Below are 143763 nucleotides of genomic sequence, written 5' to 3' on the forward strand. Positions count from 1 at the left end.
TAGTTTATTATTAAATAAAAGGGACATGATAAAGAGAGAGAGAGATAAAATATGTAAAATATATATATACAGTGGAAAGTTATATTAGCCTTTACTAGAATCATTATGCACTTGCATTTCATATTGTAGATGGTGGTGATTATCCTTTGTCTCAGGCGTCAGCTCCTCAGAGGCTGCGGATCTGGTTCAGGTCTTTCCATCCCCTTGCGTTTCGTAGCCTGCTGTTCCTGGGGTTTCACGGGAGTCTCCCAGGCAAGACGTGGACAGGCCGGGTGCTTCATCCCAGTCTGAACGTGCCCTCAGCGATAACAACCTTTAACACCAAAGTAGCAAGGAATGATGTGGAAACAGTTAAAGTGTATATAATGATACCAATGAGCTTCTCCTATGAATAAGATTAGAACCAGGCTGTTTTCCAGTCTGACGGCCACTTTTCTTTCTCTTCTTTGGACCTTTGCCAGCTCTGTAAATGCTTTTGAGAGAGTGAAAAACCAGTGCAGCTTCAGGAGCCGGAGAGAGGGCACGCCGCTCTCGCAGCTCCCTGCGGTGGTCCCACAGGCACAGCCGAGTGGGAATTTGCTCCCCGGGTTTGTACGCCGCAGCCCGTGCCCTGTGGCAAAGCACGCCGGTCCTGTCGCAAACGCCCAGCGCGCACACACACGTGCACACAGACGTCTGCTCTTCTCCAAGCTGTGTGCCCGTTTCGGAGCCGTTCCGGTCTCTTTGCAACCACAGATGCCTTGAAGAGAGGTTTGGCCCGGAGCGGGATAAGGCACAAGGCAAGGGTGGTGGTAGGAGGGCTACCACAGAGGTCTGCGGGGCAGAAACTCAGCTGGGCATTGGCCAGTGGGCGAAATAGTAAAATAGTAGAAAGCCCAACCAGCCAGTGACTAGGAGCCCATGATCCCAGGTCGTCTTAGGACCACTGATAAACTGCTAATTAATTGAAGCCAGTCATCTAGCTGATCTTTATCCATTTTGGAAGGATAACCTTGGCTCATAAGCATCTCTCTGGCTGCAGGTGCCCTGGCTTTGCTGCTGTGCGTGAGTTACCATGGCCCTTCAGACCCATCCTCAGCAACAGCAGCCTGGGGCTGCATTTACATGGCGTCCCCAGCGTGTAGCCAGGGTTTCTATTGCGATCCCGCACGGAGGATTTCAGGGAGCTGAGAGTTCATCACAGACAGCCACTCCACGGCACCGGCTGCGAGCCGGCGTGTGGTGAGCGCCGGGCAGCGCCGGGGCGGTTGGTCTCTGTTCCAGGCAGCGCCCCAAGAAACCTCCCTGGTGTGGCACAGCAGGGAACGCCGATGCTCTCATGGCAATGCCGGCTGCCGGCCCGCAGCGGCGGTGCCCAGGGGAGCCCCTTCTCCTCCTGCAGCCGGGCTCTCCGGGGACCCTGCGCCTCCGGCTGTAGGACATCTGACCCCTGTAGTGCTCCATCAGACCTTGGGCTCTTCTAACGAAGCAACACATGCTAAAGCTCTGTCCTGTGTGCCTCTAAAGCTCTGTCCTGCTCACCTCTGCTGCCAGTGCAAATAAACCCACTCCCTCCTAGCGGCATGTCAATTGCTTTTAGGAAATAATATTGCTAAAGTCACTCAAATTATTTGCTTGTTTGCAATCTACCCTCGAGTAGCTAACGGTTCATAATACATCATTCATCAGATACGTTCATCACTGACCACGAGCTGTCACAGGGGGCAGTTCAGAGGCTGGAGCTGCACTGGTTTTTAGCACCATGTGGATCTGGGTTTTTCCCTTGACTGAGTGATTGTCACTCTCGGAGATTCTATTTGGGAAATAAATTTAGCACATTCCCAATTTTAAAATCGTTAGCAGAGTGGCTGGCAACAGGTGAGGTGTGGGAAGGTAAGAACCAGCTCTTCAGGATTAATTACTTGCTCTCATTTTCCTGTTTTCTGATAACGTCTGACATGGGTGCCTAAGTGTAAAGCCAGTTATTGGTCTATTCACAGAAGGCAAAGAGCAAAAAACAGGGGACAATATCGTGTATTTGAGTACTGTATAGCTAGACACTAATGGATTATGTTCATTAACTGTAAATGAGACCCAAAAGTGACACCGATCGCTGTTTCTAACGCTGCCAGCCCCTGCGTTGGCTTCCTCACAGAGGGCCCCGAGCATGGCGGGAGCCCCACTCTGCTCAGCCGTTTGCCTCCTGTCGGCATCCCACGGGGCATGGATGCTTGTGCGGGAGGCTTTACCTACCAAAAACGGTCCTGTAGTGCTTGGGAGAATCGTGGTGTGGAAGCAAGGGTTGTGGAAGCCAAACTCTCTTAGGAGAAACTGGTTTTATACAGTTTTAGGTGTGAGATGACTGCTGGGGCACGGAGAGGGTTTCCCTGTGCCCTCCTGAAGTCTGGGTAAGTGCCAGGTTTGCCGAGTGCTGCTCACACTGACGTGTCCTTTGGGTTCGGTTTTGGCAGTGCTGGTACCTCCTCCCTGCTCCGCTCCCTCCTGCCGCCATCGTCAGCATTAAAAGTCATCGGCTGTCAAAAATCCTCCAGGCTTCCATTGACTCTCACTGATGGGCAAGATCGGCAGCTTGCAGGCTTTCCTTGCGGTTAATGCATTCCTCGAGTGACTCCTGTGCAATCAGCGTTTTCATCCGTATGGCCATCGCTTCTTGCTCGCACCGCTGTGGGCTGCCGGAGGCCACGGTGAGGGGCTCCCCGTGCACTGCCCAGGCACCCAGCAAACCTCGGGCTGCCCCTCCTTACGCAGGCGGCAAGAAAATAGAATTAAATCTGGTAAACTAAGGAGTAAGAGATGCAGAAGCAGCTAAAATATTCATAAGGAGGCATGTTACTGGAGGCTACCTTGGTACCTGGCAGGATTAGCTTCAGGAAAAAAGTGCTGAAGGTATGAGCGAGAGTGGCAGAGACCTGCACGTGGTGACGGGGAGAAAAACTGTGGCAGGAGCTGGGAAAGGGTTTTCTCCTCTGATCCTTTGTACATTAAATGCGAGAGAAGCTGTCTCCAAAGCCAGCTTTATTCACGTGCAAGCTCCTGGCATGCTAATGGACTCTTCATTCATTTACCTTCTCTGGACATGTTTTTCTTTACGTACGTGTGCGTATGTGCACAGCCTGTGTTTGCCTTCCTGGGGGCTAGTGCATGGGCATTTACAGTTCTGCTTCCTTTGCATGGACTTATAGCTTGGCGCAGCCCTCAGTGTCTGGTCTTTTGGTTTTGTAATGTTGACAGGGTTTGATTTTGGTTTTTTTCCTTGTCTTTTTTTTTCCCCCCAGACTTTCTAACCCTAAAAGTAATTTTTTTTTTTTTTTGTATGATTACTTTTTTTTAGATGATGCACTGGCTAGGCCCCTGATAATGCTTCCTGAGTCCAACATGATTGTGATAAGGCAAGGAAACAAGAGAGGCATGCCTTAGGTAAATTAAGACCTGATATGTCTGTTAATGATGCTGTTATTGTTGTCTCTCCTAAAAACAGAAGTTGATCCTACTCCCTTGGTGCTGCCTCAGGGGGAACTTTTTGAATAAAAATGAGGATAATAGGCACATCCAAGCAGAGGCGTGCGTGTTTTGCACAAATCTGGCTTTGTTGCAGAAGTAAAATGCTCTTTCTTCCTTTATCGCTGATTTGCCTTTCCGCGGAGTGAGCCTTCCCTGCCTGTTGCCCTCCCATCTCCGGGCAGCTGAGCTCCCTTCGAGGAGACTGGGGCATGTTTAATGCCGATCGGTTTGGTTTGCTGTCTGGCCCATCCGCGTCAGTCCTTACTTCTGTAATTATTTCACATCAATATCTCCTCAGTAAATAACCACGGATCTCTTTCAAATTGCTTGGAGGCTGTAATAAAAAAATAGCGACCGGCTAACTTCAGGAGGAAAATACCATGCATTTCCACAGATGCAGCCACACACGCTCCCGAATCCTCTGGGAGCCCCTCCCGGCGTGCTGCTGCAGGAGACGCACAGGGGCCGCTTTCAGCCCGCACCGCCGCAGCGGCGTCTCCGTCCCCTGCCCACGGCGAGGCTGCCAGAGCCTCTGCCGTCACTGCTGCTTGAGCTACGGCTTCCACGTGTGTGAAGGCAATGCTGATGAATCCAGGCATGCCGAAGGACATATGCCTCCCTGGGCTGAGCATTAGCGTGAGAGAAAATTGCTTAATAACTTCCTTCGTTGCATAACTCTTCGTTTGCAGAATGCAGAGCGGCATTCCCATCACCGCTCGTGTGCCCGGCAGGCTCAAGTACCACTTTTCCCTATGCAGTTCCCAAGCAAAAGATCAAATTATGTTTACTCTCTATTTACACATAATTCTGAATGTAAAGCTGTAGTTAGAGAAACGTGGGTGCTGGTTTTTGCCTTCTGTTTAATGAGGTCTGTTGGCCCAGTGCTGGTCTCGCTGAAGTCACTGGAAGATTTATCATTTTATCGTTGGATTTAATTAGATCTGCGTTTCAGCCCTGGGAAGCATCCGAGACAAAATTGCCCTTTTAATCTGTTCCTAAAGCTGGATATGCCATTTGCATAGGCTGAAAATATAGGACTAAATTCAAACGCTGCCGTCGCTCTGGGGTGACGGCCACATCCGATGGGGACGGAGCGGGCGGTGGCTTCGGCCAGCGCTGCCGGGTTGTGGCAGTCGCGTGGCGCAGCCAGCGCGAGAGGTGCTGGAAGCGCGGCAGGGTGAGGCTTACAGGGGTAAATCTGGAAGTAAAGGTGCAGGAGTGGGAGCACCGGGACAGTTCTCTGTGTTTGCGGTGCCATCCAACAGCCCTGTGCCTGCAGTGGATTGGGCTTCGTAGGTCCGGATGAGCATAAGGTGATTTTTGTGAAGACGTGATGATATCCCAAAAGCTTCTTTCTGTTATGAAATGAAGATTGTTTGCTGTCTGGAAAGTAAGCTGTCAACACTGGGAGGTGTATATTGTTCAAAGTTTAGCATGAGTATTTATTAATTTCTTTACAGCCTGTTTTCCTGAGAAAGTGAGGCTTCCTTGGCTCGCCATCGTCCCCACCCGTGCTGCCTGGTCTTGCCAGCCCTCCTCCTCCTGTTCCAGCCCCGGCTCGGCTCGGCTCCACTCGCCCGATGCGAAAGCAGTTCCCACTAACTGGGCTGAAAAACCACGGGGATCAGAATTTGCCCTTGTGCTTGTACGGCTTCACCTAAGATAAGACCCTGTTTACCCCCTTCCTGGCCCTAAGCTTGTTCGCTGCCTACAAGTGCCAGTAAATCTGTTGTCCCGTGTGATGAGCTGCTGCCTTGTGCAAAATTAGACTCTCCCCCTGGACTGAGGTGAAACCGCTCGCCATATAACATCGAGTGGACTTATAAAGAAAGGATACTTAAAATACTGGCTATCATTATAATTCTGCAGGAATTACAGGGTTGATTATGGCCCACTGTGTTCAGAACAACCCCGTGACACTGAATTTGATGTGAGGGAGCAGTGTTACCAGCATGCTCGGTACGGGGGAGATCACTGCAGCAATGGCTTGGAAAAGATCAATACAAAAGGACAGACATTTCCCTAAGGAACCTTTGACTGCAACAGTGCTGGCACCAGTCGGACTTAGAGGATTTAATTAGCAAAGATAAGTGATGTGGGATTTGTTGTGTTTGTAGTTTTAACATTTTATTTTATTTTATTTTATTTTATTTTATTTTATTTTATTTTATTTTATTTTATTTTATTTTATTTTATTTTATTTTATTTTACTTTATTTTACTTTATTTTACTTTATTTTACTTTATTTTACATTTTTTGCATCTCCTCTCCAGTCTCTCTTTCCCTCCCACACATCCTTCGCTGTTGTGTGTCACGAGCCGCCAGGAGCTCTGCTTGGTTTGGGAGGGCCATGGCACCGCGGTGCAGCGGAGCATCCTCTGTATGCACATGTCTAAAGTCGCCTGGCTTTTAAAAAATGCAAAGCTGTCCTGGCCACCGGTGAGCTCTCATCAGGCAGACCAAAAGCATTTGAACTGGTGAGTGTTTTGCTCTGCAGTCAGTAGTGTGGCATGGTAATGTGGGTTTTGAATAAATCTGACTATGAATAAAGCTGAGCAAGTCATGTTAAAAAACCAAAACCAAAACCAAAACCAAACGAAAACAAAAAAAAAAAACAAAATCCAACTTCTCAATAACTTCAAAATGAAAAGAGGGAAATTTTGTATGAGAAAACTGGTAGAGCCCAATTACTGGTTGCACACCCCAGCCTGAAGTTCCCAGGCTGGCGCCGCCGGTGAGTGGTGCAAATCTTCCAAAGGCACGTGCGTTGCTCTGTGGGCAGAAATGCCAGAGCCTCGGATGTAGTATTCAGTTTTCACATCAAAGTTATCCTCTCGCCTAATCTGTTCATGCATTCCTAATTCCTGCCTCACCATAATAGCTAGTGGCCATTTATTTTATCTAAAAAGTGTGATTTCTTTGCAAAGACAGCCTGAATATTAAATGGAGGAATTATACGTCTCTGGAGAGTAAATGAATTAAATTCCAGGTTCACCCATGAGGGCTGGAGTCCCGCCACTCCTCCTCAGACCCTGGGCGACCTGGAACAAACCCAGGCATTGATTCACCAAGGGCTTGCTTGATTTATGGGGTATTCCCATCCAACAAAATACCTGTTTTTCTTTCACTTTCCTCTCTCAGGGTCTCCTGGAGAAGCAGTGACGCTGGGACCGATATTGCTGAGGGCTGTCGGACAGTTGGCACGTTCACCCCCTCCCTGGTTTGAAGGCGTTTCTCCATCGGTTAAAGCCTCTGGTTTGGATGCTCAGAAGTGCCTGTGAACACAATCGTGCTCACTTTGTTGTATTTCCTCTGTTACTTCCATTGTTCTTTCTTTTGTCCCGAAAAAATAAAGGGGGTGTGCACGATAATTAAAGGAAATTAGGCTGGTGTAATGTAAACAAAAGAAAAAAGTTGAAAGAGTCAAGTGAGGTTGAACAGAATTTGTCTTTTGTATCACCTTACCCCGGTTACAACAGAAAAGTCCTTTATGGGTCTGGGGTCCTTTAATTCTTCCTAATAGGAGTCAGAGCATTAATTATGCTTTGTATTAATATTTTTTTAATACACACTGGCATTATTCACTGGAATTTATTTTGAAGGTCAGACTAAAGCTGCGGGGATCTGCTAATGTAACTGTTGCAGGTGACTTGCTTTGCCTTCAGCGAATTCAGAGAGAAGTGGTCTTATGAATATTGCATGAAAACACCTCTGGTAATGGCTTTTGAATGATTTAATTTTGAAAAACAGCAGAGTTTAGCAGAAGAACAGTGTTCTCTACATAGGAAGCCAGCTCAGCGGCGCAGGCACCTCGGTCACGGTGCTCCAGCGCAGCAGCCCCGACGCAGGGGGTACAACAGCGCATCCCTCCCTACCAGACCAGCTGCTCATCGCCAGGGCCTTTGCCATCCACATCCAGTAAATAATGATTTAATGCTCTAGAAAGCCTTTGCCTTCCAAGGAAAGAGCTGTTAATACGTGAAGATTCATGGTAAGTTTGCATAACTCAGGTTGCGAAGACCAGCGGTACCGCGCACAGCAGTGGTGCTGATCGTACGCTCTCATTTGTCAACGTTCGGCTTAGAGCTGTTTGCTTTCTATTTAGGCCTGTAGTGCAGTATTAACGAAGAGCAATAAATTACGTATTTGCTCTGGCACCAGCTCTCAAATTCCCGTTACATATTGCTCCTGGCATCTGAGTGATTTGCCCTAGCGCAGCAGGCACTGGGTGGAAGGCAGGCTTTGGGTGCCGACCCTCCGGCGCTGGGTCTGCCTTGGCAGCTGCCGGGCTGAGGCTGAGCAGCGCCCTGGGCATCTCTGGCCCTTTACCCCGCTGTTCAAAGCAGAGGGTAGTGCTGCCTTCCCGCAGGGACTTGCAGATTTTTAGGCAAGGAGGGATCATTATAGTGACGGTCAGGCTAGCTAATATAGCATAGGCTGGAGGGCATCAGCCCATTTTTCCTGTGTTTGAGTAAAATGCATGTTAAAAAGGAATCAGCTCTTAATTTGGAGAGCTCTGGCACTTCAGCTGGAAGGCTGTTTCCGTAACGAATCGCCCTCAGTCCTGCAGGTGAGCTTATTGACTGCAGGAGTGTTCTTCCAAATGCTTCTTATGAAAAGTGCTGTCTCAGCATATAATACTCCAAAACTATTCTTGCAACAGATCAGTACATTTTAAATTATATTCCCCTCATTTGGGTGGAGACTGTGCAAAGAGGCTTTTTTTTTTTTTTCCCTCCCATTGTGTTTGCAAGTGATTTTGAGAAAGTCTCTAACTCCTGAGTCCCCATGTCCTGCTCAGTTCTGTTGCTTCAGCGAGCTTACAGATCTTCACGTGGCTATGCCGCTATAACGCGCTAGGTGAGAGCTCCTCCTTTTGTCAAAGAAATACTGAGACTCACTTACATGGATTTAAAGCCGTCTTAGGCAGTCCCAGTCCCCCGGGTCAGGGCAGAGGTAGGTGCGCAGGCTGGGTTTATCTCCCTGTTGAGCCCAGCCCTCCTCGGTCCGTCCGCGGAGGCAGTGGGGATGCTCTGCAAGCACCGCTCGGCTTTATGGGGCTGCACTTTTGAGTTGACGGTGGCGGTCATAAAATATGCATGCAGCAGTACGATTCACGGCGTCTGGTGCTAAAACGGGAGCGGGGAGCGGCGAGGAGCAGCCTGCGGTACACGGCATTCCCCTTCACTGTCCCGAGCGGCTTGCCCAGCCCTTCCTTGCCAGGGTAAGCCATGTTTCTTCTAAAAAAAGTTCAAGCAAATGAAAATTCTGGGTCTCTTCCTTCTGCCAGAGATAGCAGCAACAGTAATTAGTCACTCTGTCTTGAAGGACCCGAGCGGACACCAACGGCTCTCTTCAGGGAGGGCTGGACGTCCCTCTCTGTTTTTACACCGCAGTGCCAGGGTTCCCCCAGGCACTTTGGGGTCTGTCCTTTGTTTCTTATTCCCCTCCAGCAGTTCCTCCGGCACCCCCAGGAGCACACCACCGCATCCCGGGCAGCCGGGCATCCCCTGGGCTGCCTGCACAGGCAATGGGTCAACCGGCTTCGGTGACCCGCGGGACTTCAGCCGCTCCGTTGCAGTGGCGGGGGGACTCGGGGCGCAGCCTCCCGGGAGCGGATCCTGCTGAACCACAAACAGGGGTTGCCCAGATCTCACCTGTTTTTCCCTGAGCAAAACGGAGCTGCGCAAGGCAGCGCATCAGGTAGCGCGACGCCGGCAAAGCGCCCGGTGATGGGTTTCTGAAGGAGAAACGGCATTGCGAATGCAGATCTCCACTGTGATAAATGGAAATAGGATTGAAATATCATTTTGATTTCAAATCTGTGATAAAGGCTTTGAACAGCCTGTTAATTATTTTAATGATAGAAAGTCCTTTCTGTTTTGTACGTGGGATGAACTTGATTCTGTGTAATACGACAGCTCATGGCAGACTGGGTCTTGTCTTTGATGCCAGAAACAAACCCATTGATTTGTTTTCCTTCTTCTTCGGAGTATCACGGGGTTTCGGAGCGCCAAGCCCAGCTGGGTGCTGCTGTGCCTCTTGGTGTGCCAAGGGAGCCGTCGGGGCCGCAGGCGCCCGCTGCTGCCGGCTGCCCGGGCGCGCTCTGCCCCGCTGCCTCCGGCGGGCTCTTGGACACCCCGAGGGTTTTTCAGAAGCATCGCCACGTTGACGCTGTCGAGGTCTGGTTTCTTTCTTGCAGGCTTTTAAATATTCTAGTCAAACTGCCTTTTTCTGCCTGTTTCTGTTGGCGCGCGTTGGTGCACTACGCTGTCATTTGCTGAAGTGCTGCGTCTGGAGTCGATAAAGCCCTTGTTTAAGCACATCAAATGTAATACAGTGCAAAGAACTACCAAAGATCACATCTCCAGATATTTTAAACGGGGCTCTCAGAATACTTTTGGCCTCAATTTCTCTGTCTTAAGCTCCATCCTGTAAAATTAGGGGAAGATAAAATCTGTTTGCCTCCCAGGGTTTTGGTAAAAAACAATTAGCTTTTATGAAGCACTCCGATAACATAACGTCAGGCGTGACAGAGGAACATGGCGGGAAATTTATAGTTTTCTGTCTGGAATAAAGTTTGAGCTATGTGCAATTAATAAAGCCCGGGGCAAGACATTGAGCAGGAAGGGACAAAAGCACTGAAGAAAATGCTGCACCAAAAAATAGGAGTGGAGAAAAAAATGTCACGGGGTCTTAAAATTAAAAATGATATTGTAGTCCTGTAGAGAGAGGAGGGGGAGCAAACCCAGACTGCGTAAGCAAGTTCAGTTCTGGTGTTTTCTAACTAAAAGTGCTTAATTTGATGACAGCGTTAGGGTTATGAGCCAGACCCCATCTCCCTGGGGACGTGGGCAGGTGTGGGAACCCGCATCCCCCCCCCCAGCACCCCACATCCCGCTGGGACTCTGGGCAAGCGACTTCCCACGCGTTTGACTGGCTTTTATCGCCACAGCCCTCGTCCCATCATGGGACAAGGAGCTGGAAGGGGATTTCCAGGAAATATTCGGGGCCACTGTCCTCAGCGGAGGAGGTGCTGTGCTGGGGGGCTGCTCGGCACGGCGGCTGCAGGGCCCTAAGCTGTAACACGCACGCACCTGCAAACTCTCCCTGCTTAACCCTCGGTCGGTATCTAAGGAACAGACACAAATTGTTCTTCATGGGTTTGGGTTTTTTTCTTTTCCCATGCTTGATGAAGTTTGAATACACAGTCACAGTGGGAACAGTCACAGTCCTCACATTCCTGTGCCAAACCTCGCATAGGAGCAGCATGAAGAATTTAAGTAAGTAAATAAATAAATAAGCTTCCCAGGAATGTATTGTACAAAATTGTATATTTTGCTAATTAATTTTTTTGAGAAAATACTCCACTTTGGCTTTTTTTTTCTTTTCTTTTTGAATGGGTCACTTCCAGTGGACACTTAGCATCACCAATCTTTAATTGTATCAGTTACAATTGTCTGAATGATGAAGCAGCTGAAAACTGTTGATGGGCCGTGCTGGTGGGTTGAATAACAGGGCTTTGGACTGAGCACGGGGACGGTAAATGCAGTGATCCGCACTGAGCCGTGCCGGGCAGCTGGAAGCCAGGAGCTCGGGTACCTGGATAACCCGCGGGATGCGCGCCCTGCCCTGGCGGGGTTTGGCAGGATAGAGACAGCCTTTTCTTGAAGGTGAAGCAGGAGCTGTTTTCTGGGGTATTTTTTCTTAAATTAGCAGGCAATTGCAAGGACACTTTCAGCTTTCTGTTAGTTACTTGTGGTTTTCTGAGAGTGATGCTTTTCGTGACAGCCGCGGTGCCGATGCTGGGCAGCGGCAGGGCCAGCAGGGACTTGCTGCAGCCACAGTACCATTACTGCTTCCACTTGGCTCTGTTTTACTGTAAACTTACCCTCAAATCTTCTGTAAAATGTGATATTAGCTATTAGTGTGACATTATTTCCTTGGGAATGCTAACAGAAGGCATTGAGTGAGGAAAAAGGGAGCTGGGAGATGCTGGAAGAGAAACGTCTGCAGGAATATTTTGAGCAGCCTAAATCTATGCTGGCGGAGAGAGACTTTTGCACGGTTATAAGGCAACACTCGCTAAAATTAATGAATCCCCTTAGCAATGGCTTAAGGAAGTGGCAGTTTCAATACGATTTCTTCCACAGCCAGTGGACTTGACTGCCGGTAGATAAACCCCACTGCTTTTCAGCTGGTAAACTGAGGCATGATGTGTAAGATTCACTGCTTTCTGTAGGCTTTAGAAATTGCATCCCAAAGGTGTTACACAGGAAGCCTGCCAGGCTGAAAAATGCCTATTAGATATAAATTAAACATGGGAGGTTTAAATTGGAGCATTGCTATTATGTTAAACTGAGCGTGATCCAGAGGGAAGCCATGCCTTGAATCAGATAAAATGTAAATGGGCAGCTTCTCTGTCTCAAATTAAGTCGCCCAGATTAGTACAGATAGCCACTAACCAGCGCCAGCCCGTGCTCCTTCTCAAGCTGCTCTAAGATCAGGTTATCAACCGCATTTAGCCCGATTGATTTTTCTGGATATTTGGATTCTGTTCCTGATCCTGACTTAAGACGAGAAGAGAGGAGATGGGGAACGGGGGGTGGCAGAGCAGGCAGGGTACAGCCTGGATGCGTTAGCGCTGGGAAAGATGCCGAGAGGCGGAATAAAGACTTTCCTGCGAAAAGGGATGAGCCCTCCTCTTCCCCCCACGCAGCAGTCTTGGCCCCAGGAAAGAGAAGAATATATAAAGAATATATATAAATATTTTTAATGTTTTGGTGGGTGTGGGGGGTGTGTGTGTGATTTTCACTCTGGCTGTGAGGAACAGGGTGCGGGTGCCCTGACACCGACCTAGCAAGGAGCCCCTGGGCAGGGGTCCACCCTGTCCTTCGGGCACCCGTCCTCGCAAACCGCGGGAGTGCTGCAGCCCAGAAATTGCTCCTTTGACCCATAAGTTCAAGAAATCCGACCTAGGACAGAGCCTAACTTCCTCCACAAAGCTCAGGCTTTTTTTTCTCCTCCTCCCTGAAAACTTTTCAAAGAAGCCTGACCCGTGCCCAGATTCACATCCACTTCTCTCCCAGATTTCAGGAGACCTAGGCTCATTTATTTAAGAAGGGAAGGGAATAATTTCCAGATCTATCTGTGCTGACATTTCAAGCAGAAATAATTGGGTATATTTTTAGCTGCCTACATTCCAGCAGAAACAGTACTAACTGCACATTTTTGCAAGGTGTGAGTTTATTCGGGGAAGAATTAATGATTCGAGACTTCAAATAGGAAGCTCATAAAAGCCTACAAATGACCTAGGGTCGACTGTCTGGCACTGTAACTTTGAAAAAACATTTATAAAGGAAGTCATAGAGCTGGAAACACGCACAGTTTTTTCTCTCTTTTAGCCTGTGTGAATCTTTTTGTGCTGCCAAATGTCTCAGCTGTGTCTCGCAAACTTGAGTACGAGTGGTGGAAGGGTTGAAAGGAAGGGCAGGAGTCGAACAGCCGCAGCAGGAGCAGGAGGCACAACAGACAGACGGAAAATAACAGTCGTCACAGCCTGATGCTGTTATATATTGGACAGGTTTTGTTGCTGCGGAGGACACAAATTTTAGCCTTTAATTTAAAGAGCTGGTGTATTGGGAAGTGAAGCGGCTCAGATCGGGAATACTAGCGGGGAGCAGACAGGCGCATCCATAGGGCCCTGGGCAGGGAGGGCTGGTGGCGGGTAAATGGAAACGAGAATGTGCGTCTTGGTCATAAGGACTCCCTCGCTCGCTGAGCCCTACCTCAAAACCACATTCCCATCCCTCTCTATGTACCTTAAACACTGCTGGAGAATGAAACAAACCCAGCTTTCCACATTTATTTACTTGCCATGAATAGGTGCATATGTGTCACCTCATGTCTGGGAAAAAGGACAGCTGACCCGAAGCGGTGGGACAGTGACTAACGACAAGGACGAGGTTGCTCGTGCCGGACAGCCCGACTCACTCGGGAAACGGGCCTGGGTGAACCAAATGCGTTTTTATTTGGCCAAATACAAAAGTCACGTTTGGAAACGCGGGGCGTGGGAAACGCCTGCAGGCTGAGAGCAGGGCTCAGCATGGCACCGCGAACTGGGCGACGGGAGCCTCTTGGCTCAGAGGGCTGGCGACGCCTGGGCATCGGTGGGCTGCTGGTCTGAAACCGCCGCAGGGTACAGCACGTGTTGTAACAGAAATCGGCAGTATTTCTGGAGGTCACTTGCGGTCCTCTTTTCTTTAATGGAATACAAGCTCCTGTAATACACTCTTCTTAGTATGGCTTTAAAACATGCCAATAGTATTTAATCTCATGCAAATGGAGGCTACGTACCCCTTCTTTCTCCTGCAAGCGGCTGTTCATTGTATGATCTAATTTAGCAGATGGGGTCTAATAGCGAATTACTATTCAGGCGGCCGCCTGCCTCCCTCGGCCGTCCCCGCGCCGGCGCAGCCCTCCCGCGCCTGGGCCGAGCCCCAGGGGTGATTCGAGGCCATTACCGACCTTGGTGCTCGGAGCCGTGCTGTTACACGGGAGAGGAGCAGATGCTGCTTTGGGGTTCTCTCATTCATCACCCGGCGGTGCCCTGGGCTGGGCCACTTGATTTACTGTCCTGGAGGAAGGCGCAGCCCGCTTTATTTGACTGTGATCGCTTCTTTAACTGCCAGGCTGGAGACAGCTCGACCTAGCATTAAAAACAAAAGCCTTGCAATAGGGCATATCCTTCCAGGTCTGCTGGATGCTTGGTGAAGAGCAGAATACAAATTAACCTCACAGAGTTTGAAAAGAAGGAAGCAGGGCACGGGAAGGCTGGTGGTGATGGTGCTGATAGAAATTGTTCAAAAGTGGATCACACTTTAAAAAAAATAAAAATAATCAAAAGCTGCAGTTGCCAGTCTATTAATGCTGACAGTTTGTCTTAGCTTTTCCCCTTTCATTTGATTCACTGCAAGAGCTTTTGCTCTCGTACTAGAACAAGTTATTTTTTTCCTTTCTTGTCTTCACTGCAGTATGTTGATTTAATTACGGTATTTTTTCAAGATTTGGTGGTGGAGGGAGACAAGACAAGCTGAAATGCTGGGACAGGGCAGACCTCTCTCGTTCACTCCAGGGATGAGTACAACACAAAGCAGACAGTAGGACATTTTAGTTTCTTTAATTAAGACTAATTTACTGGAAGAAAACTCCGCAGCGCAGTGACTGCTGCCACACTGCTCGGGCTCCCGTCCTCCCCCGGGAGCAGAGATCCCGTTACCGCCTTCTTACCCTATTTCTTGGATTTGCTTTTTGCATCCGTTTTGTCCCAGAGGTCCCATAACCACCTCTCAGGCTCTTCTCGATGTCTGTGTGCTTCCCTGCATCTCGGGGCTCCTCAGAGTTGCTTGTCTTCACACTGGAACTGAAACCATAAAAACCATAAGAATAGAATAGAATAGAATAGAATAGAATAGAATAGAATAGAATAGAATAGAATAGAATAGAATAATTCAGTTGAAAGGGACCTACAACAATCATCGAGTCCAACTGCCTGACTAATTCAGGTCAAAATACTAAAATACTGCTTTTTTTTTTCTTTTAACTCATCATCACGTCTTTGGAACAGGGAAAGAACAATCCCCAGAGGGTTTCTGTTGGCTTTTGGCAGTTCTTTTTTTGGTTGGTTGGTTGGTTGGTTGGTTGGGGTTTTTTTGCTTTCTTCTGGGGGTTTTTATTCCTAAGGAAAATCCAGGTATTTCTTTACTAAGTTACTTCCTCTATTTTTTCTGCCTCTGCCAGGACTTGTTTTCTCCACGGGGAGAAGAGCGAGCTGAAAGCATGGATGTTTCCAGCCATCACTGGGGAGTGCACCGGCTGCTCCCCCGGCAGCCGGGCAGGGGGCTGCTCCAGGTCCCCGTCCAGCGGGGTCCCATCTGTGGGCCCCTCTTTACGATGGACAGGGAAGAGAGCAACACGAGAAGAAATGGGATTCCCGGAGATCTGCTGGCGAGACTGTTCCTGCAGGCGCATTTCCAGGAGCCAGGCAGCCGCCCTTCCCCACGGGCAGCGCAGCAGGGCTTTATCTATGGCCTGGGCAGGTCGGTGCCTGCTGCTGAGCTGCAGCTTGCCCATCGGACCGCAGGAGGGAAAAGGTTTTCCAGCCCCAGTAACAACTTCTGATAGCAACAGCATTTTATTGTCACGATTTACACTTGTTTTATAGGAAAAATGGGGAAAAGCTAGTTTACTAATAGCACAGATGGGAAATTTAGGGACTACTTGAGTGCTTGTCTTCAGCTAATAGCCATTTATTCTCTGCAGAAAAAGATGTTTGCTGCATTTCTGCTTTAACTCTTTATCTGAAATGAAGATTGATTTCATGTTCTGATCAACACAGCCATATTTTTCTCTAAATTGCCAGCTTTACCTGTGCATTTTGGTGAATGATTGCTCTAAATTTGAGTTAGTTTTAAGTACATGCCATGCTGTCGTTCTTTTATGGGACTATCGTAGTCACTCTTTCCTTTCGCTGTGTCGGTTTGAAGGTGATTATTCCTCCCCAGGCCTAGTACTTTAAATTTCTTCTTAATGAATTGTACTTTTTTTAAAAAAATCCAAATTATTATTTCAGTCTGTCAAAACGTTTTAAATTCTAGTTTTGTCCTCACTCTTCTTGCACTGCCTCTATGTTTGGTATTGTCTGTAAATTTAATAACCCTGCTTATACCTTCTTCATCCATGGCTTGACTTGGAACCAAGAGAAGCGGCTGCAGACAGTCGGTTATTAATCTCTTCAGTCCGGCCCTGAGCCTCTAAATCTTGGCAGACGCCGGCTGCAGCTTTTCAAGAACTTGCACAAAAGCCACTGTACTTTTTACAGGAAAGAAAATATTTCGGAAACCCTGATGGCTGTCAAAAATTCAATCGGTGATATCGTAATTTTGGTTTATGAGGGAGGTTAAGCACAGTGCGCTGGAAGAAATACGGATCTTATGATGCTTTCTGGTAATTAGCGTACGTACATCCAGCGCAGCCTCTTCACAGAGCAATTCCATCTTATTCCTTGGTGAGCGTTGTTCTGGCACCACTTCTATTCCGAACTATTTTGAGTTAAAGATGTGCAAAAAAAAAAGCATCTATGCAAGTCTCGCATACGTCAGGGCAGGACACGATGGTTCCCACCGCCGGGCACCCTGCGTGCTTGTGGATAAATACTCGTACGCAGGGAGGAGCAGAAACGGGATTTGGTGACAATTCTCCCCAAAGCTGATAGAGCATCCAGCCCTTGTGCCTCGGGGCAACAGCTGGAGCTGGTGTCTGCGCCCACTCCTCCGGGATAGCTCGTCATTGAATTTCTTCTTCATTGCTTATTGAACCCAGGCATATTTTTAGCTTCCCTGATACCTCGCGAGGAGTCCCACAGGGAAGAAAGGGCTGGAATATGCAGCGTGTGAAGAAACGCTTCATTTTTCTTTTTTTTTCCTCTTGGGATGTGGCTCTATGTGTGACCTCACAAGAACGGAGCAGCAAATGCACATCGATCGTTAAAGCAGAGGTTCCTAAGTGCCAACGCAAATGCACGCACCGCAATCAAATCAATAGCTCTGACGATCTATTCAGGCCAACGTAATGCCTCCTCCAGCCGAATAACGCTGCCCTCGTAGTGGAGGCAATCCATCCTCGGTGAGGGCAGCCTCGGCACGGCCAGCAGCTCATCTAAAACCTGCAAAAAAATGGGTGAAAGTAGCATGGATGGGGAAAAAACCTCCGTGTTGGAAAAAGTACTCTTTTGGTCAAGACCATCTTTTGCCCAATATTTTTACCATATTGGTTGAGACAAGTTTTTAGGTTTTTTCATATTAAAAGTGATATAGGAGAGAATATTGGAGTACGACACATGTCCGTGGGCCGTGCTGGGGTTGTGCTGTGAGGGCTGGTGGGAGCTGTGGGACACCTCTGGGCTTCTCTTCTCGGAGAGAAGACAAGGCTCCCTGCCTTGTCCCTTTGCCAGCCGTTAGCTTCTGCTTTCCAAAAGGAAAATTCAAGGAGAAAACCAGACCTGAATGGGATGCAAAGGCAGCAGCAGCCATCGTGTCAGGCAACCTGTATTTTTCAGAAAAATGTTTCATTTTGCTTCTCAGCCCAGTAAAAACAGGATAAAAATGTTCTAAATTTGGAAAGTGAATACAAGGCATTCTGAATTTGCCAGGTTTTACCAGTAATCGTAAAACCAACGTTAGCTTCAGAATAGCAGGGGGGGGAAAATAATGTTTGTGTCCATTTGCATTTGACAGCTCGAAGTTTGGAAGCCTGATGTTGCTACCAATTAGTTGGACATCAATCAGAAGTAGTTCCTCCACAGTCTGCAGAATTACAAACGCCTGAAAGCCGCGTGGGTGGCCGGGGGCGGCACGGTCCTGCCGGGCCCCTGAGAATAACTCCCTGCCTCACCAAAAGTGAACCAGGTAGCAAATATGTGGATTCATGTTAGTTGTGACTTGTATTTTAGAAGATGATGTTGATTGAACTCGCCGTATCGCGACTGCAGTCCCTGGTTTGTGAGCACTGCTGCAAACACGTTCATTTGCCGTATTTCTGCTGTCACACGGCGGTGTAGGCAAAACGGTTTCAATTGCTGTCATGCTGCTGCTACAGTGGGTTTCTGCCTCATGGGGAAGAAGCGAGACGTAAAGTGCAGCGTCTGTCCTGAGGAGAAAGCTCGGAAACGTGGCCCTGGGCGGCAGCTGGAGATGTCGGCGGCAGGGGAATATTCTGCCCCTTCCCAGAGCTCTTTAGGAACCAGCAATACACATCTCCTTCTGCATTTTCCTGCTCCGGGTGAACCTTCCTGGCTGCATTCAGTGGCCTTGGACTTCAAAAGGGGCAGAGCTTCTCTTCCAGTTTTCCTTCCCAGCCTTCAGATATGCCAAACGTTCAAGAGATGGACGTGACCGGGATGGTATGATCATGGCTGTGTGGTTAAGTTGAACATCACAGCCCAGAAGGGTCTTCTCAGGTAGGCCACCATAATATTTCATAACACTCGTGCTTGTACTTGTCATCCTCTTTCACCACATGGGTTTTTCTTTGGATTTTCCCAGTACTTCCTGCAAAAATGGAAACAAATTCATCACTTCCGTGCAGGGATGCAAAACGCCGCCCCTGCAGCAGCGTGTCTGGGACCGTGTCCTGTGTACCTGTTGCAGGTGGCATCCCACTGTGGCTGCAGGCTTTTGTATTTGTGAAGGTGGTTTTCAGGTGAGAGGCAGAGCCAAAGGCTGTTTGTGCCGGCGGAGAGCGCGCCGGGAGGAGAGGCACTGGCTGCCGTTGTAGGCATCCGCAGGAACGTAAAGGCTCTAACACAACCAGCGCTGCCCTAACACTGTTAGAGGGTCGTTAGCGTTGCTGGGTTTCTGATTTCGGTGTGCATTTGCTTATGAACGAATTTGATGATTCATGGTGGAATTTTCTGTTCTGCAACCCAAGAACATTCAGAATCTCAATTTGAATTTGAATGGGAAATCCCCACATGGGTTTCCTGAGTGGCTTTGCATCCAAATAAGCGTTTCAGGGCACTGCCAGGCACCGTTGCCTCCTCTGTCCTGGTGGCAGGACTGTTTGTATCAATGGCACACCTAATTGCTGGGAAAAAAATCAACCAGCTTGTGTTTTGGATGGGGAAAGGAGGGTTCTGGGCTTTTCCTTCCTAACTCTGTAGCTGCTGAGATCTGGATTGAATCGAGAAGCAGGCATGAAGTGAATAGCATCATGGACATCAGAAGGAATTAGAGGTTAAGACACAGTTAGATCCTGGGGGTTTTCACTTCATCCCGCAGCTACAGCGTAATGAAATTAGCAGGGACTTCCATCAGTTTTGGGCTCCTGGCTGGTAGAAAATAACCCTTTCCAGGGCGCTCTTGAGAGCAGAGTGTTCTTGTCACCAATATCATTGGTATGATGGAGGACATTTTTTTTAATGTCTGTCATTTTCTTCTCCACTCGCATTATTTCCTTACCTCACCATGGATGACAGAACAAGTACATTGTCAATCTGCTTGTCTCCCCAAAAGCAATAATAATTTTGATTTTAATGTCAGTAATTAGAAGGAAATAGCTCCCCTTAGACTATTGAAGTTCTGTAACCATAACGTTGTGATTAATAACATGAAGTCTTTGCCTACAGACGGGAGAGAAGAGGCGAGAGAGGCCAGCCCGGGAAAGCGGGGAGGGCTGTAGGAAGGAAAAAGAAATACCTGGGTACAGGAGCGGGGAAGCTGGAGAGGCCAGCAGGACCCCCGGCGGGTTCTGGCAGCGTAACACTGTGGAGCCGTAGCTTGGGATGAACTTCACCCAGCGTTTGCATTAACTGTGGGCGAAAATTAACAGACATGATACACTGCGGGAAGAAATGTAAGGTAGGGGACCTGAGAGATGTCACATGTGAATAGAAAACAGCAAAGACTCATTTTGGTAAAAGTAAATTCATTTTGCAACAAAAATATAATCCGAAACATAAATGCAGTGGCAGTGCACAGAACCACAGAATGGTTTGGGGTGGAAGGGCCCTTTCCAGGCCATCCAGTGCATCCCCCTGCCATGGGCAGGGACATCTCCAACCAGATCAGGGTGCTCAGAGCCCCGTCCAACCTGGCCTTGAAGGTTTCCAGGGATGGGGCATCTCCCACCTCTCTGGGCAACCCCTGCCAGTGTTTCACCACCCTCATCGTGAAAAATTTCTTCCTTGTATCCAGTCTGAACCTCCCCTCTTTTAGTTTAAAACCATCAGCCCTTGCCCTATCGCGACAGGTCTCGCTAAAAAGCCTGTCCCCATCTTTCTTATAAGCCCCTTTTAAGTACCGAAGGGCCGCAATCACGTCTCCCTGCAGCCTCCTCCTCTCCAGGCTGAACACCCCAGCTCTCAGCCTGTCCTCATGGCAGAGGTGCTCCAGCCCTCTCATCATTTTTGTGGCCTCCTCTGGCCCTGCTCCAACAGGCCCGTGTTTTCCTGTGAAAAGGCTTAGAAATTAATGCTGAAGAAGGTGAAGCGATAACGGTTAGAAAATCAGGAATGTGCTTTACAACACGACTAACAGATGGCGTGGGCTGGCGGGCACCTGCCCTGGGGCACCGGGAGGAGGAGCGGAGCGCAGCAAGGGCCTCGGGGATGCGGAGAATCACCAGGACGCACCGAAAGGGGAAAACACGGACAGCTGCTCGGCAGGACACTGGAAGGGTTTTCAGGGAAACACAACGGCAGCATGGGTTGCTAAGGAAAAATACCAGGTGGAAAAACATTGTTAGGTTTGCATAAGCTATGATAAAACTTTATTAAAGTTATTGCAGAAAAGAAATGTGAGAAAGAGCCAGAATAATTAGTTTATTACAAACAGCCTGACAGTAATGAGGAGGATGGACGTGCCCCGTCTCCTCTCGCGGCACAGCCCATCTGTCCGGGCTGCTGAAGCGAGGTTTACGCTAAGAAATCTAGTTACTGCTTATACCATGTCAGTTCTCGGTCAGTATTTCTGCAAGATAATTTTACAAAACCCCCTTGAAATCAAACGTTTAAACTGCACTACTCTCAGCTTCCTTGGCGGGCAGCCTTTTCAAACACCCAGGGCAGACGTTGCCGAACGAAGGTGACCTCCCGCACGCCGCAGGCAAGGGCTCAGAGCCCGGCGGTGCCACGGCCAGCGGGATGGCCGCGACCCGCCTCTGGCCCTGCTGGGTAACAGCTCTGCGCTGACCTCGATCGCTTCGTCTCCCAACCAGATCCTCCCCTTCTTCCCCTTTTTTAAATAATTTAAAAATCCCCAGTGGGCAAGCATCCGCCATACCCTAGACGCAGTTTCCAGGGTTGGGTTGTTGTTTTGCTCTCAGTTTGAAAACGCGTACTTGTCTGAAGCTGTGGACGGACTTTTCCGCTCCCCTCGCCCCAGGCAGGGGCCGCGCTTTGCGGCTCCCCGCTGCACGAAAGGATCTTGCTGCTCTCCTCCCGTTCTCTCACCCTCCCGCGGCTGCTCTCCAGAGCCCCTCTCCTCCGCACCCGTTTTGAACGACGGACGCGAGGGCTGGACACGATATCCCATTTGCACTCCTGCAATTGCCGAGCGCAGGGATAACGACACGTTCCCGGTCCCGCTGCTGCTTTCCCTTTGTCCGCAGGTGTCCATCAGATGAGACTTTCCGATCACAACATGATTTTCACGTACCTCTGCCCCAGCCCTTCCCAGCCCCGTGCCCCGGAGGGCCGCATGCCTTCGTCAGCCGGCTGCGTTTCATCGGTCCGCTCCTACAACCGAAAAGCAGAGCGGGTTATTTTTACAGCCCGCGTTTTCCACAAACCTGACCCAGTGAGCCGCCTTCGGTGCCTCGCGCACAGTTACCGATCGGCTGTTTGGTTATTTTGCCTGCGACCATCACCCGCTGGAAAGCCTGTCACTCCCTTGTTTACTGTTTTCAAATACAGGAGCTTGGTTTTCTTCTGCTCTTTATCTAAAATCTCTTGTGAAACTTAGCCAACATTTTCAGAGTTATTAAAAATGGCTATTAGTGACCGAGAAATACTCAAATCCACCAATTTTAAAAATCCCCTATGCCTGTTATCTTGATGACGTGACCCAGAAAGACCTGTATCGGGAAAATGTGCCCTCGCCCGGTGCTGCGACGGCGTCGCCCAGCTTCCCCACAAACCCATCAAGAAACATTTTCTGCCTCCTGTGTTTTTGCTCTTGCCAACGTACATTTTGAACCCCGTTAATTATCTTTGCTGACGATGGGCCTTCCTCGTCCTCTCCGTTACTCGCAGCAATTTTCCTCCAGTCGCTGGGCGAAGGGAGGGGATCGAAGGGTGGAAGAAAATAAAGACCACAGGGGCCGGGCGGCCGCCGGGGTGCCCCCTCCCCGCAGCCCCCGGCTCCCCTCCGCCCCTCCCGCAGGCCCCCGCCTCGGGCGGGGAGGATGGCGAGGGTGAGGAAGGCGACGAGCGCACCGAGGGTGCGGAGGGGGTTGCGCGGGGGGCGTGGCAAGGGGCGTGGCAAGGGGCGGAACGGGGCGTTGCGCGGGGCGGGGCGGAGGGCGTTGCGCGGGGGGCGGAGCGGGGGCGGGCGTTGCCCGGCGGGGCCGCACCGCCCCTGCCGCCGGCTCGGCGTGGGTGGCGGCCGCGCAGAGCGGTGCCTCCGCGCCCGCAGAGCGGCGGCGGCGGCGGCGGGGCCGGGCGGTGCCGGGGCCGGGCGGTGCCGGGGCCGGGCCGGGCTCGGCGGGGCGGCGCGGAGCGGAGCGGAGCGGCGCGGAGCAGCGCGGAGCATGTCGGCGCTGCGGAGGAAGCTGGGGGACGAGTACCAGGTGGTGAGCACCTCGGCCAGCGGCGGGGGGCTGCCCCCGCCCCGGGCCGCCCCGCGGGGGAAGCGGCAGCGCTTCGTGGACAAGAACGGGCGGTGCAACGTGCAGCACGGGAACCTGGGCGGCGAGACCAGCCGGTACCTCTCGGACCTCTTCACCACCCTGGTGGACCTCAAGTGGCGCTGGAACCTCTTCATCTTCATCCTCACCTACACCGTGGCCTGGCTCTTCATGGCCTCCATGTGGTGGGTGATCGCCTACATGCGGGGCGACCTGAACAAGGCGCACGACGACAGCTACACCCCCTGCGTGGCCAACGTCTACAACTTCCCCTCCGCCTTCCTCTTCTTCATAGAGACTGAGGCCACCATCGGCTACGGGTACCGCTACATCACGGACAAATGCCCCGAGGGCATCATCCTCTTCCTCTTCCAGTCCATCCTGGGCTCCATCGTGGACGCCTTTCTCATCGGCTGCATGTTCATCAAGATGTCGCAGCCCAAGAAGAGGGCCGAGACCCTGATGTTCAGCGAGCATGCCGCCATCTCCATGCGGGACGGCAAGCTCACCCTCATGTTCAGGGTGGGCAACCTCCGCAACAGCCACATGGTCTCCGCGCAGATCCGCTGCAAGCTGCTCAAAGTAAGTGCCGCCCTGCCACGCTTGCCCCGCTGCCGGTCCCCCGGGGGGCACCTCCCGCCGTCCCCCTCCGCGTCCCCACCTCCGCGCTGCCCCGGAGCTGCCGGCCTCTCTGAGCGCCCGTCAGCCGGAGAGCTTCGCCCGCCCGGGGCTGCCTCCGTGTCCCCGCAACGCTCCTCAGGCTCAGCCATCAGACACCAGATTTGTTCTCAACCATCTGATTTACCAGCAGCCTTGTAGGATAATATTTATGTTCAGCACTTGGTTTACGTGCATATTTATATATTTCTATAAAAAGCTAGACTTCTCTGATGAGTAAATACTTTGTAGCTTGAATTTCTTGGCGTGCATTTTAAAAGAAGGCTGTTTATTTGCCTTTCTGGCGTATTTCTGTGCTTTCAGGCAACGGTGAGTCCAGTCAGGCAGAACTTTATTTATATGGTGCATGAACTTCATGGAAAGCAGAATGCCAGGGTTAGACATTTAAAAATGGTGCTAATGGCCCTGTATGTCTAGGGAAGATCGAGGGTTTATTTGAGACTTGCTACAGCGGCTGCAGATTCACAGAGGAGATGAAATAAGCATGGAGTGGGTGGACGGGGACGGTGCGGGTGTGTTGGGCACATACAGGCATCCCGCGTGTTTCCGTGGCTGGCGGGGGGTGCAGGCGCCCTGCCCTGGGGGTGGGTGCCCTGCCGGGGATGCGGGCGCCCTGCCCTGAGGGTGGGCGCCCTGCCCTGGGGGTGGGCGCCCTGCCGGGGATGCGGGTGCCCTGCCCTGGGGGTGGGTGCCCTGCAGGGGCAGGCAGGGTCCCCCTGCTTTCTTCCCCGCTCCTCTGGCTGCCCCTGCGGAGGGATGCTCATCCCCCATCTGCTGCGCCCGGATCTGGCAAAGCACAAGTGCGTTTTGCTTGGGGGCTTCTGAAGTCGTGTTTTGGCCCGAATCTGACGAGGGTTTGCAGGCAGGATCGTCGCTGCCTTCGCTGAGGGGTGCAGAACCCTGACTGCATCCCAAACCGTGGGGGAGTCTGTGGCCGAAAGGAGGGGTAGTGCTTGCACTCGGCAAGCTGGGGGGGAAGAGGAATTTAAAGAATCTCCATAATTCCATTTGTCCCCTTCCTGCCGTGCCCGGATGACGGCTGTAGCTGGGGACTGACATCGGTGAAGATGCTCTCGCCGCAGCTGACCTGGAGGCATCTATTCCTGGTCTTTTCTTTTTGAATAATCAGCTGGAACCTCAGTTATGTTTTTCCCTGATAGGAGCTATCCCTGATTGCTTCCCTGTGTCAGAAGTTTAGATGGGTAAATTGAGTGACATGCAATTAGCCTGGTAAGTAATGATCCGGTCTTTAGAGGGCACCACGGTGACCCCTCCGACTGCCTTGTGCGACGAGGCCATCCCGACTAGGGAGAGGTTGGGCTGCCACATTTAACATGCATCTTTGATAGCTTTAAAGAATCAAAATGAGTCATTTCCATTACAAATTTTGAAATTAGCCCTTTTCGTATCCAGAGGTGCCGCAGGGGGAATTTTAAAAGTTGGAGCTTAAAACTTAGCGTGGCTCCAAAAAATTTCCTGAACTTTAAGCATGTGAAAGAGCAGCTTCGTAGCCATCATTTCTTCTGGTTTTGTGACGGCAGTGCTGGAGTCAGAGGGCTGAGGGTTTTGTAGCCGTGTAAAATACAGCAAGAAACAGAGAGGAGCCCCGGGAGCCCTGCCGTAGCAGCAGCCTGAACAAAGCAAGCTGTCCTTGCATCGCGGGGCTCCATCCGTGTTAGGAAAAGGCTGTTGGGGAGGCATGCCGCTGGCGTGGGCGCCGGCCGTGCCGGCGGCTGCAGCGCGGCCGCGGTGGCACGCCGCGCTGTGGGCATGCCGCAGTGCCCGTTGCCCACCGGGCTGGGGGGCTTTCCCGCGGCCCCAAGCTGCCCAGCCTGCAGGAGCTCGATACACAGGCGGCTATAAACGTGGAGGAGAGGGAGATAAAGGGCGCACATGTGGCTTTTCTATGGATACGGTTATAGCTGGCTCTGTGCATCCCCTGCCAAATGTCTCTGCACGGTGCATCCCTTTGCTGCTGTGGGGGAGCAGTGCTTGCCCAGGCTTCCCGGCCAAAAAAAGGAGGGGAAAAAAGAGGACTGCAGCAGGGCGAGTGATCTGTCTTCCAGGGGGTGCTGCCACGCACGGGCAGGCTCTCCGGCTTGCAGGAGGACGAGCGTGTGGCAGAGGGGGATCGCTGCTTCAGTCTCTCTGCTGTGGTTTGCATATAGCCTTGATTGCAGGTTTATTGCAAACCCAGGAGGGCAGAGTTTATTCTAGGGCTGCTCACAGGTTTTCTGCTGAAACGCTTCTTTTTTGGTAAAAGGTTATTCTGCTTGCAAAATCTATGTAAAATTGGAAATGCCAATAGACTGGTTTTAATTTTTTCGTTTTTTTCCTGGTGAGCGTAGACCATACTGGAGATGAAAACCAATACAAAGCCTTAAAAGTGGCAAGTTAGTGCAAAGACTCGTTCACTGTAATATTCGCTTTTTAAAATGAATCTCCAGGATTATAGGGAACTTGAATGAAACTTAGAAGCCCTGTGCTTTCCTCTCTACATTACTTTGAGTCTAAAGAGTCACTCAAGGTCATTCCTTTTGACAAATGTATTAGCTCGAACGGCAAAATAGTCGAAAGTACAAGTTCCCACAGCCTGCCTTGGGTTGAATACTGCCTGTAACTCGGGTAGCTGTAAAATAATATTTGGTTTCTCTATAACATTTTAGCTCTCAATCTTTATCGCAATTCCCTTAGAGCAGAAGCAATCATACTTCATGTATATGACTTCGCAGCTGAATAATGTAACACCTGATTTTACTGCAGCTGTAAAATAGGAGGTTTTTGTGACAGACGTGATGGATTCCCTGGGAATCCCGCGAGCTCCGGTGCAAGCGGTGGCCGCGGGAGCGGGAGGAGGGTCCCCCCGGCGCCGCAGCAGCGGTTGCACCCATGGCACCCTGGCAGGAGCCCACCCGCTTTCAACCTTTCTTCCCCATCATTTTCTTCCCCCCATCTGTAGTTCATGCCGCTTCCTCTGGAGTTTGCCGTGTCCCTCAAGTGCCGTGTTGTCTTTAACTCTCCTTTTTCATCGCTATTCCATCTGTTAAGGTGTCCACTCTATAGGAATTTTTTTGCAAAATAATAGTTCACCCTGCTTTGTCATCCTCTCCTGTGCGTTGGTAGGGGGTTTTTGCTGTTTGGTTCAGACTAGGATTTCGGGGCAGGTGCAACTGGGTATTCCCTGGATCTTGCTTGGAAAGCTTCCACGGAGAAGTGCCACATAAAGCCAAAACATTTTGGAGAGTAGCGGTGGTAGCTGAAGTCCTAAATAGAGGAGCCAGAGCTTTTACAACCAGCCCTTCAGAGGACTCCCCCAAACCGTTAGCGTTCAGAACGAAGCCTGGGGCATGCAACTCCTACTGCACTTCACTGGGTCTGACCCGGGGCCACCATTTTCCTCTGTCCCAAAGCCAAAGCTGAGCCGGGGGGGAGGTCTCGGTGTCCCCAGAGTGGCAACGTCACCCAGAAGTGGGGCCAGCCTTCGCCTCCCCCGTGGCTATAACAACACTGTAGGGGTGTGGGATGTCTGATGGCAGCAGTTCCCTCCCTGGAGCTGCTCCTTGCCCTGCTTACGGGTGTTATTTGGTGCTTGGCTTGTGGTTTTGTCTTTTTATTGAAAAGCAGACTTCTCTTTAAAGAAAGAACAAACAAAACCCCGCAGGCAGGATATTTATGCAGATGTGCTCTAGATGTTTCTTGGCTCTGATGTCTTTATCTAAAACTGCATGGCGTATGCTAGGATGGGGTAGCAGAGGCAGGTGTGATAAATCTGAATTTTCACACACGGAAATTAAAGCACATTTCTTAGCCAAAACTTCAGGGCAGTGAAACACACGATTGTTTGTTTGGGATTAGATCTCCTTCAAATCCAGCCACCGTTCAGGGAAAATTTTAAAAATAGAAACCAAATCCTAAGCGAGGAGCATAATCCGGTTTTGCTCTGTCTGCTGCCGTTGGCTTTTAGGCTCCCAACCGCTTCCGACCCCGGGGGGCTTGGCCGTGGCTGCACCCCTGCACCCCTCGCACCGCTGCCAGTGCAGGGCTTTTTACAGGGGGCAGGGGACTGGGTGTCGCTGGGAGCCACTGGCGTCACTCGAAGGAGCGCTGGTGGTCCGGAGGTGACGGCTGCGCTGGTCCCTGCCCAACGGGGCATCTCACCTCCCCCAGTTACATACGTAGCACGGCAGGTCTGAATAATGGGGAGAATGGAGACAGAGTTAGAGGAGAAGTTCGACGAAAGATTCTGCTTTTTCACGCGAGTCTAATTGTGCTCCCATTAAAAAAAAAATGCCATTTCAAGTCAGTGGTATTGATCAGTAAGTTTCACATTAGCTCAAAATGTCGGGAAAGATGGAAATGCATCTGAAGCAGCGATTTAACGTTGGGTTTTCGCTGTGTATGATGAATACAACAGTTTGTAAGACTTCTTTTTAAAAATCTGAGTAGCAAATAATGGAAAATTCTATAATAAAAATAATGACCGTGGAGGGCTATAATGTTGTGTTCCTGCCTGTTCATAACACGGGAGAAGAAATAAAAGCCAGGGAGGGAGCGTTTGGGCAGGGCTGTGCTGATTACCGTGCTCCTTACGGACTAGGGACGGCAAAGCGGAGCTTGCAGCGAGGAGCGTGAGCCCGAGCGCTGAACTTGAGGTTTCAGCTCTAGGCATGATTTTATGGACTTGTTATGTAGCTGTTAAATTGTGGTTTATAGCATCTTAGGAGGCAGCTCTAACTAAAGCGGTAACAGCGTCCCCTTCCCCAGGCTTCTTTTGTCAAAAGGACAGCGATCTAAAAATTTCCCTGGAGAAGCGTGCTCAGCTGATTCGGGGCTGATTTAGGTTGTTGTCAGCCAGCGCTGGGAACTCTCTCTTAGGGGTAAGCTGGTAATTACTCTAACTGCTGGTGCTTTCTGCACGGAGCGTCTGTTTGTGGAGGGGCCCTGGAGGTGGTGGTGAGCCCTTGCCTGGGGTCACTGTGTCGCAGCACAGATTTTGGGAGGTTTTGAGCGGCTTCTGCTTGCCAGAGCCTCACGGTGTGCCGGCTTCATCTCCTCCTGGTGGGTGATGCTGTGGGTCGGTGGCAGAGCCATCATTCGCGTCGGTGGCCGGTGTCCTTCCAGGGCTCCTATGTTGGTGAGCTGCAATTGCAGCAAGACGTGTGTTAGAAACAGTTCATCCCTGCTCCGCACAGCCGGCGCTGGGTTTCCACCCGTTTCATGGCCGTGTGGCTGGGCCGGGGTTTGCCTGGTGTGGCGGGTGGTGCAGAGCGCTGGCAGAGATGCGGGATGCCGTCGGGGTGCCTTGCTGATGGCTGCTCCAGCAGTGATCTCTCTCTCTGTCTCTCCCCTCGCTGCCTGTCCAGTCCCGCCAGACCCCGGAGGGCGAATTCCTCCCGCTCGATCAGCTGGAGCTGGACGTGGGCTTCAGCACGGGGGCCGACCAGCTCTTCCTCGTGTCCCCGCTCACCATCTGCCACGTGATAGATGCCAAGAGCCCCTTCTACGACCTCTCCCAGCGCAGCATGCAAACGGAGCAGTTTGAGATTGTCGTCATCCTGGAGGGCATCGTGGAAACGACGGGTGAGTAGAGAAAGCAAATGCTCCACGAAGCAGATGTCACCCCGCAGGTCTTACCATCCGCGTTGGAAAAATCGGGTGCTTCAGATTGCCCTTTCATCCAACGACACGGTCAAATTTTGCAAATGCTTTGAGACAGCCGGAGTTGTATCTTCCTACAAAGTGAAAATGTTTGAGGGATTTTTGGCAATGTGTCTGTTACCAAGGTGATGCACTTCGGTGCTCCCAGCGAGGCTGAGAAACCTCCGTCGCAGTTGCCGGCGTGGCTCGGCGGTGCGGGGCAGGGGATGTGGCGGCGGGGTTGGTTGCGCCGTTCTCCCTGCGGCACTGCCCGGCGGCGATGCCGCGGCTCCAGCCCGTGCTGGGGCGGATGCTCCCGCAGCCAGCGCTCCCCTTGCTTCGCTTCCCAGGCTGCTCCCTGCCACAGGGGAGCGCTTCGGGGGGATATTCTGAATATCTTTCATCATTTTTCCATCCATATGCTGGTGTCCCGGCGTTTCTGTGCTGGGCTGCTTTTCCAGCGCAGGAGGCAAGCTTCGAGAGCCTCGGGCTGCAGCACCCTGGGCAGGCAGCCCGTGCCCGGAGAGGCGGCGGGCAGCGGAGGGGAATCGTCCGGGCCGTTCGGCAAACACCCCCGGTATCTCAGGAAAAACTCCCTGCTATTAGTGTAGCTGGCTTGGGTAAGGATTTCAGGGCTGACGTGCAGAGCAAAGCACTCCAGGTTGTTTTTTTTCCCCAGCAGAACTGTTTTAAAACAGCCATGATTGAAGAAAAGGAATTTTGTAAATAACTCGTTAGAATTTTAAAACAAAGTGGCGTGTTTGTATACTTCTGTGTTTATTGGTGTAAATATTTCAGACTTAGGCATTATATACAGAAGAAAAAAAAAAGGAAGCTGGTATTTTCTGGATCTGTAAAGCCCAACTCATATAAACTTGCAAATTTTGTGCCCTAGTTTTATAAGATGAGATGAATACTGGGTAAAATAGAGCAAAACGTGCTCTATCTTGATAAAACATGGAGGGATAAAAGAGTTGTAAAGTTAAAAAATCTTTAAAAATGTGAGTGAGTGAGAGAGGAGGAGAGTGCAGAGCTGGAGGGCAGCTGGACTGGAGGAGACCCAACACGGGCGATGGTGAGAGCACGTAGAGACGAAGGTGGGGGTGCCGTGGTGGGGGTGAGGAGGCCAAAAGCCTTGCTCCGTGGCACTGCCTTTGGCACAAGCTCTGGGGGTTTATTTGAAGCTGCGGCACGTCCCACCACTGGTTTCCAGTGGGTGGCTTTTGCCGAGCCGGGTTGAGGTAAGGAAAACACAAACAGACGTGAGGGAAGGGGCAATCTCATCTAAAGGATGCCCTTTTTTTTAAGAGAGGAGGGGTGAACACTTAGTAGATTTAAAACTGGCAGAAAACCAGGGCCCATGTCTCTCTCCTTGTGCTCTTCCAACAGATTCTTTATGACAGTTTCCACCCCCTCTATCATTCACCTTAAAGCCAAAACACATTTGGCAAGACAGAGGTCTTGCTCTGGGAACATACAGTAATCTCTGTACACAGACGTCTGCAATTTGTGTTTACACATGTACATTATGTATCAAGAAAAATGGGAAAGGTTTCATATGGGCTATGTACCTGCATACATGCTAGGGTAAAAGGGATTTAATTCAGAGGCAATTTTCTGAGAAGTTGGGTGCGATGCTGCGAAGTGTGGCCGCTGGAGCTGGGCTGATGAAGGGCAGGAGACATCAGCCTCATCACTGACAGTACCTGTCGTGCCAAACAGGTTTCTTCTCTTTGTGGAAATAATATGTTGCAGGAATCTTCCATCTAAGCTGTCCTAACTTATGGTTTGCATCTAACAGCCCACAGCCACCCCAGAGCAGAAGCAATAATTTGAAGGGGATTGTTAGAAATGTTGTAAAATAATATGCACCTTTCTCTGGATGTTGTGTAGATGAAGCCGGGAGGAGACTCGGTCTGTGCTTTCTTCCTCCTCGGTGTGAGACAGTTACCTGCCCTCGCTGTAGCGTGCAAATGATGTCAGAAGTGCAATACGAGTCTTAAATGTCTGCTGGCGTGGAAAGAACAGAAATAACTTGCAGTTGTTTGGAAACCAGGGTGCTATTTTTGGTTAGGTGTAAAAGCGATGCTCTTTTTTTTGTCTCAGAAAGTCAGTGGGTAGGTCATACACTTGAAAAGGCTTTTCCAATTAATTTCGACTGCACATGGCTGGAGAGAGAGCGGTGGTGGTGCCGGTGGGTCTCGCAAGGGCCGCGCGAGCCCGACTGAGCTGCGTGTTGCTCAGGAGAGCCCTGCGGATGATGAATATGCAGCCTGCGGGAAGTAGGTTGGAGGAAGATTAAACAAACTGTGGTTGATTTGCAAATGAGCCGAAGTTACAGCTGCGAGTGTTTGAAGCGTGGACTGATCTGAACCCAACGGGAGCAGGGTTTAGGGTTTCTTTGTGTGTCTGGTCCAGTTGAGCCCAGAAGAACCTGACAGAGGCCAGAGCCAAGGCTGAGCGGAGAGGAAGGTTGAGTTGGGTATGGGTTGACTTGTGCAATGCTCCTGCCTGCCTTCCAGCCCTTCCAGTGTATGGAAGTCCCTTCTGATGGCTGCTGTCTTTGACCTCAGCTGTGGGGCCTTATATTTTGAGTTCTGATGTACAATCACGATGTTCTGTTAATCCTACTGGGAGCGGTATTTAATTTAATTATGAGTGCGACCTGTGCAGGTAGGTCAGCAGCCTCCAGAGAGCATGTCTCTCCTACAGCCCTGTTCCTAGGACGGGTTTCTCTTGCATCCCAGGGGTAAAATAGATGTTTACTGCAGAGTGAAGAACTTTCTGCCTTTGTGGTGCTTATCCGTTACCCTCCTATCAATTACTGCGTGGACAAAATCATCATCATTTTGTATCATTAAATAAAATTGAAATTGAATTGGATTTTGAAACTTGGAAGACTACATTTCGATACTAGAACATAATGAAAATGGATGAATTTGTACAATGATGCAGTCTTGGCATTTGGTTTCTTTCCAAAGGCAAGAGGTCCAAAAGCTAAACCGAAGCCAGGTAGCGCCACGCGCCCCTTCCGGTGCTGGTGTCGTGACGGCTGTATCCCTGTGCCGCTGCAGACCGAGGCAGCCTTTTCCTGGGAAACCTCGCCTGGGAACTCGGTTTTGAGTTTCAAATTGGACACCAGCTCTAATGTTTCCCTGTGAAAACAGTTGATTTCAGTCAGATGTCTTCATTCCCAAGTGGGGAGATGTGTACCGAGCAGAGCAGCAGTTTTAGGAGAAGCTTTCCCCCAGCGCTACATGTGCTGCTTGGCTTCCGTGCCGCTTCTCCTGACTCGACAACCAGTTCAGAGGATCTGATAAAATAACATGGCTTCTGCACGTAGTCATTAAGCAACCTTATAATACAGCCAATTTTCTAAAGCTGCTGTCTTATTTTCTTTTTTTTTTTTTCTAAAATTGACTCGAAGAGCGTCAATACCATGGAGATAAATTGTTTTCTTACCCGCCCCAGAAACGCAGCACAGAGGAATTGCACTGTTCGCTCCTGCTGCCGAGTCCTTACAGCGTGCCGCAGCGGAGCAGGGGCTGTAGGAGGGTCCTGCCCCGAAGCTTTGCTAATGGTAATTTGTAGCATATTTAACGGAAAAGGCTTTGATATTCATCAAAGTTCTTCAATTTGCAGAGTTTAAAGGGGGGGATAGTGCTTTCGCCCTACACTCCTGTTTTGTTTTTCAAGTAAATTATTTTTTGTGGCTGCCTGAAAAGTGCTATGACATTGCGCTCGGATCTACAACATCCTTTGTAAAGAACAGAGTTACTCATGAGTGTCTCTGGTGTCCTATGGAGACCTACGTCAAGAATTAGATGGCAAGTAAATAATAAGAAATAATAAAAATATTTATTTCATGGTATACTCTTAGCACTTCTTCTGGTTGTAGTGACATGACAGAAGGAAGGATCAGTGGGGTGGATTCAGGGCTCTTGAGGTGTTTTGAAATGCTTCAACCTTTAACTATTCTATAAATCATGACTTCAAAATATATTTAGCAATGTTGTCGCATTTCTGCATTAACGTGTGATCGTATGGTGCCATAGGACATAGCGTGTGGGAGGCACAGCACGTCAGTTAGGTTACACTAGGACGGCCCAATTTAAGGGTCAGTCAGTCATCCGCCTTTGCCATTTCCCATGTTATTCCCGTTCCAGTCCTCCGGAATCGCCATCTGGTGCGGGCCAGGGTGCAGGTGTCTTACAAATTACAAAAAGTATTAGTAGGTATTGAATATTTCTCTCTCTAATATAACCTTGTATTTATAATAAATAGGGATTTAGGAGTCCTAATAGCATTTGATTTGAGTCAGCTCTGTCTTTTGATAGGGACTTAGAGCCTCTTGGTTTTCTTTAGCAGGTGCTTATGAAGACTTTTTTTTTTCTTTGACTTTGTTGTCTGCTTTAATCAGTTGACTTTTGATATGCAATGTTACCAAGGGATTTAGAGAATTAGTAAATATGTACAATAAATCTTGTTTTGACTGTCTGCAGGGACAGTAAAGATTTTTTTTGAGAAGTCTAATGAGTTGTTTAAGCAGGATCTTCTTGCTTATAAATCCCACTTGGCTGATTAAAATCACCATTTCCAATGCCTTCTCTCATTAAATCCTATAAAAATGATTTCTCATAGATGCCTCCCATCTTGATTAAGTTAATTTACTGCCTCATCACTGAAAGTTTAATTTCTGGAAGTATAAACATTTCTGTATGCTTTCCTTACCCTCCTTAATTACAGCTGCTAGGTTGTTTAGGCGACAACACGAGGAAAGCGGGAAGCGGACCCAGTGCATCGCCAGAGGGGAGGAAGCCGGGGCCTTCGGACCCCCGCGGGCAGGGAGCCGCAGGGCTGGGCTCAGCAGAGCCTCCCTTCCCCTTCCCCTTCCCCTTCCCCTTCCCCTTCCCCTTCCCCTTCCCCTTCCCCTTCCCCTTCCCCTTCCCCTTCCCCTTCCCCTTCCCCTTCCCCAGGGGAGCTGTCCCTTCCCAGCCAGCCCTTTCTTTTAGGCAACGGAGGCAAAATATCTCAGCAGGCAGATTTTTTTGGGTTTTTTAGGAGGTCACGGGAGGGGTCACGGCCACGGGTGCTGGAGGTGACCGTGGGTGGCTCCTGATTCTCCTCTCTACCTCCTGCATGACCCGCGGGCTAAAACTCCTGCGTGGGGAGTGCTCTCGGGTCATCCCAGCGCCAGACCCCAGGAGCTTTCCCTGGGAGCGCTGGAGGATGCTTCGCTTTATTCCCATTTTTTGGAGTGTCAGTCAGCAACAGGAGAGTTTCACAGCTGAGATGTTCAAATGGCTTTTCAGAATCCGAAGATGGTTATGATTCATAAGGGTAATTGCTAATCGTTTGGGATTATTTTTGATATATATGCAACCCCTCCATTATTATGATAACATATAATTTTGAAGAACACTCAAAGCATTTATTTTCAAAACCTATTGTCCTGATTTCACATTATTGTGATGGAGAATTTCAAGCTCCGTTGTCAGCAAAGCTTCCTGGTGGTGTTCATGGGGAGAACATGTTTTGACTCTTAGGCTGGGTTCCCCTTCTGGGCCTTTGCCTCTGCACGCGTTTAGGAGTACGTAGCCTTTTACGGTTGCAGTATTATCCTGCGACTTACCGATAAGCTGGTGAAATGGCTGAAAAAATGAGCAGTTAATAAGAACCTGAAATGTACAGAAACCTGGCAGGAATGGTATATGCATCCATTTTCGAAACTCATTAAATGTTATTTTGGAAACCTTTTAACATCATTTTCTGATTAAAAAAATCAAACAGCCTGCCAGGCTTTTTAATTAAATAAACAGAGATGGAATCAAAGGCATATTCCATTGGTTTTACTTTTAAAAACATGAATATCTTGAATTATGGAACTGTGGGTCTCCATAGGAAGGTTTCTCTCAGAAACAGATACATGGGAATGATTTCAAAACTGAGACAACTTGAGTGAAAAAAGAATTGTAATACAGATCTGAAAGCTAGTGTGAGCTAGATCATTTCTAGGGCTGTTTAAAAATGTTTTTCCTATGCATTATTCTCAAGGTTGCTTAGCTTCAAAGAAACCCCAATACAAATTAGCATCTTTAAAGGTAGAGTGTAAAATATATTTATTCTGTTTTTATCTTACCATTTGGATTTGGGGGTTTTGTGCAGATGTGGGCAAAGTGTTGTCGGCAGAGGACAGAAGAGAGGGAAAATACTCTGGAATTAATGGAGGAGCTAACCAATATCAAAACATCACTTGATAGTTGGTAGACTTCATAAATTATACCTTGTTTATCCTCTCGCTCTCCTTCTCCACTGTCTTACGGTAATTTTTGTGACCAGATCTTGGTGTTCGTAAGGTGTCACCAATCTCATTGTATTGACAGGACAGAAATTCAGGTAGAGAGGTTGAGCGAGGAGCTCAAGGTCCAGAGCAGACTTTTGCACAGCGCCATGCATGCCGGCATTGCTCCACCGTCGATGGCTCCTTGCTTACTCTGGGTTTGCCTGTCTGCGCGAGGATGGCATGAAGCTGTCGGTAGCTTGGGTTTGGTGGAGTATGGACATGCACGTGTGTCGTGGACCTATTCGTCAGGGTCTTTGGCAAGGGATGAGGGGAGTCCTCACCTTCTGCATCGGTGGGAGGGGACCGGGGTCTTGGGGATCCCAAGCCAGCTTTCACCAGGGATAACTCGATGGCTAAATTAGCTTAGAAATCATCTTTCTGCACCACTTCTCTGCAGAACGTCACAGAATCACAAATGACAGGTTGGAAGGGACCTCTGGAGGTCATCTGGTCCAACCCCACTGCTCAAGCAGGGCCACCCAGACCCGGTTGCCCAGGACCATGTCCAGGCGGCTTTTGAAGATCTCCAAGGAGGGAGACTCTACCACTATTTTAGTACTGAGACATCAGTGAGGTGTGTTAGATGGGAAGAGAACAGTTCAGCAGTTCTACATCGTGAAAGTGGCTTTTTTTCTTTTTTTCTTTTTTTTTTTTTTTCCCCTAAGCATAACCTAAACATGATAAAATAGCCATTTAAAATGTTGTGTTCTTAGCAGTTCAGCAAATCTTTTTCCAGTGCTACCGTTATATAAAATCTGCTAGTGGAAAAACCAATATTTGTTGGTCGTGCAGGCAAACACGTTGTCACTGTCAAAGCGAGGATGTGCTGAAATTGGGACTTTCGTCGCCCAGCTTCCTTCTGCCCCTCCTGCAGCTGCTGCTCAGGTGCAGCACAGCCAAAGGGCTCAGCTGGACCAAAAAAGGGAAAAAAGCATTTTTTTAATGCTAAGGAAAAGATTTAAGGTTCTGGGAAAACGTAGCACAAGTGTATGGGTTTGTGTGCTAGTTCTAAGGAGGCACAACTGGGAGAGAACAGTTTTGGTAACTGCATCCCTTACGTAACTGGCAGCCGTTGCATAAGGCAGCAATTCCCTAAAGCACCGAATTTCACTGCATAAAGCCTTCGTGGCGCTCTCTCCTTTTTTCCCTTAGATCTCTTTGGAGATACAGGAGAGAAAAACGATAGTGGTTTTAATTTGGAGCTCTGCAGGAGCTTTCCTTTCACCGTATATAATCTGAATAACTGGTGATTCATCAGAAGTCATGTCTTTGCAAAAAATACTTGTTCACGCTTAATCAAACAGAATACATTCTCCTTGAACAAGCCTTCTTGTGCTGATGTTGTGCTGTGTGTGCTGGCACAGGCGGACCGTGTACCGTCAGTCTACACATCTAGTTCAATTTTTTCCATGAATAAGTATTGGAGGGCTAAGCACGAGCTAGTAATCTCAGGGGGGGGGTGACATGTGCAATCATCCAGAAAACTCAGGAGCACTCAAACTTGATCTCTGATATAAATCTGCACCACGCCTCCAGGAAATCGAATGTATCTAAGAAGAAAAATATGAATACCCGGTTCCGTGCGAGCAGCGTCCCTTCTGCAGCTGGGGCCATTCGGGTTTGGTTATGGGGTTGCTGGGGCAGGATCTTCCCAGTGGGGCTGGAGGACGGCATTAGCACACGCCGAGCCCTGGCAGGTCGGAGCTGCTGGGCTGGTTGGCAATGTGTGGAAGGCAAAGCGTTTGACTTTCTCATGGAGCAAACGCGATGCGGTTGCGCGGGGCGTTGCTTTCTCCTGCCGCAGTGCTGGGCAGGGAATACCGCGCTCCTCTAGACCCGCCGGTGGGCACGGACGTGGAGATGCTGCTTGCTAAATATAGACCCAAAGTGCTCCTCTCTGAGAAATTCATAAACATAATACGAAAACTCTACAGTGCTCAAATTGTGCTGTTTCTTGCTTATTGTTTTTTCAGTTAACAAGCATAAATTGGAGGTCTTCATTTTATTCTTGTCCTCTTACCATCACTGCCTCTCCTACCGAGTTGTATAAATGATTTAGTGATTTTTCATATTTCTGGACAGAAAAAAGCTTTGGCTACAATAGCCCTGGTATTGGATGTTATCCACTGTTGTGGATCTGCGAGAAGATTGGCTTAAAGACCTGTTCAACTCACATGCACGTAGGGGTTGTGCCAGGATCTGAATTTGAGGCACCATGAATCTGAGGGACATTTTATATGCCCAGATCTGGAAGTGGGCCATGGCATATCCTAAATAAGAAGGTTCCTGCAAAATAGTTTAAACAAAGAATGAAAATACTCATCTGAGGATGGCTAATTTTATCTTAATTCAGGAAGTATTTTAATTGCTGATGCAATTCGAATGACTGGTTTTGCCATGTCCATATTTTCTATAATAGCTCTTTCCGTGGTAGCTCGGCTTGGGGTTGTCCCCAAATCTCCATTCAGTGCCAAGCAGATTGGTCCTGAGCAGAGCAGCTCCTCCGGGGCCGAGTGCGGTGGTGGTACCTGAGGAGCAGGCGGCTGGCCCAGGAGTGTCTGGCATTGGCGTCAAATGACTTGTTGTTTAACCCGGCCCTAAATGAAGCCCTCAGAAGTGACACTTGCTAATATCAATCTAATTTAAATACAGTTGGGCCAAGTTGCCTGTTCCCGTTGCTGCATTTGTGCAGAACAAGCACATCTGAGCCGCGTCAGGAGCAGCAGCGGGAAATCCCAGTGCCCGGGGGTCCGTGGTGTTAACCCCCGAAGGGGGCTGCCCGAGGGACTGGGGGGACACGGCCGCTCCGGTCCTGGACACCCCCGAAATCCCAGGCGTGGGCAGTATGAGGGATGGAGGCGTTCACTTCTGAGCGGCCGTGCTGCAGCAGGGACCGCCTGGAGACCAGGCTGGCGTTCCCAGCAAGGCTGTCGCCTTAAATGGAATTTAATGGGAAATAAATGGAAAACCTTCCATTTTCTATTGGTGCAGCAAATATATTCCTACTTCCAAGGGCTGCACTTCTTAGCCATTTCCTCATACATCTTTCTCATTTTTTCTCTAGTTTGTTAATATTATTGTAAAATAAATTTAAAAAAATTTATTCTTGCGGGCAGTCCCCCTCTCTCCTTTAAGCAGCCCCATTCCTTAGAATGAAATTAAGTCTATTTGACCTGATTTGCTCTGCCAAATCCATTTTTGCCCTTGCTTGCAACCTTGCTATCTTCCAGCTGATGAAAATTGTTTGATTACTTTGTGCAGTGTTTTTCCGTGATTTGAAGTTAGCGTGATGGGGCTGTAATTACTGTCCCCTGCCTTTCCCTCCTCCCGCAGCGCGGGCTCTGCCTTCGCCCCTCGCGGGTCTCCGGATCCACGTGCGTCGGGCACCGTCCGCTTCGGACGGCAGCGGAGGAGCAGTGGGGTGGCAAATCAGCAAAAAGATTTTGTGATATCGAGGGGTGAAAAGCAAAGCTGGAAAAACCAATAGTTCCTGGGAAAGGCTCGCATCTTGTAGCCAGCTCTGTGAAGCCCTTCTAGCTTGGCTTCAGCTTGTAAACCAGGATTAATTAGTATTGCAGTGATGCAAAACAAGGGGTTAGAGCAGTTGGTACTTTGTTGTGTTCCCTTCTTTCACATAATGAGAATTTTTTGTATTTTCAAAATTAAAAAATTCCTTGTACCTTTTCATTACTTGGAAATTCTAGAGAGTCACTGCCGAGCATCAGCATCCTTCAGTCTTCAGATGGTTTTTCTTGCTATTAAATCTTACTTGTTACGAAACCAAGGTTTTTATTCTTTCGCCTGAGAATTCAGCTATGAAGACACAAAGCGCTCATTACCGAGCACTTCCTAGCTAGACCTAGTAATCAAATCCTAACCTATTCACATAAATAAGCACAAACCTGTTATCCTACCATACAGTTAGCTGTTAGAAATATCCTCAGGAGCAAGGGGCTGCCTCAGGGGTGGTCTGTGAAGCGGCAGCAACCAGAGGAACCATTTCTTAGCTTTTCTGTTCGAATGCATTTGCTCCTTACAGATCAAGGCTCGTAATCTGCTGTAATCTTCGCAAGCATAGCTGCTCCAGCTTACAATTTACATCCTTCTCTTTGTCATAGTATATGCACACAAGTTGTGAGTAACCTGTCCTAATTCAGAAGGGCATGGACCAGGTGAGGCCATGCCATGTATCAGCCCCCCAGCATACAGCTGTCCTATTGTATTATTTGTGGGATTTTCCTAAATTCTGCACTTTGCAATGACGAGGAATGATCTGCCCAGGGATATCATGGCGGGGTTTATGTGTCTGCGTTGCATGGAGTTGCCTTGGGATTTTGTCAGCCAACGAGTGCTTTTACCAGCCAGGTAGCTGATATTTTTTTCTGAGCTTGTTAGAAGGACATGATGGTGGAAAGGGTGAAGGAGGGAGTCTGAACTTCCCATGCTTCATACATGGATGTGATTTCTTGCAGGGTTCACTACGAATTGTTACCGGGAAGAGTGACAGTGGCAATTTCATTTTAATATTAATGAAAAACTTCAAAAATACTCTTTAGGAGTTTCCAGGATGCATCTGAACTGTCAAAGATTTGCATGCATTCCCAAGAAGAAAATAAGCGGTCATTCTCTGTGTGCTTAAGTTATTAACAGAGACGTCCCATTCCCTTTAACTTTTGTGCAATCACTTATGTAGACTTTTTAAACCTGTTAAAAATTTACAGGTATTGTATTCTATATTAAAATTACTGAAGTGACAGTATTTCACAACCCCTCCCAAGGCTGCTGATGACATAAAGGCACTAGGATGAGTTTCAACTCTTAGAGAGTTTCTTGCTGCTTTTTTATGCTTATCAGGTCATTTTTGTTGGCTGATACTGGGCCAGATGATAGGGTGATAATGTAGTATAATAAATATAGTGTATAAGCATATACAAGTAATATATATGTGAGTATTTAAGTGTAGTAAATTCAGTCCTGTAGAGGGGCAAATGAGGTGGACACCTCTGGCTGAGGTACAAAGCTGTGGTCCGTAGCGTACAGTGTATTTAGTCTGTTTGGTGTTGGCAGGGGCAAAGGGATGCCATGTCCTACGGCAGGCTTTTAGCTGCTGGCGTGAGTGAGCGTGTGTGTGCGTGCGTGCATGCGTGTGCATGCGTGTGCCACGGGAGCAAAGAGCACGTGGAGGCGGAGGAGCAGACCGGTACGGCCTCTCACCATAAAGATGCTTTTACATTTATGTCAAGGATGTGAGTTGGAATCTGGACTGCAGAGGAAACCCGTACCGTTAAAGATCTCCTGGTTAACCACCATGGTAGAAGGCTCTTGTGAAGATCTGTTTCTTTCATTAGGTACAGAAATGCATTTTCTTTCTTAATTTCCATGGCTGCAGCCAAGTCCCTTAAGACTCGTTCTGTTTTAGATTTTTTCTCATAGCGAAACCTTGATATTGAAAATATACTAACTCACAAAAGTGTCAGGAAAGAGGAAAAAAGAGATTCCCCCCCCACACACACACACACTGTTCCACATGTTGCACACGTGCCAGTCCTGTCCACACACGCACGGCGGCATGGGTGGGTGATGTTTCTGTTGTCTGGGACAGGGACTGCCCGTTATCTGGGTGCTGTTTGCACCCAAGCAAACCTGACATTTCTCATAATGGCACCGACAGTCAAAATCAGGCCATGCCCTTGAGGCAGGGGAGGAGTGCCCTGAGACAACTGAATTTACCACCTTTTTCTGAAGGACCACCCAGCTACCAGTATTTTCACCATAGGTGGAATGTCTCGGTACAGTTGGGAAGGCATCAAATCAAGTCTCAAGACATCAGCAAATGCTTTAAAAGAACTCATTTGAGTACCAGTAAGAATTCAGCTTCCAGGACTAAGTAGGAAAAGGATTTGTGGTACCAATATAAGACGATTGTGTAGCAGATTGTTAACGAAGACACGTCTCCAAACATACCGATAATGTACCTTGCGTAAAGCCTTCAATGATATATTCTGTATATGTATCTTAATTTCTGCTTTAGGAAGAGAGAGGTTATTTGGTGGGAAAATACATGGCCAGTATCTAGAGTTTGTTTCATTCTGGGGAAAAAAATGAAATAAGTAGCTGCATCTCACCCTTTTAAAACTCAGCCTAAGCTCCTCCCAACTTGGGCTCCTAAATGAAGTGCAACAAAAAGGGGACGTGGGTCTCCCCTGTAGGGCTGTGGCCATCCCGGTAGGAAGGATGGAGGGAAGAGTCCCCTGGGAGGACGGGAGGAAGGACAGGCAGAACCATCTGACAAGGCAGAAACAATGAAATTAAACCCATTAAACTTAGTTAAGGTAAAGAATTGTCTGCTGACTTTGTTTCTTATTGGGCTGCATTTTATTAATCATGGACTTGCTTGTCCTCCTTACTCTTGAGAGCTCAGTTTGCATAGCCTGGCCTTTCCCTGGATTTGTAGCTGCTGGGGTGCTGTCCGGGAGGACGGCGGGGTTTGGGTCATCCTGAATCCTGCGATGCCTTTGCTGGGACAGTCCCGGCAAGGAGCCTGGGACATCCCCTGGGTGAGACCAGAGACCACATTGATGGCCCGTTGCCCATTTGTCTCTGTCATCATAGCTGAAATGAGTCCCTAGAGCTGCCCTGTTAGAAAAAGAGCGTGCTTCTCTTTGGGAAAGAAGACAGGACCTGCAAGCGAAAAATAAAATCTGCATCCTACACGTCCTGTATTGATGTTGGAATTTGATTTGGAAACTAAGTGTTGGAAATCATGGGCACAGGTCATGGGGCTCACAGAATTAAAAATCTGTCTTTGAGATACTTAGCTGGAAAAGAAAAATAATGAGGCAGCGAGTGTTTCATGATCACTGCTGGGAAATAAGGAGTGATTTATTGTGCCGTCTCAGAAAATGAGTACTTTGTCACAAAAATTCTGTCTTTTAGGCTGAGATTGCAATTATTTTTTATATTTAACAGTCTTACTGGGTCATTTGTAAAATTTCCAAAGGTTGGTTGGACAAGGAGGAAGGTTTTCCTCTAGTCCCCAGGAGCCACAAAAGCCAGACCTCTTGGGGAAGGGTCGGTGTAAGCAGCACGCCCCAACATCTGCCCGATGGGGAGTGCGCTTGTCCTGAACGCGGTGTGTGTTTTTTCTGGTTTAATGCACAATGTTGTTGTTCACCATTAAGTACCTTCTCCAAGAAGAGAGCTTTGTTGTGCTTCATAGAGTCACAGAATCGTTAAGGTTGGAAAAGACCCTTAAGATCATTGAGTCCAACCGTTAACCCAGCACTGCCAAGCCCACCACTAAACCATCTCCCCAGGCACCACATCTCCCCATCTTCTAAATACCTCCAGGGATGGGGACTCAGCCCCTGCCCTGGGCAGCCTGGGCCAGGGCCTGACAGCCCTTTCGGTAAAGAAATTTTTCCTAATATCCAACCTAAACCTCCCCTGGCACAGCTTGTGGCAAAGGGAAGGTTTGTGTATACATCTGCTGGTTTGGTACCCTCTAAGATGTATCCCAGAGCATCCACCTTCTGCTAAGCACAGTTATCAAACACCAGATATTGTCTTTTTAAGTTAATATTGAATGAGCGGTATTGTGCTAACTTCCCCCCAATTCTCTGTTGTCTGAGATACCAGCTCACACAGCGAGTCAAGCAAAGGAAACGTTTTACCTGGTCACACAAATGTCCTTGTTTTAGGACTCCGATGTTAATAAATTTGTTTGCTGCACCCTGTAAACATGAGCACATAAACTAATGCGTCCCATAGGAGAGGAAAACCAGCAAACCGTTCCTGTTCTGAAAATATGCTTATGGCATGGAAATACAGTTGCAGAGAGATGCTGGCGTGAATTTCCTCGTGCTGTGTGTGGGGCAGGACGTATGCACCCTACGCTTGCACGTGTGGGCGGCTTCCTGGGCTGGAGAGCAGCCTTCGAGTGCGTTGTCCCCAGATGTGCATCCACTGAGGCAGGGACATGTGGCAGGGTTGGTTCTTGGGCGCGTGTCCGTGGCTCCGTCTGCAGCTGCTGCCCCGTGCTCCTTGCAGTGCCGAGCCTCCCTCGAGCAGAAGGGCGGCCGGGCGCTGCTCAGTGCGGCGGGGGGAGGTTTTCCATGTGCGCTTTGCCTTTTTTGAACTCATGTTAAAAGTTCCTGGGGTGGAGGGCACGATCTGTATCACAGTTTGCTGAGGATTTTTGTCCTGCAAAATCTGCAGAAGGCTGGGGAAGAATGGCAAATTTAGGCTGGACTCAAAAAATGCACTTTATATAAACGCAGTAATTAAAAAGATGGCTAGATGTGGTGCTTAGGGACATGGTTTAGTGGTGGACTTGGCAGTGATAGGTTAACGGTTGGACTCAATGATCTTAAGGATCTTTTCCGACCTTAACAATTCTATGATTCTATAAAAGACAAATACATGACAGTCAAATTATAGAGTATTCATTTTCAGCCTTTACATGAAATAGAAATAACAAAAAAATTAAATCTGGGAATGAAGTTTTTTAGCAAAATGACGAAATCGTTGTTCATTGAAATAGCATGTGCAGTTCTCCGTTTTAATAATGCACCTTTAGGCGACTGGTTTGAAACCATTTGCAATCCGTCTGCCCAGTTGGCACATCGGACTTGTGTTGACATTTTGCATTGTTTCCCAGTGCTTATTCTGGGTTTTTTGACTGCAAGCCAATAAGAGCCTGTCAAAAAGCAGTCTATTCTGGTCTGCGTTGTTTAGCCCAGCTGCACAGTAGGTGTGTAGTTGTCTTGTCCTTCGCCCCATGGCAGAGCTGGGTCTGTCTGGGCTGGCACTCGGGGCAGTTTATGGCCGTGGATGCTTGGTGCCAGAGCAGTGACCCAGGGTGGCAGCGAACGCCCACCAGGGTGTAGGGTGCATGGTCAAGTGGAGGCATATTACCACTTATAGTGGGCTCATATTTACAAGAATGAGTATATTAAAAAGAAGAGGAAAATGTAATTCAGTGGGATTGGGAGAACATAATAAACAAAGTGGATCTTTGGGACTAGGAGCGAGGTCACTTTCTGCACGCTGCTGAATATTTTAATATAGCTGTGAACTGTTTCCTCATCGTTTTAGATACTTGTTAAAAGTACTGTGCGTAGTGAACTTCATTATTAAATCTATTTTAATGTTTTGTGTTCCGCATCATGTACACGTCATTTGATGCGTAACAGTTGCGCTTACCTGGAGTTTTGGTCTATTATTCCATTTATTTTTTGTTTGCTTGCTTGCTGTGAAAAAAGTCTCCAGAACTAAGATTTCCCGGTGTGGTTTCCGTTCGGAGAAGAGCTCTCCACAAGCCAAAGCCTGGTTTCGGAGCCGCTATCGCACCCCTCCTGGGAGGCAGGGCCAGTTAGGGCTTTAGCATGTATGAGCATCAGGCTCAGTCTCCCATGCCCGCGTGTCTCCGATGGTTCGGTGCGGCTGTAGAGGTGGCGATGGGGCTACTTGCCCCTGTGTAGCCCCTCGCAGCGGGCAGAGGGTGTTAGGTGCTGGTGCTCGTGTCCCGCCCATGGCTCTGCACCAGGACCCGCACAAAGATTTCTTACCTAAAGCAACATCTTGTGGGAACGAGCCTGAATATTCCCTGTCCTCTTGGCCCTGGCATCGCAGTCTGAGTATGCAAAAGATGCCGTATCTGCTTTCTTTTTTAAATCCACTGGCTCTGGCAGCAGGACAAGACCTGTCAATGTCCTCATCGCAGCAAGTGATGCACATTTTTCTCTGTTTCTCGCCAAGCTTTGGTGGGGAAGAAAAGGAAATATCTTTGGTTTTGGGGCATGCAGCTCACTGGAGATTTTGAGAGGGAAATCCCCAAGCCCAGGGCCTGTGAGATTGCTCGTGGCAGCCGTGGGTTGTCTCGGCCGCAGGGATGCTCAGGGTTTGGGTAAAAGCTCGAAGTATCATTAAATGTGTTTTCACCCTCAGGCCTGGAAGGAGTGATGAATCGGGGCGGGCGATGCAAGCTGCCACGTTCTGTGGCAAATGTATGTGCAGTCCTGCCCGCACGGAGAATTGTGCTTGACTGAAAGCAGAGCCCCTTGGTCATACTGAAGGCTTAGTAGGCATTACGTTCTTTACATTGATAAATACCCACGTGGCGTTTCCTTTCACAGTTTAATATGTGGCGTTCTTGATTTTTGCGTAGCTGGGGGGGGGCAGAAATGTGTTTTTCTGCTCTGCGTCACGCTCTGCCAGGAGGAGGGAGCAGGCTGTCCTCCGAGGGGTGCAGGCTCTGCTGAGCAGCCACCTGCGCGGCCCTGGCCGATGTCGCCCGGGCTGAGACGGGGTCTCTGGTCCCCAGGGTGCTGTGGAGCAGCGGGGGGACTGGGGCTGCTCTGCTTTAAAGAGAGTATTTTGTGTATTGTATTGAAGTCTTAGCCATTATTTTCATGTAGCAACTTATTTCCTCTCCTTAGTTAACATATCAGATCAGCCAGCAATGCAGACTTTCCCTGGATGGTTATCCTCAGTAAATTATTAATGATAGTGTCAGTATTTTTTGTCAGCAGCCAATTGATACCTCTGAAGTATTATTTATTTTTTTCAAAAATAATATTCAGCAGGGTACCTGCCTCCGGCAGATGTTCTGTCTTCTTAAAACCTGGAAGAAGTGCCCAGCTGTCTGCTCCATGGATACCCGTTCCTTGTCCTGGATACCTTTATGCTTGCTATTCTTTATTTAGAGCACTACACAATGGGAGGTTTTTACTAAATGTTTCAGCTGACAGCAGCTCCCTCCCAGGTGGTTCCTCATGCAATTGCTCACCTAAGGGATCATGAATTGCAATCTAAAAAAAAAGCATATTAAATATCCCTGAAACCTCTCCCATCAGCATTCTGCAAGCCCGAGAAGAGGCCCCTTCTAATATCATTTCTGTGTTCAGATTGCTGAAGGATGTTTATTTTTTTCTAAAGAGCTTATCTGAGGTTTGCTTGCTCTGAAATAACGTGATTTACCGGGCTGTTTAGGTGGGCTGGGATGCGGCTGGGACACGTGCTGCTGGGGGAAGGCAGGGGTGGCGAGCCTGCCCAGGGGTGATGCGCAAAGGGCTTTTCTGCTTACAACTGCAGATACTATTCATGGCAAAGCTCTCCCCGTCAGAAACCTGCATGCTGGATTTGTCGTCGGTGTAGAGATTGCTTGTCAAGCCAAAACTCATAATCATCAAGAAAAAGGCCTGTTTAGATGAAATCTTACAGTTGCACTAAAGAAGTAGCGGAGCCCTGGTTCTGCTGAGAACGCGAGCATCCGGACGCAGAGGGACGTGGTGCCCGCAGCATCTCTCGCTGGTGCAGTACGTGTGGTTACTTTGTGTGACCGTGGTTTGCAGCTTCTTCCCCAAAACCTCTCTGTGAAGGCTCGCTTGTGTGGGGAGCCGCCTGGGGAGCCCTCTGAAGGCTGCAGCCGCTCCTTGGGGTGGAAAACTGGTTTAACCCCAGTATTGCATTTCCAAACAGCTTAAATGCCTTTTGCTATGCAATTATTGTAATCGCTGAGCAGCAACGCTTGGTGTACATTTTTGAAAAAGGCTTCATTGCCACATAATCCTGACTTCTTCCTTTGACGAACTTCTTTGCCTTTTGGGAGTTTTTAGACCTGAGGGAGTGTTTGGGGAGCGTGTGGGGAGCAGGCTGCGCTGGCCCGAGCGAGGGGCTTTCTGCTGACCCTTAGAGCATCGGTTGCACCCCAAAGCAAATCAAGCAAAGCAGCCCTACCCAAGCAAATAACTCCAGCCTCCAACGCCTCCCAGCAATCCATAACTGGGTTGCAAAACCTGGGGGGTCATCTATGAAAGAAGAACCTCAGCAAAGGTGCGTTCTTTCATCCACAGGCGGAGGGATAGTTTGCAGCCCGCTGCTGCCGCTTTGTACTCGCTGCAGGGCTCGCACAGTTTTATGGGCGAAATACGCTCGTTGTAGTTGCTGTTGAAAGCCTTGTTATGTGTCTGCTTTTTTTTGTCAAGCCAAGGTGAGATTTAATGTTTTAGCTGTTTTAGCTGTGTGTGTTAACAAAATAAAGCCTTCACTAAGTGCTACTTTTAACTAACTAAATTATAATAAAATTATATAATAATTATAATTATATATTAAATATATTTATTATATATAAATTATATAATAAATATAATTATAATAAAAAGGGGAAAAAGCCTGTTGCGGGTAAAATGCGGTGATGTTTCAGGAGAGCGCTGGGGAGAGAGTCATCCAAAATGCAATTAGGAGCTCCCGAATTTTATGGAGAGGAAAAAATGTGCTTGGACTGAAACCAGCCCGGAGGCTCTTCCAGCGCAGGGCTGGGTTTGGGGGCAAGAGGGGCAGCCCGCCGGCGCTGTCCTTACGGGGGGCAGGCTGGAGGCAGCACACGGCCGCCAGTAACGCCCTCCCTTCGGGGGCTGTTCCACCTGCCTCCTTTCCCTGCTCATTTGGGTTGGCTTTGGGGGGTTTGGAGAGAGCAGCTAGAGAAGCAAGCGGTGAGGGGGACAGGCTGTGTGCCCCCCTGGGATGGGGCATGCCGCCTCCTGGACCGCGGGCTGAATCCCTGCATCCCTGCATCCCTGCGGGCATGGTGCTCCTGGGGCTGGCGGGATGCAGCCCCCTGCCCACCCCAGCTCCTGCCTGCTGGCTCTCCGCACGCAGGAGCCATCCTACCTTGCAGAGACACGGTTTGACTGAGTTATTTAACACTGATCGGGTATTGGAGGCATCCAATAAAGACTATGATCTTGGCTTGTTATGCTGAACTAATCTTGAAGTCAAAAACAAACCCATTAGCAAATGTGACGGGGTTCAAACGTTAATGCATTACTGATAAATGGCAAACTACAGCTGCAGAAAAAGTAAAAAAAAAAAAAAAAGTTGAAGAGAAAGGAAGGTGAATCATAGAATCCTAGGATCATAGAATGGTTAAGGTTGGAAAAGACCCTTAAAATCATCAAGTCCAACGCAGCACTGCCAAGCCCACCACTAAACCATGTCCCTAAGCACCACATCCACCCGGCTTTTAAATCCCTCCAGGGATGGGGCACCATTTGCCTGGGCAGCCTGGGCCAGGGCCTGACAGCCCTTTCCGTGGAAAACAGGCATCTGCTATTCCATCCACAATTCTCCAACCTTTTCTGTTCTGCTTGTACTTGAACCGTGCACTTTTGATCTGACCTGCTTCTGGCACATCACCTTACAGTGAGGAACAGAGTTGAGGGTTGGCTGGATTCATGGAGGTGCAAAGACTTTTTTTATCTGTGTATGTTACCACAGCATTAGTAGAAGACGCTGGGGATCGTGGGAACAGCTTCCTCGTCCAATTGCATTATTTCTTATAGGTTCATCGTCTTTTTTTTCTTACTTATTAACTCTCTGTAGGTCTTCAACTTATTGTGCATAAATCATAAAACTCACTGCATAGCAGACTCAGCCCTTCTGGTTTGAGTAACGGTGTATCAACCCTTGCTGTTTCAGATTGACTCTGGGTAAGGCGGTGTGAAGGGTGATAGGACGTGGTCGCTGAGAGCAAGGCGTTGGGTCGGGGAGGCCGGGTGCCTCCGGCGGCTGCGGGGGGGCTGCTGGGTGGGACTGAAGGCACCCAGGGAGGAGGGCTGGCGGGGTGCCGGTCCCCACCGGCGTCGGACCTTCCCTCCCACCCACCGCGGACCCGGCAGCACCGGGGTGCGGCACCGCTGCGGGGAGGGGAGCGCTGCACGCCAGGCTGCCAACCCTGGCTTTCAAAGGACAGTCAAGCCTAACACCAAAAAGTACATTTTTCCTCTGATTTCAGCGAATTCTTATTTTCTGAATCAAGGTTAGGAACTTTTATTCTTGTTGGGAGATCTGTGTACTCACTGACTGCCTTCCTCCCTGGCAGGGTCAAAAGTGTACTTGAGCTGTAATTCTCTGCTTCCAGTTACTTATAACTTTCCAGTCAATTAACTTCTAAGACTGGAATTTTTCATGCTTGGTCTTTGCTTGGAGGAAAATATATTTTGGCAAGTTGGTAGACAAAAACATACTTGCATTTTGTGGATTATGCATTCATGGTGCACAGCTGCACGTTCCTGGCCGGTACAGACAGCTCTCGTGGTAGTCAGGGAGCAGAAATGCAGCAAAAGAGGTAGAATTAACATTGCTAAAAGAATTTTTTTTCTTAATCTGACCTGATTTCAATCTCTTGTCACATATGACTTGCTAAAGAGTTTCTTAATTGCCTGAGGATCCCTAAATACTGAGAGGCGTTTCATATCATGAAGCGCAATTTCTGATGTATTTCCGTGCAAAGATGTTCAGTTGCTCACAGAATTCACCTCAGAAGTTCAGAAAGTTTCAATTTTCTTAAAAAAAATTGTCTGATATCTAACAATTAAATTCTTAGTGAAAGTTAGGAAAAGCCTTGCTTGTTGTTTGATCTTCAGTGTCCACAGTGTAGGTGCTTTTTGATAGGAATTATTGTTTTGCATTACTTATGTAAAGAAAATATAGCGTGTCACCTTTGTGTGCGCTGCGCAGGTGATGGCACACACTGCTGCTGGCCAGTTATTTATTAAGGGGCTTTATGCAATATATTGATTTTTGAGAGATAAATATGCAATGTGCCAAGCCATTGCCAAGGTGATGAGTGATTGTAGGGGCTTCAGGGTGGTCTTTGATCGTTGTACCGTAACTGCTGCTGCATTCAAAACCATCGATAAATACAGTGATCAGGTAACTGATGTGCTGTTAGGTGCCTGGTCTGATTTTTCCAGCTGAATACAGCCATTGGGCGAGTTATGACTAGCCTTTTAGTATTTCCTATCTGCCTACAGTGTGGAAAATAAGTATTTGAGAGGTCACCCGAGTATCGAGAGCTTTCTTCTGCGCACTCGAACACTCTCTCCTCTCGCCAGCCTCCTCCCCCAGCAGCCGGACTGGAGCCCCTCGGCATCCGCAGCATCCAGCAGAGCACCGGTGGCGATCTGACCGGTCACCAGCGGTGCGATGGGGATTTACTTCCTAATGAAGATACAGAGCTCAGCCCCGTTTTCTGTTCCCTGGGGGAGACAGACAGACGTTTCCTGAGAGGGGAGAGGTTTTAGGTCCGTGGTATCACAGGAGCGGTCGCTGGCAGTGCTCTCTGCACTGCAGGCAGCCCCTGCCCCGCTCAGGGACAGTTTCTCACAAAGATATTAAATTGCTCTTGTAGTTTATTAGCAAAAGTCAACATTTGTGCTTTAGCAGGGAATTTGGGAATTCAGTTTGGATCTGATCGTCATGGCTGAAATACTTACTTGCATCTACGGCTTATTTAATTGGCGGCTCCTGCACAGCTTTCCAGTGATGCTCCTTGTGCATCGTGCCGCACCCTTGGGACCCAGTGGCATGTTCTCCTGGAGGTCATGGTTTCCTTGAGCCCAAAAATATGAGCCATGGGGGTTATTTTCTGCCTCGTAGCAGTGGGGAGGCAGTCTGGTTAGGCACCCCGGCTGTCCGCTGGAACGGACACGTCTCCAGCACAGTGATTTGGCACTAAAATATTGTAAAACAGAGAAAAAGTCAGCATTTTGGGTTTTCCCCAACCAATCATAGAGAATCATAGAACCATAGAGTCATTTACGTTGGAAAAGACCCTTAAGATCATCGAGTCCAACCGTTAACCTAACACTCCCAAGTCCACCGCTAAACCATGTCCCTAAGGCCCACGTCTACCCGTCTTTTTAATACCTCCAGGGATGGAGGCTCAACCACTTCCCTGGGCAATCCTTTAGGGTATATTTATTTCTTCTTCCCAGCCCTCACAAATGGCGTTGTCCAGAACTCCTCAGCTCGGTCTGTACTGTGAAGCCTTGGGATTGATGCTACTCAGCTTTTCTTTGCAAGGGGTGCCTGGACTCAGTGCTTAAACTGTCGGTATCTGTGCTTGGACGCAGGATAAGCAGACTCGTTATTGGTATTTTGTGTATCAGGGAGCGCTACAGTCATGTAAACACACAAAATTCATTGCCAAGGTCTTAGCATCTTCGTCATACAATGGTTCCTTGAATCGTTATCATTTGTGACAAAACCTGAGCACAAAGAATACTTCTAGGAAAGAAACGAAATAAATCTCTAACAACAGAAAGAATTTTAACACGACGGGTAGGGCACGTGCATAAAGCAAATCCAGAAGCTGAATAAACAGCGGATGATTTCCAGCCCAGGACTGCATCGTGTCTGCCATGGCCTCACACAGATAACACGCTGTGAACCAGCTCTAATCCCACAATCAATAAATCTCCGGATAAATAGACTTAATAGACCGTTTTACTATCTGGTGGCAGAATTGCTTGGGTTTTTTGGGTTTTTTTGTTCTGCCGGCACCAAATGTGATTGCAAAATTTGTATATTGACAGCAAGTCAACTCCTTGGCATAGTTAAGACAAAAAAAAAAGAGAATTGAACATGATATGCATTAAATATCAGCAGCAATTACAAGAATGCACGTGTTGGTGACAGGACGTTGATCAGCAGGCGTGATGTGTCTGCTAAGAGTTTTGCAGCCCCGTGTCAGCACCGGGAGCATCCGCGGGGGTGCAGATCCGCAGCCCCCCCGCGGCAGCACCCTCGGGGTCCCTGCCTGCCCGCTGGCGGGGCACAGCGAGCTCGGGTCGTGCTCAGTACGGGAAGAGAAATGCACCTAAATGTACTGAGGGCTAACAGGGGATGCTGGTTAGCAACTATTTTTTTCTTTTTTTTTGTTTTTTGTTGGTTTTTTTTTTAATGTACATCGTCTGCAGGCGGCTCTGCCCCTGCAGAGCAAGCAGGGCTTCCACCAGCTTAAAAAAAATTAAAAAATTAATGACCTACGGTTAAGCTAAGCAAATGATGTAAAAAGCCTACTTACCTATTAAAAAGGCAAAAGTTTAAAAAAAGTAATCACCTCCTTAAATCCTTCACCTTAATGGGTTCCCGCAGCACAGGCACTGGCTGAAACAGCTAATTTTGTAGATTAAATCCTGTAAAGCTATGAGGAAGGGATGCTGTAGTGCGCTTGTGGGAAGTAGCGTCTGCATCCTTTCCACAGGCAAAGACGGGATTTTATGGAATATTTGTGGGAGTGATGGCTTTGAGATGCTGTGGGGTCCCGTGGCTGCTCCGGTGTGAGTCAGGCACCCCAGTCCCATCGGGAATCGCCACGTGTTTAATTTGAGCAGGTCTAAGGAAAGATAGCACAGAAATAAATGTAGTAAAAATGAGGTGGCCTCTTGGAGCAACAATTTTTCTAACGAGATTTCCTCTGCTCCTCGTTAAGATATTGATCTGTGTCTGCAGCAGGATGATTCAGGACAAAGCTGAGCGCTCCCATCTCCTGCATAAATAACCGAGGACACGGCGTGACTAATTGTTTGTGATTAGGGACATGTGTACGCCACCGTGTCCGACTAGGCTGTGTTGTGTTAAGGTCTTTCAATCTTTCTTCTGTCGATTGCTGTTAGCCATTTCACGGTTCTGCATTGCAAAGTGGCTTCTCCAGCAAACCCACAATGCTTTCCCTCCCTTCTGTGGTGTTTTTAACGCAGGGTGGATGTGCGTTTCTGGCTGATTTTGGCTTCTGGAGTGCTTTTGGGAGCGGAGTAACCAAGAGTCGGAACAATTTTAAAGTTAAAATTACGACCTCAGAGCATAGGAAGGTGCAAGGGTAATAAAGCTGACGCCTGGACGGAGCCATGCATCAATAATGCGCTGCTCTCAGCGCTGAATTTGGTTTCCTTTCCGTGTGGAGAGCTGCAGACCCGTGTTCCCAGCCCATCGACCGCCTGGGCTCCGTCCGCGGGCCGTCCCCCTTTCACCTCCCCTCCCGCAGCTGTAATTGTCATTCCCGCATTAAAAGCTCTGTTTCCACCAAGTTCGCAGCTGCGGTGATAAATGCTGGAAGAGCACTGGAAGTGCCAGATCTCTAATTTAGGAATCATTCCCCTAGATACGAGGCAGTAAAGAGGCCAGAAGTGGTCCAGAGGTAATCCAGCTGTGGAGTGCCTGTGCAGCCGTGGGGAGCCCGAGCGGCTCTGGCTCTGCACTCCCTGGTCGTGCTTGGCGTGCTTTGCAAACAGGCATTTGTGAGTTACCAAAGAAATACAGAACCACGCAAAACTCGATAGAAATGTCAGTAATTACTGAAAAATAACAAGACGTGTTAGAAAAGGTTTGTGAAAAGTAAACTATTTTTTGTTCTGTGTTTCGTTATTCCCATGGCTAGGATATGACAGAGAAGGCTTTAATTTCAATATACTCTGATTTTTTAGATGTGCCTGACTAGCGGCAGAGGGGTGGACGTCCCACTGAATTCTCCCCAGGTACTGCTGTGTCTTTAGGCAAAGAATATCCAAAGAAGGGGTTGGTTTGAGGGTGCCCTGGGGCCATGGAGTAGTTAATCCTTAGTTAGCTGGTAGCTGGTGTCATCCTCCGAATTCCTCTCTCGGAGTTTCGCTGCCAGATTGGAGCTTGAACGTGCCAGTAAGTATTTTGCTGCTGAAGGAAGGAAATGGCATAAGAAAAAGAGAGAAAAGAATTAGAAGAATATTTAAAACCAAAAGGAGTTGCGGGGAATAATACGTAACAAACTAAACTGCAAAAATATTTTTCTTAACATAAATGAGCCCAGTTTTGGTGCTTAAGAGCATGCAGGTTGCTGTGTTTCTAAAGTGGCTTGCTCTGGCATTAAGATTTATTGTTCAAATCATATTATTACCATTACTCCTAATGGGAAATTATGTTTCAAAGTGGTACTATCGATGTTGTCATTTCGATATGAATTTTCTGTTCTCTCCTGATAGCCTGCCTTTCCTCTAACTCACCTGAGAAAACACAACTTCTTTCTTCACCTCCTGCCTTTTCGGGAGAGGCTTTGCTCAAGAAAAGCTGAAACCCCTCTGTTGCTCCGTACGAACGCCTGATCAGGGCAATATAGAAACAGCCTTTTGTCACCGGAGACAGTAATGCTTTCTAAGAATGATTATCTATGTCTTAAAATTTCAAGGCGAAATATTCCAGGAGGATTTTCATGGGCGCCAATGTTTTCAGCTCACAGGTCAGAGGATGGGGTGGTTCTGCAGGGCGCGGGGCCCGTCCGGGACGGTGCGGGCAGTGGGCGACAGGTTGCTTTGCTGCCTCTGTGTGTACTGGGCCACTGGACACAGGTGAAGACCTTTTTTTTAAATATTTTGGAAGCTGACAAGAGTGGGGATGTGAGATTTATTAGGATGTCCCGAAAGACGTGGGGCAGGGGTAGGAAGGAGAGTCTCTGGTAGCTTTTACTTTGCAGTGGTGTGCAAGTTGCAGTCATTGCTCCCAGGATTTCCCATTTAAATAGCTGTTGCTCACAGGGGTAAATACTTAAAATGAGCTTTTAATATCTAACTACAGCTAGAAGCTTGCATCTCCATCCCGTGGTGTGCATTATTGCCATATCTTTTCCTTTTCCAACGAATTCTGTAATGCATTGCATGGGAATTACTCTTGAGCAATCCATGTTCACCAACAAGTTGCTCTTTGAAATGTTTATGCTCTTCTGCCCTTAAAGAACTATTTATATTTACATGAGTTCCAGTCATGAAAAAACCCTTGTGGAAAGCTGAGCAGAATTGGTCGCCTCCCTTATCTTATGTAACTGGCAAATATTCTTCTCAATAGTCTTCTTAATAGTCCGCTAAGAGTTTCTGGAGACGGCTTAAGCACACTGAGCTACGACAGCAGTAAAATGGAAAAGCCCATGTGGGCATACTTTGAGGTTTAGGTTTTCCTGCCCTCACTTGGATACTCGCGGTGGTGCTGCAGTGGCAGCTCAGCAGGGCGCGATGCAGCGATGCTACGCCGTGGCCGCGGGGCACCCGAGGGGTGGGAGCGGGTGTCGTGCTGCTGGGTGCCCCCTTGGCTGGGCTGGCAGTTTTGCGAAACAGATTTAATCTGCCTTTCCCTTTATCTCGAAGTAGCTGAACCTTCTGTCTTGTTTAAATTATTAAATGCTTTCCAATAGTTTCCATGTACACCTACTTTGCGTGCTGCCATGTCATGACGCAAGCCAAGTGTATCTCACGGTTTTTGCTTCTCAGCCAGCTTCTGCAGTGCAATAATTACGGTTTTTTTCTTCTTAGTTCCTTGTCTCCAGTTTGTCATCTTCCATGTAACACAGAATTTGCTCCCAAGTATTTTGCATCTCAGAATGGCAATTTCAGCTCTTGGGGATGCTGATGTCTACAGTATAGAAACTTCACTGGAAGTTATCGGGGTTATCTGTGTCCTCTGGGGTGACCTGGGTGTTCTCCTCTTGCACCGGGGTGCCCGCAAGCCGGCTCTTGTCTTACAGCCATCAGACCAGGTACTTGTGCCAGGGAGCAATGCTTCGGCATAGAGGAAAGGGGCATCACTTCTGGCTCGTACATGCCTCAGTGCCTGGAGAAAATCTTTGGCACTGTCATATTAGAAGATGGTTGTATGCAAAGTTGTACTTACATTTGTAAAACCTCGGGCGTTAACAGCAGCAGTGGGGCAATGCATCGCAGCACTGCGGTTTGCAGGGGGCCGGGGCGCTCGCGCCGTCTGCAGCACCCGAGGGTCCGGAGTCCAAGTACCGGACAGAAGGCAGACCCTAGAGCCTCTCCCTAAATATAGCCGTCTTCCAAACTACCCTTCAGAGCCCTATTAATGATTCACCCTTTTTTGCCTTTTTATTTTGTAGCGTGACACTTCACATCTATTAGCTGCAATCATCTAATGGGACGCAAACCGTAGTGCTAAGCATATTCACGGTGTTTCGCTGGGGCGCCTTTCCTCTTCCTCATTATGCTGCAGATGCTTTAAATTCACGCGGTACGCAGTAACGGGGATGAAATTTCCCACAGTGGAACATTGCTGACTTAATGTTGCGTGGTGAAATAGCACAGATTTATATTTAATATTTCTTTTCAAGCAGGCTTTGCAGTGCAAGATTTCTCTGCTTGTGGCTGTTTCTCGCAGTACTGCTCAGCCGCCAGACCTGGGCAGTTTTTTAAAGCTGTGGAAAATTCATATAATGCTTTATACTAAGTGCTTCATGCATAACAAGAAATGGATTTTTAATTTTTTTTTTTTTTTTTTTTTTTACCTGAAGAGCTTACGGGTTTAAAACCTGCCCGACAAACACCTTGCTTGATCCATGATAGCTGTGAAACCATCCCGTCTTTCCGCTCTAAGTGTGTTTCTGGGTACACATTACCCATGCAAATGTGTCACTAACAGTAGCGTTAAGGTAAATAACATTCTCTGGGTGCCGTGGCTCAGGGGACCTCGCTCCGAGGGGAGGAGAGGCTCCTGCAGAAGGCTGAGCTCACACTGTAATTAATTCATCAGCAAAACCCGCTGGAATTAGCGCTCTGTTCTGAGAGGCTTCTAATTGAGAGTAAATGGCTCATTAGCGTTGAACAGATCAACCTGAGAACATCAGTAAACACAAACAAAATAATTAATGACTTTCAGGCGGTGTAATACGCTATTCCGGCTGCCGCCATTGCTCCTTGTGAACGCGGAGGTGGGCCTGGCCCGGGCGCGGGTGGGAAGAGCTGGATTTCGGGCACTGGAGGTGTGCTCCTGTAACGGTCGCCTCCCTGGGGCTCGTGGAAGGGGCTGCGATGGCGCGGCCGGGGTGCGACGGCCGTCCCCGCTGGCCCGCGTGCCTGCGGCGCCGCGTGGGCGCCTTCTTCCCTCTTAGGCTCAAAGTAGGTAAATGGAAATAATAGGCGTGTGGGTTTTGGAAAAAACTGTGTAAAAGGAGCAGCAGTGGCTGCTATCCAGAAAGTGAGAAAAAAATACCAACGTGAGATAGTTTGCTGGTGATAATGAAGGAAGGGGTAGGAGACTGAGATGGTGAACCCAGCACAGTGGGATGAAGCAGACCTTTGGGCTTTTCCAGTCCTACGTGAGATGATGCTCGCGCTTGTGTTTGGTGCTGTGTGCTGTCCGTGAAGTGCACACGTACATCGCGTTTTATACGAGGGGCTGCAAGAGAAAAGCAGCAGCAGCCCAGCAGCAGAAGACCCCGTCTGTCTATTTGGTTTCAGGAACATTGCATCTTTCAGAGAGAGAAGGATAATAGCTTGAAAATGCACAAAACGGTTTTTCATACCTCAGTGCAGACAAGTGACTAACAGACAAAAAAAAAATGAAGAAAATAAAAGGACTATTAATATTTTTGCGAATGGAAAGGAGAAGAAATACTGTCTGGAGCATACGTGATCACGTCAGTGCACAGCTCCTGCCAGAAGCCAGGATTTTTGAGATGTAGCTAGACTTGCCTTAGAAAGTGATTAAAGTTAACAACTTTGCTTCGCATTTGTGCAAATTTAACTGGTTTTTTAAACTTACATAGGAAACCTGACATTGCAGATGAAAGTCCTTCAGGGGGAGAGAGAGAAAGAGCTGCAGATCCTAGCAACGGGCGCTGGCAGCCGGGAAAGGGCATCCTTGAGTCCCTTCCAAGAGAAGGAGTCACCTTTTCCAGCTTCGGGTGGAAAAAGGAAGTTTTCTCCCCGGGGGCTGCCCTGACGCCCCTGCCCGCTGCCCTGCCCGCCCGGTGTGGGTGCCTGCTTCCGCAGAGCACGCACATACCCTGGGGAGCGCTGGCGGCCACGCTCCAGCTTGGCTATCGAGGAACGCCTCCTTCCTCAGCCCGGCGGCAGCTAAACCTCTGCTTCAGCTTTTCCGCTAGCCCAGTCTGCACTTTGGGCTCGGCTCTTTTATTTTCCCTAACTTTGCCCTTGCAGAGCAGGGTTTTCCCTCTCCAAGCTGCAGACAGGAGCTGTGTTGGCAGTGCTTGTGCCTACAGCCTGTCGTCACATCGCCTGGCTTTCGAGCCATGAAATTGGCCTTGCTTTTATTATTATTTTTGCTTTGCAGGTAACCGAATAGTGACCAGTAAGCTGCTGTCCTGCCCTGATGTGCAGCCCCAGCTTTGCATGCCCAGAGGCATCGGCGGGAGACCAAGTGCCAGCTGTCCGCTAACAATTGCAAATCCCAAGTTTGAGTTTGCAATTAAAATATTAATTCAAGTTGTCCCCATGCAAGCATCCAGGTTATAGAATTGATTGGAAAAGACCTTTAAGATTGAGTCCAACCGTAAGATCATTGTTACGAAGTTGAGTCTGTTAAGTGTAACTTTACTACTTAAAACTATGGAAACTTTGAAAAATGGCATTTTTATTGAGTACTTTTCATATATGAGAAGCTGGGATGTGGAGTTTGTGGAGAAAAGCTGCAAATGACCATGTCTTTATAAGAAAATGTGTGCATACAGGAGCTTGTAAACGCTTTTATTTTATTTTTTCTCCATTTAATGTATTCCCCACCAAATGAAGTTGTCGCTTCTCTGTGCTCTCTGCCGCACCGTGCTGCTTCATCCCGATGAGGAGTGCTTGGGTCGGGGTGAGTGCCTGGGGCTCGGCTGCAAACCACGCTGCCTGGCCAGGGGCTGGCACCGAGCGCGGTGTCCCATGAGGTGGGACCTCGTCCTCTGCGGTGGAGCTGGGTCCTCTGATGCACAGGAGCGTGAAGAGCAGCGGCATCGGTGCTGTAACAGCCGGCATGCTGCGGGGGCTCGGAGGGGAGCGTTGCTGCGTGTCCGGCAGAGAGCCAGCGGCGAAGCCTCGGGGCTGCGCTGAGACAGCGGAGGGGAAACCCAGAGGGGAGCACAACCTTCTCAGTTTCCTTCTTTTTATTCCATTTTACTCATTCTACGCCTTAACACAAGTGGGGAACCAAATCATGCCTGCAGTAAACGTGGCCACTGCATTTCACTGTGGATCATTTTCCCAGGGTTATTTTTCAGTATATTTGCTGATTATTTTTAATACTACAACTATAGTTGGCTATATCCAGTCTGGATTAAATCATGTGTTTGACTCTCGGTGTGCCGAGGAGCATGCCAGCCCGTGCCGGTGGGCTGGGGTGGAGGATGCTCGGGGCTCCCCGGGCAGCCCGCGAGGCAGAAGGTGCTTTGGCTCTTGACAAACCTACTCTTGATTTTTTTTTTTTTTTTTTTAACAGTGCATTTGCAAGGAAAACCTGTGATGGAGTATCTCAGTCGTTAAGAGTCAGAATCCCCAGGGGAAAGATGCTATCTAATGCAAAACAATTAATTTGGGCCAAATTCATGGCTGTGGGAGCAGTTTGGGGCCTGGAGAGGGGATTTGGCTGCGCACCCCTTTCCCACGGCAGCGCAGGAGGGACGTGCTCAGTGCACCCAACAACGACCAGCAGCCCGGGCAACACTGCGGGTCTGGGACAAGCGCCCGGCCGTGCGCCGTCGGACTGCTGCCGCGGGCAGCATTGCGGCGAGGAGTGATGGCTAGAGGAGTACGGGTGCAGTTGTCATCTCCAAGCTCTTTAGATTCCCCTACTTCTTCCCCAAGCCCCTCTTGCTTCCTTGGGTTCATTAAAGACCCCCTGAGATCTGAGTATGAGAAGGTTTGTCCTCACCAATTCACCAGTGAGCGTGTCAGTCTGTGTGTTTGTCCTTGGAATTAATACACTTTTTTTTTCTTCTATTGGCTGTAATTTGTGTTTTAAAAGTGGCTGTACATAGGTCTTTTAATACAGGAAAAAATTACAGTAGGGAAGAAGTGGTGAAAAATGGGAATAGGATCTGCAAATACCACTTGCTTCATTATGTCTCAGGCTACTGATTATTCATTAAAATGTCTATTTTCTATTAAACCTGGAAACTTTTGTTTTCCTAGCAATAATATAGCTGCAAATTGGACTTTAAACATGTACGTTGATCTGCTAATGGCTATACCTCAGCCGCTATAGCAGTCCACCTGCGTGGCAACGGATTCTTTGTCTCTGGAGGGACGGGGGAGAATTGTGTCAAGGGCAAAATTATTTGCAGTGTTCATTTACAGAGTTAAGTGTTCTCCACTTCAGCCTCTACCAAGCATAAACTCTAAAATATAGGTAAATATGGATTTATCTTTTCCTGAAGTGAAATCTTGATTAGTCCTCAAGGTGTGGTCCGAGGTTGGAAGCAGCTGGCCTTGGGGACATGTGTGCATCGCGCTCTTCCCTCCCCTCCTTCCGACACCTTTTGAACTAAGGATATCACTAGAAGAGTGTTCTTACTGTCAGTCAGTCTGGGGTTATAAAATCAGCTTTTCTAGTCGGAGGTTCATGCCGTGTTTCCTAGCTGTGGCATTTAACTAAAAGGGCAGTTGCAGTTTTATACGTGCATGGATGGTACTACCAAAGCGGCAACCTTTTTCTTGGTTCGCTTAGCTTTAAATTGCTCTGATAAATGGTGTATTTATTGCATGGTTTTATTAATTTCTTTCTGGTCTTGTTTTTACAAGAATCACTGAATTTTGCCATAAAAGTGCCAAGTCCCTTTCCTTGCTAAGGAAAGGAGGTCCGTGCTGAGCCCTCTGCCCCGCGTCTGTGCACGCAGGGAGCACAGGCACCGCTCGTCAGGCTGCGTAAGAGGGATTTGCTGTAAAGATCTCTGCAGCAGGTCCCCGACCTTCAAAAATGAAGTGCCGTGCCCATCTTCACTGGCTCCAGCTTGTGTGGTTTAAAGTATGAGAAGAGAGGCTTCGGTCTTGTTGTAACTCACCCTTTTTTCCCTAGGAATTCAGGCCGTTTACATCGTCCTTTATTGTAATGCCTCTATTGGAAATTTAATTCATTTCAGCGTAGCATTTCTGCTGCTGCATTGAAAAGCGATGGCTGGGGGGCTAATCAATGCCCCGCCAAACTGCCTCTCCAACGGGCTGTGGTGAAAGACTGCAGGAGCTGGAAATACCCAGCGGTGCTGTGGAAAGGGGGAAAGACCAGATGCCAGAGAGCTGGCACGAGGTTGTGGGGCCCTGCCTGGACAGGGGCGTACCGTGTTTATAATTTGGCACAAAGAGTTGTGCCCATCAGTGGGTTAAAAAGCTGTATTTCTCAAAAGAAGAATCTACACCACCTTTAAATTGCTTTTCCATAGCAAAGAATGGTAGTTCACACAGTCTTGGCAGCCTTTGTGCCTGCTGTGTTGAATTTCTGAATACAACGGTATCACAAAAGAGAGAAATTGGCTTGGGGGGTGAAGGAGGAGCATTTTTGCATAGAGTGCTTCGTGGTGGTGGTGTTTTTTCAGAGTAGTTGTTGGCGAACTGAGTAGTTTCCAGCAGCCTCTCCTCCTCCTCCTCCTCCTCCTCCTTCTCCATCTCTCTTGCCCATCCCTCTCCATCTCTTGACCTTCTCCTCCATCTCTTGCCCTCCTCCTCCATCTCGCCATCTCACCCTTGCCCGTGCAGGTCTCTCCGGCAGCCATGGGCAAAGCCAACGCGCCGGCTTCCCTTGGCGGTGTGGCAGGTGCCCAGCCCCAAGGGTTTGACCAGTTCCACCAGCATATTTTGGTAATGAATTAGCAAATCTTTGAATTGGGAAAACTGTTTAGCTCTGAAATGCTTACTAGATTTTGTGTGTTCATCAAAGGCTTTCTCAATCCTTTCTTGGATTTTTATTTGTCACGTTTAGCCTAAAACTGAACAAATGATGGAAACTGAGGAACACTGCTCTTGAATATGAACAGGCCTTTTGTGGTGATTGCCATCTAAACATCTCAACAGTTCATGTTCACTCCTTCTGCCTCATCCACTAGGAAGGTACGGAGGCACCTCCGCAGCCCAACAGGTCTTTTCCCAGAACAAAAGCAGTACGCTGACATGTAGGACTGGAAGTGAAAAAGAATACCATACAAAATGCACAAGGAAATGTCAAAAAAACTGACTTGCTTTTGAAATTTTCAGAAAGAAAACGCATGATTTTCCCCAAAATGTCAGAAAGGGCCCAGACTTACAGGATTTTAAACTAGCCCGGTGAGAGTTAATGTCAGTGCAATTTGAATGTAAGGAAAAGGGTTTGTATATAAAATTAGAATCTCCTCATGGGCATATGGTTATTTGTACAGTACAGCTTTGAGTTGTGGCTTATTTATTCTCCTGGCATGCACATGGAAATAACAAGTACGCGGCATGACATCACATTGCAATATATATAGTCACTAATTAACCTTCGCTGACTGCTGTAATAGTCTCACTCCTGTGCACACTGCAGGAAATTATTCTCTGCTATATTATCTTCTTGATGCTTTGTATATAAACCATGATGGAAGATGGGGCCATATGAAGAAAACAGCATTCAATAACTCTGAGCCTTATCTGCCTTTCCTGCCTTTGCATCAGGAAATATTGGTCCTGTTTTATTTTTGGATTTTTATTTTTATTTTAATATGGGAGAGGTTTGATGATGCTGCAAATGAAGGAACAGCTCTGAAATGTTGTGCACCTGGTGATATGAATGCACCTGTATAATCTGTAGAGATCAGTCAAATATATTACCAAGGGGAAAAGAAACAACACAAAATTACTGAATGCCTGAAGATACTTTTTTAGAAGTTTGTCCGGAGGGAGTTCAGTAGGTTGGGGAGGTAATGGGAAGATGCTCTGCTCACTGCATAGGAAGGGGAGACCTTAGATTTGGGCAGGCTGATTTTCACATCTCAAATTTACGGAAAGACCCAATGTTTATTGGTTACAAGTGGCAAGGCTTCTTTACATCTTCTTTACATGTACCATTGAGACGTTGAGCCAGTACATTAATTCAAAGAGAAGAAAGCAGCTGCCAGGTGGTCCCTGTATCTCTTCGGGTCCTTCACCCCAACACCAGCCAACTTCCACGGCGGCTTCTCCAGAAGGATGGAGATGGCTCTCTGCCAAGGGAAGGCTCACCTTTCTGGAGGGCAGCACAAGGCCTGTGCAGCCCCACAGCCCCACGAGAAGGGGCTACGGGTGGGTCCTCCAGGGACCTCCACGCAGAGGGTGGGATGGCCGGTGCAGGAGGGGATGGAGAAGGACAGCCCAGGGCACCTCTGGGCAGGAATACTGATGGTGAGCTGTCCCTTTAGCTTCTTTTTTGTCTTAAAGCTGCTCGTGTGTCGAGAGCTCCAGTCTGAGGCTGCCTCTAAACCACCCGGATAAAATACCTCAAACAAGAAATATCGCTCATCCTCTAGGACCAGTTGCACATGGAAATGGGATGCTCTGCACTGGCTCCTGCAGGGACCCGGGCCAGGACCCTGCGATGGCCTCCTGCTCGCTCGTTGGATTAACACTCCCACCTCTGCGTCCTTAGGTAGACGGGGTAGCAGGGTCCCATGTTTGTAAGGAGGAGCCCAGGGCTGAAGTTGCAGAGGACCTCTGCGTGGGTGAAGGGCGAACGGTGACACCACTCACCAGCTGGAGGGCTCGGCCCACCGTTGCCCACCCGAACTCTTCTCCCAGGCGTTCACCTGAGGCTGCCGAAGCAGCGCCACAGGCATCAGAGACAAGAGAGTGTGAATTTTTCTGTGCTCAGTCTATTTTAAAATTGGTTTTGTTATTAAGAAAGCATGCTGCATGGCTTCATGTAGCCAGCATCTGTGTGATAGTAGCTACAAAGCTCCGCACACTTTCTTCTAAGGAGTAAGGCGGGAGTGAACTCATGGTTTTTCCAAGAAAAGCATCTTTTGTCTTCCATCTTCTCTGCCTTAAAGACAACAATCAGTCATCAGGCCAGGGCTTAGAGACCGTCCTTGGACAGGGACCAGCGTGGTGGTGTACTGCTGAGCGAGCCCCGTCTTCAAAGGCTGGAAACCCAAGGTAATGGGCAACTTATTTCACTGCTCTTTGTGGCCAGGGACTGCTCAGATGGGAAGAACAAAACCCAGTTATGTCCCACCAGGTGCCTGGGGCTCAGTCATGGCTCTTAGGAAAATCAAAGCAATTGTATTCCTGTTAATTAATGCTAAAAAGCATCCTTAAAAATATTTCCATTTCAACTTTGTATTTTAGCAGCATTCCCAACTGGTCAGGCTGAGCAGAGGCTGCACAGCCGATAGCAGCAGGTATATACCAGTGTGCTGGTATTTGGGACTTACACCAAGGTAGAGGTTTTTACACCGAAAGTACAAGTGAGAACATTGTTTTGCCTCCTCGCTAACGGCTGAGAGATGTAACATCTGACTTAAACCAAAAAGTGAAACGTCCTGATCAAAGGGAGCACAGCAGATTTGTTTAATCTTGTACCGAGCCTGTGGTGCAGCGTGTACAACACACCAGGGAGGGGGAGAAACCCGGAGTGAATGTTCAGTACCTCCCAAAATGTAAATAGATGTTGGGTTAGATGTATACGCTCATACATATTCCAGGAACTACCTGCAACACCATCAACAAATTACTGCATAAAGATGAGAAAATCCTGATTTTTAAAGTGTGCTGCTTTCTAAAGTTCACGATTATTTTGAAACCTCGGAAGCATTTCTGGACCTATATAGATATACAGTTGTCATGAAAACCTGAAATTGCTGCCAGGAAATGAAGCCTAATGAAGAACTGTATATTTGCAAGGATTTACTGCCTGGTTTTCCACTCGTCTTCATGCAGCTGTGTTTATTTTCTGTGGGAGCTGCCGGGACTAAGAGCACTATTTAAAACTGCATATTTTGGGTGGGCACCTGGCTGGGCCTTGGCTGCTCCGGGCGAAGCATCCCGTTTCTCCCAGCCTTTGCACGGGTGCTCTTCTCGCGGATTGCTTCTGAAAAGCTGTGCAAATACTATTGCTCTTGCTGCTTTGCTGTAACTTAACTGTAATTCTCGACATGACAGAACAGTACAGAGAACTGGTGCTGGTGCTTGGGTCCCTGTAGCAGCCTGTGAAGGCCACTCTTTTGTCGGGGGCCATTCAGCACTACGCCGAAGAGCATAAATATATATATGGCATACATGTATATATATACGGTGCAGCAAGGTGTGTTGGTTCCCTGAAGAGGCTTTTACAGCCCAAGTCCAGCCTGACAGTCATTTCCCCCAGTACTGACAAAGCTGATGCATCTCTTCCCTAGGAGATTCTGTGTGCCTGACGTGTTTGCAAGAAATGTTTGTCAGCGAAAACCAACGACTGTGCGGCAAATGCTATGTTTAGTTCAAGGGATCTTGTGTTAAGCACTGTGCATTAATTTTAAATACGTGACAGAAGCTGTACCAGGCTGGGAGATGCTGGTGATGGAGCTGGGAACTACGAGTGTTTCAAGCGCAAGACAGGTACTCTTGCAGAGGGTAGATGCGGGTGAAAGAGCTGTAGCTAGAAAAGCTGGTTTACACACAATGTCAGAAGTTATCTGTGTAGCAGAAAGGAACAGAATATTCCCTCAAAACAGAAGGTAGCGGTTTAGGGTTGTTAGGATTGCCAGCGTTAGGCAGTCCCCTTCTCCAGGCATTTGCTGTGGCTCTGCTGTAGGCAGCCCCTTTCCCAAAGCAGGAGTTCATTTGTCCCCCATCTCCCCTCTATTTGGGGGCCATCCCCTGGTTTCCAGCGGCCAGGTACCTCCGTCACCCCTGGGTCTAGCCCTGAGATGCCTTTGGGGTACATAGGAGTACTAGGGCAGTCGGTGACCACCATCGTTTTTAAACACTGGTACACCAAGAGGGGACGGTAAATGAGGTTTGCCCGCTGTCCCGGGAGGCTCATGGTCTGGGGGGTGTCTCACGCTGAATTTTCTGTTTGAAGCGGCCACGGGCCAGCTGGAGCTGCAGGTCAGGAGCAGAAGTCACGCCGGCACAGGAGCAGGTTTCTTTGAAGCAGTTCTAGGGACGCATCAATTGCCTCAAAATGTTTAGTGTTGCAAAGATATTCAACAAATTAATACATATGTTAGACCAACAGCACTAAATAAGGAAAATTTTATTTCCAGACACAGCTCCGTGTTGTATTTCATCCTTCTATTGATACAGTTCATACCAAATGGCACATTATTTTCAGCTTAGAAGTTGGCTGCCAGGTTTGTAGTATATTTAAATATGTCTCCCAGGCATCCCCTGGGAGCCTTTTCCCGTCCGGTGGATGCAGGCAAGGAGGCTGGGAAGGAGGAGCCGGTGCTGCAGCAGGTCGCTGCTGCCGGCTCCCTCCTCCCTGCAGGCAGCAATCACGAGACACTCACATAACCTGCAGCCCGAAAATGCACCGGCTACGTGGCCGTATGGTATAGCACCAGCAAATGGTACCTTTCAATACGAAGAGAAATAGTTTTTCCATCCCAGGAAGGCACTCTATAACGTGAAATACTTCTTCAGGTTTTTTTTTTAGGCCTGGCAAAGCCCTGAAGATTAAAGTGCTCTATTTTGGTGCTCAGCAGCATATGGCTGGGTGGGTGTTTGGAGAAGCATAGGGCTGCTGAAGAAATCGTGTATTCAAAGGGAAGGGTTGGGGTTTGGGTTTGTGTTTCTTGCCTCATAATTAAAATGTTCTCATTCAGAGAGGATAATTTATTTTAAATGTCTTTTTTTTTTTTTTTTTTCCCTTTCCTAACTGACTGATTGGCAGACTTCTCTCACGTTTCGCTGTAGCTGTATGTTCCAGAGGCATCCTCTGACCCCAAACAATTTTCTTCTGATTTGACAAAACACTCTTTTCCTCCGCTGTCTCTTCCCCAGCATCCCCAATGGACAGTTACATTGTGCTACAAATAAAAACACTGCATTTTGGGCTGCACTTTGGAGCCAAAACTCCATTAATTGCAGAACCCAGCTTTTCAGTTCTTACTGAAGAACTGTAGTTGCAATTTGAAGAGAAATCCAGCACAGAGGCAGCTACCCCGGGCTTTTCTTTAAGCAGTCAAGGAGAGGAGGTGATGCTGGCAGCTTGGAGGGAAAATCACTTCTGATACTAATCAAGGGAGGAAAGTTATTTTGATATTAATTAAGGCTAATTGAGAACTTTTTGCTTTTAAAATTAAAGCTTGCTATTGATGGAGCAGGCATGAAATAATAAGAGTGGTGATTGCATCCCCATCGTCTGGCGTGCCCATGGTCGCAGCCGCCGCCGCCACAGCCGGTGCTTGCTGCGAGGCTTCTCCAGCCGCTGCTGGGGTGGTGGATCTCGATGCAGGCCTGAAGGAGCAGGTCGAGGGTTCACAGCCGTTCGCCTCTGCAAAAACCCCCTTTTCCTTAGGCCCTGGGCAGGCTGGTGGTGCAGCACCCGCAGCAGCCAGCCCTGAGCCTGGTGACAGCCGGGCTTTGCCACGCAGGACCGGCACGACGCTACTGCTGCGGGAGCAGGGGCTGGGGGTCCCGGGCAGGACTGCCTTTCCCTACAGCCGGGGAAAATGCTCATGGCGGTGGGGAAGTTCCAGCATCGCGTTATGTTGTAATGTGCGCTTTATGGTAGGTGTTCATTTTTATTTTTAGAAATTATTTCTCCTACGATAGGAGTTACGCATAGACTAATGTTAAAAAAAAACCACTTTTACTTTACAATCATTCGGGGAGCCCAGAGCTGGAGTTACTGATTATTGAAGGTCTCCCCCTGCCAGTTGCAACGTGTCCCCAGCCAAGCAGAATTGCAGTCGGTTATGCGGCGTGGGGAGCCCGGGCCGGGGCCGAGGAGGTGGCCGAGGGCATCCCGACCTTCCCCGGACTGCCCCGCCGCTCCGCTCCCCGGACAGGGAGGGCTCTAGCGCACTTTGTCACCGGCAGTGAACCTTCTCTGTTTGCTCCGAGGTTTTGAAAATACCATCAGCTATTAGCATGAGGGAAGTTATCATAGGACTGTGTTATCAGTAAAAATTATGGAATACTTGAGGCTGGAGGGGAGCTCTGGAGAGCATCCGCTGCACTTTGTCAGGGCATGGATGGGCAACTCTATTTTATGTCCGAGTACCGCTTTGTAAGTATTGCCAGCTCTGCGTATGAGCATCCTGGAAACATCCCCGTCCAGTGAAAATGGGCGCGTTGCCTCTCCCCGTCACCGTCCCCCTTTCCTCCCTCTATCCCTTTCCTCCTGCCCGCGCCGACGCCGGCAGCGTTCTCCATGCATCCTAGCCGAGAGCTGCATGGAGCAGGGAATTAAATTCTTCCATTTTGGTGCTGCTGCTGCTGCTTATTCAATAACATCCCAGTAGGAGGGAAATGATGCAAAACCGAGGGAATGAGGCAGATGGCTCGGCAAAAAAATCTGCTCAAAGAAAGGAGCTGAAGGGGCTGAAATCAGCCCTGACGCACTCCTGCACGTAGTAGAACGGAACGGATCAGAGTCTTTCAGAATAATATGGAGGTTTTGGTTAAAAAAAAAGAGATAATAAAAATATCAGGCCAGATTCTCAGACAGTATAAATTTCTGTCACTGCATTAAACGTGCATTAGACAGTTTTGTTCAGATAACTGTGCTTCTGGCTCTGTTTTTACAAAAGAATGGAAAATACTGCTGCAGACGGCTGCGGGCTGAGCACAGAAGGGCAGCGCTGAAGGCTCCTGTGCTTTTATTTTTTCCCCCTTTTTTGGTAAGTGGCTAATACAAAAGAGGGGAGGTGAGCTCACCTGACAGTAGCCTGTTGCATTCCTTCACATTAATACGTTCCGTATTAATAGGCGCAGCGGTGCCTTGCTTTTACGCGCTGGTTTTATGGCATTTTTGAAACCTGCTATAATTTGTGCTAATGCTGGGTAGCTGTGGTCCTGGTAAGCATCAAGATGAGCTGTCGGCAAGATGTCAGAAAACTATGTGTGTATGAGTGATTAAAAATTGCCCTGAGAAGAGGACTGGCTGATAAGAAAAATACCTTGGCTGTCACCGCTATTTTTTAAGTGTCAAGATAGCTCCTGGGAGAACAGCACAGTCTGAATAAACCAGGAGGTATTTATAGTGCCGGAGCATAAACAACGTGTCTAAATTGAGTAGCAGAGCAGAAGCCTCGGTTTGCTATGCTGTGCGATGAGAAATTAAAAAGTTGAGCATAAGACTGATGTCTGACTCTTGCATAAATGCGTTCAGTGCGCTCCGTGGTTTGCTCTGCTCCCTCGGTTCCCCTTTGCATACATGCTTAATTTGTTCAATCTCTGACCTCCGTTTGTTGGGGCGGTTTCTAGATCTCAGTAATAAATGGTGATTAAGCATTAAGTGTTCTAGAAAGGCCTGCTGCAGATGGAAGTTTCAAGAGAAATGCTGCTCTCACGCGAGGAGTTGGCCACTTGTATTGAGCGGGTGCCCGAGGACATGCGTGGACCTCACTCCGGGGTCTTCTCCGCTGGTACCAGAGGCTCCTGAGCAATGGCAGGCCCTCCGTGTTTTTTCCCACTTTTTCTTTCTGCTGTGAAAAAGGGACGCAGCTCTTGTGGAGCCGATCCATAGGGCCACTGCTTTGCTTTGTATCTCATCCCAGGACCTATTTGAGTCATGATCTAAGAAACCAGAGATAAGCTTAAAGAACAAAATGGGTAGCATATCTGTTCACTCATTACAGAAAGAAAGAGCTTACATTATCCACGATTACCAAAATCTGAACTATTTTCTTCCTACCAATGCCCTCATCCCTGTCTCCTCCTCCCCTCTCGCTGCCTGCACACCCAGCCCTGCCTTCGGAGGGGGTCGTGGCTGCGAAGGCGGCGGGCGATGTCCTTGCCCGTCCTGGCAGGGCAGGCAGGGGCAGGCAGGGCAGGCAGGGCAGGCTCTGTTCCATGCCTTTCCCTAATCCCGCGCCTCTGCCGAACCGCTGCTCGGTCACCGCCTGCATCCCGCCGCCTGAAGCATCCCCCGGCAGCCTCAGGCAGGGCTTGGAATTCACATGCTTTTATTTTCCTGAATTCATGGAGCACCTTTTTACAGTGGTTACCTTTAAGACTCTTTTTGTCTCTTGCATTTCAGGAAATGCCATTTGTTTTTCTCTTTAACAAAAGGGGTTTTAAATCGAAACATTGCTTTAAAAGTAATCGGAAGCGTTAAATGCGTAGATGGCAAGGTGGCTGCCCACCTCCCTTCTACTAAAGAAAACCAGGCTGCAAAAGTACCGGTGAATTAAAGCAGACGTTGACAGCAGAGAGTGGCAGAGGCTGGCAACCACAAATCGACAGAAAGTTTTATTGCACTTCAAACTATCATCAGTTTAATGAAAAAATACCCCGTGAAATTATGATGGGAAAATGTTAATGCTAAAAATAGCTGTTCTTTCCAAATAGATGGGAAGTGTTAGAGTTTAGACACCACGCTTTCTGTCTGCTTAGAAACCCTTCCATCAGGCTGTACATTTCTCAGCCCTGCATAGTACAGCTTGTCATTTTAACTTACATTAAAAAATAATGTGGCAATGAACATTGAGAGAAGCTTAAGCGCACCCTTCGCTCCGAGTTTTGGTTCTGGCCTCCCATTTCGGGCGCCCGTTTTCTGGCTGATCGCAGAGCTCCGACATCGGTTGGCGTTTCAGGTACAGGGTGGCACAGGGGCCAGATGTTAACATCAGGATATCACGCTGTTGCTTAGCTAAATGTGATAAAACCAGCTTCTCGTCCCCTATTTCTCTGCAGCCCTGGAAGAGGAGAGATTGCTGTGGAAATCGTGCAACTCCTTTTTCCTACAGTGGTAAATCTTCCCTTAGTTCTGCAAGAGTGCAGGATGAGCACGGTATATTTTTATATCAAGTCTCACATGAAGTTTCACTCTTGCCTTCATGGGCCTTAGATTGCAGTTGTAAGTTAGGTTAATTCTTAGTAATTGATTTAACATTGCTGGCCGATTCATTTTTGACACATATTTTTGAGGCTTTACAGATAAACTTCAGATTTCAGGGAGGTAATCCCCCCCTCCCAAAATGCAAAGTGAAGCATGTGAAGGGAAGAGCCGCCCGGCTGCACAGGCAGCCTCTTGGAGCTGGCTTAGGTCCAGGCATTGTAACATGCAGGGCTCTAGCACTTAATAAGAAAAAAGAAAAAAATCTGTCAAAATATTAGCATACATCTCTTGTATTCGTGCATTTCTGCTGGTAGTTTTGCTGAAGGATTTCTCTTCGCTCCCGTCCCGGCGGGTGGGATGCCAAGATGCCCCTTTTTGGTGCCGGTGGGACGATGTGCTGTTGAGTCGTCATAATGGCAAAATAATTCTCTCTTTCCCTGGCTGGTTAAGATGAACTTTTCCACGTTTCCATGTTAAGAAGGATACCTCCTGGTGGCCCTGCGCCCGGCCCTTGGCCAGCAAATTGCAGCCCAGAAACACAACAAGATTTAAGGAGAAATTTCTGGCATTACCTTGGAGAGAGAAAAGAGCCATGTAACCTTCGTATGCCTAAATTGCTTCTGAAGGCTTTCGGGGGGGGGCTGTTAAAAGCTTATTGGTGAGCTGTGATTTGTCAACTATCAGCCAGCTTCTGTAATAAAATGTAAGAGGGCCATATAAATAACAGCACGCCTGTGATTTTTTTTCAAGGCAGTATATTAAGAGTTCTAGAAATTGCCTGAATGCAGCCAGCTCCATCTGGGTACTTTAGAAATTTGGAAATAATTTGAGGGTTATTATAGGATAGAATTAGTCAAAGTGCTTATTTACAGATTTTTTGTCCTCCATCTGCCCCCTTATTAATTCGGGGAGGCAGCTCTCAGCTGTGCTGACAGCAAGTCACAGCGGTGGGATGCTTTGTGGTTCTGCCTTTCTCTGGCCGCATCAGGAGGGACCACATTACCTGGGTACTTCAGGACATGTTTAATCTGTCTAAAGCCCGCACTAACCACAGTAATGATTGTAATTGAGCTCAGGCTTACCGAGCCAGCCTGGGTACTGAAGGCAAGCATGCTCGTGACAAAGGACGGGTTGTCCACGTCCAGCTGGGTCAGATCCCTGCAGCGATGGGGACATCACGGCCAACATACATGGGACAGGACTCTGGGTGATGCGAGATGATGCTGGATCTTTGGTGGCTTTGGTGGCAACAACCGTTGTCCTTTGGGGTGCCTTCTCCTTCCTGGGGAACTGGCCTTATCCTGTAGCAAAGCTAGAAGCAATCGGGATCATTAACTGAATTACTGGGATTTCAGATGCTGGGCAATTCTGACCCCAGCATCATCCCAACGGCACCAAACCTCCTCTGTATTATGTGTTTATTGGGGAGCACGGGGGGAGCTCCGGTCCCTGTCAGCTGTGTCTAAGCGTTTGCACAGCCCTGTTTCTCACGGGTGTTGCCTGGAAATGGAATATTCAGTCTGAACCTGCCAGAGCCAGAGAAAAATAAAAGCTTAAATAGTCTGCTGCTTGGCTGAGGGTGGGATAATTGCATCCACTTTTTCAGCTCAGTTGGGGCTCTAAAACCAAGAGTTCTACCTCATTAGAAATAACAACTTGTAATTAATAACTTATGATGTGACAGATAGATGCATTTTTCTCCAGTGATAGTGCTTGCTTCAAATAGAGCAAATGCTGAAAGGAGAAGGCATGGTTATTTAAAAAAAAAAATAAAAGATACTTTTATATCAAACTTGAGGAAAGAAATACATCGGTTTGACCCGTGCTCATCCTCCAGAGCTGCTCTGCTGTACGTTATTTAAGGAAGTTAATGGAAAATTTTCCTAAATATGGATGGCTGAGATTTTCCTGTGTTATGGACTGTGGCATTAGGTGCCAGCCTCCACAGAGGGATGCCAGATCACTACGGGTGGGTGTAAATGACTGAATTGCAGAATCTCTAATAATGTCTAATACTAAAGCTCTCTCTAACACCATTTCAGCCTCTGCCCATGAGGAGATGAGTCCCCAAACTTTGCCCTTGCCTTCCTTTAAGCTCTTTATTCATAATACTTTGAAAACAGAGTCAGCTCCTGGTTTCTGCAGAAGGAACATCATTCCTGGAAACCGCGAGAGATGATCTGGGTAGGGGTGGGCAGCAGTGAGGTTGTGGAGGTACGGGGTATTCAGACGAGCGAGTCCTGCCTGCCCTCTTCGGAGCAGAGCTGCTGGATGAAAATCTCTTCCCTTGGACACAGCAAACAATGTTTTTGCAGCGTCTGTTTTTGAAATAACAGAGAGGGGTTTTATTGGACATTTGGTTTGGGTTTTATGCTGGAATATGTGCACAAGTGTACCTCTTTTTCAGGTGCGTTGTTGCGATTCGTAGGCAGGCAGAGCTTTGCTAATGCGCGTTGCAATCACCGGGCATTAACAGCTCTGGAGAGCGCTTTGTGGTGGAAGCCTGCGTTAGGAGCGATGAACAAAATGCATCGAAACCTTTTACTTTGACAAACGGATGGCTTTTTAATTGTATACACTGCATACAGCATGTTTGCTTCCAAACGAGAGTTTAAAATTTATACTGCAAATGAATATTAATAATATAGACAACTTGGTAAAATTTTAACGGGCCCATTAACATGATGGAGGCATCGAAGGATCTGCTGGCTGCATACCCTGCTGATGAATAACTTCTTAGGGGAAAAAAAATGCACAAAAAAACGAAAAGCCTTTCATACCAACAGAAGGAGAGGAAGACTTGCCGGTGTGAGCCCATGGCCACCGCAGCGTGCCCTCCCCCGGGAGGTGCCGTCGGCAGCCCGGCCCCGCTCCTGCCTGCGCCTTGGCATGGCCCGGGACGGCTGCTGGCCTCCTCCTGCTTCATGCATCTTTGTTTTTACAGGTCAGAAAGAAACTACATCTGCATTAAAATAAAAGGCCTATATTTATATGAGCATAAATTAATGGAAAATAATCCTGAGGTAGTTATCAAGGAGGGCTGTCCGTGGCGGGTTGCACTCAGATACTCCTGCTTTTTCTATGGGAAAACGTGGAAATACCCGCTGGTTTTTGGTTTGGTGCTTTCGTGTCCAGGCAGCCTGTTCAAGACGTAGCTCATGGTGCAAGCAAGGGGAGAGCCGAGCTGTGGGCGATGTTTCCCCCGCCACGCTGGTGCCATGGGCGATACATGGACCTGCCTCGGCTGCGGTTAGCTTTGCCCGTGCTGTGGGAAGCAGTATGATGGCTTTCGGACGCCCTGAGCGAGATGAGGTGCTCCCGGCGCGGGCTGTAGACACTGTTACTGTTCTGTCTGGCAGCCCCAAGGACCGTGCCTCTCCCAAGTGCCGCTGCCAGCTTTAATTCTCCCAAAGGAGTGAGCACGGGCCGTGCATTAGGACACTTGCAAAGAGCTGCACAAGAATGTGGGTAATGGCTCCGGTCATCCAGAGTCTTCTGCAACGCCGTTGTTACTGCTGTAATCATACAAGAGATGGTTACAGCCGGGGCTGCTGTGAGCCGGCTGCTGAAAGCGTGTGATAGCAGACAGGCACTGCAGAGCTGATAGCTGGGAGTCTGAGGCTTTGCTGAGAAAACGGGAAGGGAAGGAAGAGCCGGGAAACGCAGCGGAGCTGGAAGAAAACCTGAGAATTGATTTCTTGTCCAAGGGCTTATCAGAGCACGGTAGCACCTCTTAGCATCATCTGCTTAGTGTGACAGGTATTCCCTGTAATGACAAGCATATTAGTCACTGCTGTTCATCCTGAGAGGCTGTTAAATAATTTGCACCCTCGGGTTTGTTAGTGAATAAGATAAATTGATTTTTAAAGAAAAATTACATACCTGCAAATGTTTCTCTCTCAGGTGAGCTTACAAAGAGTTACATCAATGCAACAAAACGTGAAGCTGATCTTCCTGAGATTCAGCTAATACATTTTTCGATAGTAACCAGGTATAAAATGCCTCCTGTGGAAGCCTACTGGCAGCAGCAGGTTTGGTAGATGGCAGGATGATAAATTGGGGGGTAGAAATAGCACGGCGGCTGGTGGGGATGGGAGAGCCTAACCCCTCCGGCAGCGGGTCCCGTGCTCCGGCATCGCCCTGGGCTGGCAGCGTCGGGCACGGGGTCTCTTGCGGGTGTGGATGGGGATGCGGATGCAGGCGCGGCTGGTCCTGAGCGCTGGTCCCCTTCCCCGAGCCCTGGCAGTGTTCCTGACCCGCGCGTCCCCCCCACGCCCCGTGCTACACCCCCCGTGGCATTTTGATAGCACACCTTTTACAATAAAAATTCTTTTTTTTTAGTGTTGCCAACGCAAAGAAAAAGCCGTGCGAGTCATTTCCCCACAGCAGTCAGCTCTCCGCAGAGCAGCGTTGCCGGGGCCGCCCCAGCAGCGTTCCCACGGGATCATGCCGGAGGTGCGGCTCCAACCCCCTCAGCAAAGCCTGCAGCGCAGCGAGGTTGACGATTATCAACTTTTCTGTACAGACAGCTTTGCATTTTAAGCAATTTGTTATCAAAAGCGTAGGTCACCAGCGTTAACCAGCCATCTGCTTCACAGGCACCGTAGACCCAACTCCAAGTGCGGCTCCCGCCATTTGCATGCATTATTAGGCACGTTCGTTCGCTAATGAGGTCTCCCTTGGAAGTCAGGTCTGAAGAAGCAGAGGGGGAAAGGTCTGGACTTTCACGGCGAAGGTATGGCTAATGAACAGCTGCAGAGTAAAGGACACAGATGGAAGAAGTGCTCACTCTTAATTACCATTTTTCTAAAAATTGCAGTTTTTTTCTACAGCATTAGGTATGTGATTGCTTCCACTTCACTTGGTAAACAGAACTGAAACACATGCTGACCGGGTGAAAATGCATCATAAAGTATAAGATCGTGTCCTCCCTGAGGCTGCGGGAAGGGTTAGGGCTGCTCGGTCTCAGGGTGAGCTCCCGCAGGGTGGCAGCTCAGGCGAGGCGCCTTCGTGGGCGGTGGGAGCGGCGCTCAGCGCAAAAAAAACCCGGGTTCATATTTTTCTCCTAAGAGATAAAACAGAAAACTGAGGTTTATGTCTTGTGATATACTCAGACATATTAGCAGTAGAAATTGCTATGCAAAACTAAAGCTTTGATTCCATTAGCAGTAACATAAAGTATAATAAAATTTTATTTCTCTGGCTGTGTGTCAGCAGGCGCATATCCATCTCCCGCTCCCCTCGCTACAGCCCTGCTATCGTTTTTCTGTGCCTTCCAAAGTTTCCTTTAATTTTCTCCTGACTCAAAGGCATTCTTGCCAGCTAAGCAGAGGATGTGTTTGCAGAGGTAGATTTAGCTTCCTGAAAACCAAATGTCGTATTTCCAGTTTGCTATACTAGGTTAAAATGGCAGGGTGATTCTATTTACAGATTGCTACAGATACCATTTACAAAAATAAAAAAAGCAGCAGCAGGATTTCTTCTAGAAGCCTCCATCGATCCACGGTCATCGTTTCCCTCTGGTTTCTGAGGTCGGATGGGTCACCGGGATGGCCAAGTCGGGGTGCTCGGGAGGAGGACCTTTCTCCACGGTGGGAGGCGGTGGAGGAAGAGGAAGGGTAGTGTTGTGCCTCTTAGTCATATTTCTTCTTCCCTGCTAATTTTTTTGAAGCTTGGATCTCAGCCTGGCAGCGATGGATCTGCGAGCAGATTGCTGGTGAAGCCCTTAAAGAGGAATAAATGTGTTTCATAGGACATAACTACTGCTCGCTGGTGGGCTGGAACGCACTAACACGGGCTTGGCTTGTGCATACGATGCAGAAAGTGTAGAGTCTGGTTTTGTATGCATTGGTCAATGTGATGAAAATATGGAATAACTTAGTAATACTTTAAGATCCTGACAAGTCCAATTCTACATTACAATTAGCAGCTCTTACTAATTTAATACGGGGGTTATCAGTTAGCCCTGTATTTCCCTTTGTCAGCAGCACCTTCAGAAGTGTCCATAATAGTAGATGTGAATTATTCAGTTGCACTCCTGCCTCTATTGTTGGCTCCTTTCACCTTGAGGATGGCAATTTAATAGCTACTGCATGTGAATGGTAGGCATGCCAATGCCTTTTCTTTTATGCTTTTAAAAACATAAAATACGTTTCATTGAAATGTTCAAAAAAATCCCCAAGATTTGTGTGCACCCACAGTTGTCCATAACTGGTGAAAATTTTACTCCCTTGGTTGTTGCAGGGATGACATGCCAAGCCAGGACATCCTATACCGAGGACGAGGTGCTCTGGGGTCATCGTTTCTTCCCCGTTATCTCCTTGGAAGAGGGGTTCTTTAAGGTCGATTACTCCCAGTTCCACGCGACGTTTGAGGTCCCCACCCCACCGTACAGCGTGAAGGAGCAGGAGGAGATGCTGCTCATGTCCTCTCCCTTGATAGCGCCCGCTGTGAGCAACAGCAAGGAAAGGAATAACTCGGTGGAGTGCCTGGATGGTCTCGACGAAGTTGGCACAAAACTACCTTCAAAACTGCAGAAAATAACTGGGAGGGAAGACTTCCCCAAAAAACTCCTCAGGATGAGTTCCACCACCTCTGAGAAGGCCTACAGCATGGGGGATTTACCCATGAAACTCCAGCGGATCAGCTCGGTCCCTGGGAATTCGGAGGAGAAACTGGTGTCTAAAACCACAAAGATGATGTCAGATCCCATCAGCCAGTCGGTGGCCGACCTGCCGCCCAAGCTGCAGAAGCTGTCAGGCGGCGGCAGGATGGAAGGCAACCTTCCACCCAAACTGCGAAAAATGAATTCGGACCGGTTTACATAACCCGACGGGACTTCTAGCTATCGTTTAGAGCTTGAACTGCTGCTGGCCAGGGCAGCGTGGGCAGGAGAGCAGGCCCTCCACCAGCCGTATGTGTGCTGAACTCTGTGGTCCCCGGCGCGCCGGGAGGCAGGAGCATCCCCTCGGCAGGGGTGGCTGCGCTGTAAGTGCGACCAGCGGGACGATCGGCGAGCTGATCTTCCTTGGCATGTAGTATCACAACAAGCATGCAATAATAGTGTGCAATTTTTGCATATAGTTTTATGGCATGACTCCTGCTATATTTATACTGTATATTCTGAAAAATATGGAAAGGGTCATTCCTTTCCCCTGTATTTCTTAAGAGTAAGTAGTAGGTAAAACATGCGAGTGGGTAACTTTCAGGGTAAGTTATAATTTGATCTGAAAATGTTGGGTTTTTTTTCTCTGATGTGGATCGTGATGTTTTGTTCAACAAAGTAGTTATGGTGCATGCCTTTTTTCTTAAAAGAAGGTGTATTCGTTAATTCCTGACACTAAATCTGCTAGCCTTAAATTAACTGCTGGTTTCTATTTTGCTTTAAAATTTTCTTGGGGTTTCTTTTCCTGAGTCTAGGCTACCAGAAAAAAATCAAAATGTATTTCATAAGGCATTGTTTAGAGAAGAAACTTGTATTAATAAGCCTAGGCAAAACAATAAATAAATGAGTAATATTCACACTTTAGATACAATTAGTAAAATCTTTTTTAAATCTTCGTGATTTATAATATATGTGCAAGAAAACCATTTTAAATAAGCAGGACGTGCTTGATTTCTCATGTTGATAGAATAGCTAAACATGAAAATAGCTGAATGTCTCCATGAAGCCAAGCAGGCATTTATTCTGGACAAACTGCACCCCAAAGGCAGAATCACAGTTCCCCCTAATTCCGCAGTGCCCGGATTTCGCTCCCTCTTGATTTGATGGCCCAGCTGGGCCAGTGGCGATGCAGGTGATGGCTGCGTGAGCCGTAGTCTCGCACCCGGAGCTGTGCGGAGTCGCGGCAAGTCCCAAGCCCAGGCAGGCACACGGCTCCCCGGCCGCTGGCTGCGCTGCCGGTGGCGTAGCTCCTTACTGCTTTCTCTATGGTGAAAATAATGTTTAAACATGTTCTTAACTGAAGTTGACCCTGTGGGTTTCAAAATGAGTAATACTTTGTATAAATGTTTGGTTTGATATCCTTCTGTGCTTGTGTTTGGGTTTCCTTTTCCATCTTGTTTTGCTCCGGCAGGGTCGAGCCAGGAGGGCTGGGTGTTGTGCAGGTGCCCCTCTCATCGTGGCTTGAGGTGCTGGAGCACCCCGTGCCACCCCGGACCCTCCCCAAAATGCTGGAGGTTGGCTGTTGCGGTGGGTGCCCAAGGACACCTGTGGTCTGTGTTTGGGGGCCAGGTTGCGATGGCTTCCCAGGGGCTCCTTCTTGGACGAGGAGGAGGTCTAGGCGAGACGGAGCCATGGGCGGCACCGTCAGAGCCGGGTACGAAAGCCACCGCCAACAGCAGCCGGGAAAGGGGCTCTGTGTGACATTGTATGTAAAACCCTTGAGACCCCAGCCAGGCGGTCCCAGGCACGGTCACACGTGGGTCAGGAGGTGGACGCGTAGCTGCAGTCATGGATGGGCACTTCTGACTGGCGGGCTCTGGACCATCCTGCACAAGTGCTGATGCTTGCTACATAACTGATAACAACAGATCTGATGATCTTTGAGGAAAAAAATGGTTTTTGTTATAAATGTTGGCATGGAGTAAGAACTCAGAAACTCAGCAGTGCTGGAGGGCTGGCTCAGACACGGCTGTGGCTCCGTGCTTTCCCTGGAAGTTGCGGTGTATGACCCGTCAGTTGTACACCCAAGGACTTTATACTAACTTCCAAAGTTTCTTTTCATCGGTTATCATGATTTTTGAGTGGCACTGCATGCTTTTTACACCTTTGGCTATACTTCAATTCCCTGCACGTTACTGTTGAAGGGAAGGGTGTGCGTTGGTCCCCGTGGGCTGATCCTGTGCTCTGTGCGCGCGGTGAGCAGGTTGCTGATGTGGCAAGGTAAAATCTGGACTTCTTTTCCCCCGTTTGCTAACACTTCCTCAGGTTGTCTTGTAAAATACTACTGATTTTTGTACCACACGTGACTCTTCTACCAGTCCTTGACTGACAGCGAAAATAGCCATGTACAATTGCCAGGTGTCAACAGTAAAAACACCACCAAGTCCAAAACAGAGAGCCAAGAGCATTCATCAGCATGGTAAACACTCGGCCAGTGGCCCAGCCGAGTGATGAGTCCTGCCAGCAGGCTTCAGCAGATCGCTCTGGTTTTGAAAGAAGGGTCTCCAGCAGCTTCACCTCTCCTCAAAAACTCCTTTGGTTAATTCAGGGTGGGTGGAGGATCGCTGCCTCCTTCCCGGGGTGCTGCCGGAGCGTGACCCAACCAACCCGCTGCCGCTGGGTGACAGTGCTGCGGTGCTGGTGCCCCCAGTTTTGTGTTTCTGGTACGAAAGCGCAGCCGCAAGGTGGGATCCCCCTCCCTGGGACATCGGGGTCCCACCTGGGGGCCGCCCGTCTTTGCCCAGGTCTCCCAACACCTGAAACGCTCAGGTTGGGGGATGGCTAATGGTCCGGTTGACTTTTCTTTATGGAAAAGTAAATGTGACGTGTCCCCAGGCTAAGAGCAATGGTGTCTCACCAGCCATGCCCCGGGGCCACTAGCATCCTCCCCCCCGAAAACCCTGGGGAAGGTGCCGGGCTTCCCGGGGCTGCAAAGTCCTGCCTGCGGGAGAGCCAAGTGGCGTTTTTCTTTGGGAAACTTTAGGTTGAATCTGTGTACAAGATCGAATTAAGTAGGAGCAGTGTGGATTGTGGATGTGTGCTACAAATTGAACTTAAAATAGGTGACAGGGAGAAGTGCCGTAGCTGTAAAATACACTGGCAATCTGAGTGGCTGCAGGTAGCCTGCATAAAACGATCTGAAGGTATGTGAAACACTGGGAAAGTATGCTCGCTTTTATTAAATCAATGCCATAGAAAATATTGTTATAATTAACTGAAAAGTTTGATTTTTTAAATCAAAATATGCACCTGTCCTTGCTGGACGCAAGATTTCCGAGGCTTGTGGCTTGTGTTGCAATGCGTTAACGTATGTTAAGGTGACAATATATGCGTCTTTCTTTAATTAGAGTGGAAGTACAAACATGGATGATAACTTTCTTTAGTTATTCATTTTAGGAAGTTATTTCTGGTTAATATTTCATTTTTATTGGTGTGGCCACTTTTTTTTCCCCTAATTAACATTTTAGCCCAGCCCTTGTGCTTATACTAAGAAAAAGTAACTGTGTGATTGCACAGCCGGTCTGTGTTCTCTACTGCTGAATTTATGCTTGAATTATATTGTAAATTGTACATATTCAAATTAGAATAAACTAAATGCATTTTCTGGCATGTGGTCTATAACTGTATAAATGTACAAGTTTATTTGAATTATACAAAATAACGAACTTGTATTCATTAATACTGCAAGCTCAGTTTTATCTAAAGCTATATTAAACTTTCAAAAATTGTTCGGTTTAAATGTGTTTGTCTTTTATCCAGTCCACTTTTTATTACTTTAATAAATGACTATGTATTCAAGCTGTTTAAGGGCTTCTCATTTCACATTTAGTGCGTGCAAAAGGCCAATCTCTCGATTGCTCTTGAAAGCAGCGAAAACAAAAACTCAGTTTCGTTGAGCTGCACTTCCAGGGTCTTTGGAGGCGGTCTGGCTGAGCCCAGCCCCAGGAGCGCCGTGTCCCGGGAGCACCGCGTCCCAGGAACGTCGCCTCGGGAGTCCGCGGGCTCCGTCCTGACGGCCAGCGAAGAGCAGAGCCCGAGGTACGTGCTGGAAACTGATGGGCTCTGTGATGCAGGCAGCCCCAATGTGCCAATGTCCTGCTGAATTTTTGAACTTTACGTTAATTTATGAAATACCGTTAATTTACGAAATGCCATTTCCTCCGCAGCACAGAGACGGGGGAGCTCTCTTTCTCTCTTCACAGAGAAGCAGGAATTTTTATTGTAATCTCCCCCATCCAGCCCCAGGAATTAAAGCTCCAGAAATCAACAGAGGCTAACCGATCTCTCTCTCGAGTAGAGCCTCCTCTTTGGTTTTTACTATAAATTGCCCCGTTAGTAGCTGGGTATCACCACTCAGGGTGGGCAAAATATGTTCTGTGCTAAGAAAATGAAAATCATAAAAGAATGAAAAAGGTGTGTGATGATAGCTGACTTTTTAACTCCTTCCCCTCAAGAGGCTGCTGAATGAAGGTTACTAGAGCATAACCATATTTTGTTTTCAACTGCTTGCCCTGCTCTGAGTCCCGACCTTATATTCCTGGTCCACCGTTGCTTGCCCCTATATGCCAATATAGGTATATTTATTCCATACTGTTAGAAGTTGGAGATTTCTTTGCGTGCTCACGCACCTGGTTTCCATTCAGTTTTATTCTCATTGTTTTTTCCACATCCCCCAATACAGCGTAACCGGAGTCACTCAGGAACACCTGTATCAGCTAGCGGACATCCCGGCTTGCTCAGGGCATCGTCGGGAATCGAGGAGCTGTCCCGCTGCTGCCTGCGTCGGGAGCGCTGCTAACGGCGGCGGCGGCGCCACGCTGGGTGTAATTGAGTTACCGCCCGTGGCAGAACAGAGACGCGACAGCGCGGGGCTGGATCAATCATCCCGTGTCACCAGGCGCAGCATACATTTGAATTTATTTCCTCGGCCGTGGTTGAAACAAAGTGAATTTGCTGTGCTTACTTGGAGATATGAAAATGAAATTGCAGGTGGGTTTTAAATGCCTACATCGGAAAAATATCTGCCAGGGAGGAAGGGCGAGAAAGAAAGAGAAGCATCCCTGGTATAACAGCTGGAAAAGAAATATATTCTCATCCTGTGTTGGGGCAAACGAGGAGAAGAATTTAAACACCTTTAAATGAGGTGCGAGGGCTTTATTCTGTCCGCGGCGAGGAGGGAGGCGGGGGGCATTGCCAGGGAAGAGGGGGAGCTCCTGGCAGCGGCCCTGGCCCCGCCGGCGGTTTGAGCTGTGAACCCCAGCACAGGCACGATTTATGGATCAGATCGCCACCGAAGGCAGCTGCATCCATATATTTTAAAGAAATATTAGATGGGGGTGACAGGCGGCTCCTGAATGTGCTGCCACTCGCACCAGCCACCCTGCGACCGAGCGGCAGCGCGGGGGGGCGAAGGGCAGTTCAGCATTCATGTGTGGTAACAGAATTACCAATTCCATGGATTCAAGGTGATTTACTGTTATGCTTCGCACATTTCCACTTCATGAAAAGGGAAAATAAAGAGAAAGAGTGAGAAAGAGGGGGGCAGAGAGAGAGCAAACTCATCCTTTTATGGCAGCCTAATTTTTGTATGGTTATAAGTACTGTTTACCCTGAGTGCAATACTGGTTTTGTTAATCTGTTTACTCCACTTCCAAGCACTCTCTGATTGCTGCAAAAAAGCACTTGAATTATTATTCCCAAGACAAACATCTGTGCATCATCCAGCCGAGGCTGGAAGGGCCTTGCTGCTGTGTCGGGCTGTGTGTGACCCCCCACCTCACCGCACCCCACCGCACCGCACCACACCGCTCGTAGCCTCTGGAGCCCAGGTGAGCCGCTGCGGCGGGGTCGAGCAGGTTTGCAGGCAGAGCTGGCCCCGAAGCTGCAGGGAGAGAAGGGGTGGGCTGTCCCGGCCGCTCCTGCTGTCCCTGCGCCCGCGAGTTCTGCTGCTGGCGACGCGGTCCGAGACCCGACAGGTGATGCGCTCGGTGGGCATCGCACCCGCTACAGCCCACCTAACTGACCGTGGGTGAGGGAGAGCGATGGGCTTTAACACCATCCCTTGGATACAGGCCGGGGACGGTCAGGCATCTTGTCACCCCCACTCCGGCTGCCCTTCCTCACGAGCAAGGCAGGATTCTCCCATTTCACAGCTATATATGTTTTGACTCGAGACATTAACGAGCCACTGCCTGAGACTCCTCTGACTGTGTAATCCCTCAGAGACCCACATCAGAGACCCACACGTGCATGTCCCTGTGAGGAGAGGCCCCTTGACCCCAGTATTGTCACCATGTGGAGTCCTCCCCCATGCCAATAGGTCTATTCATAACGCTCACGGACAGTGGCCATCACCAAGTGATGAATGGAGATAGATAAGCCCAATGCCATAAGCGTTTTCTTGCTATTGAGCCCAGCTTATGGTGACAGCAATTGGGCAACTCAGTGAAACCACGGAGGCTACCATCACTTTCCTCCTGTTGGATGGGGGATGCTAACGAGAAGCAAGCAGAATATCTCACGTGACAACCACTTAGGCAATTTGTCTTTGAAACTGCTTGCCAGCCCATGCTGAGAGGTCCACCAGCTCTCACCATAGCCAGCACAGCAGCGCTGTGCAGCAGCTTGCGTTTCGGTGCCTGGCTCTGTTGGCCCCAGCAATGGCCTTTCCCATCTGGTGGAGGTTTGAGGAACAGCGTGAGCATGATGTGAGGCTGAGATGTGCCGGTGACCGCAAACGCCATGGGTCAGCAGAGCTTCCTCGCCTGCGTGCCCAGGCACGGGATGTAAGGCCATATATACAGGTAAGAAAATACAACATATAAAATATATATCCATATATAATCTGCGGTGTCTGTGTATCCACAGTACATAGGTAGCAGCAGTCAAGATAGCTGTTTGCTAATTCTGATTTACTCCCCCTTTCCACTCTCCAAACTTTTACATTTATTTCTGTCTAAAATGTTTGTAGGTTTAGATAAGCTTTTTGGGCGCTGCCTTGGGAATCAGGTCTTTGGACTCATTCCACATAAACTGCGTGCGACGGAAAGCTCGTGACAGATGGACGAGCGTGCGAAAGAGGGAGAGCGCAGGCACGGCAGCGTCGCTCGCTGCCAGAATAACCTGGGGAGCCTTTTCTCTTGGCATCTTCCAGACTTTCCCTGGGAAGGCTTCAGGCACCATTTCCTTAAGCGTTCTTGGAAAGCCAAATTAATGCATGTCCCAACACAGCGACAAAATTAAGTCCTATGCTGGGATGATGCTCAGGATGAATATAAACATGACCTTACACCCCGCTTTAAGAAGGAACTATACAAAGTATTTGATACTAATTGACAATATTGATAAATCCACACTTCATAGCAAAATTAATTTAATTTTAAAAATAAATTAGCAAAGCTCCCCTTTGAGACGATAAAACAAAAAGTATTTTGTTCTTCTTTTAGTTAGTACATTACAAATTTATAGTTCTGCGTTTCATGCAAATTGGGAAAAACTCTCAACATATCTCTTCAAATATATTATTTGATAATACCTTGTTCCTTTAGTCACAAAATTCTCCTTGCTAATAAGAAAAAATAGCAATGCTTGTACGTTGAGACAATTTGAAAGTAAACGTGGAATGCTAGAGAGTCAACGTAGGAATTTTTTTTCTGACTATCATTACAGTTTAACCACGCTTTTGGATGCCCGAACCAGATCGCTTTAAGAGAGCTCTGTGCAAGTGCGATGTTTGCTGCATGCGTGCTGTAAAGCGGCCGCGGACCTCCCCTACCCTGCTGATGGAGTCTCCAGTCGGGGCGCCTGCCAGCGAAGGCGGTGCAATGCAATGCTTCTGCCATCTCCGCGGGACACGGCGGGTAAAAATGGCAGCAACGTGACATGAAGCATCACGGCAGCGGTACCGGGTGCCAAAAGCATCGCAAGAGATGAGTTCAGAAACAAAAAAAAAATCTCATAAACACGTCTGTCTCTTCCATCTTTCTACCAAAGTTGTTCAGTCTTACAGTCTCAGTAATGAGTTTATCAAATCCTAAAATACAAATGTGCATCCAAAGAGTGCATAAATGTAATTTCCCAATTATGTTGATACGAATATAGTCATTTATTCTGCTTCAGCCATTCCCTGTGGCATAAGTGAATGAAAAGCTCTAAGTGAAGATAATTGATTCCTCCATAACGGACAGTTGATGGTGTGCAACGGGGGAGAGCCAGGCAGGCTGTGCCCGCGGAGCAGCGGTTAAACGCTGCAGGGCAAGGTAGTGATGTTGTGCTGGGTCCCTGGAACTTCAGATTTGTGTGGTTTTCCCCCTTCTGAAAATCAAAAAGCAGCAGACTTCAGCTCACTCTCACTAAGCTTAAGATAGTAACTTTTCTTTGTAATACTGGGCTGCAGCTGGACAGCACATGAACAGCCTTATGTGAGGAGCTAAAAATAGGACGGTACTTTCGACTTGGAAGATTTGAAAATGGAAGTGAAAAAACAATGCACGATAGCTGCAGGGTTAGCACTGGGTTAAGCTTCAGGAATCCACCTGTTGGCCAAAATCTGAACGCCCCAAGCTTGCCAGGCTGTGGGTGGCTGGATCCCGGGGACCCGGTGCCCGAGTGCGCAACGCCCAGCCCCGCAAGCGCATCTTCCCTGCGGATGCTCCCCAGGCAGAGCTTTCCCCCAGGGCACGCTTGGGCCTGGCACGACAGCGCTCAGGGCTTTCCTGCGGGCTCAGGGGAATTCGGGGCTCTTATGAGGGCTGCTGAAACTCTTTGGGAATCACCCGCGGAGTGTATGTATACTCAGATCATATGTACGCTAACTGTCCGTGCAAAACCGCAGTGCACAAAAATAGCTGTTTCCTGCAGTGACTAGTACGAATGCAGTTTTGCTCATTTCTGTTTAGTATATCCAGCATTGCGATATCATGGATATAACCACCGCAAATACTTACCCCCTAGGAAGCACTGCCGCCTTTATCTCCGTATACTGAACGTCCTCCTATTTTCGATTACCCTGCTCAACACCCAGCTCAAGCACCTTTTGCTTCTGGTTCAGCAGAAGTGTCCTAATGCCAACACTTGTATGCCCTTAATTGCCACTATTTAGCGATGCCACAGGGCTACAAATGCCAGCTGCATCCTGCGGTAATAGAGGCAGGAGTGCAACTGAATAATTCACATCCTGCAAGGAAAGGTCGCTTCTCCTCCTTCTCGGGGAGGGGACCCGGCCTCCTTCCCGCAGAGGAACGGGGATCCCACCCGACAGAGCTGGCAGCACTCCGCTTTGCTCTGCCGCATTCATGGAAGGAATATCACTTCACAAAATACAATTTAAAATGTGTGCTAGCCATTATTGATAAACAGTCAAAAAAACTCAACGGCCCCCTAATGCATAATTTAGAATTTAATATGAAAAAAGCAAGAAACAACAGTTTCTTTGACAAGACCTATTCTTAATTTTTATATAATATTCCTAAGGTATGTGTTATAAAATCATAGTGTCATGTATCAGCTCCACTGCAGGTCCTGCACGGTGCAAATATTTTATAAGCCGTCATTTATAACTCTGCACACACACACTGTTCAACTAGCCCACGAGGCCTCCATACAGATACCTTAATACTATTGCATAATTTATGTATTTTATATTATATTTTTCCTTGTGCATACATACTTAGTTTGCTTAGCCCTCAGGAAATCTATGCTAAGGAAATGGCACACTCTATAAGAAATGTCAGACGTTGCTCCGATACTTCAGTACCAAAGTTAATGGAGCAGGCAGACGATACTGGAAGAACGTTTTTAAATCCTCATAGGTGTAGGTGTTGTGAAGACAATTTATTGTCTTGTTAAATCTAGACGTCAAAATCCTAACCTATAGACAACTGGATGTGCAAAAAAAATGCTGATTTGGCTGTCAGTCCCTGTCCTCTTCACTCTCGCTGCCTTTTTATTTCCAGCAGTAAGCGAGCTGGGAGCGCTTGGGCCCTTGCTGGCGCTCTCCAAGCACTGCACATCATTCTGCCTTGGGCTTAAAAGCCCCGCATGGTAATGAGGTTACGAGCCGTGCGCTTCCTTCTGCAGAGCGCTTCGGGAGTGTCAGTGACTCCAGGCTCTATATTTGGATATTGAGTGATTAGGAAGAAAGCTATTGAAATGAGTCTGTAAATGAACTTGTAGTCAAATAGATACGTTTGATTTTTTTCTTAAAAAAATAAAAGAAGAGAGTCCTGGGTAAATGGCAGGGAAGCACCGGCCAGGGGAGCCGGCACCGGCTGCAGCTTTCTCCTACACTTAAACTGAAATAGTTCCCTGGTTCAGAAATGCCTGTTTGAAATACCGTGCCGGCTGCTCGTTGAGATCCCTTTGGTTTTGGGGCTTTTTTTTGCATAAAACTCCTTGCTCTGGGAATTAACAGTTCTCATCTTTCTTAAGAAGTGAAAAAAAAGATATTTTTACTTTTTCCTCGTTACTTCACTTGACAGGTGGGGAGCTGGGCACATGGACACACCGGTGCACAGGGTCAGTGTGTCCTAATGGTGGGGTTCCGTTTTCTGTCCTATCTGTCATTGTATTGCAGGTGAGCAATCCCGGACAGGGCGCAGAGCACAAAATAGTTCCTATTTCATTAAGCCCTTTGTTACAATAAAAGAAAAAAATATTTGTATGGGGTCCACAGGAGGGAAGGAGGCAAACAGTGAGCAGTGGTACACTCCGGCATCTCCGGTGATGCTCCTTACCTTTGTACTAATAAACAATTATCAACGTAGTTATTGCTATGGTAAAAAGTTCAGTTAATCTGGTTAGGCCAACTGCCGTAGGAGTCATGTTGCTGCTTCCATAAATACCTAATCTTCGTATTAAAATGGAAGGGATTTAAGAGATGAAAACTTGAATTACATTTCTAGCTCTTGCTTCTGTGCCTTTTAAGTGGTTTGGAGCATATAGACTGCTTCTAAAGAGTCAAAAAAAATGGAAGTAATGTAGATAAGATATTTTAAATGAGAGCTGAACTTCCTTTCCAAATTTGTAGGAGCTAGCACATTAAATATAATTGGAAGAATCACTGTTGCTCAGGCTGGAGAGGAAGACAGCCGGCGTTTCCCCAGGCTCTGCCTCGGGACAGGCTGCCCACCCCGTCCAGTCTCACACCCCGTGACTGACACCCTGGGAGCTCTCCATGCGAGCCGTGGGGTTCCCACAGCCCGTTTGGTGCGGAGCAAGCGCTTTACAAGCTCTCACTGCCAAATCCCGTTTGCCCACCCCACCCCGCCGGGGGCTGCGGAGGCGGGGGGAGTCCCGCAGCCGTGCAAACCCCTGATGCTCCTGCAGAGCATCCTTTCTTTCATCTTATTTATCTCTGCAAAATATCCCTCTAAAGCAGAGGAAAAGGTTTTGTAACTTAATTTATGACCCTTCTTCCTGCTCTAGACTTGCCTTTTTCTTTTTTTGTCTTTTTAATGAGCTTGCAAGTGGCTGTATTACAGCTTAAACAAGACAGCGCAGGCTGCAAAGGTCCCTTCTTCCCTATCCAAGGAACTTTCCTCCTGAAGGATGCCTTCTATCAGGCTCTACAGTTTTGCAACATCTGGGTAAAATGTGAGTAAAGCTTTCAGTGACAGCCCCAAGCTCGGAGGAGGAGAAGAGCAGAATGCATTGAACCGGCCCTGGGCTGCAACGGCCGCTCTCCTCCGTGAGTTTCATCCATAGAAATTCATATACGGGACCATCACGGGGAGTTGCTTTGTCCCTGTTGTCACCAGTGGATGATTACTGCAGGTAAAATCCACCTGATCTGCCACACGGCTGGCCTGGCTGGGTGTACGCCCTGCGTCACCCATGCATAGGGGTCAGGGTGAGTTATATATGTAAACACATTTTTTCGGATTTTTTTCCCTCAGGGGCATTGAACACCGAGTGCGAAGCGCTGTTTAATAAGGCAGCCTGCTTACTGCTCCATCTTGTAAACTGGTTTTGTAGAAATGGACCATTTGTGGATTATCTGTTTCTATGGTGATAGATCGGAATAAATGTGTTGTGGTCCTGGCTGCCTTCAGCTGCCTGTTTCCTGCAAGGTCTCCGCTATCAACAGTAAAAATACAGCATCTAATTCCCCGTAGATCACCAGCTGAGACTTACGGACAAGAGAACAGGCTTTAGCCCATGAGAAATCACTGTGGCAGAACTGCATATGAAAGTTATAGGCTGTAGCAGCGCAGTTGATAATAACCACCATCCTGATGCCAGGGACATGGGAATTACTGTAAGGGAGAGGGAAAAAAAAAAAGAAAAAAAGCGGTTTTCAATTTTGGTCTTGTAGAGCCAGAAATATCCTATTGTCATGGGCAGATCAGAAACTGGAAAATCCACAGATGGCCTACATAGTAATAAAAAAGGAGGCGGATGCAGACATGAGTTTTAAAAGCTATAACATTATTTTGGGGGAGGGGTTAATAAAAAAAGGCATGTGTTTTCTAAAATATTCCCCTTTCGTCCTCAGGTCTGAAATCTGCTGTTGCCAAATTTGGCTCCCACATCACTGTGCAAAGGCCAGCACTACCAGTGGGAGCTGCGCCTCCTCCAGGAGAGCCTTCTACGTTGTGCGTGGAGTCAGTAGATTTTAAAATGGAAATACTATCAAATCCTTATACACCTGTAAACACCGCTGGGAACTGAAGTTGTTCTTAATGTTATCTGAAATCCTGGAATGCGAGTTTTGCTGGAGTAAAAACCAAATTATTATCCTCCTCTCCTCTTATGATTCACATCACAACCAGCAGCCACAGTGGGTATCATCACGCCTCTGCTAAATCTTTAATATTTCAAATGCATGTTTAGATACCTCTTTCCTGATAGGAGAAACCTCAGCGTAGCATTCGGGAGGATTGCCCTTTGGAGTGAGGGAGAACTGAAATATTTAAATGTGCTACACTTCCAAATGCTAGCTTACCGCTCGCATCACTTGTAGAAATAAGAAATAAATAATAGAAAAGTGAATTGCATGATTACTCAGGCCCCGAAGCGCTAAAGTCACAGAGTGATTGGAAAACTCTGCTTTTATGGAGCAGAAGAGTTCAATATTTCGGTGAGAAGTGTCTGTGCTTACCTGGAGTTAGGTACAAAGATGAACCCTAGCAATTAAAGCCAAAACCAAAACAAAGCAGCAAACACAGCCAGCGTGCTGGAGGAATATCTCTACTTCAGACAGGGTCTTTCTCGTCAAAGTTACACTTGCTGAAGTTCCCGCGTACAGCAGATGCAAGGTAGGGGTTCCTTGGGATAAGTAACATCTCGCCAGTCTTTAAAGGGTAGAATTTAATGTTTAACTGTTTCAATGCAGCACTTTGCCTTGGAAAGTTTTGATGTTAATAACAATTGTAAATAAACAACGAGCTGCTGTAATGAGAAATGTCCTACATCTATTCATGTATATATGACAACGTCATCATTTATGGAAGTAGAATACAGACACACATGCATATATATGTGCGCACGCCTAGATCAGCTAGACTTGGGGATGGAAAAATTGGTTTTTCCGACCAAGTAACAACCTTATTTGTTTTGATCAGGTCTTTCTCTGCCTTACCTTTTTTCATGGCCTATTTGTGTCTTGCTTGTGTCTTTGTGTGTGGGTGGAACAGCACAGGTGACCCTTACCTGCCGAGTGCTGGGGTGAAGGTATGGGATGCTGCTGGGAAGAGCACTACGGCCGGAGCAGAGGAGGTGCGTTCACACTGCTGCTTCCCTCTGGGCAACCCTCTTTGCAGCAGCACACGCCGTCCAGAGCTCGCTCCCGTGCCTTACTGACGATGCTGGTACAGTAAAGAAGAAAGTCCTTCAAATCCGTATTTGCCTGAGCAGAAGGTGAGGCGGAGCTGGCAGGCAGGGCTCTGCGGGCCAGGCACCCCGCGGCACCGGGACCGCCTTCCCGGGTAAAGCAAAGCCGAGGAACCCGTGTGGGGCATTGGTCCCAGGTCCTGCCCCAGCGCTGGGAACTGCGGCTCTGCGGGGAGAGACCGGGGCAGCTTCGGGCCAAGGGAGGGCAGCTGGGCTTTGCCAGCGCCCAGCGGGGAGGCGTCAGGGGGCAGCAGGCAAAAAGCGTTGCTAGCTGTAACATCAGCTGTCTAGAAAAATGCAAACCATTCCCAGTGGTGTTCAAAGGAAACGATTAGCCATTGGAACGACCTTCCTGAGAATTCGACCAAAGATACTTCTTACGAGCAGCAGGTCCAGGCTCAGCACAGAGACGCTGGCAGCATTTTCGGCACGTGCTGATCGCCGAGATCCTTTCTGGGCTTCAAATCTGTAGGTGCACAGTTTTCAGTCCTACGTACATATTTCTCATCAATATTTTGCTAAGATCTTCTAAGTTAACATTATCATGTATAAATTAAGTGTTCAGGGCAGGAACGTAGGACATGTCTAGTAAAAGTGATCAATATGTAATAAACGCTAATGAACCCTTATTAGACTTCCTAAACCTCTTTTCCATTTTTCTTATTTTCATCCTCGCCTGTACGCCGGGGAAAGCGGCAGCAAGTAGCTCACATCTGATGAAGCATTACGTGTACTTTCCAGTTTTTTCTGCTCTCAATAAAAACTTCTGTCGGGTGCATTGTTATGCGCAGCCAAGCCAATATGAAATGTTGTCGCTATTTGTAAAAGAGCTTTTCCCAGTATTTTGTGTAGAACTGTGTTTTTATGTAGGTGGTTGTGATTAGAGTTGACGTTAATTAGAAGAAATGCTAATATATCAGGTGGATTTTTTAAAAGGCATAGTGGAGGAGCAGTAAGCACAGTACATGTGCTGATGGGAAAGTAGGAGTACAATTTGTTAGCTATGTATGTACGACCTACGCACTACAGCATTTAAGAGACTGGTATAATGTACTTTATTAATAGTACGGCATTTTAGCACACATCCCTTATTTATGGATGTGAATTTATCCTCGCGCAGCACTGGCACCCTGCCCTTGACATATCGCACGCTGCAGCATGGAGCGCAGCAATTAAGCACGAGCCTTTGCCTGGTGCAAAGCTGAAGGGAGAGAAGCGAAATTCAAATGTCAGACCTCGCAGCGGCTTTTAAGGCTTGATTTGAGTCTTTTTTTGAGCTGTGTAACCGGGAGGGCACTGCTGATGGCATTGCAGCCGTGCTTTCTGTAAGACACTGGCCAGAGCTGCATCCCCCCAGGACCAACCCAGCCACCCCGGGTACCCAGCAGGTTTGGGGACGTCACCCAGCCGCGGGGTGCGTGGTCCCCAGCCCAGCTCAGCTCAGGAGCCCCCCGCAGTGGGCAGGCAGGGCCAGTCCTTCGCCACTGGAACCCCAAGCTGCCTCCTGGCCTCGAATCGCTGCCGAGACGAGCCGCCCCGGCGCGGGCGGCGTGCGGCGTGCGCAGGGAAGGATGGAGCCAGCCCCTCCTGCGGTGCCATGGTAACAGCTCCCCTTTTTATCCCCGGTGTTTTCCATTTTGCATTTTGAAATTAATTATTCATCGTAGAGCAGGAACAAAAAGGAGATTACCCGCCCCGGTCCTGCAGGTATCCGGGAAGAAAGAGCTTCCCGGGGTTTCCAGAGAAGACCAGGATTAGGGAATGTTTTTTCTGTAATCATTCTTCCAAAACAGCAGCTGGGGGTGCACTCTGAGCATGCTAATCTTCCCCATTTCCCTGTGAATTGATAGATTTTTATAACGACACACATTTTACTAAGGATTTGCTACAGCTGTAAAAAATCATCAAACTGATTTATTTTCTCGGCACACCCCAGCGTCTCTGAAGCATGGCTGGGTTCATGTGGGGCTCGGCTTCCCAGGTCCCCGGGGTGCCCGTACCAATCCTGCTGCAGCAAGAGCAGCATCGCTGCAGCGCGACCGCTCTGACTCGCACCAAATCTGGAGATTTTGTTCTTCTACATCGTCATCGTTAGAAATCCTCCCTATCGCTGCCGAGCTTTCCAGGCTGGCAGAGCACCAGCTTGACTTTTTGGATGTGCAAACAGCATTAAGCATGGGTTTGGCAGGGGGCTTGGGGTGAGGACGTTTGCTGGTTTTTCTTTAGTCTTTCATTTTTTCATTCCTCAACCCATCCTTGAAAACGGCAGGTCAGCCTTTTAAAAGATGTTTTACGGGATGGCAACATGAAAGCCACTTCATATTTATTCACTGAAATTATTTGGGCCGTACAAGATACACTATTTATGGTGTATATAGTGTATATACTATATCTAGACTATATCTTTTAAGAAGTATCAAAAGATGAAATTGTATAAAATGTGGGCTTTATAAAAATTCCTTAATAGACTTACTGTGGAGGACTGAAAGAAACAGAACTCATAATAACCCCCACTGTGGCTCATCAAATTTGGCGCCCAACCGAGGCGTCAATCAGCAGCTCCACCAGCAGCGAGGGGTCAGGGCTCACGCCCCGGGGGGGCCTGAAGAGACGCAGCAGCCGCAGAGTGGTCCTGGCCCCCGGCGTTTGCCAGGGGCAACCTCAGGGGATGCGCAGTCCCCGGGGAGGGCGAGCATGGCCTCTGGGCCAGCGGCTCAGCAGCCGACAGAGCCCTCCTTTGATTTTTTAGTTTTTTTTTTTAAATGACTGGAAAACTTCAGCCATGTTGCTGTTTTGTGTGTTTGGAACTTGACTGATTTTTCAGTATTCATTTTGTGTTTCTACTGACGTGTCTGTCAAAACTATTACCGGAACCACAAACCATCTTTTAACCAATATTCTTCTTTTACCAAAATCCTAACATCTTTTCAGTCCACCAATATGTTCAGAACCAATGTGATAAGCATTGGAAAATATTTCTGGTAGATGTTTTACTTAAAAGCATTCTTTTTGGCTAAAGAGATGATTTTTAATTAATTTTGTAATTAAGTAAGTTTGCGTTAGCAAACATTTTGGATGTAAAATTATTCTAAGAGCAAACAGCTTGCTCAGCCAGGGCGCAAGCCCTGGGCAGACCCGTCCCTCCTTACCCCCAGCCCCCAGAGTGATGCTGTTGAGCGAGCCTTTGGAGTATTTCATGAAAAAAAGGTCACACCACAGGTCTTTTACCACTCGACAACGAGTTACCACTGGGGTTTTCTCTTTTTAGACTTCAGTCCCGTGAGCAGCTCTCAGAAGGGACCTGGCAATCGATGCGCTGCTGGACTGCACGGGAAAACACCGCAGGGAAGCGAAGCAAAGGCGAAATATCCTGACGGCACGACAAACACTTAAGCCAAGCAGACTTTGGCTTTCCATGGGGGAACAATGTGCTAGCTATTTTGTAGTTTAGTTGTATAATTAATTGCATAAACCAGAACTGGCTAAATTGAAATCTTTGCTCTTAGCTAGCATAAGGGAGCGGGTTGCGAGGCTATCTTTGTGGCCTAGAACTTCTTCCCTACTCTTAAACGCAACAGATAAGGCTGCCACGCTGCCCCAAGATCTTGGCTTTTCCCCTGAAGTGGTGAGACGACCCGTGCAGGGACGCATCAGCACAGCTTTCTGCAGCTCTCCGATCCCCAGCCCTCTGGGAGGGCTTCCAGCAGGACCAAGCCTGCTCCTGGCAGACCACAAAGGCCAAGGACCCCATCCCGCCGCACCCTGAATGGCCCAGGGCCGGGGCAGCGCCCCATGGAAACCCACCGGTGGCTCTGTCTGTCCCACCACGCATGGGGTCCTATAACACCCAGCTCACAGTCAGCCTTGGCGTGCAGACAAGTAATGCCCGTCCCAGTGCGTATTAGTGCGCCTTATATCATAGCGGAGCAGAAACGATGAGAACAAAACTTTGCTGAACCAAAAGAAAAAAAAAATCCAAAGATTGGTTGGACGGAGATTAATCTAATTTACCATCATGCAAACTCGCCCTAGGAGCGAGGATGTTCTTGTATATTCATAAATGATGCACTGGACATTTTAGGGAACCATACTCTTACAAACCCTGGCTGTGAATCCTATCAAGAAATGGGCATTATACAATTAGGGAGAGCTTGCATAATTGTAATGCATACATGAAAACGATGTTATTTGTTTTGTAAGATGCATTTTTTAAGGATTTAAAAATAGCACACTTTTAAAATACCCTGTGTTCATCTAAGACTATTTTACTTAGGCATTATTAATTGCCTTACTTTTGAATCTATTAATTAAAATAACAAAAAGCAACCATTTAAATTTAAAGACCACAAAGCCCTACATCTTAAAGGTGGGTTACATTTCCTGAGGAAGGACCACAGAAGTTTTGAAATATATTTACATGCGTTTATATTTTATCTGCACATACTAAGCGGGCAACTGTGCGCATATCAATATATATTCATATGTATATGCATACAAAGAGAGCAAAACCCCATGAATACTGCTACTTCAAAAAAAAATATTCCATACATCTACAATTGTATTTAAGAAAACCCCCTTTCTAGTAGATTTTGCATTACAACTGACCTTAGGGAAACAATAAAAGGAAGCCCCTAGAAAAGAGTAAGCCCACAGCCGTGCCGAGCAGGCAGATGCCATGCCGTGAGTCGGCTGGCGGACCGTCACCCTGCCGCAGCAGCCGCCGCACCGTGTCCAGCCTCCCCGGACACCGCGGCCGGCGAAGCCCCGCTCACCCCACGGGACTGAGGAGGGCTGCCAGGAGCCGGGTTAAAGCCCCACGAGGCAGCAGCCCCTGTTATTGCTCCCTTTTAAATGCCATTGCCGTTCTGTAGAGGAAGAAGCTAGCATAGGAATGAATTATATATAGCCTCTCTGAGACTACATTCACACTGACTCAGCCAAAAAGCAGTCCTACGCGCGGTACAGGAATTTTCCTTTCTTATGGCATAAAGGGAAAAAAATCATTAATTATCTTCCCAGGTTCAGAATAATCATTCTGACTGTTACACTTTGCTATGTAAAATAAGGATGGAGATAGGAGCACTGAAAAAACAGTTTCCAAAGCTGTATTCATTCTTCTGAATTTTAAATGTTAACTGGAAGAGCGTCATCCCTGGTTTCATTGGGGCTGGACTGTATTCAAGCGTCGTGTCACTGCCCTCACGGGTTTCTGCTCCATCCTACAGATGTGCCCGCAGCGACATGAAAGCGCAGACAGGACCCCCCAGCCCCGTACAGCCCAGGACACAATCTGCTGAGGTTGCGGACGCAGGGTTAATAACGGAGTAGCTGAGAACTCTAAAAAAATTGATCAGTGGACTTCAGTTGACTGCAGAAGCCAAGGTTTTGGTGCTAGATTGATCCAGCTTTCTGCTGAATCAAGTTTCCGCAGCGGGGGACATGGTGTATGCATTCCTTTGCTTTGGGTGGTATTCAGTTCACTTCAGCCATAGGAAAATTCAGCCACTGAGCAATAAAAAAAAAAGAAGAAAAAAGAATTCTGTCTGAAGCTCAGCGGGGTCAATCACCGATCAAGACCATCATCTCTGAAGTTCTCTTTTTGCCACCAGTTTAGAAGTGAGTCTATTCATAACAGGCAAGTGCTATTATATAATCAAGAACTTTGGCCTAGATGGAATAATCTTTCCAGACTTAATTAATGAGTCATTAACACCTTTCTACCTGCAGATTGCAAGCGCACCCAGAGTGTTATTGCTCTGCTGTCACTCCCCAGCGGCACCGTTACGGGGGCTCTACCTAAAGTCCTCCCGCACAACCCCAGCCGTCTCGTTTCATTCCCCGGGGTCACTTCGGAGGCCTGTGCCATGTCACACACACGAGGTCAGGACCAAAAAGGACGTCCCAGCAAGAGGGGGATCGCAGGGCTCCTTTTCTTGGTGTAATCCGTACATTGAGCGCTCGCTTCTCGCCGCGGTCTGAGTCACGTAGCTGACCCCACATCAGAAACCAAAACCTAAGAGGGTTTTAAGTCATCTGGCAGGTCCCGGAGGTGTTGGGTAACGCCGTGGAGATGGTGCTGAGCTGCACCGAGGGCTCAAAGGACCCCGGCGGGGCAGAGCCCAAGACTGTGCCGATCCCTTTGCCGAGGAGCGGAGTCCAGCCCTTCGGCCGGCAGACAGGCTCAGCGAGCACACAGCTTCAGGTCAAGAAAGAGCCACCTGAAGAAACGAATCCTTCATTAAACCACCTCGCTACACCCTCCCGACATAGTAATCACATTTTTATTTATTGGAAACAAACTTGTCTGCAAAATAATATTAATTGGAGTAATAATAAGCCTACATAAAGAGATTTGTTCATGACTTGAATTATCACCACAGCACTGAGAGTGGCTGGATTCCTGTAACTTGTAACAGCAATAACCTTACATTTAACGATCTTTTCATTAGTCCCTGCTAAAATAGTGTCACTGAATTCAGTATATCACAGGGCAAGATATATAAATGAAAATACAAACATCATTGGTCATTTTGGATGCAATTTTCTCTTAAAACCCACACACTTCTAAGCCAAATTCAGCCTGTTCTAAACTGTCTCCAGCTTACAACTTTTCCTCTTAAAATTGTGGTCTGGGAGCAGGATTAAAACAATGTCTTTCTGACTCTCAATATCGCAATACTAAATAACACTAATACTAAATTACTCTTTTTTTTTTTTTTTTTTTTTGCAAGCACTAACCCATTTCCATGTCCTTCCCAGTCACCCTCAGATTTCTGCACATCTGGACTGACACGGGGACACTATTTTGGGGCCAAATGTAGTGGAAACGGCTCCCAAGCTACAGAAAACACAAAGTGCTCGTCCTGCTGTGGACCCCTTCCCTGAGCCCGGCTGCGTCCCGTGGGGCTGGGGGGTTCACACACAGCTGAGCAGCCAAGCAGCAGGACAACTGGGGAAAAATCAAGATAATTTAAAGAAAGGAGAAATAGGAGGCAGGAGAGGAGGGGATGTGAGATATTCAAACAGGGCCCTGGGCCAGGGGTTCAGCCCCTGGGCTGGTCCTGGAGAAGAGAAAGTCCCATCGAGGCACTGCCAGGAGATGTAGATCATCCAAGGGAAGATACTGATTACTTTAAATAACTTTCTAGACAAATGAAAATGAAATCTCTCTGGTCATTGACTTTTAGAGGAAAACCTTTGCTTTTTTGAAAGATCATACTGCAGTTGCTCGGCAAAAAAAAGAAGAAATAGATGAGTTCTGAAGGTCTATGTGCCACCGTCACCCATATGCCACTGCGAAAATGAACACACCTTTTTTTAATTAGCTGGGAGAGCAGAGTGTCGCAGGCAGGAGGTGGACAGGCCTGATTTCGCAGCCGTTCCCTGGCAATGCTCCGTCCCTCCAGACCCCGTAATTAACTCCATCGCGGGGAGGGACACAAACTGCGGGAGGGGACGGGTGGAGGGAGAGGGAAGAGGCAGGAACAAAAATCCCCACTGCCTGGCATTAATTTTGGTTCCAAACAGCAGAAAACCTTCGTGCCCCTTTTAGGACGGAGAGACGTACCTGCCCACGCAGGCTTTTGCCCACTGGTGATTTTTTCCTTCCCCCCAGCTCCAGCTGTAGGAGGCCTGAAGATGCTCCCAGCACGGCAGCACTCTGAGCTCCCAGCCACTTCTGTAAGCGTTGGCCAGGACGTACTGCGCTCTGGCGTCTTCCCCTAGCTGATGCCTGCCTTTCTTAATTTTTCAGTTACTTACCAGTATTTATTTTAAAAAAGAATTTTCTGAAAATTAAAGTCAAAGTCAAACTAAACACAAAACAAGCAAGAAGTATGTGGTATTCCAGAATATATTTCACCCCTAAAAATTCTCATCTGAGTTAGTGCAATATGACCAATTTGTCACATTCGGCAGAGAGAACAAACTAAAAGGACAGAATATCTGGACAAATTCAGAGGGAGATTAAAATATAAAGAAAACAAAGAATAGGAGAAGAGTTTAATGTCCCCAGGCTCCCTCTGCAGCCACGGGAGAGGGGAGGGAAGAGCGCGACAGACGCAGACCCAGGGCTCATAAGTTAGCCTTCTACCTATCTCCGTTGCCAGCTGGAGTGGTTTCTCCCTCTCTGTCGAGTACTGAACCAAGGCAGATTTGTCTCTCAGCACTGCATTCAGCTGGCGCAAACACCCATTAACATAATTATTTATCTAATATTCCATTATGTTCAAAGACTAAGTTACCTGCCTGTCCTTGTAGTGAAATAACAGCAGGCAGCCCTGTCCACTAACGGGCTGGCTAACGTGTTGCATCCAGGACCTGGTGGCTTTCTCCCTGCCAACTAACCCGCGCCGGTGTTTGGAGAAGCGCGGTGCTGGCCAGGGCACCGAGCCATTTCCATGCTGCTCTGGGTAGGACGGAAGGTGGAAAACTGTCCGTGCCTCGAAGCCAAGCTGTTCCAAACCACGTCGATCCCATCTGTGGGTGGGAAACCATGTGCCGGAGCCGCCGGGGCATGAGGCATCTCCCGGGGCTCTGCCCACACCGCCCAGACACCGGTGGGACCAGCCGCCGGCCAGCACGGTGGGGGCTGACAGCGGTACTGGATTGCCGGCTGCAAGTAGCTACTTGCTGATTTCAATTAGCATTCCTGTTCTCAGAAGAAGAAAAAAAACCAGCCATAGTATACCTGCAGGGAACCGTTAGATAAACTGCCCATGTAATGTGCAACAGAGCTACGTTATACATATATACACACACATATATATATATATATAACCCTTGAGCTGACATAGATGATAATTTTTCTGGGTAAATCTGATATGCAAATACCATAAATATCATGAGAGAATAAAAAAAAAAAAAAAAAAAATAGAATGGTTGTGGGAAAACGTCTGAACTGCAGGGAGGCAGGCAACCACAAGCCGCAGCATCCCCCGGCGTTGGGGGTGGCTCTGGGGACACGCTGCACCTCGGTCAGACGTGCTGCAGCGCTTGGCTCGAGCTTGCAATAGCTGCAGAGCGATTTTATACCCTGTCAACATAATGGAAAAGCTGTATAACTGTCTGAAACGGGTATGTACACAAGGAATATGGAGGACATGCATCACTTCAGGTGTTGTGCTTTTTGGAGCAGTTTTCAGGTCTTTTTTTCTGAAGGATTTAATTGTGAACTTTGTCTCTCCCCTGGGAAGACAGTTCTGCTGGATGCCTGGAGAGGAGCTCGGAGGGCAGCTCACGAGCTTCAGGCAGGCGGTGTGAAAGGCAGCTATCAAACATTTCTCTGCACAAAAGGCTTTTCCTCAGAACCATATTTCACCATTTCTCTATACGTTTTACCTGATTAAAACTCCTGGGAGAACAAATCATTTTTAGTGTTGGGATCTGCAAAAGTCTCAGGCTTAGTACTTGCATTGTAAAGGCTCTTTCTAAGAAAAATAATAATAATAAAATCTTAATTCAACCTATTTCTTTTCCTTTTAGTTAAAAACATTCACTGAAATACATTTTCAATAAAGCAGCATCTAGTGGCTGAATTAACTTTCCTTGCACATACAAAATTCCCACTGAAACAGGCAAAGGAGAACCAGGCAGAATCTCTGATACCGGAGCAGTGTGCAGAACAGCGGGCTTTGCAAACCGTAATAAAAAAACAGCTTCTGTTTTCCAATTTAGAGAAATCTGGTGGTATTCCTTGATTAGTTCTTAAACAATACTGCTGAGCATGGCTTCTGCGGCGGCTGCGTAGGGCGGGTTGGGCATACGCACACAGACCCCCGCATCGCAGGTGCACGCGCAGCCACGTAGCCGCGGGCGTGCAGGCACGGGTACCTCCCCGGGACGTGCCGCTGCCCCAGTGCGTGCAGGCACGGGTGCCTCCCCGGGACGCGTGCAGGAGGGCCTTCAGAGCACCCCGGGGCTCAGCACCCCAGAATAACGAGAGGCACTTGTGCGAAACTGGGGGGTAGCAGGGGAGGGACGCAGGGTGCTCTGCACCCCCTCAACGGGGTTTTAAGCTTCGCCTTTCCCCAGGTTTGCCCGCTTTTCCCGTAGGGTGGCTACCCAGAGAAATAAAACTAACTTTACCCAGTTGCCGCTAGAACATACCAGCAAAGGTCAGGCAGCAAGGGCATTTCAAGTCCTGCAAGGCTGATTTCTTACTCCTCATCTGAAAGGTATATTTTAGCTGTTAATGCATGACTGAACAAAAATAGAGGATTGTTCATTTTTTTTTCAAATGCACAGTAATTTTAGAGCACTGTCTGATAAAAAAATGTTTCAGGAAAATTGCAGGAGTATCACAAACCCATTACAATTCCTGCAATCCTTTGCTATCACTGTGCATGAACAATTTTATTTCTCAGTCAGAGGAGGCTGTTAACACCATCAGCAGCTGCCTAATGTCCCGCGGTAAATTATCTCCAATAAGCACGGGGCTAACACGTATTCCCTGTGCCTTTTATTAGCAGGAAAGTGAGTCAATGAGAAAATGTTTGGCACAACTGTAGAAATCAAAATAGCCGGTAAATACGCTGTTAGATTTGGTACCCAAGCCCGACCACAGATGGTCTGTGATGGGATGCTGAAGGAGGAGTGGTACATAAGAGTTATGTTGAGGCAAAGCCCAATGGTCATATATTCCTTTAATATGACTCCAAATGCAAGGCCAAGCTAGAAACCAGCCTGTGGCCAGTGGGGCCCATCTGTGTTTGGTGTCTGTCCTGCTGGGATCATCACACCAGCCGCTGCCTCCACGACTTGCCAGATTATGCCTGCTCACCCATCAGATTTGCAATAAAATGTAAAGGCAACTCATTATAAAACTCTTACCTCCATGCGTTAATAGCGGGAAAGCTGCGGCCACCTTTTCTCATGTACAGTCGCACTGAAAAGGACTGCAGGACACAAACCAGGAGGCGGTATTTGATGGCTCCTAACAGCATTTGCACCCATGGGTGCCACCTCGGCAGCTCCGGGGCCGTGCCTGGCCAGCAGCGCTCGGGCAGGACAGCCACTGATGGGAGGGAGCTCTGCAGCACAGACCTACACAAAGCTGCGTAACAGCATTTTTGCAGGAAAATAGAAACATTCGGTCTTGTGAAAACCCACTTTTGCAGTAGCTGCGGGCCAGGCTGGCAGGGGATGGGCACTTGCGTTGCTTCCTGGACTCTGCCAGCACCACTCCTCCCGAAATGCACATCTCTCCTTGTTTTAATGCTAAGTAATATGTTCCTCTTTGAGCAGTAGATTACCCAAACAATAACTTTTTATTATCTAAAGTTACCTATAAAATCTCATACTTTCTCTGATTTCTCTATAAAGGAGGAAGATTAACGTAAAAATTTATTAAAAGCCATAGATTGGCTTTTAATAACCGTGTGCACGTGCCTATGTATACATACATATATGATGGTATTTATATCTACATATACCATAGCTACATAATTCCAGAGATTCAGTGTGGTCTTACGTGTAGATATTTTATGATCATTTTACAATGTTCAGTGCCTGAGTAGGGTTTCTTGAGCCTAAGCCCGCGTTTCCCCTGCTGGAGCCCCTGCAGGAGGAGCAGTGCCCCCGATGATAACGCCTTACAGCGCATCCCCTCCCCTCCAAAGGATGCTCTCGCTCCAGCCCCCGGCACGCACGCCCCAGCCCCCTCCGCTTGGACACCCTGATCTACAGCCTGGGAGGCCGGTGTCGTGCAACAGCGATTCGAGGACTAATCACTGCTGCTTTTTTTTTTTTTTTTATTTTTATCTGTACATGAATGACTCCGAACCTTTCTTTGCATGAGAACATCCAAAAGGTTTCCTCTAGAAACATCTCTAGCTCTTCCAAAAACAATATCAAGTATGAAAAGTCATTTTTAAATGTAATTGTAACTTCTCGCTATCATTAAATAGGTGCACACGTTCCCATCATCTTTGGTTTTCCTCAGCATCCTGGTAGCTTTGTTTTTATTTATTGTCTGCAGATACTAGTTTCAAATTCCCATATGAATTTCTAAAAGCGTTTAATTACGTGCATTTTCCACAGGTAATTCACTTGTATGAGCCAAATTCTTTAAGAATCCTTTTTGGCATTTACATAATGATTTCATGCATGACACAAAAGCGGCCTGTTGTTGTTGTTGTTGTTTCATCTTTTTTCAAAGGGACATGAGCTGCAAGAAAAGAGGAACAATCTGGAGCAAGGTGTTCGCTAACAATTTACTCAGCAAGACTGCAGGTGGGAAAGCACATCAGCACAGGAGGGAGAGACAAGGTCTGCAGAGCTCCAGACCCCGAGCATCCCTACCCTGAGACTCTGTGTCGGCACCTGAGACCTATAAATCACGGCTGTTGCTAAGATAACAACGTTCAGTCTACGCTCCAGAGAGGTTGGTTTGAGAAGTGACTCCAAATGAATATATTTGCGCAATAAGATTTTATACTACAGGAAGCAGAGAAGGAAAAAAAATCATCCTTTAAAAGGTGAAGGACAGAGCGTGGGCTCCCGGGCTGGGGGGGGGAGCCGTGGGTCACGGCCGCGGGTGAGACCGGGGCACGGCAGCTCCTCGGGTACCTCCTTGGGTACCAGACCCGGTGCTGAGTGCTGCTGTGGCAACGGGCGACCAGCACTGAATCCATCCAGGCAAGATGCAATGGAGAGGATCGCTTTTAAATTATTCATTGGTTGCAAATGACTTTAAAAAAAAAGGTGCAATAGTTTTCCCACTCCTTGCAGAAAGGGCTCCTCTCCATTAGCACGGGGCCATCGCATCCCTCCCGGCACCCACGCTCCTCACCGCATCAGTGCCCCTGCGCACCCTGCCTGCTCTCAGGGCTGCCCGGCACCCACGAAGAGGTGCCCGTGTGCTGCGCGGCACGGCCCTGGCACAGGCCCGAGCATCTCACCTTAGAGCAACGCATCAGATGCCTTCAGGGAAAAAAAAAAAAAAACAACGCAGAAAGAGAGAATTTAAAATACCTGATTCTGTGTCATTAATTTCAGCTCTGGCTGTGAAACTAATTAGCAAGGTCCTGAATATCAACAGTTACTTGGGAAAGGAGCAATGCTAGGAAACAGCATCAGCATTTATATATATATATTTATATATTAACAACATTATAGGTATATATAGCATATATAAAATATATTCTGCCCAACTAGCATAACAATGTCAAGCCTATTTTTTGTGTACATAAAAACATATATATGTGTGTGTGTGTGTGTGTATGCACACAGCAGACGGGGGGAAGGGGTTGTACTGAGCCAACCCCAGTGATTCAGGATCCCGAAGGTACCGGGGGAAGCCGTCCCCACCGTGCGGGGATTGCCCCTCGTGCTGGGGTGGCGGAGCCCTCGCAGCCCTCCCCTCGGAAGCACGCTCAGCCTTTGCATTCCTGCAGTGTGGTTTCCTATGTTTATTAGAGCAGAAATAATGAAAACCTAAAACCCGATTAAGTTTAATAAGTTTTTTTTCTTTCATGAGAGCTTGCGGACACATTAACTGCCAAATTATAGATTAATTCTGTTCATTGAGCTGCAAATGTTTTGGCAGAAATAAAATCTGTCCTTCACAAAGAAGGGAGAATTCTTCCAACAGGTAACTTAGTCATGATAACACAAAATTAATTTAGTTTAATGGGTTGGAACTGCCACCTTTTAGGGCTCTGCTGGCCCTGGAGACCAAGTGCTTCTGGCGCAGGCTGGGACCGTCTGTCTGCAGGCTAGGGGTGCTCAGAAGGAAAGAAATTGTGCTTTTTATTCTTGCAGCTGTCTTTTCCTTACCGCCTTGGGCTCCCAGCAGATCCAGGGCAGAGGCAGGAGCGAGGAGGAGTTTGTGCTCTCAGACGGGAGCAAAGCTGATCAGCATGATTGCCTGGACTGCTGAGGAAAAGGCTGGCATTTCTTGGCCCTCAGCACCACCTCGCCAGAGAGCCCGGAGGCGATGCAGCAGGCGGTTTGCTCCTGGCTGCATCCTGCAGCAGTGTGGAGCATTAGGGGTGGTTTAAGCATTTTACGGAGAGAACTTCGAGCGCAGAAACCGAGGACCCAACGCAGGAGATGGCACAGTCCCCCCGGCACCACCCTGCTGCCTGGCTCCGCGCTCGCAGAGCGTTCCTTGCAAAGGAGAAGAGCAGGGCTGCAGGTGGGTCCTACGTGAAAAAGCACCCGTCGGCCCGGGAGGCGTCGGCAGAGCCGGGGCGGCTGCCAAGCGCCGGGCAGAGGAGCTGGGGCAGCCCAGGGACGTGTGGCTCCGCCGCCGCCGGCTGCCAGCGTCCACCAGCCACAGGCACATGCTCCTCAGATAGCCCTCCCTTGGTTAACTCGGTAATTCGCTTTGCTTACCTAAAGTATCCGTAAGTTATTAATGCATTTATAGCAAGTAAACTGTAAATACTGAAAAAAAAAAATCAAGTATTTAAGAACATCTTTCTATCTTTTATTCAACTATTTGATCATTCCATTTTATGCAGGCTTCCTTTATCCCCTATATACCTCTAGGTTGCTTCCTACATCCCCTACATATATTTAGGCTGATCAGTTCCTCCAGGACATATTGTCTCTGCAACACAGCCATTATTTACCATTTTCTTACCAGGTCTGTGCATCTTCAGCCCTCCGAACACGCCAAGCGCAGCATAGCTGCTGTGCTGCGGGGAGGCGGCGGGAGCCACCCAGCTTCCTCCAGCACCGACAGCGGCCCTGCCCTATTGAAAACCAGTATGGCAGTTGGAAAAAAATGATACACCAGGGCCTGCTGCCGCCGCCGCTATATTTAGATTCTCCTGCTGCTGTTTCCGTTGTGCCAGATTGAATTTATTTCTACTAAATAACCATTAAATTGATCTGTTTGGACAGAAGCGGCGTTGCGGTATTTTAAATTAAACCTTTATTGTATTTGTCAACATGTAAACGTTGTGTTGAAGGCAGCCATACCATCCAGCATCTGCAAGCACCTAGTCGTGTAAAACGCAGGAACACAGATGATCTTTCCTTTAAAAATTATATTCCCACGTTGTCGTGGGAGCCCTCCCCTGTGCTGCTCAGGGTTGATCAGCTCTGGGGTTGGGTTTTCTTTCTTTTCTTTCCTTTTTCTCCCTGGCAGTATTGTTGCCCTAACCCTCAGCATCCTAAACTGCATTTACAGATAAAAAATATATAATCTACTTCCTTGGAGTGTGTCATGAGCAAGCCAGGCTTATCTGGCACTGAGAGCGAGCAGGACTGAAAGGGAGTTACAGCTGGTTTCCTCGTCCCAGGCAGCACAGGCGATGCCACCAGCTAACAGGAAAGGTTAATAATATTTTTAAAACCACACATTGCTTTGTTAGCTTATCTCACTGCAATCCGCACACCATGCAGATGATTCTTGCTGAAGAATGTCATCGCTTGGAAAACGGACAAAGTTGGAGCCTGATGTTTTATAGATGAAATCTGAAGTCCTCATTTGGACAAAAATTCACATTAGCTTAAAGAAACTTGTGTGAGTGAGGGCCACTGCCTGGGTCTTACGTCTGCTGGTAACAATTCTGGCTATATACACTTTGAAATTCATTATTTACTGAAACAAAAAGGGACAAGGCATATACTGACACTCATTAAATTGTAGCACTGTATCTAACCCAGATCAAAGAGTTTAAGGTTAAAGTGAGAGACTGGCCTCCGTGTTATTTCTCATTAAATCCCAGGAAAGCGGACTATTGCTATTGTAGTGCCATGTTCAGGATAATGAGCTGCGTGAGCGAGACGGCGGCAGAATGAACGGGGAAAGGGTTCAGCTGGTGAGCTGAAGGAGAGAAGGGAAAAAGGGGACGGTTGCGTGATCACGTCACGGATGGATCGTGCCAAACACCTCTTGCACTTCAAGACTAAAGTTAGGACGATGACTGCACAGGGTGCCAGCTGCACCCCAAACGCCACTTGGGACCCATTACTGGAGCAGGAGATCAGGTCCCGGGGGTGCTTACTCCAAGGCACCGTCCCAAAAAATGACTTTGGGACTTCTGAGGGGCGAGGAAACCCCATGGCACGGCGCTGCGGCACGGCGCTGAGGCACGGCGCAGCTAACACGAGCCACGGCCCAGGGAAAGGAGCAGCGAGCAGGTGAGGGAAGGCTATCACCTACAGGGACCCGCAGGAAAGCGGAAGCGGAAAAGTATTTGCAAATCAAGTAGTTGCACGCATGCACAAGATGTTATTTTTTCCTCTAAGCAAGCCATAAAACCCGCCACGCTGCTGATCTGAGCACGCTCCTGGCACCAGAGGGGTGACCTGCGCGGGCCGGCGGCTCCACGGCGAGGAGGGACCCCAGGCGGTCCCGTGCGTTCGAGCTGCAACCTGTTTGTGCCTGTTTGCTGGGGTTTGTGCACAGGCATCTCCACGGCCTCTCCCTTTCCTTCATCCCAGAATATATATTGTCATTTCCAAACAGGGCTCTGAAGATTGCGTTATTCATATTCTCCAAATAAGCAACAGCAAAGAGCTATAATTTTCAATGAATCTTCCGATTTCCATTCAACACATGCCTTCAAATTTCCCCCGGGCGCACCGCAGCCCTTATATCCTGCCTCTTACTGTAAGTTACAGCAACGACAGCTTTCTCTTGCATACTTTATTTTCCTTTTTTGATTGTGCCGTTTCCAACAGTCTGCTCCTATAGAGTCCTTCCTCCTGAATAGCATAATCAAGAATTCAAAACACATAGAATTTTGTTTTTTGTTTTCGTCCTCCCAAATTTACTGATATAAAGGTCAAAAATAATGAAGCCACTCCTGAAATATAAAATTTCCACGGGAGTTTTCTCCGTTTTGGTTCAACCTCTCTCTCTTGCACAAAAAAGCTTCCTGTGAAAGCGGCCTTAGAAGGCTGCATTAGGACAGGGTGGGATAGGGGGAGATGGGCTGATCAGCCTGCGGTGGCTGTCCTCTCAGGAAAATTCATTAGCAAACCAGAACGCTAAGAGCCACCGCTTTCAGGTTACTGCAGGGAGAAGCAAGCAAACTAGAGACCACATAAAATGGCAGTCCATTTACTGCATCGGTCACATTTGATTTTTTGAGAAGCCTGAAGCGCGTTTTACAGAACTCTTCTATCATTGTTATTTCATAGGAAATAATAAAATAACATAGCATAACAAAATAAATAACGTGGAAAAAAGAGACTGAAACTGTTTTACAAGCATAGCTCAGGGCTAACACTGCATTGGCCTAATTTACAATAAAATCTCGAGCCATGGGTACGGGCCGGGAGGCGCTGGCCGGGCTTGCCAGGAGGGTTGGAGCGGGGGCTGAGCAGGGACCCGCGTCCCCGAGCCAGGGCCAAACGCAGCCCCTGCGAGCGCTCACCACCCCAGGCTCGAGCTGCCGCCCCGACCTCAGCCGCTCCCCGGAGTTACCACCATCCCACTGCTCCTTTTTGATCCAAATAGCAGATATGCCAGCAATCCCTAAGCCCTGCCGCGCTCACTGTGCTCAGGCCAGCTGCCAAGTTATCCCCCTCGTCCTGCAGGGCAAGCCCCAGCTCCTGCCGCAGACGCTCGCTGTGCCCAGAGCTAACCCTCACCCGAGTTCAGGGAGAGGCAGAAGACCCCGCCAGCCCCACGGCCAGGCTCTGCTCAGTCTGCACCAACTCCAGGTTCCATTTCTCCATGTAAAGAAGTATTCTTCATGCTGACAGTTAAGGACTACATGAACACAGCTGATTAATTGTTTTTTAAAAATTTAAATTAATTAATTCCACCATGAAATATAGCACCAGGAAACATGAGGGGGTCGAACACGAGAGCTCTCACAGCGGCAGAGCAGCAGCGCTGCGCGGCTCGGAGAAACCACCCCAACCTCAGCCGGTTCCCAACCAGTGCGAGAGCAGTGCATCCATTTCCCCTGTCGCCAGGGGCATTAAAGGCAGCCACCGTTCAGATTATTTTAAGGAAAGGTAAAAATCATATTGGTCTGTATAGAAAACCTTTCATTTGTGTTTGTTGTGACACTTTTTTTTTTTTAAAACTTTACGATAAAAATCAAAGACAATCCCCAAATGCCCCAAAACTGCTGAGTTACTGTTACTCATTTATATGAATTCTTACCATATTAAACAAAATTTTGATGACTGCTTTCTCTCTAAGTATATAAGCTCTGTTTTAATGAGGACTTGAATTCTGGAAGCATCCAAGCAAAATGCTGAAGTTAGAAAGTTTCCTTCCCTGTCCCAGGGCTCAGCGCAGGAGAGGGAGATGGCAGTGGGCAGGAGCAGGGGAAGGGGAACCATGGTGGGGCTTTCCCTTGGGCAGCGGTGGGGGGGGGCAAAACCTGTGCACCCCTTTCCTCTGTTACCGTCATCCCTCCCCAAATTCATTAAGAAGTTCATTACCATAAACTCCTCGGAAATTTTGCCATGACTTGAAAGGACCCGAATGGGGCCGAGGAGCCGAGTGGGACCGTCCGTGCCAGCGCAGATGCTGCTCAGGCAGCAGGAGACAGAAAAAATGCTCTTTAACAATTCATGCCAGTCAATTAGGAATTGAAAGCGGTGGAAGAAGTGGAGAGGTTAGCTCAGGCTTCTCCTGAGGAGGTCGTATGGTGAGGATGGATGGTTCAGAGGAGCACGAACAGCCGGTCTGACATGGATACTATGGCTGGATATGCCTGGTGTGCAGAAACCATGCAGGCACACATCCTCGAGGGGCACGGATGCAGCTGAGAGCACAGAGGGCAGTAACCAGGATTGTTCTTAGCTTTGAATCACTTTTTCATTGTTCTCCATCCCATTGCCAGCCCTTTGGTCCTGCTGGGAAGATGGCACAGCCATGGAGACCGTCCGGTGTGGTGGCACAGCCGGACACCGCGGCACTCAGGGCAGCCAGCTCAGCCTGAGCTGACGGGTGCTGCTGCTGCAAGGAGAAGCAGATACCAGACCAGACAATAGATGAGGTCTGCTTAATTCATCCCCAGATTTTAATTGGATTCTTTGCAGATTCACGTCTTAATTGAGCTGAGTGATAAATGCCTGGTATTGCTTAATTGGATTATATCTTGTGCTAAACACATGCAGACGCGTCCGAAGCCGTGGAATGCGATGGCCGGGAAGCAGCAGAGCCGGCCGCGGTGCAGGGCAGCTTCCCCAGCAGCCCATCGTGCACCAGCACACACTCTGCTCCTCAAAATCAACTGCAAGGAATACTGCTAGGGAAGAGGTTAAGGCTTGTTGCCAGGGAACGTGCTGGCCACCGGCTGTAACGGGATTGTGACTTCATTTTGTGCATCAGTTAAATAGTGAAAACTTGGGTTTGCTGTTTATTTACTCTGTGGCGCTCAGAGGGACATAAAGTCCGTCCTATATGTATGTAGCCGCATGAACACACCGGGACAAAGTGTTTCCTGGTGAAGGTTCCACGGTGTAACCGAATGAAACTGAATACGTGGTCCAGCTGTAACAGACGCAATTTAACCGACATTTCTGAAGATACCAAGGCATATCCAGTATTGATCAGAATAGGCAGTAATTGCACCCAACGCTGAGCACAGGAAGGAAGAAGCCCTATTTCTGCTGAAAAGACTTTTTCTTTCCATTGTCATTAGATATGCAGTTCAGACATCTGCCCTTGTAAATCCATTCAGCATAAGAAATGACCTTACTGCCTTTCACTCTCTGAAAGCCCCTGACGAGCTCCCTTTGCAGTTTGACCCCTCTGCATTTTCCCCCAGAGTGGCTGTGGATATCCGGACAGAGCCGAGCCATAAACCCAAATCCAGACACGGTTGCCAACCCAGGGAAGAGGAAATTCACATGTAGAGGCAAATTTTAACTTTCCACAGGACATCGGTTTTACTCCAACAGCAAATGCAAAGGGATTAGGTGCCCTTGGGCAGGAGGAGCCCCCTCTGGGACATTCCTCTTTTGCCCTTTTGTTACCTGTTTTAATACATTTTCAATAAAACGTGTGCAAAATTAATGTAAAGTTCCCACGTGCAAACCTGTACAGGTACAATAGAATAGAATAGAACAGAATGGAAGAGAACAGAACAGAATCACAGAATGGTTTGGGGTGGAAGGGCCCTTTCCAGGCCATCCCGTCCATCCCCCTGCCATGGGCAGGGACATCTCCAACCAGATCAGGGTGCTCAGAGCCCCATCCAGGCTGGCCTTGGATGTTTCCAAGGATGGGAAGGGTCCTTGACAGACCTCCAACACCACCCCCCTGCAAACCCATCCAAACTGTTTTGGCAAATAAAAGTAGGACAGAAACACACCTCAAATAAGCCTAAACTGGTATTTTACGTTTTGTCACTCCAGCTTGCCACAACAGCACTGGGCTTTGCAGACGAGCGATACATCCAGCTGACGAAAGAGCAGCTCCCCGTCGATGTACTCATTAGTTTTCAATCAAGCTGCAAACACAGTGCTGGAATTTCTCAGGGAAAGCAAAATATTTTTGGTATTGCCAGCAAGCCGTCAGAGCAAGCTTAGCCACAGTCGATGATTTGGGTGGTGGGACAGGAGTAGCCCCGTGTGGACTTGCCCAGTGATGGTCGTGCAGTTTTCCCAGAGGTACCTCAATAACCACTGGTTTAACAGTTTCATCACGATGGGAGATGTTGTTGAAGGCTCCTCGGTGGTGACCTCGCGCCGGCGCTCGCCGGTGCTCAGCATCCCCGGTTTCTGCACTATCTCCTGAGCCCCCTCCCTCCACCCCCCGTCTGAGCAGCCAGACCTGGCTCACAGCAGGCAGCAGAACAGAACTACAGCAGACTGAGAGCCAAAGAGCTTATTCTCTAAAATCTTAGTTTAATGAAGCTTCTCAAGGATTTGTTTCTTACCCACCAGAAACATAGGCTTGACCTCGAGGGAGCCATTATAAAGTTGGCAGGCACTTGCTCGCCTTTGCCGCGTTTCTGTGCGCTTCTGTCAGGCATTTCCATTAGAGATTTCCTTCTCTGTTTAACAGCTTTTGACCCGGGGGCAGGAATGCAAGGGTTGAGCAGAGTAAGGAGTTAATTGTGGTTTTTCTGTGAGTCATATTTGGAGTGTGGAGGTATAACTGGGAATTGATCCTGTTGGCCGGAATAGAACATATTTCTTAAAAATACATATACTTTTCCTAGTTAAAAGGTTTCTCTCTACCCTTTCCCCAGGACATATCTGAATTATTTCAGTTCTTAGGGCAGAACAGGCATTGGGCTCGTCACTGACCCCGGCACAGCCAAGTGTCACAAGGGAACTCGAGCACAATTTCTCAGTAAAAACAAATTCAACGGAGTTTTATCGCTGAAAGTAAGTCTGTTACCTAGGAAGTCCAAAACTCAAGATTTTGTCATACATACTTTATGATATGGAGTTTCCTGCATGTGGCCTGTTACAGCCTCCTTTGGGAACCCAAGTGAGCTTGGTGGGATTTCTGTCATTGCCGGTGCCCCGGCTCACCTCTGCGATAAGTATTTAAACCGTGATGTACATTTTGGACTTCCCACTGCCAGCTACACAGATCTCTGTTGTGAATTTTATTGCCCCTCATTTACAAGGCACATTAATATATATTACCCCATATTTTTATTTATGGGATACAGCAGAATCCAAATTTTCAGGCAGGGTCTATACATTTTGGTAGAAATAATAATTACTAAACCAGCCTATTAGAAGACTTGTTTAACTTTATTTTTTTCCTTTACCTATTTCCTTTTCTCTAAGGAGCCATGAGGAGTAAAGCTGACATTAAACACTCATCTTTTTCCTTCTACAAGTAATGGATTGTTGAAGAACTTGACTCCACAAGATCCATCACTTAGAAGGATGATTCTAAATCTTCTTGTTTATTGGTCATTTGCATCTACTCTGCCTGCTCCAGTTGCACAGATTATGTCTAACTGAAAGAATTTTATGAAGATATTATATGGTAATGACTGGGATATTAAAAGGTGCTAAGGTATATGAGGCCAAAGCCTATTTACTTGTCATTTCAAGCTCTATTAGAAGCATACAAACAACATTTGTTTCCTTCAGGGAAGGCAACGTTAGTTTGCAAATTCGAACGGAGCCTGCAAATGCAAAACAAAAATTGAGTGCTTCCTTTCAAAACGCATATTTGAAAATTTAATTTAGAAAGGAAAGCTCCGACTTCCATGAGAGATGTAGGGAGAACATCATTCATGTCTTAAGTTACCATTAAATTCTAGATGTGAGAAACAGGTGAAATTACGTGGACAGAAGAGAGACTTTCTCCACCATTGGGACGGATGCAAAAGAAATCCCACAAACATCCTTGTTTTCTGTATGGACAGCACGCTTAGAAACAGCTTTACTTTTAAAAGGAAAAATTCTTGCTTTTACTATAACGAGCTGACCACATTTTGATTGTTAGGCCAGAAGGGAGAGACTAGTGTAAGTCTGGCTACGGCAGTCTCGGAAGCTTCTATCGAAGTTCTGCTTGAAACAGAGAATACAGAAACATCTGTGGGATGCACAGTCAACAGAAACAACAACCATCGTAAGGATTATGGGGAAAACCAGAGAGGACAGTAATTAGAGTACAAAACTAGCCGCCTGCAACTCTCCTAGCATTTTCCTTGATTACCTTTGCAGCCAGACAGCACCGTCTGACAGCGGGCGCACGAGCTCGGAGCCACCAGGATTACACGCTCACAAGATCCCAGCTTGAAGTTAAAGCTATTTAGGAATCTGCTCTAAGATAGAGTTCATGTCACTTTGCATATACTAACCTGCGTTTAAATGCATTACAAATGCAAGGAAGGGACCTCCCATTTGTATAGTCTCTATGGGGGTAGCTCTAAGTGTTTTTTAAAAAAATCTGAGCATAAGGGAGGTGGCAACTGAAGAGCAGCATCTGCCCCAAAATACACTGGGATGTCAGAAGCAGCAAGTCTTTAACTCCCTGAAGATGGCAATGCACTGAAGTATTTAAGAGGAAGCAAAATACCCAAGTCCTGCTGTCTCAGCATACAGAGCCAGAAGCACCTGCCCAGAGTCATTTCAGGCTGGAATTGCCAAAATTTGAAGGAGATGCCACATTGTGAAAGTCCAGAGCAGGACTTTAGTCCAAAGACTGGTCTTTTGGAAGTTACTGTGAAAAACTCAGTCTCTTCATTTCATAGCAAGCTGAAGACAGTTTAACAAACTACATTATGTTATCCTTGAATGATATTGTCATCACCATCATCCCTGGATAAATTTTATAGGGCCTGTGAAGAAAATCCCAGCACATGTAATAAAGTGCATAAAGCCCATTACAAAAGTGTCCTCCAGAGAACAAAAAAATGTAAAGAGGTCTTAATGTTTTCTGTGACAGCCAAAAAAACAACTGGCCAATAAGAAATCAGTTTATTATAGAAATACACTTTTTTTTAATGGAAAGAAAAACATTCAGAACCATGTAGTAAAATAGAGCTCCCTAATAACCAACACGGTTAATACTGTGTTCACTTGGACACTGATTTCTGGCTAGCCGTTAGCTAATCAGCATAGGAGTCGATTCTGGAGATTTCCACGGCTACCAGGCAGGGTAGGAGAGGACATCTGGGCAACTTTCAACATCCATTTCAGAGGCGGAGGCTTCCCAGCTGGGGGTGTCCAGATGGGACATGAGAGCCCCTGGGCACCAAGAGTGCTCTTGGGAAGGGGTGTTATTTGGCCGACGCAATCCTACCACGTGCAGTGACAAGCTAGTACACTGATGGCACCATTATCTATGAATAAACCCTCCTCCTGTTACACGAATGTTCAGCTGTTCAAGGAGGGAGAGGCTTTTATAGCAAGGACTTGTTGCTGAGCTCAAGCTGTCGTGGAGAGTAGGCCATGCCACTGCAGAAATTTCGGTGTGGAGCTGCTGTGAGTCTAATCCACTGGAGCTTGCCAGCGAATCAGAGAGAAAAACTGGGAGTATTAACCATTAGCAACTACTTTTATGTTAAAATATAAACCCAAAGTATATAAAGTTAAAAAACCCTGGAATGTTCAAAACCAGACAGAAGCAATTACGGGCTATGCCTCAGCAGGTTTGCACCACAAAGTCTAAGCAAGTCTCAAAGAGGTTACAAAGAAAACCAGGATTATAGCACTGATTAATAGAGAACAAGATCAGATTTTTGAAGTGAAATAGTTTGCAGGTTTTTTGGCTTATAGCAAAAGACGATGCATCTAAAAGGGTGCCAGAAGGAAGCTACCAGAATGATTTCTAAGCTTAGAAAAACCAACTTTGTTGTGAAAGCCTCCCAGATCTCATCCAAAGGAAGGCAAAGGGCTCACGGGAGGAGAAAGGCTCTTCAGTTCTGCAGACAAGAACAAGGCGATGCAATGGCTACGAGCTAGGTAATTTCAGGACTAAAATACAGATGCAAGCTTGATAGCAAAGGTAATTTTCTCTTGATAAATTATTCTGATAGATGCATACATTTTCTAAGAGAAGGAATTTCATATCAAGACTTAAAGCATGTTCTCTATGAGCTCACTTACTCAGAGAGAGATTGCGGCTTTCAGGAATGGGTGAAGCGGGGCAGAGATGCTGGCGGGACCGTGGCCGGCGGCGGCTCCCGCGGGCTGGCGCTTGCCAAGCCGGCAGAGCAGAGAGGCGGGTCGGGGCGAGCGGGGCCCTTCAGCCTCCCCGACACTGGCTTTGACGGCCACGTCGTCAACTCCCATCCCCAGAATAATAACAGTCATTTGAGAAACAGCTCGGACCAAGTACTTTCAGACTGCTGCGTACGTGCCGTTCAGAGCCCTGCAAGGTCAGGAAGGCTTTGGAGTTCCTTGGTTTGCTATTTCCTGAGTTGTCTTTAGACTTTTCTAGAAATTTCTAAAAAAAGCACTCAGAAGCAATAGGTTGTTTTTTTGTTTTTTTTTTTCCATTTCTAATTGAAATATTTATTTTCCCAGATTACTCCCATCAATAAATACAGGGATTTTTTTTTTTTTTTTCCCCATTTTACCTCCCCAGCAGCATTTTGAGACAGAGGGACATCAGGACAAGGCAGTCGGCAGGCACACAGGCTGCCGTGGTCACTCGAGGGTGAAAGGCAGCACCGGCTCCTCGCAGAGTCTGGCAGAGCCAAACCCAAAGACAACAGACAGTTTCTGTTTCTCACCCCAGGAAAGATGAAGTGTTGCTGCTCCCGTGAGGTGTTTTGGATGGGATCTGTTTCTAACTGAAGAACCCAGTGAGAACAAGGCACTTGCATTACTCCAAATAAAACAGACCACACGGCATAACTTTAAGGTGAAATTACTTTCTAGAGTGAACTTTGTATGAATGCTTCAAGTATTTACCACCTGGGTTATTTTAGACATTATTGGCAATAACGTAAAGTCTTCTGACGAGAAAACCTTGCTTTCTGCAGAATACAATGTAGCATATAAAGACTTTTAAAAATTAGTCATTTGCAGCAGTAAAAGCATCATATTTTTTATTGCACTTTTCATCATGCTATTAAAGAGATCGCTACTGTTTCTGTAAAACAACTGCCCACACAGCGCCCGCTAATGTCATAGCTAGAATAGTGCATTAATTCATTTTTCCAGGGTATTTTGAAAGTATAGACTGTACAAGCATTTATTAGAATTTCTATTACTTGCTAAAAGTATGCCCTAAAAAAAAAAAAAGTTAAATCTAAACCAAGATGTAGTTAACTCACCCTTTTGAATAATTTCCTAGGAACTCAAACCAAAGAAATGTATATTTATATGGTACCTGCTCACAGAGGAAGAATAAATGAGGTACTAGTCAAGTATTTTCCAAGGAGATACAATTGCCGCGTGGGATCACGGCTGCCGCCGTGGCGGGGACGGTGAGGCCGGCAGGGAGGCTGGAGCTCCGCTGGTCCCCAGCCCTCCTGGATCTTCCCCTCCAGGCTCCCTTTGCAGAGAGGGAGGATGCTCCAAGGCTGACCCAACAGCCAGGTTGCTTAACTCAGGTTCCCAAGGCAAGTAAGTGTTTGGTATGTGCTCCCCCCGTGGTGGAAGTGAAGCCTATATGGAAATGAACTACAGCCTTGCTGGGAATTGGGTAGGAAATCTGTAACGGACAGTACTCCAGGCAGCACAAGGTACCATAAACAGAGTAGGGGGTTTAACCACAGAAACACTGAACTATTGTCTTCGGAGAGGGGAAAACACTGACAGCAGGGAAATAAATCTGTCAGTGACTGATACTCTTTTAAATTTGTATTTATTTTCCATTAAACTTTGCTTATTTGAGATGGCCACTGTTGGTTGAAAAGTCATTTAAATGACTTAAAACTTCCATTCATTCACATATATTAAAATATTGATTAAATATATATAACCTACTGTAATTTTTCTTCTCCTTTCCCCCCTCCATTAGGGTAAAACATTCCCTTAATTCATAGATTTGAGATCTTCGTAACCGATCGTTCCCTATTCCTCATTATATCTTCCCCCTGCCTTTACATTTCAGAACATTTATGAAATGGAACACTCAAGAAATGACTGCAGAAAACCCCGGAATCTGTTTCTATAGAGACAGGTCTCTCTTGATTCAGTGAAAGGTTTGTAAAAAGGGAAAAAAAAAACGACAAAGCATCAGGACAACGTGCAGCATTAAATAAGCTGGATAATTGTAATCCACTGAGATTTTGGGTTTACAGATGAGTCTAATTAGTGAATAACTGTAAAGAGATTGCATAACCGAATGGCTTTGCCATGGGACCCCACTTCTCTGGCAGAGCAGGGCGCCGTGTCCATGTACTCCCTCCTGCTGCGCCTCTTGTCCCGCCAGGCGGTCGAGGACCAGGTTCCCCATTACTACAGCCAAGGGATGGAGCAAGTTTAACTGAACTGGAGAGCAGCACTGACTGCGACCACTAATGGAAACACATTTACCCAAAAAATCAAAATACCTAAACCACCCAAAAAAACTTTACATCTGGCATTAAAGAGAGAAAAAACAATCAAAGAAAAGCTCCACCTTTGGCACCCACGCTACGCTGCGGTTAGCACGAATAATTTGAGCTAAAAACTGGCACAGAAGCTGAGGTATATATGAACACACTTGGAACTTCGCCAGCTGCCTGAAAGATCCCTGCTCCGGGAGGCACTTAAATTGTGCTATTTGGGAAAGATTTATTTGCCCTGTTTTTTTCAGATCACGGGCTGAGGCTCATTAGATATTTGCAGGTAATTCACATTCCATTTCAAGACCATAAAGTAGCCACCGTAGGGAAAATGGGTTATCGTTACACGCCATGCATATTCTTCAGCCCTTCGAGAAAGGGCAGCAGTGATTTATCAAAGCATCGCTCCACATCTATAATTTCTTGTTACGGATGTGCTGTATTTCACACGCAGTACTTCAGTAATCCTGATTAAAGTATATTTCAAAAGCTACAGAAAGTAGGGAAGGATTTTTTTCTGTTGCCAAGTTTTTAGAAGGAAGAATTGTTGTATATGTATTTTGTATCATCATTGTGAAAAAGGTGACGAAGAGGCACAACGCCCTTGGAACAGCAGTTGGTGCCATTGGGCAGTGTTACACCCCCAAAACCTCATGAAATACACTTTCTGTAGTAAGCAATAAAACGATACAGTTTTGTACTGTACAGTACAGTTTTGCCCATCATGGATACTGCACTCACTAATTAGTTCAGTCTAATCATCATGACATTTTATGCCATTTAATAAGCATTTCTACTTTTCCCTTTTGAATGAGGACCGCCAGCTCCAAGCCCTGCACTGTCACCTGCGGTCTACAGACATTTTCAAGCTATTTTCAGTCTCTCAGACTTGAAAACAAGAGCAAAACTGCACGGCAACCAGAGGGGAACACACAGGGCTATTGCAAGCATTTTGGCCTTGCTTTGTTTAAATGAGCTTAGGGCATTTTGAAGGCTAACAGGGGCAGTGATGGCCAGAGGGGTCGAGGTCTCCAGCTGGAGGGACTGGGGCTTTCTGGCACCGGAGGAGCAGGTGGATCATGGCAAGGTGCAACAGAGACCTCACACACACGACTAACCATTGGCCCACGATGGGACTGCAAGTTTTCACGTCCAAAAAATCACGCAATTCTCTCATGAGCAAACGGGCAGAGCATGTAAGAGAAAAGGTTTGGAGCTCCAAGATTATCACCGTGCCTGACACTGACTGCAACACGCTGCCTATTTAAATGGGAAAACGAGCAGAGCAGAATTCCCACCATCGGTGCGCGGAGCAGAGACACGCCTGGGCCCCGCAACCCTGTCCGGTTGCCATAGAAACAACCTTGCTTAAAAAGGACAGTGTTTAATGTTCCATTAACGTGAAGTACCGCAGTGACTTGTCCTCATTTATAAAGGGGCATATTTTGCATGTGATGTAATTCCTGTATTTGTGCACTTCACTAGATTCCAGATTATTGTTTGGAAAGCTATTCTTCGTAGCACCTAGCCCAGCTGCCAGCTAGGGAGCCTGCCTGCGATGACATTTATACGGCAGGGATTTCTGCTCCCTCTGGCCCATCCCTGCAGCAGACCTGAGCACTATGGGGTAAAACAAGGCAGGGCTGGGGCACTGGTATAGAAATAAATGGTCAAGTTTGCATAGTCAAAATATGTAGCAAAGGCAAAGTGCTCCTCAGCCATGCAGCAGCTCCCAGGTCGTTGCAGTGGGCCAGCCTTGGGGCAGCCAGCAGATGTGGGGACCACCACCACCACCTTTGGGGCGACAGGCGGGAAGAGACCACGCGCATGAAAACACACAGCGCTGGGGCAGGAGAAAGAAAGAACAACTCTAAAAACACTGGAGTTATCAGCAGTAATACCTCTTATTCAAGATACAGGCCATGTATTGAAGTACTCAAGCTTGCTAGTACAGCAAACCATAAGAAATCCGTGTATAATTCTATATCCCGGAGATCTTGCACAGATAGCTCAGTATATCTCCTTGGACTCCTTCAATGGTCACATTTTGTGTTTTCTGCTGGGCCATGTATATATTAATGCAACATTTTGATCTTTTTTGTCAACAGTTAAAGTTTGCTTAATGAATAATCACAAGCCCAGGAAATAAAGAAGAAAAAAATTTTAGTCTATTAGCACCAGTGAAAATAAGAGTTATAGTAGTAGTCAATACTGCTCTCAATGACAGCTTCAACTGACATACATGTTTTTCCCAAAAATGTCGTTAGCTTTTTCCCTTTTAATCATGACTACAGTGTAACATCAGCAGGGCCTTCCCAAGAGGAAGGTCCCAAGCCTGAAAGGAATACCTGGGACATGTATAAACCATGAAGTGAGCTCCTTGCATTGGTCCTGCAAAGACATCTCAATCCTTGCCCGTTTCTTCCCTCCTGTGCCGTTCCCACCATTGCGGAGGGCTCCCCCGGGGCTCCTCTAGGTCTCCAGGACCTGTTCAAGTGGCACCAAGCACACCGTGTCGTCCCAGGGAGTTTATCCACACTCTATTTACAGGTTAGCTATTTGCCTTTGCTGAAAGCTGTTCCAACACTGTGGAATATATTTCCAACCCAGGTTTGGCCTTTGAGAAAGTAAATGAAAAGCTAGAATCAAGTCCAATGCCACAGTTTTAGTTCCCATCTGTACATAAAGCCAACTAAAGGTTTACTTTCCATCAGCCCTCCCCAAACATTCACCCTCTTACTTTCCTACCGCTCTCCCGAGAGCTTCACCAGGAGCTCAAATACTGAGGCCAAGCAACCTCAGTTTGTCTGCTTTTTATTTATTTATTTTGAATCATTTATAAAATTTGGCTTTCAAACAAATTTGCTGGGGCAATGAGTTTTGCAACTCCATTATAGAGGATGAAAGAACCCCCACATCTTCCCTTGGGCTTCATACGAATTTTATGTCTCCTATTTCTCATACTTTTACCTTCTTCGTGCCGCTGACCATTATATATATCTTGCCTACTCCTTTCAGGTGTCTTTTCTGTCATTTTCTCAACTGAAGAGGCATAGCCTACTTATGTTTCCCTGTAGAAATCACTCCATACTCTAACAAATGACAACAATTATGGCTCCTGTAGTCTTTTAGACCCTGGATAAGGGGAAGGGGTGTCAGAATAACGCTTCTGAAAATACAGATACACCATCAATTTACCTATTAGGAAGAGAAAGAACAAAGAAATACTCTATTGCTCTTTTGACTTGTGACAGTGGGCACACTGGATCAAGCTATCCGCAACAGCCTGAAGAGTTTTTTTCTTACAGCCAACAGTCAATGTAGAGCGCCTTTCTGTATTTGGGATGGTTCCTCCATGCACCCCACCTGCACTTAGCACACCTGAGTTTCCTCTACCTTTTTTTTTTTGGCCAGTCATGAGAATTGTTTATGCAACTAAGAGTACTCAGTTTTCAGTTTTCTTGCTTGAGCAATGCCTGACAGAGCTCCACAGCCCCGTTGGCAGGGCGCTGCGCAGTGCCCGACATGCCCTGCTCCTGCCCTCCTGCAGCACAGAGCTGCTGGGGGCTGCACGGGACCCCCGGGCTCGCTGCCTGCCTGCTGGGGGGCCAGGGAACCGGCAGCCGGAGACGGAGGTTTTAACCCAGCCCATCGCCTCAAAACTCAGCCTTAATGCATCCCAGCATCTTTACGCCAGAGTTTAGGCTAGACAGAAATACTCCCATAAATAACTATTTCACAGCTTTTACCCGTTCCAGACACTTTGGTCTCTTCATAATGCTTAGAGGAAAAAAAGGCAAAGTCTTCATTACTGCGATCAATACTTTTGTTAACCTCATCTCTTGGCTAACCCCATCAGCAGTGAAATAGATAAGGGCGTTAAGTAAATGCCAAGTGGTTTCAGTGAGACTTTCCTCTTTGCAGCCCACTGACGGAGGAACACGAGGTGAGGACGGAGAGACTGAAGGGTAAGTGTCACGCAGGTGCGTTCCCCAAACACCTCTAAGCCCCTTCCCCAAACATGACCCCTCTTTTCTGGGCGGGTATAAGGAGAGGGGACACCACACTGGAGTGTGCATCAAGTGGCAAAACCCGATAGTTAAGCCTGTGCCAAACCAGTACAGCTTCCAAGGGTACTGGGAATATCACCCTCTTTCCTACTGGTCTGGACCCTGGGAGCAGCCACAGCAAGTGCAGAATCCTCCAAGGTCTAAATGCAGCCACCAAACCCTCACATCTCCCTACTGAGATTTTTGTTAAAATACAGTTATTTTTGTTAAAATGCAGTTCCTACAGCCCAAACATGGTTGGCTTTGCCCACCAGTTTGACTCACCGTGCTGGGACATCACCTTGGTGGGGACCAGGCACAGCCCCATGGCTCGGCTCAGGGTGGGCAGGAGGCCACCAACCCCCTCAAGCCCTCATGTCCCAGTGCAGACAGCCCCAGCATGCCATTTCCAACAGGACAGGCAGAGCCATGGTTGGGGTTTGGTTTTTTTTTAAACTTATTTACCTTAAGAAATAAAAGGGCTGCAGTGACACCCTGTCACTTCCCCACTGCCCATTCCCTTCCATTCGGTGAAGGGAGACACGATGACTTCGTTACACAGATGCGTTTCCAGATGCTTCTCCCTCTGTCCGCGATGCTCGGGGAGTTGCATTGCAAGACCCCGGGGAGGCATGGGCACAGGGGAGATGGATGCACGCTTCGCCTCGAAAAATAAATCAACGTAGGTGGAAAGCAAGCTTTGCTAGGCTTAGCTGGAGTTACCTGCTAACATCAAACTGCACCTGCTGCAGTACCGCGTTTTATAGCTGAATTTCTGAGGACCTCAGGATTAGGAGCAATTTCTTAATTCAATTTATTATTTACATAATTATTGTAATTATTATATTTTCAAAACTATGTAATCCTTAGTCTTCAATTATGATATTTGTTTCCCTTTAGAAGTGCTGCTCCTGATCTGCATGCTAAATTACACCAATTTGAAGAAGTCCAAGAATTGCTACTTCATTTTCCTGGGGGCTTTGTTTTGCATAGGGGTATTTCTGCATCAAAAAAATCAAAATCTCTCCTGTGAGAACATAAACACTTCATGATCTTAAAGAAGCAGAAGCTCAGAAGGTGAAAACAGGTGAGATATGAACGCAGCAGTCACTAAATAATAATTTACGGCGTGGCTGCATAGTCCCTGGAAGCTTGCGTGGCTTGTGGAAGAGGGCTCAGGTGCGTTGAGGAGTACTTGAAAATAACCTTCAAACTCTGAAAAATGGCTCTGTGTCTCGTTGCAAGCAGCTATTTTGTATGCCAAGATTCACTATCTGTACCAAGTTTCAGGATTCCCAATCTCATTTAACACGATCATTTGGTTAAAGTTTGGCAATAAGAAAATAAGTTGCTGCTGATATGTTTTCTAAAAAAAAAAAAAAAAAAACACCTTATTCTTACACTCAAAAGCAAATAGCTCACTGAAATCTATGGGATAATTCTCAAACACTAAGTACAACCCCACGGCAAAGAAAGGAAGAGGAACTCCAACCTGGGCCCGATTTTCCCCAGGGCCAGCCTCAGCTTCCCAGCCGTCCCGTGAGTGCGTGTGGCCGGGCCACGACAGGCTCCCGGGTGCAGTTTTGGCGACTGTTTTGTCCCATGGGGCTTTCTGCACCTGGAGTCGGATGCAAATCCTGAAGAGCAGGGACCAAATAAAGCCAATGCACCCAAGCCAGTGCAGGAACACAACATTAAATAAGCTCAAGAATCTCAAAACACAATTGTCCTTCAAAATTATGCTGGAATAGCTTCCAGCAGCATCTCTCTGAACACAGCAGTGCTATCAGACAGGAATACTGCACACTCGCTGTATAGTCCATGTTACTCCCCCATTTGCAAACGTGTCTTTAAAGCGCACAGGTGGCTCTGCTCTTGTCCCCTGGTGCCAGTCCCCACCTGCCTGGCCACCAGCAGGTCTGGCAGCACTGCTGCTGGGTCGGTGGCTGCGCGGGGGGTCCCGAGCCCCACCGGCCCCTGGCCTGCCCCTGAGCCCCCAGAGCCGCTTGGCTCCGTCTGACGCACGCATGCAGCAACGCAGGCTTTTGTTAGCAAAGCGCACACCGTGAAGCAGGTGGATTAAAAAAAAAAAAAAAAAGGAAAGAAAAGGGACATTGACCCATGGGGGTCTGGCTGCCAGGAGTCAGCCTGCTTGCGCAGAGATTTCCTGGCTCAGAGGCAGGGAGCGTCGGCTCCTTGTGCATCGCAAGGGTAAATGCCTGCCAAGAGCAAAGTGGGAGTGCTGTGGCGTTGCATATTGCACTGGGATGGGCTCCACTCACACCCGTCTTCATTATCTGAGTATTCTTTCGACACAGAAAATAGTAGTATAATGCAAATAATCCAGTAAACTTTTAAGAGTCAGAAAATAAATTTAAGAGGGGAACACACACAAGCTTAAGTGCTCCCTCCAGTCAGCTCAAAGACAAAGGGAACGTTTTTAGTAGATGATCTTCCTCCCTACAGGAAGGATTCAGGTATTTGTATTTTCTGGGGAAAAAAATCCTTACATTTAGTAATTCTTAATAACACATTTCTATAAAAGTTACATCAGTGTTGGCAACTGAAAATAGAAAAACATCAAAAAGCTATTCTTGCAGTGCAGAGATGAGTCACTTCTTCTTCGGAGAGCGACCGCCCAGCAGTATTCTCAGACTGGGGAAGAGATATTTTGGTCATTACAATTGCTTCCCTGGTGCAATTAGAGACATCCGAAAGGGGCCAGCTCTCCCAAACAAGTCCCCTAATCACTAGCCTTTGTCAGGCAAAACGTCAAGTTTGGCATTAGGACTATTGTTGGGAGATGGGAATAGCTCTTTCCATCCCGGGAGAAACATCCCAGGCGAAACCTTGGCGTTAACCGGCAGCTCAGCGGGCACAGAGGCTGCAGCCCCCCGCCACGGCAGCTGCGGACCTGCTGGGCATCCCATCCCTGAATTATCTCTTGTCTTCAAATTCACCTGGCTTAGAAACGGTTGTTTCCCAACATGAAGTAACATCACATCAGGTTGCACTTTATTCCAGCTGAAACCCATGGGGGAGGAATGACGAATGCGCAGACACCCCACCTAGGCTGGCTTTGGGCAGATGGCACTGGGTAACAGATAAGAAAAAATAATTCACATTTATGAAAAAAACTTAGAAACACTGTCAGTATTAGGGATGTGCAGAGATGAAGGGAGGCAGAATTCATGAGCTGCCCATGGGTTAAAGCCTTCTGAGCATTGCTGTAGGTGGAATTTTGGTTAAACCTACATTTTTGCATTTGAAAGGCAGAAAAGCAAGGCACTGAATATGTTTCTATTTCCTTCAAACCATCTGAAGCCTTGAACTCTTATAGAAAATAGTAGAATTGCCTTTTTCTGTGGGAAACATTTTTTTTCCCAACCTACAACGCTAGGTGTAATTCCACATTATACACTATATTACTCTAATACAAGCAAGCATTACCTGATTCAAAATGCAACAGAATGGCAAGGACTGCCGAAGCTCTGCCGCTTCAAAGTGCGGGAGTTACTCTGCTAAGGGAAAACTGCTGTGGAATTTGCAAGCTGGTAACCTCCTGTGGCTATTTCTCAGTTAAAAACATTGCTCCAGAATGTTATTTATTTATTGCTGGGTTTTTTTAATTATTATTTTTACAGAAAAGACTTTCCTTTTAATCCTGTAGGCAAAGAAAAAAGGCCATCTCTGCTACCCTTTAATGAAGAGCTCCAGAGGTTGTCACTTGGGGACTTGGCTGCCCTGAGGAAACACTGTAGGTAGTAAAAAACTATAAAAATCACCCTCAAATCTTAGCTCAAGAATTTGCCAAATAAGTACCACGGTGGTACAGAGGGAATACAAGGTGCAATAGATTTTATGAAAAGCATCCTGAGAGCAGCAATAATGCCTTTATCAACTCCTACTTTAAAACTGAAGATTAACTGAGCTTTCTGAAGTAGCTTTTCTTGGGGTTTATTTTGCTACAAAAAGCGTTTCCTGAAGAAGGAGGAGAGCGGGAAAAAGTGGAGTTACAGAAACCTCCATTCCTTGTGAAGACTGAGATGCCGCTTTGCAGAGGCCTGTACCCAAACTAGGACTGTGCGTGTATGTGTGCATGTGAGTTTGCTCACGTACGCACATATGCAGATAGCAGGCTGCAAAAAGGCTCTCGTGGAAGATTAAACTTTTATAAAAGTGTACTGAAAACTGCCTAGAAATAGACTTAACGTTTATTCCAAAAATGCCAACCTGATGAAGTTTATTGTAACTTCAACTTTTTCTCTGTGTTGATACATTTCCAGATGACAACATTTCCCAATAAAGGGGAGAACAAGGCTGTGTTACCATAGGCACACGGGAGAGGTCGAACACCTTCCCTACGAGCCTTTTCCAGCTCCGCCGTGCCGAGGCCTGGCAGCGGCCCCGGGCCGGGGCAGCGGAGGGTGGCCGAGCCCCCGCGCCGCACAGAGCCCGGCTCTGCCTCCCCGTGCTCACCGCTCGCTCTGCGGGCGTTAAATTAACCCCAAAACGAGAGGTTTGGGACAGCAGAGACTCCATCCACAGCGCACGGGCTGCGACCTGGCTTGCGCCAGAGCGCTTAAACAATCAACTGATGATTTTATTAATTTGAGGAGAGAGAAGTAAGCAAATAATCTTTCTCATTATACATTTTATAACAGTTTTCCCAGTACACACCTAACAGACACTAACCAGAGATTATCTGAGGTCAAGTTAAAAGCGTAATACAATTTTTGGAAATATGAAGACTAGACAGTATTATTCAAAGTCTTTACAATGTTTCTCCAGTGGGAACACAGATTATTTGTGGAAATAATAATATCATTAACAAAGATGATAAAGTATGCTACTAGGAGCTTGAACCTGTCTTTAAATAGTTTAGAATAGTCTCTTTTAGAGATCTACTGTTCAGGTTTTTTAGAAAATGCCAAAAGTGTCTTCTTTCCAGTTGGAAGAACACTTACCAGCTCAGGACCCTACTGTCCATAGCATCACCTCTTAAGATTTTGAATTCTTGCACAAAGCAAAGCTGAGCACGGACCAGGGGCCGGGGACCTTCCATTCACGCGTACGCTCCTGGCTCCCCTCATGCTGTGAGGGCGCTTGCCAGCATTAGTGCTACCGAAGGCCGAGATGCCATCACTGCTGCCGTCAGGACTACTCAAGTTTTTGCTTTCCAGGCTTTCAGCACTGATGCTGAGCCACGCGCGCAGCTCCTCCCGCAGCAGAGGCCGCGGTGGGCAGGCTCCTTGGCACCCCACCAGCCCCGCTCTGCTCTTGCAGGGGGATAAATACAGCTCAAACACGGGGAGAGCCGAGCTGACGTTCATCATGTGAACCGCCACCACGGCAGGGGCCATGGGAAGAAGCTGCACCTCTTCTAGCCACGGGAAAATAACTGCTTCACTTGCAGATTTTATTGCAAATGTGTTTGTTTTTTTTTTAATCATGCCATTTTTTCTTAGTGTTTATAATGAGAGATTTACAGAAGCGTCACCTTAAAGTTATCTCTATTTCTAAAGCAGCTGTATTTTTAAAACAATTTTTTAAAGGGAATGAAATAAAAAAATGTGGCAGACCCATGCAGCGGTGTGCCTGTTGCTCATGAGAAGGGCTGTTAAAAGATGTTAGACAATATTCTGCAGTGTTTCACTGATAAAGTTCCTTCGTTTAAGGCGCTAGTTTTCCTTCTGTGGTTCTCCCTCCCTTTGATTTATTCAAAAAAGCAGCAGCTCTGCGCTTTGCTAGACTGTCTGCTGAGGAAAGGGGAGCTGCCCTAGGAAATCATTTTTACAGTAATCATCTGCCTTTATTTTCTTGCCTACTTTTTCCAGCATGTTCCCCGAGTAACTCATTGGATGCATCTGCAACTCATTAATAGGAAGAGCCCTCGGTAACACCTAATGTGTTGCCACTCGTGGCACGGTCTCCGGAGACTCTCTCTAATTGGTACAAGAAAGTTCTTCCTCCTCCTGAGTGCAATCCCTCAAACTACATAATTGTTAAGACAAGGTGTTAAAAAACAAACCAGGAAGCAGAAAAACACTCAGCAGTCATTAAATGAAAATACCTTAATTAAGCAAAGAAAGTGGCTATTATTAGAAACTCATTTCTTATAAATAAGCAGCATAAAATTTTAATAAGGATAAAGTCAGCAGTTGCCTAACTAAAATGAAACCAATTAGGTTAAACAAGACCAAACCTCACAGCACAAGGAGAAGTACATCTTCAGCATCTCCTGAGCACCAAGAGCGTGTAAAGTCAGCTTGAAATCAGGAAGAGGCAAAGCTGCAGAGAACCTCAGGAGTGATGGCATGTCCATCCCGGCAAGGGTCAGGGTCTGGCCGCTGTGAGAGCCAGGCTGGAGTCCCACTGCTGATTTCAGATGTATCAGCTTTGAAACCGCTGTTTATTCAGGGGGTGGCTCAATTTTGAGCCAAATCGTGTTTCCCTCCCATGTCCTCTTCTCCTCCAGCCAGCTCCTGCAAAGGGAGGGCTCGCCTTGCTCTCCCCAGCCCCGGCTCTGCAGCAGGCAACGGGCATCGGCTGGAGGCTGCTCACAAGTCCTCAACAAGCACAACTTCTGCACCCAGGGAGAGCTTCTTTCAGCTGGAAAGAGCACCCCAAATCAGCCATTTGCCTTTCTCTCCTGTATATTGAATTAGCATGGAATGTAGAAAGAGAGCTTGGCTTTTTGTGGCACACGGGGGTTGGATTTGCGAAGGGCAGCCTGACTTTTCAGGTCCTGATCTGACACAGCAAAGGTGCCCTGAAGCCACAATCCTGGAGAAGGGAGTCCCAGGCTCAGTTGTACATGACGAAAAGAAAGGCAGCTCTGGGAGCATCTCCTGCTGCCGGGGCAGCAGGTGTGACCTCTGGCTTTGCAAACTAGGGTGAACTCATCCAGCATCTCCTGCTCGATGCCCGCTCCCCAAACTGAGCTCCCCAACCAGCACCCTTCTACCACATTCTCTAAACCAAAGCCCAAGATGGTGCATACACCCTCCTCCCCTGCCCCATCGGCAGGTATGAAGCACATACGCATCCCATGCTAGGCACACGCAGAGCTGTCATCAACCACCTCCACAATCTGAATGCAGCAAGAAGCAAAGTACCCCAGGTCCTAAATTTCAGCTGTTTCAGGCTCAACCCTGTGTCCATTCCACCAAAAACCTTCACCAGTTTACTAAAGCAAGGGCTTTGTGTCTAGCCCATACAAAGTTACTGTGAAGCTACAGCATTTTTCCAGATGTCCATGTCCCACGTATCATGTCGGTGCCCCACATCTGTCTCACCACAGGCATCCTCCCATTTGGCACTTGTTTAGTTCTTGGTCTCAAAACTTGCTGCTGCTGGTTTTAGTTTGTTTGCTCAGTCACTTCCCTGCCCCACCTTCTCCTCACTCAGAAAGATCCAAAGTTTATTCTATATTTCAGTAGTACATTCTTGTACTCCAAAGCTTTTCCCTAACACTTGGAGGCTTTAGGCATCTAAGCATGAGTCAGTGATATCTAAGCATCAGAGCTCTTATGATGAGCAACTTCTGCAGATAGGGTTTGGAAGGAAAGAGCTATTACCACAGTTTATATTAAAAACCTTAATAATTATATATATATATTTTTTTAAGAATTTCGGTCTAGGAGAAGATGGCTGCTTAGAATAGAATCACAGAATGCTTTGAGATGGAAGGGACCTTTCCAGGCCATCCAGTCCATCTGCCTCCAATAAGCAGGGACATCTCCAACCAGATCAGGTTGCTCAGAGCCCCGTCCAGCCTGGCCTTGGATGTTTCCAAGGATGGAGCATCTCCCACCTCTCTGGGCAACCCCTGCCAGTGTTTCACCACCCTCAACATGAAAAATTTTTAAACAAACATATTAAATAAACAGAGGAAGGAGGGTTGGGATCGTCAGGTATAGCATAAAATAAAAGACAGGACTGAGGTCGATCAGACAAGCTTAACCACAAGCACCAGCAGCCATGGAGAAGCCCAATTCATTGAGCCACTGAGCTCTGGTTCAGGGTTAAGCAAGGACAGAGACAAACAAGTTACAATCCAGACTTGAAGTCAATAACTGCACATGCTGACTTACACCAAAGAAAATTTTTACTGTTTTATGCAAGAAAGATAATTATCTGCTTGACCACAAAATTACATGCTATTAGGAATACTTTTATTCATTTAATAATTAGAAGATTAACCAAAGCTCTCTTTATAGCAGTAGTAAGAGTTCATCTTGCACATTATGTGGGATATAGTTCATTAGTTGCAACCAGCTGGTCTTAATCTAAAGGATAATAGCCCTTTATATCCAGCAAAAATTACAGTTTCCTTTATAGGGTCTATTAGCTTCAGCTGATAACTAGTAGCATATTACCTTAATTTTGTAGACAGCAAACTGACTGTAAACAGAGTAAATAATAGCAGACTACATCAGGTTTCTCACTATTTTAACCAAGTCCTTCTGAAGACACCTGCCAAGCTGTTTTGAGCTTCCCATGCTTGCTGCTTTTGTCCCCAACTCTTTGTGCTCAGTACAAAATAAAAGCGGTGCAGAGCTCATATGCCACCTTTGACCACACGTGAAAAATGTGGGGCAGAAGGGGAGGAAACGGGAAACTGAAAACATTGCTTTACTACGTGCTGATGTGCATTGTGTTGCTTCAGTTGCAGTATATCTCATTTACATCAGGTTTTTTGTAGCGGAGCAGTCCGGGGCTCCAAGGTTCCCTGCTGCTGTTTCACGCCCACAGCTCTGGAGCTGGAAGGAGCCCCAGGGCTGCACAGGGATTGCTGCTGAAATCCAGGGACGCACATCCAAGATGACGTTGTGCGTCCTCCCATTTCACCTTCCAGATAAGGATCTGTGTCTGCAGAAGCAGAGAAATCTACCACTGAAGAAGAGACACTGGGGTAGCTTTCAGGGAATCATTCTCAAAAGTACAAAACTAGTCAGCTGGAAATGAAATTGAATCCAAATTAAAGAAGGTTAACAAAGAAAAAACACCTCACAGCTTCACACAGAAAGATTTTTCACCAAGTTTAAAATAAAGAAATAAACCACCTTGCAGTAGTGCAACTTTTCCAAGAGTCAAACTATACTATCTTTTGAACAATTATTTCAGGTTTGTCAATGATTTTTTTTTTTTTTAATTAATTGGGGTGCAAGGAAGAAGTTTCCAAAGACATGAAGATGGAGGGATCAATGTCTCCATGTACATTGTAGACTGTATTTAAGAAGTCTGCTCCAATGTCCAGCTTCATTTCTTCAGCAGTCCATCCCCACCGCAATGGTTTCATGGTCTGCGAGCAGCTGTAGCGCCTCGCCGTGTCCTCTGCTGCTGGCGGGGAGGACAGCAAAGATGGAGCCAGATCCCTCCCGAGGTGCACGGTGAGGGGACAAGGGGAAGCAGGAAAACCTGGGCATGGGAGACTGATTAGATATTAGGGGAAAAAACCTCTTGCCAAGGGGGGCGGCCAAAAGCCAGGACAGAGGGTGCAACATCTCCATCCTTGGAGAGGAGCAGCCTGGTCCTGCTGGCCTGGCCTCAAGAGAGAGGTCAGATCAACCATCCCAGGGGTCCTGCCCAAGATGGGCAATTCTAAGGGGTTTTGTATGGTTGGTTTTGTTTTGCTTTTATTCAAAGAGTTAATGAGCTGATTTTTACTAGCAAAACCAGCCACCTGCACAGGACTAAAATAAGCTGCTGAGATCTGCAGCTCCCGCTCCAACCTGTGCATGTCAAAACATCATAAAACATCATTTTTCCCATGAATACATACATAATAAACCAGAAAAGCCATTAGTATAAAAGGCATTTCATCCTTCTTTAAGTGACTAGACATCAATCCATGTATCATCCTGAGTATTGAAAAGGGAGACTTACGGGCACGGCTAATTTCAGGTTTAGGTTACAGAGGCAGCTCCCTCAAAATCAGCCTCGAGCTCACTGGGAATCCTCATTCCTCCTATGCTCTCGCTGGTGGTGGAGCTCACCACAAAAGGCTTTCACTGCAATTAACCCCAACACTTGCTTTAATCCCTTCTGGTTCTAACGAGCTATCCTGTTTGCTCCAGCACTGCTCCTGTTTGTACAGGGGATGTTCACCAGGAATCATCCTCCTCTGAATCAAAGGGCTATTCTAACAAACAGACTTTAATTACTCAGCTGAAGAACTACGTGCTAATGAACATAGGCCCTTCCTGCATTTTCCAGGCTAATCTGATTACTAATGTTCTGCAGCAACAGTTGTGTACATGTGCTGCGTGCCTTCGTTGACGGTTTGCAATATGCCACAGTTCAGTACAAAACCCAGGAGCCGAGCTGGTGCTCCGAGTATTTGTAAGCAACATTCATTGTCCAGAGTTAATCACTGGGGAAGACAAGGGGAAAATTCTCATTACAGAAGCTGCTGACAGAGGATTTGAATGTGAAGAGCATATCTTTGTTCCTCTTGTCTCCTTACAACCTTGACACCTGGAGAACATGGCCAGGGAGAGGCAAAAGGGCTCCTCGCTTGGTCGCACCGGAGAAGCCCACTCTCCTGGGGCACGAAGCCGCTGCTCAGGCAAGCGAGACCCTCGCACCAGAAAGTTACTAGAAGCACAGAAAAATAACTTCACCATGAAAACATGCAATCCAGTTGATATTTATTTTCATAACTGGTGTGAAGAGCACTAAAAAGAGGGAGAATATATGTAGGTTCACATTTAAAAATAGACATTTTAAGGTAGTTTGCAGACTATCTTGAGACCCAAGAGATGTCCAAGTGTAGTTTGCCCAGTGTTTCTAACAAACCTCAACACTGGCTAAATTAATGATCTGCCCATTTTGCTACCCTGAGTAGCCTAGGACACAGAAATATGTTAAATTGATAAACATGAAAGGATGTGGATCACTTATCACTGGGATAGTTAATTATTTTAACTATTAGTTAACTATTTTAAATACTTAACTATTTCAGTTATTTTCTCAACAGTCACATTAACCAAACCCACAAACCCAGAAGACTCCTATAATAGCTAGACCTCTGGTCTGCATGCGCGGCTGTCTTTTTTTAAAGTCCTGTTAGCATATATGTCCAACTAGTGGGGAAAGTGGGATAAACCAGCCATGAGTTACAGGGAATACACTTGTAGTCATTCATTTTAGAAGTGTAGGTTTATCCAAAACAAAAGTCTCTGTTCTTATGAGTGCATCTTAAGATCAAGGGACCAAAGATCAAATACTGCTACAGAAATAGAAAAATCACTCCATAATTCCCTTTTTAGTATTCAGACAAATACTTATATGCATATATTGATATTTCCTAAGTAGCCTGCCTTTACAGGAAAGGGTTAAAGTCCTTCTGGGCTAACGTACTTACAGTCCAAGTAGATTCTGGACCCTTTCAGCAATAACAAATGATGAAGCACACAAGATGGAAAGCTTATGATTTTCCAGAGATGGAGAAGGTTCTTCTATTTGTTTTTAAAGCCTGTAAACTGTCCAAAGCAATTTGGTTTCCCAGGGTATATTCAACTGTATTTGCATTGCCTAGAAATTAAGCCTACAATCAATCCCCTTCTCCCCGCTTTCTCACCCCTCCCAATTAAGTTACACTGACTGCATTCATTTTAGATTAAATCAAGGTGACCAAGACAGTAAGCTTCATCAAAGCAGGAAAAACACTTGTATAAAATAATCAGAGGCCCTCAAGAGATCTTGAATATTGCCTCCAGAGAGATACTTACAGACTAAGATATTCTAGGCAGCTAATGAGTCTGTACAAGGGACTTCAAATCAAAACAATCGCAGAAAAAGACATGACAACATCCAGGTCTGCATGCAAATATAGCTTTATCTGCAATGCAGATAGCTATTTAGCATCAGATGGAGATTGAAATGTGCTTCAACAGATTGAATCTCCTCTAGCCTAAACAGTGTTTTCATTTTTTACACGAAGCTGGTAATTATGTTTTCCACTTATACCTGGAAATTTCAGCAAATATTCTAGACAAGCTATTTTTGATTGGAATGATTCCATATGCTACAAAATAATAAGATTTTTTCCCTTTTTTTTTTTTTAGGAGCTGTATGTGTGAAGATTAAGCAAGTCTTCAGTACAGGTTGGGGAAATTATAGGAACAGATGCATTTATCTCATACCAGAGGTTGGAGCTGCTCAAGGTTTTGGGAACACACCCTCCACAGGCACACCCCTGGTCCAGACCACAGGAGAAACACCCCCCAAGCTGCCATAGAGTTTTGACGGACGCATCTACGTGCATGTTTTACCACCAGTCAGGAGCTGATGAAACTGAACCAGGGGCAGATCCTGCAGCCGAGGGGCCCCGGGGCGGGAAGGGCACGGGGATAGCCTCCGCTCCAGCAGCCGCTCTACCCTGTACATCTCCATCTGCGGCTCCCAAAACTGCACCCTCAACCGAGTCACCCCCAAACCTGCCACTCTGCTGGTTTGGGGTTCAAAACTGAATTTCTGCCCTCCGGAGCAGTTACACAGCCCTTACAGGTTTCCTTGATGTCACAAAGCCTTTTTAAGGAAGCAGCACTTCTTGTAATCCTGCTCAAATACCTCGGTGGTAATTCAGTTGTCTGTAAAAAGGCAAGGGACCTGGCGCGCCACAGGCAGCCCCTCAGGCTGCAGAGCAGAGCGGCACCCACAGCCACGCTGCTCCCGCTTTTAAGCCTGCTTGGCTTAAAATTAAGAGTTTCTAGGGAGAGCAAGGTGTTGAACATGATTTGGAAGAAAAGGAGGCTAAGTGCATTTAAGTTTTTGCAAGACTGGTGTAACTTGAGGTATACAGGTATTTCACACCCAGGTACTTAGTTGAACACATTAAGAAAAAATATTTGCAATCTTTCCTTTTATTTTTAAATGAAAAACAAAGAAAATAAAAAGCAAAACCTATACCCTCACAAAGCTGAGGAGTTCAATTTTATGTTTCCTGACACAGGCAGATTAATTAGGTTGGCAGCACCTTCCACCCTCTCAGGCTTTCCTCCCACCATCGCTGTGCTCAGACTCGTAGCAAATACTGACCTAAAGGCAGCGCGAATGCTCCAGGACGCGACACGGGCAGGACCAGGCTGGACACTCATTTCCAGCCCTGCCTCCTATCCAGAGGCCTAGAACTAAGGGATGGCACCGTAACTCAAGAAGTTATCTGCTCTCGTCTTGCACCGCCACCAGCACCCTCAGGAACCAGCCATCCACATCGTTCAGACCTCATCTCCCAGCTTGTCTCCACGTCCAGCCTGCCAACTCCTCTGCGATGGCAGAGCATCATTAGCGGAGCTAACTCAGTCTGCAGCAGAGCTCCAATTATCCTCACAGTACAAATCACTACGAAAAAAAAATACATTTAACAGGGTTGTGAAGTAAGTCTGCAAACTCAGCACTAAAGCTTTGACAAGCTATGTATAAAGCTACCCTGCAAGCCTCTCTTAGCTGTAACACAACTTCTTATGCGGGGTTCAGTTTTGTGAGCACTCCCAAGTACCGGTGAGGCACACAACACTTTTTCTAGTAACAGAAAGGCATTAAAAGGATTTAATCTCATACATTGGACAACCTAGAAAATCCACAAAAGCAGAGCTTCAGATCCAGAAGGGAATTGCATGCACATGGCATTCTGTCACCGTGGGGGTCACCTCCTTGCATGGATCTAAGCCTGCAGCACCTTCATCATCCCCCAGGCAAACACAGACCTTTGAGGAGCACAAACCCTCACCCAGGCACACTTCTGTCCAGCCTTAAGGAGAGCGCTGTCCCTTCACTTGCCAGGGTAGGCCAACCCCACAGGACCGGGCTAACTGCAGGGGGACCACCATCAGCCACCACCTCCCAGCACCACCAGCTCCAAGGCCACACCAAGCAGAACAGACCCCACCTCCAGCCACCCAAGCCCCTTCCCAAAAGCCGGCTGTCACCTCCCCAGGTCCCACAGGCACCGCACACCTACCTGCTCCCCACACCAGCAGCAAGGACTGTGCCTGAACGGAGCCCAGCTGTCCCAGCCCTCCCAGACTGCCCCTTCCAGGGCAGCCCCTACTCCTGGGCCTGATTTTGAACAGGAGCATGTGCTCCTAATTAGCATTTGAGCTAATTAGCTAATTAGCAGTAACCCTTTCATGGCCTCCCAGCAGCTTGCAGCAGGTAGCTGATGCTTGGGTGTCTGCTCTCACTGCAGACTTTGCCCAATGCCTCTGATGCTGTGAGGGTTAACGCTGCAGCTCTGACATGACCTGCCCAGGCAGTTATCACAATATCCAGCCATGCTTTTTCTTTGCTCTGTTTTCCTTCTGTATCCAAAATAGCCCGGATATTTTAATCCAGAGGGTAGGTGTGCAGGGAGCTTGGCACATGCACGTTTTCTCCAAACAGATGGAAAATGGATCGAGCTGATCTGAAGCAGAAGGCAAAAAGAGAGATGTCTCCAAGTGTTACTAGCTGACCCTGGTGAATTGGGGCGGCAGGGCCAGACCAAGTGCAAGTGCGGTGACTGCGGGTGTCCTGCAGCGGCAGCAGCTGAGCAGAGCCGCGCAGCCCCAGCCGGAGATGCTGACGGCCGTAGCTGTGGCGGTCCCCGAGGTGCAGACCGGGATGGTGCCACCTGCTCTATGCTATGCGTGAAAATACCATGAGCATGAAAAATGAAAACCAGAAAAACGGGGCATGACGAGAGATTCCTTGAGGCTTTATGTTTTTCTTGAGTGAAATCAGACAACATCTTTCAAGGTTGAAAGACCATCACAGCACCGGTTCCCTCAGGAGAGGCTGGGTGCAAGGTCTGCGTGGGCAGCACGGGAACGTCGTTTGCATTGGGTGTTTTCTAGAACAAGTTATCACTGTGCGAACCGATCCCTGCAAGCCAGACTCCGGGAATCTGTGGCCTGATTTGTGATGCCATTCCTACATTTTTACAGCTAGGAGAACTCCTGAAATACATCTTCTATCCTGGGAAGCCGATGTATGAATTACAGACAACTTTGAATTTAGATAGCAAGTGTTTTGTAATCTTTCCTGACATCTCTCTCCTGACGGGCCGTAACTTAATTCCACTACATAAAATATTTTTTAGTGGATTAACTGTTAAATCATCATACCTCTCTTTTCAATTCTTTAGTTTTGATACACAAATTAAACAACCTTCCCTAGCAATCCTGAGCAATATTTTTTATCTGACATCTTATTAATTAAATACATTCATGCTTTCCAAGTACGGTCCCTATACTCCAGGGAAAACAGACTGAGGTAGGACTGGAAGGAGAAAATGCAAGACTTAAGAAGTGCTAAGCCACGAATGTATGAAATATCTAAATATCATTAGGTATTTATAACTCTTTTGCTCATTATCTATGTATGAGGATAAGAGGTTTTTACCTTTATAGAGATTTTTTTGCATATGGATGAATCATGCAAAAATGAATAACAGTCCTGTTTCCCAAAGGAAACCCAACACCCGAGTGGAGAAAAGTACTTGCACACAGAGAGTGCCTTTCTGTGTGGGTCTCGCCTGACACGCTCTTTCATTCATAATGCAGAATTATTCATAGCTCTAAATATAACCTTGTTTCATTTGATATGCTTGAGCTGCCAACTAAAAGCCCCAAAGCGCAGCCCCTGAAGCTGAGCGGTTTCTGAAGGGGAGCCACTGCGTCCAGCACCTCCTCCGGGAGCGGGGACCCATCAGGTCCATCGGCCCAGCCTGGCGGCTGCTGGGAACCCATCCTGCTCTCCCGCACCAGGCTGGGGGCCAGGCTGGGTGCTCCCTGGGGCTGCAGCACCCGCCGGCACAGGCCTGTCCGGGGCCAGGGGTCCCCGCTGCGGTTTGTTGGCGTGTGCCGTGGCAGGTTGCACAGGACACCCTTTGCTCCGAAGCAGCGGGTGGGACGGAGGCCAAGCAACAACTCAAGGGGTTAAGGGGTGAAACAAGTCCCCTATCCCAGCCCCTTCCACCGCCCCTGCCTATGGTACAGGTATCACACTCAAATTTCTTCCACATCAGAGGTACAACTACAGGATTTAATGCCACATTTTGCAGTGGTGGCACGTATGGAAAAGTTTTCACACGTGGGGGCAAAGGGATGCTCACCAAAGCACTGCAGAGCCGGGGCGCAGCTCCAGCTTCCCCGCGGGAGACCCCCGCTCCCCTCTGCTCCCCCGCTGCGGGCTGGAGCTTGTTTATTCCCATGCTGGATGCTGGGTCTTCCAGCCAGAAGTGCAATATATCATTTCTTTTAAGGTCATTTGGGGAATAGCTATATGATTAAATCAATGATGCATGGATTCCCTGTTTGCAGATGCTAGAAGGAACATTTTTAAGCTCGTACGTGCCCAGCGAGGACGCTGCTGTGTCACTTGGCATTGCAGCAGCTCTTGGTGAAGGTGGTGTCACCACAGGACCTTCGGGGCAGGGGACACTCAGTCCCATGGCAGCACAGAGAGTAGGGACCGTCGGGGAGCAGGGAGGGGAGGACAGCTGGGCACCCGTGGCTCTGCCGGCGACCACAGCATCCGCCCTGATTTCCAGTGCCATCCAGCCATAGTTGAAGCGTACTTTAATTAAGCTTTCTCTGCACCCAAACGGGGAGGAAAAGAACATAAAAGAAAGGTTCAGCTGATTAAAGCTACTAATAGAGAGAATTCTGCTAGTATGGAGAAATGGAGAAATGAAGAAATCTAGGCGTTGCGGTGGCTGAGCACTGAACCCGAAGGGTGCTGGCACAGCTTTGAGGTGTGCTTTGCCAAGGGGGCCTCCGCAGTAGTGGCACACAGTTTGATTTTCCTTTTCCAGCAGCATCTCTGAGGATTCGTGACACAGATGCCGGAGATGAATCTCCCTGGGCAATAACGACACCAAGGAGGTGTGTTAAACACGTGTGAGGCTCCAGCACTCGGCACTAAAGAGGCTGGAAAGAGAAATCAGACAGAGTTTGGGAAGCCTCAGTGAAATTTTTAATTTACATCTGCTACATTAAAGTATTTGTTCTCCAGACAACAGTAAAATAAGTAGATAATAGTATAATTTCAAATAGATTTTATGGTTTCTGTTAACAGCATAATAGGAAAAATAGACCTCTTAAAGCATTAATCATAATGGTAATAAAGAAGAAAAGCAGCAAGCATCCCCAGAAGAGATCAATGCTCCATTTCCCCAGTATTTGCAAAATTCACTCAGGGCTGTGCCAGCCTGGGTTACACCAGCTCAAAAAGTGGCAGTGTAAACACGGTGTTAGCAAACAGAGCACAAGCAAGGCTTCAGGTACATAATTAATGGGTATAGTTTGCAAATGTGTATGTAAGTTAGATAAAGTGGTAAAACCAGCGTATTTAAACAAGAGATCTGCAGCTGTATTCCTGAGAAACCGTCTGCTGATGATATGGGATAAATATTAAACAACATGGATATTAAACAACGTGGCCTTTACTGATGACATGTCCAAACCAAAGGAGGACATCAATATTTTGAAAGTCTTTGTAGTTAGGTTGTTGGAGTCCGATGAGGAGCTGTAGCTTCCTGCCCGCACCTGGCAGAGCGCTGTGCCGCATAGGAGTCTTATTAGTTATAGTCATAGATCTTAAGAGTGTTACACCCTAACATGGAAGCAAAACTCTGATTTTGCTGAACAAGCGCTCATCATTTCTATATTTCCCCCAAATTTGTTCTCTGCTAAACAACAACAAAAAAATAATAAAAAGACAGGGTTTCTGACAGCTGAACACCTGACCATGGTCACCTCACCTTTTTGCAATAAAGCAAGCAGTAGAGGGGATAGTGCAATACGGTATATAATATCTACAAAATATTACTATTCTGCAATATAGGTGGGGGTTCAAATTTCAGGACTTCCATATTTTTATATAGCCACCTTTTTTTCATTGAGGGGGAAGAAAAAATTCAGGTATAATTGTTTGGCAAAATAACTGTGTGTGCAATACCTTGTTGTGATTTTTGCAAAGCATTTATACACTTTTACTTAAATTTATATTAAATATGCCTTAATTTTAAAAAGGAGGTGCTCTGCTGAGAAAGCAGGTCAGTCAAAAGGCTGGCCGCAGAACTATCTGCAAAGACAGAGGCAGCGGCCGCCCTCGGCACGGTCTTTCCCACAGCACAGCCACCAGAGGCGAGAGGACAAGGGTCGGGTCCTGCTGGGAGGAGGCGATGCTACCATGGCGGTGAGACGAGCCCCGCTCAGCTTCACCTCCTCGGTGAGCACTCACCTTGTTCAGCTCAAAGCTGTATCACGAGCATGTTCTTCGGCCTCAAGCCAGAGCATTGCTTTCCAGCATTACTGGCTGCATCACTGCAAATGGACTGTTTTCTGCACTGGGAATGTCATTCAGGACATTCTAGGGGTTGGTTTGGTTTTTGTTGGTTTTGTTAAGGAGCGGACTTCCATAACTGCATATTTGTATAGCACTGCAATCGCTTGCCCAGGCAGGCAGCTCTGCATGGGAAGGGAGGCATGCACGGCTACTCTTAGCAGCTTTTAAAAATAGCACGCTGGTGCAATCCCCAACACAAGACACTAGCTGTCTTACTAGGAAACAAGTACAAAAACTATAACTCTTTTAAAAAAAACCCTAAAAATAACAAAGTAGATGGCCAAAAAGTGTTCCTCGCAGTGGTGCTTTGGGACCAGAAGAGTGCTTCTAGGATCTCTTTGCTCGGCAGGCTCCCCGGGCCAGGCTGGCACGACGGGACGTTTAATCCAGTGCACGGCTCCCCTGAGCTTGGCTTGGGTTTGTGTGCAACAGAGCAGAAAGGGCTTGAACTCATTGGCCTCATGGCCAGATTAACAATGTTCCTACCTGTTGTGCTCCATTTTTTAGGAACTGGAAGACACATCGCAAATCACTAGCCACTGTGTAATGGAAGTCTATGTTTAAAAATGCATTTTATCCCCTTTAAATTTAGCATATTGACTCCCTCTGATCTGAGCTGGTACAAACAAGGTTGGCTAACCAATGATCTGCTGTTTTTTTTGTTTAGGAGATGCTATTCTTTCATCTTTTGAGTTGTAGCTTTATTACACAGATATTTTTACACTGGTGTGAGGTGATTAACATTTTAAAATATTTCTGCTTTGAAACACCTAAGAAGATTGATTTTTGAAAGACTCATTCTTACGATTAAAGAGCCAAGAAGATAGCAATCATATTTCACCCTGATAATGCCTTGTTCATATTTATTACAAACCGTGGTATGAACCAGGTGATAGATGAGTACACTCATTTTTTTTCCTTTGGAATATATAATGGAAATGTTTTGGTAATTACCTATTATAAGAGAAGACCCCCTTGAGTTACTGTTTAAATGATCTGAGGGAGTTTGCATCATTCCCTCTTTAATTAAACTCTTGACACATGCCATATTTCACTTCTCCGTTACCCTTGAACCTTCCCAAGGCCTGCTAGCCTGGAATCCGTGACTCCGACAGGTCGCAGCTCCCTGGCTGTAGAAGAGGGACACCCTGTGCGGAGCATCCCCCTACCAGGAGGTGCTGGGTACGTCGCAGCCTCAGAATACTTCACTGGTTTTGCTTCCCATAAACGGGAATTACAGAGCACTGCTTCACCAGGGAGGCTGCATAAGGTGATGCCTTCAGCCCTCAGCATCAGGAGTCCATGTGGCACCACACCAGGGAAATGACCCCCCTCATTTCAGAGGCTGAGAGGTGCACGGCTTTTGCAAAGAGAATGAACCCCTGGCATACCAGGTCCTTGGGCTTTCCTTCCCCCATTTTCTCCAAACCTCAAACATCCTTTTCAAGAGGAAGGAAGACAGCTCCTGTGGATATTTTACATTTTTTCTACTCCGCCTCTTAAAAAGTTTCTTTAAAGTTCAAGAAATTGAGCAAAGAATGTAATTAAAAATTGAATAGAAATTGTTTCAGGTATTGTTCTCACTCCCAAGTTGGATTTAGTGGTCAGTTCCACCAAAATCTCTGGATGGCGGCTGCCAGAGACAGCCATACCAGTTACCAGGAGCTACCAGATACCAGGAGCTAGTAATTCCCACATCCCACGCAATGCAACGCTGCCATGATAATCATAGAAGCATAGAATAGTTTGGGTTGGAAGGGACTTTTAAACGTCATCTAGTCCAAACCCCCTGCAATACGCACGGACATCTTTGACTGGATCAGGTTGCTTCATCATCTTCTGCTATTTACATATCCCTCTACATGGGTATATTAAGGGGTATGTGCATATATATACTATATATAATAATTTATATGCATATAGAAGGACTAGTTATATTTTTTGTTTGCATTTTCTATGCATGATGCTAGTGGAGTTAGTGGGTAGTAGAAAACAGAATGGTCACCAAGCTAAGTTGCCAAAGAAAGAAAAAAGAATCTCAAAACTCGATTACTGTTAAAATCGGAACATGCTTTAGTAAAACAAAAAATGTTTCAGGAGCAATAAAATCAGAGATTTAGTGAAAATCTCTATAGATGTAATTTAGATGTATTTGTAGGATAAAATATACTCCAAACCCAGAAAATTCCTAATCAAACAAACCTTTTTAGTGATTTATGTTTCATTTCACTGGAAAAATTAGATATTTAGTTTTCAGATGGGCCCTGACTGCTTCATTAGATCAGGTGATATAAATTCTTTTGGAACAACTCCACTTTTCATGATTCTGATGTGAGGTTTGCTGGCTCCAGCATGCAACATGATAATTCCTCTGTAGCACAAAACAGTAGGAGAGAAACATCTAAACCACAGGAAATCATTATAGCTTCCTTCACCTTGCTGATGACTGTAAAAATTGATTCCCTATGCTGAGGAACCCCACGATATCTGAACCAGGTGTGTGTGTCCATCTTCTGCTGGGGTCAATGCTGAGGTGCCCCAGTGCAAAGCAGGCACAGCATTCCCATCAGCCCAGTCAGGGGATCAGTGGCAAGGTTAACCTGGACAAAGCTGCCATCGAATAATCTGCTTCATGGTTCATTCCTGCTGAGCACTTGCAAGTTTACAGGAGAAAAAGAAAGTGTATAATTTGTTTCATGAGCAAATGCATCCCATTCTATAATTGCATTTGATGTGATGGTATGTACAATATGGCAGGTTACTTATAAGGTGGTAGATGCCACCATCTGGGATTTGCACCCCTCTAAGTTTGATGGCAACACCTGCCTTTTTGCACGTTATGTATTTTCATTTAAGCTAATACCCGTAAAATAACTTCCTGCTCTTAGATCCAACCCAAATCCTTTAATGACGCTATCGGAATTCACACAACTGAACTTACCCTTGAGGCACCGGCACATGTGAAGC

At 47.5% G+C, this 143763-nt stretch overlaps 1 protein-coding gene across 1 annotated transcript; it reads left to right on the plus strand.

Moving 5' to 3' along the window:
• Positions 1 to 22724: 22724 nt before the first annotated feature.
• On the plus strand, positions 22725 to 81530 carry KCNJ3 (potassium inwardly rectifying channel subfamily J member 3). The gene is made up of 3 exons (XM_009464737.2): positions 22725 to 23484; positions 28944 to 29160; positions 77312 to 81530. Exons 1-3 carry the CDS (start codon positions 22807 to 22809, stop codon positions 77893 to 77895), a joined length of 1479 nt encoding a protein of 492 aa, XP_009463012.2. The 5' UTR covers positions 22725 to 22806; the 3' UTR covers positions 77896 to 81530.
• The last annotated feature ends 62233 nt before the right edge of the window (positions 81531 to 143763 follow it).

The sequence above is a fragment of the Nipponia nippon genome, unplaced genomic scaffold (genome assembly GCF_047370975.1).
Source record: "Nipponia nippon isolate SJK-2023a ecotype South Korea unplaced genomic scaffold, ASM4737097v1 scaffold_5, whole genome shotgun sequence".
NCBI lineage: Eukaryota > Metazoa > Chordata > Aves > Pelecaniformes > Threskiornithidae > Nipponia > Nipponia nippon.

Coding starts and splice junctions, on each gene's coding strand:
- KCNJ3 (XM_009464737.2), top strand. CDS start 22,807: ATGTCGGCGCTGCGGAGGAAGCTGGGGGACGAGTACCAGGTGGTGAGC. Junction 23,485..28,943: donor TCCGCTGCAAGCTGCTCAAA/GTAAGTGCCGCC, acceptor CTGCCTGTCCAG/TCCCGCCAGACCCCGGAGGG. Junction 29,161..77,311: donor GGGCATCGTGGAAACGACGG/GTGAGTAGAGAA, acceptor TGGTTGTTGCAG/GGATGACATGCCAAGCCAGG.